This window comes from Eucalyptus grandis, chromosome 11, assembly GCF_016545825.1.
Source record: "Eucalyptus grandis isolate ANBG69807.140 chromosome 11, ASM1654582v1, whole genome shotgun sequence".
In the NCBI taxonomy this organism is placed as follows: domain Eukaryota; kingdom Viridiplantae; phylum Streptophyta; class Magnoliopsida; order Myrtales; family Myrtaceae; genus Eucalyptus; species Eucalyptus grandis.
This window is the reverse complement of record NC_052622.1, coordinates 3,273,742-3,393,962: the sequence shown is the minus strand read 5'-3', so window position 1 is coordinate 3,393,962 and position 120,221 is coordinate 3,273,742. Positions and strand designations below refer to the sequence as shown.

At 41.0% G+C, this 120,221-nt stretch overlaps 16 protein-coding genes, 1 long non-coding RNA gene and 1 pseudogene across 21 annotated transcripts; 8 read left to right on the top strand and 10 right to left on the bottom strand.

Moving 5' to 3' along the window:
• Window positions 1-11,109: 11,109 nt before the first annotated feature.
• LOC104431754 (pectinesterase inhibitor 10-like) lies at window positions 11,110-22,925 on the bottom strand (the record flags this gene model as incomplete). Its single annotated transcript, XM_039304680.1, has 2 exons — window positions 11,110-11,461; window positions 22,537-22,925. Coding segments are annotated over 2 exons (495 nt in total), but the record flags the coding sequence as incomplete, so codon positions are not given.
• A 4,592-nt stretch (window positions 22,926-27,517) lies between these two features.
• Window positions 27,518-28,829, bottom strand: LOC120289579 (serine/arginine repetitive matrix protein 1-like). Its single transcript, XM_039304679.1, has 2 exons — window positions 28,552-28,829; window positions 27,518-27,995 (listed from the first exon to the last, which is right to left on the bottom strand). The coding sequence occupies exons 1-2, from the start codon at window positions 28,827-28,829 to the stop codon at window positions 27,518-27,520; spliced, it is 756 nt and encodes a 251-aa protein (XP_039160613.1).
• An 819-nt stretch (window positions 28,830-29,648) lies between these two features.
• On the top strand, window positions 29,649-34,176 carry LOC120289577. The gene is made up of 6 exons (XM_039304678.1): window positions 29,649-29,690; window positions 30,576-31,318; window positions 31,914-32,138; window positions 32,255-32,872; window positions 32,989-33,180; window positions 33,627-34,176. Exons 1-6 carry the CDS (start codon window positions 29,649-29,651, stop codon window positions 34,174-34,176), a joined length of 2,370 nt encoding a protein of 789 aa, XP_039160612.1.
• Window positions 34,177-35,104: 928 nt separating this feature from the next.
• LOC120289576 lies at window positions 35,105-35,830 on the bottom strand. The gene has a single exon (XM_039304677.1). The coding sequence runs from the start codon at window positions 35,828-35,830 to the stop codon at window positions 35,105-35,107; it is 726 nt and encodes a 241-aa protein (XP_039160611.1).
• A 1,234-nt stretch (window positions 35,831-37,064) lies between these two features.
• On the top strand, window positions 37,065-40,023 carry LOC120289575. Its single transcript, XM_039304676.1, has 5 exons — window positions 37,065-37,199; window positions 38,002-38,112; window positions 38,488-38,589; window positions 39,368-39,593; window positions 39,986-40,023. Exons 1-5 carry the CDS (start codon window positions 37,191-37,193, stop codon window positions 40,021-40,023), a joined length of 486 nt encoding a protein of 161 aa, XP_039160610.1. The 5' UTR covers window positions 37,065-37,190.
• LOC120286230 (protein PLASTID TRANSCRIPTIONALLY ACTIVE 10-like) lies at window positions 39,549-43,465 on the top strand. Its single transcript, XM_039304404.1, has 8 exons — window positions 39,549-39,591; window positions 39,986-40,150; window positions 40,274-40,434; window positions 40,553-40,645; window positions 41,686-41,859; window positions 41,936-41,986; window positions 42,165-42,311; window positions 43,186-43,465. Exons 3-8 carry the CDS (start codon window positions 40,378-40,380, stop codon window positions 43,282-43,284), a joined length of 621 nt encoding a protein of 206 aa, XP_039160338.1. The 5' UTR covers window positions 39,549-39,591; window positions 39,986-40,150; window positions 40,274-40,377; the 3' UTR covers window positions 43,285-43,465.
• A 629-nt stretch (window positions 43,466-44,094) lies between these two features.
• Window positions 44,095-49,973, bottom strand: LOC120289453. 2 transcript variants are annotated; one of them, XR_005547466.1, is made up of 12 exons: window positions 49,646-49,973; window positions 48,855-48,987; window positions 48,650-48,763; window positions 47,683-47,756; window positions 47,417-47,575; window positions 45,992-46,065; window positions 45,829-45,890; window positions 45,650-45,730; window positions 45,453-45,568; window positions 45,302-45,368; window positions 45,084-45,200; window positions 44,095-45,010 (listed from the first exon to the last, which is right to left on the bottom strand). It is a non-coding gene; the product is annotated as an uncharacterized LOC120289453 (long non-coding RNA). The 2 variants fall into 2 exon arrangements; XR_005547467.1 differs by having other exon boundaries at window positions 47,683-47,741.
• Window positions 49,974-55,808: 5,835 nt separating this feature from the next.
• LOC120289392 (protein CURVATURE THYLAKOID 1A, chloroplastic-like) lies at window positions 55,809-58,849 on the top strand. Its single transcript, XM_039304215.1, has 5 exons — window positions 55,809-56,010; window positions 57,148-57,245; window positions 57,693-57,800; window positions 57,995-58,066; window positions 58,556-58,849. The coding sequence occupies exons 1-5, from the start codon at window positions 55,857-55,859 to the stop codon at window positions 58,619-58,621; spliced, it is 498 nt and encodes a 165-aa protein (XP_039160149.1). The 5' UTR covers window positions 55,809-55,856; the 3' UTR covers window positions 58,622-58,849.
• An 883-nt stretch (window positions 58,850-59,732) lies between these two features.
• LOC120289390 (hevamine-A-like) lies at window positions 59,733-60,942 on the bottom strand. The gene has a single exon (XM_039304214.1). The coding sequence runs from the start codon at window positions 60,828-60,830 to the stop codon at window positions 59,925-59,927; it is 906 nt and encodes a 301-aa protein (XP_039160148.1). The 5' UTR covers window positions 60,831-60,942; the 3' UTR covers window positions 59,733-59,924.
• A 4,413-nt stretch (window positions 60,943-65,355) lies between these two features.
• Window positions 65,356-69,835, bottom strand: LOC104426987 (annotated as a pseudogene).
• A 12-nt stretch (window positions 69,836-69,847) lies between these two features.
• LOC120289574 (protein CURVATURE THYLAKOID 1A, chloroplastic-like) lies at window positions 69,848-71,748 on the top strand. Its single transcript, XM_039304673.1, has 5 exons — window positions 69,848-69,854; window positions 70,251-70,363; window positions 70,819-70,926; window positions 71,120-71,191; window positions 71,683-71,748. Exons 1-5 carry the CDS (start codon window positions 69,848-69,850, stop codon window positions 71,746-71,748), a joined length of 366 nt encoding a protein of 121 aa, XP_039160607.1.
• Window positions 71,749-72,767: 1,019 nt separating this feature from the next.
• Window positions 72,768-73,863, bottom strand: LOC104424458 (hevamine-A). Its single transcript, XM_010036890.3, has one exon. The coding sequence runs from the start codon at window positions 73,834-73,836 to the stop codon at window positions 72,931-72,933; it is 906 nt and encodes a 301-aa protein (XP_010035192.2). The 5' UTR covers window positions 73,837-73,863; the 3' UTR covers window positions 72,768-72,930.
• An 11,069-nt stretch (window positions 73,864-84,932) lies between these two features.
• Window positions 84,933-86,741, top strand: LOC104426984 (protein CURVATURE THYLAKOID 1A, chloroplastic-like). Its single transcript, XM_039304672.1, has 5 exons — window positions 84,933-85,042; window positions 85,234-85,354; window positions 85,817-85,924; window positions 86,118-86,189; window positions 86,676-86,741. The coding sequence occupies exons 1-5, from the start codon at window positions 84,933-84,935 to the stop codon at window positions 86,739-86,741; spliced, it is 477 nt and encodes a 158-aa protein (XP_039160606.1).
• Window positions 86,742-87,755: 1,014 nt separating this feature from the next.
• Window positions 87,756-88,816, bottom strand: LOC104431916 (hevamine-A-like). The gene has a single exon (XM_010044439.3). The coding sequence runs from the start codon at window positions 88,780-88,782 to the stop codon at window positions 87,883-87,885; it is 900 nt and encodes a 299-aa protein (XP_010042741.1). The 5' UTR covers window positions 88,783-88,816; the 3' UTR covers window positions 87,756-87,882.
• Window positions 88,817-96,671: 7,855 nt separating this feature from the next.
• LOC120289573 (protein CURVATURE THYLAKOID 1A, chloroplastic-like) lies at window positions 96,672-98,474 on the top strand. Its single transcript, XM_039304671.1, has 5 exons — window positions 96,672-96,781; window positions 96,960-97,080; window positions 97,549-97,656; window positions 97,850-97,921; window positions 98,409-98,474. Exons 1-5 carry the CDS (start codon window positions 96,672-96,674, stop codon window positions 98,472-98,474), a joined length of 477 nt encoding a protein of 158 aa, XP_039160605.1.
• Window positions 98,475-99,449: 975 nt separating this feature from the next.
• LOC104424457 (hevamine-A) lies at window positions 99,450-100,660 on the bottom strand. Its single transcript, XM_010036888.3, has one exon. The coding sequence runs from the start codon at window positions 100,528-100,530 to the stop codon at window positions 99,625-99,627; it is 906 nt and encodes a 301-aa protein (XP_010035190.1). The 5' UTR covers window positions 100,531-100,660; the 3' UTR covers window positions 99,450-99,624.
• Window positions 100,661-101,703: 1,043 nt separating this feature from the next.
• LOC104426983 (WD repeat-containing protein 91 homolog) lies at window positions 101,704-108,168 on the bottom strand. Of its 3 annotated transcripts, none has more exons than XM_039305258.1 (16): window positions 107,464-108,163; window positions 107,227-107,349; window positions 106,674-106,815; window positions 106,268-106,560; window positions 105,924-105,982; window positions 105,717-105,811; window positions 105,342-105,444; window positions 105,152-105,246; window positions 105,022-105,081; window positions 104,184-104,259; window positions 103,979-104,087; window positions 103,526-103,638; window positions 103,322-103,380; window positions 102,927-103,017; window positions 102,559-102,715; window positions 101,704-102,033 (listed from the first exon to the last, which is right to left on the bottom strand). In XM_039305258.1, exons 1-15 carry the CDS (start codon window positions 107,855-107,857, stop codon window positions 102,581-102,583), a joined length of 1,947 nt encoding a protein of 648 aa, XP_039161192.1. In that variant the 5' UTR covers window positions 107,858-108,163; the 3' UTR covers window positions 101,704-102,033; window positions 102,559-102,580. The 3 variants fall into 3 exon arrangements, with proteins under 3 accessions (XP_039161192.1, XP_039161193.1, XP_039161194.1); XM_039305259.1 differs by having other exon boundaries at window positions 101,704-102,019; XM_039305260.1 differs by lacking the exons at window positions 101,704-102,033; window positions 102,559-102,715; window positions 102,927-103,017; window positions 103,322-103,380 and having other exon boundaries at window positions 103,523-103,638; window positions 103,979-104,083; window positions 107,464-108,168.
• Window positions 108,169-114,123: 5,955 nt separating this feature from the next.
• LOC104424455 (probable membrane-associated kinase regulator 6) lies at window positions 114,124-115,475 on the top strand. 2 transcript variants are annotated; one of them, XM_010036886.3, is made up of 3 exons: window positions 114,124-114,212; window positions 114,304-115,006; window positions 115,119-115,475. In XM_010036886.3, the coding sequence occupies exons 2-3, from the start codon at window positions 114,334-114,336 to the stop codon at window positions 115,130-115,132; spliced, it is 687 nt and encodes a 228-aa protein (XP_010035188.2). In that variant the 5' UTR covers window positions 114,124-114,212; window positions 114,304-114,333; the 3' UTR covers window positions 115,133-115,475. The 2 variants fall into 2 exon arrangements, with proteins under 2 accessions (XP_010035188.2, XP_010035187.2); XM_010036885.3 differs by lacking the exon at window positions 114,124-114,212 and having other exon boundaries at window positions 114,223-115,006.
• Window positions 115,476-120,221: the final 4,746 nt, after the last annotated feature.

Here is a 120,221-nt window from a genome sequence, read left to right as displayed (position 1 = left end):
TCTACAAGTAAAATAAAATATTTACATTCAAACAGGTTTTGCTGGGATAGTCGTTATTAATTTTATTTTGTGCATTGATCATTATTTAACTATTGAGATATTGTCAAAGTGAACATGCATAAAGTAATACCCATGAGACTCATGACAATTGTTTAGAGAGCAACTATTACAAACCACAAATATTATAAAGAACCTTGACCTCCACAAATATCATTGCCAAACATCACAAAGGATAATGCTTGTGCTTTTCAAACTAAAAACAACCTTCATTTCATTCATCCCACAAATAGAGTGCACATACGTGTGCAAATCATATTTACGAATACAAAATATGATCCAAATAACACACTATATGACAAACTAATGGAGTGTGTTGTTACTATAAACATCAATAACACAATCAGCATTATTTTCAATCTGAAATTTTCTTTTTTCAACTTTGTCGAATCTTGTTTCATATGCTTCAATTATGCTTTGAGAGATTTCACTGAGCCTCTATCAAACAACTATCATTCTCATTATGGGTTAACATTGGTTCTTGTCCTATATTGCTCCGTGAAACTTTTGGACACACTTGCCAATTGACTAATTTCCCCCATCAACCAAAATAATAATAAATAAATAAATACACTGCAAATTTCCTCTATTGTTGTGGTTGTATCTGGGTAACCATGGTATCTCTTCCCCTATTGTCCTCCGTCCTTGCTATTCATAGAGATCTAGCCACAAGACCAAAATTGATGTATCTTGTCAGTTGAAGGGACTGATGTCATTGATTGTGCCATTTGCAAGAGAAAATGTGAGGATAGTATAAAGGACACTTTCAATAGTCAAGACAATATCCAACATGATGAATATATAAATAGATATATGCAAATTTAGTTAATAGCAGGTGAAAATTCAATTCAATTTTGCAACAAACAATTCTGCAAAACTTGCCACTATTGAAAGTCAAGATGAAGATGCTATCCAATAAATGATGATTCCTCTATTCTTGCATTGGTTCTACCACTTAATGAACCAGAATGCTCTCCACACTTCTTGAGATCGTATCCCCAGCAACACAAGTAAATGCTAAAAAAAGCAGTTTAATACTTGGGCATGTGAACAAAACTTGAACTACCAACCGCTACAAACCCAATAACCAGATTTGGGAAAATTTAAAGCTATGAGAAGAAAATGTAACATAGATAAGTTTGACTAGCCTCTAATAATCCGAAACTAGGTTGACTTGAATTTACATCAACTTGGATGGCAATACAAAAAATAGAAGCAAAAGGCAATGACAATCTATAAACAAAAACAAGTCCGTAAAAACAACTTGATTGATCGTTTATATACTTGGTGCTCCACAAGTTATGACATATTGTTTTGATAAGTTCTATTTTAATTGATGTTCCAATAACTCTTGGATGGTTAACATCGAATGATATGATTGTAAAACTCCACTCTTTCATAGACATACATGTAACGTCACTTAGGCATTGTATCGAACAAGTTGAATATACACGGATAATGATTCTATATTAATTCTAAGTATAACAATTTTAAATAAAAGAAGCTCAATATATCAAAGCAGCCTCATTTATGATTGATTTTCGCAGAAAAGAAAACTACTAATTTCAAGCTCTACTTGCGTATACAAGAGCTGAAACAAAACTACATTGCAAAGCGGCAGAGTCCAAAAAATCTTACCTTAATGTCATGTTTGGTGCAAAATCTCAAGGCCAAATCGAGTCACGATTGGGTATGGGTGAATCGGGTCTTCGTGTCGAATCAGGTCTCGATGAACCGCGTATCGGCATGTCCTCCTCCCTGCTATGCCAAGTCGTCGTCGTCGTAGTTCCTTGCGAGCTGCTCGCAGAAATCCCCGGTTCCTCCTGAACGTCTTGAGCATCGATGACCATTGTCGAGCGTCACACGAGATCCCCTCCTCGCAAGTGTGGTGGAGGTCCCTGGCAAGCTGCTCACTAGAAACTCCACAAATCAGCCCCACAAACTTCTGGCAAGATTGATTAATCTTGAGCGTGATCGATCGATTCGTGGTTACCATTTCTAAGTTTTGAAATCAGGCTTTCATTCCTTTGATTTGGGGCAAGAAGGGTAGAGACGCCCGCACGAAGAGCAGAGGGGTAGGGACGCACGGGGCTCTCTGCTGAAATGCAAGTAATGAAGATGTTTTTTTTTTTTTAAAGTCGTGATTTCCGCCGCCAATCGCCCACGCAGTATCGCCTAATGATAATCGCAGATATCCATGTAAGATTTTTGAGATAAATTAATCGGTTAACTCAATTGACAAATTATCAAAATGTTTAGAATTGAATTGGCAAAATTGAAAGATTCATTATTGAATTGGCAAAATTGAAAGATTCATTATTGAATTAATAAAAATATAATAAGTTTTAGATTTTTGACAATTTTCTCTGAAACGATACTACGAAATCCCACCTCTAGATCCCATAAGCCCTTTTTTGTCTTTTCTTCTTTTGTTTTCATTGACCATTGGCATTATAAGTTCTTTCGTTTCACGGGCACCATCCCGCCCTCTTTTTTAACAATTTCATATGGCACCGAAATAAATAGGAAGACAGATGTATGCCCGACAATACGTCACCCTTCATCTCATACTTAATTCATGACGTGATCTGAGAAATATCTTGTGTTAAACTAAAGCGATCTCAATTTCTATTCTTTTGGTAGAATATTCCCAAGCCACTCATATATGGATTATGTAAAATATAATGCAGAGAGAACATCAATAAATCAGAGTGGCGCAGCGGGAAGCGTGGTGGGCCCATAACCCACAGGTCCCAGGATCGAAACCTGGGTTTGATATTCAGAGTAGCTTCCTAACCATCGCAATTTTTCCTTTTTTAATTTTGCATTCTACTGTTGCTGTCCAAAAATTTCTGTGGATATCCTTTGCACAGCGTTACGCGGAAGCTGTACGATTGGCTTGGCTTGGCTGTTCAATTCATTACCAATATGCGATCATCGAAACGAACCTGGAAGTTATGCTATCAATAATGTAATGCCAATAGTTCTACTATCTGATGGTCTTATACTTGCCGATGCTTGCAAATGACTGAAGAACTAAGCGATGACCGATTGTTTGATGATCTCTAGATGCGTTTATGGGATTGTTATCAAGTGAGAAGTGGATAATGTCGCCTTTTCTGCCTTCACCACCGTTACTGGAGAATTTGCCCATCATTTCTGCTCTTCTGTATACGACAGCTCAGCATATACGGGACCTACGAAAATAATAATCCAGCGGAAATGAGTGAAACAAAAGCTCATCTCGAGATCTACCCAGTGTCCTACTGTTTTCTACATTTCAAACTACTTTCATGGTTTCTTTAAGTGCTGCACAGAGAGGTCTCTCTATTCTGATCTTGCATTTCAGTGGAGGAAGTATATTCACCGTTGTCTCGTAAAAATGAAAAATAGCAAATGTTACCAACCAGAACAACACACAACAAAATTAGTTAGATATCGTCCGCACACAAATTGCTGGTATGGTACGAAATGCCTCCACGGTCCAAATATGAAGAGGGGACTAGTCAGGAATGCGCAGAATAGGTTGTCGAGCAATGAACAGATCCCTACAAGAAGTCTGGATGGATCAGTCAGTAACCAGCACGACAGAAGTGAGTATGCATCGAACAGGCTGTCAACCAGACATGAGTATCACGAACTCCCTTTAATTAAGAGAATAAGCCGCCAATCATAGTATAATCTCTCAGTAGCACATCCACACCATTAAATGGGGCTGAATTGGTCTGTCACTATAAATGAAAGAATAATGACCCATTTGCTAGACGCTTAACTCAAAGAATGTCGTTCTGCATCCAGCACGGGAACTATTTTGGCCTCCAGGTATTCATTTGAAGCCTTCTTCAGCAACGAGCTAATATGCTGAAGTCAAAAAGGAGGGCTGCCAAATCTCCAGTTCCACACATCACCTCCAATTGTTAACCTAAAAGAGTTGCAGATTTCTATATGCAAAGAACTCTTGAAAGAATCGACGGGCCTTGTGTGCAGGATAACCCCGGTGTCGTAAGTGATGCATCACACCTGCACAGATTGCTCCTGCAACAGGGAAAAATAGTCAATTTGTGCAGTGATAAACAGCCTCTTGTGCCCCACCCCCACAACATGAATGAGAGAGAGAGAGAGAGACCTGCTGACCAAGATGAGCAGCAAAACTTGCTTCATCTATATGCATGACATCAAGCCCAATAAACCAGGACCCAACGCTCACATCATCATGTGCATATGCACGAAGAATGGATCTGCATAATAGATTACTATGAATCCATCCACGCAATTGCATAGAGTGGGGTAATTGAGTAAAAGCAAAAGAGAAGGTACCTACCTATTTATCGATACAAATTTTGCTAAAGTCATATGACAAACAACTCCCAAAATGGCGAAAAGTATCTGCACAGTCAAGAGACGAAACTTCACACACATACGGAATATGAAATACTAAGTATAAAATACAAAGGCAAACATGAGGGAATCCCCAAATAAGAAAACCTTTAAGTTTTAACCATTTAATGCTCAATTTTTCTAGTGAAATCCCACTAAGTCCAGGGCAGACCCTAATTATGTGTCACGTTATTTGCCGAATTCTTATTTGACGAATTTCTTAATGCTACTGCAGGCTGAGCAAAGACTTACCCTCAAAGTCTCCACCTCCTCTGACTTTATATTCTAAAAAATTTAATATTCAGATGTGTTTTTACTTACAGTGCATGTATGCAGACATGGTTCAATCAGTCACAAAGAAATGACAACTAATCAAACTAAGATGATTGCATGTCAAGGGCAGCAAGCAGACTGCAGGCAATCACCAGAATTTCCCTCACAAATTCATTGTTGGTTCAGTCATGGACATTTAAGTAATTTGTTGGACCATGATAATTGTACTAAATCCTGAGCAGAGGAGCGGCAAACATCTTGTAGCAAAGTCACCGTGGGAGTAATATGCCGCCTGACCTAGTATGAGCATGACCAAGAGGGACCAAAGTACAATTATCAAGTTTTATGTCTGGGATGGGATGTTTATATTTCTGATGGATCAATGACCATTGGTTTTGAATACTCCTTAGCAAATGCAACGCCAGTGAATATCCTCCGATCTAAAGTTGTGAAAGAAAAGGAAATCAGCTATATAGGACTTACGATTTTTTATCACCAAATTTCCACCAGTCTGGTTCATACCATTGATGACTCTGCAAATACTCAGCCAAAGTGAGTTGACAAATTCAAAAGGTTTAACAATACATGTATTCAGGATGCGATGCCTACTGCTCAGAGAATACTTCGCCTGACTTCATGCACCCCATATAAACACGAGGCTTGTCCAAGTGAGCCGTAAGTGCAGTCAACAAGGCATCTGTTAAGAGAAGCACAATAAGCAGATATAATCTTAACATGCACTGTCGTAGCAGACAGCAAATATCTAATCATGAATTACAGTCCAGAGATGACAAATCAGCAAATTTAACATTATTTTTTACCAGAAACCTAGGGGATAAGGGCTAGATCCAAGTCTATGCCATGTACTTCAATATAAACTTTATCTACATGAAAATTGAACTGACCAATATTTACATAGACATCATCTCACTTAGCATAGAACCCAGCGTCCCATGTTTCAGCAGCATGAGCAAAGAACAATTTTGCCTTCTTTGGAGTCTCTCAGGTGCCTCAACATGATCATCCTGTTACACACAAAATCAACAATCTTGCATTACATCATCAATCACAATTCATCCAAGAGGCCTCCACAGCAAAATCAAGGAACAGTAATGGGAAACTCACAGAATGCATTCATGGCAATCACGAAAACGATTGTGTCCACAACCAGTAAAATAATGACAAACAGGAGTTTGATTTGAATGCAAAAGTGATGCAAGCTATGTAGAGGATGGCATCACATAAGATTAGAGAAGAAAACGATTTTCTGCATAACTATGATGAAACCAACTTGCACAAAGCTATGCTCGACTTAAACTTTCCCAGTTTCATATACTGAAAACATTCTTCTAATCAGGTTTTGGCTCTTTTCTCATTGAATACTAATTTTCTGTGATTAATAAGATGCATTTCTTCAGCTCCTATCCTACTCATAAGCACATGAGATGGTAAACACATTTTCTGCCTCACAGATTTTCTTGCAGATTTCAATAAATCGCAGAAGAATTCCTCAATCAAATCGTGATAGATATGGCTGCATTATTTAGCTGTGCAAAAGAAAATCTAACAACAGTCATAGCTCAATTCAGCAATATCATCAATATGCAACTATAAATTATTGTCAAGGCATTCTTAACAAGAATGATGAAGTCATTAGTCTGCCTGTTTTCACTGTCGATTGCCCCATCCAAGTTGTCTCCCTTATTTGCACTGCAAAGTAAATCATACAAAGACTTCAATCAACCATCCAAGAGGAAGAACGAAATAGCTGGTAAACATGAAAACCTCATACCTTCTTCCAATAACAAAACGTAACAATGACGCCCTTTCTCATCCTCCAATGTTTTTAGGCAGTACCTGTGAAGAGAAAGGTTTCCATTTACAGTTTGAAATAGAAGGTTAAAGCTTTACAAATTAAGGAACAAGAAATTAAAAGCATAGCATGCCAATGATAAATCAGATTGATCAATGCATCAATAAGCAAACTTAGGCCTTTACAGTATGTCCTTGGTACTTTTAGACCCTACGCAAGGGGCCTAGAGGTTGTGAATAAGGTGGGACTTGGAGAGTAAGTTAGAAAAAATTCCCTGCCAAGAGCAAAAGAGGTCACTGGTGCTACCTTGCACACCAGCTTCCCTAGAAAATATTGTCTACATTCTGAACTCCTTTTCCACTACAGGGAATTTTCATCCAACTTTTGATTTCATTCAAACAAGCCTTCCCTAAACTATTTTAAATTGGTTGTATTATTGCTCATAGGGAATTTGACAAGTATGGCAGAAAACAATTTCTTCTCCTTAGAGCCCAACCCCTACTTCCATTCTCAAGACAATTCTGCACCTGATCAGCTAATCCACTGTCTTACAGTATGTGGCTCATGAATCCACTTTATCATAGCATAGAATACAGACATTCAATATGCCAGAAAGGGATAGGCAAGGATGCTGTCAGTGAGATGTCACGCAAATGCTGAATAAAGCATAGACAGACTAATTATCTCAAATGGTAGGTTAAACCTGTACATGAGGATTAAAGAGGAGAAACTAATTAATGCATTGGATTACTTTAGTAAGTATACATATCAGTGATTCTGCCGACAAAAGCAGAGATTGCTACCATACCACTTCCCATCCATGCCTTCCGAATTGCATCTCTGTTGTTCTTGCGCAAATCTTGTAAAAATTCCTACCACAAGCAAGGGTCTTTTCTTAGAATCATCCACCGAAGTTCTTAGAGATGAAACCCTTTTTTTAGCTGCAGCCAACTCCATATCTAGGGCTGCTAGTTTCTTGTGTTGCTCCCTAGAAAGCAAAACATGTTTCACAACACTCACTGAGAAGAAATTCTCATATTATCCAAGAAACAACTAGAGGTACCACAAGACGAGCACTGAACAGAAAAATGATTAAATGATCTCGATAGAGTCTGATGCCAGTAGGCAGATACTTTACCTGCAGTTGATAATCTTCAATGTGTCATCTACTGATATAGCAGATTGCCCCTATCATCAAGAAGACACTGCTCATCTTAGTCATTTTGGTCAGCTCAGGCTCAGCATGAAATGGACAACATTTTACAATGGAGCACACATCCATATACAAGTCATGACAATGTCTGCTGTTTTTTACTCGAATTCATGATACCTTTAAAAGAAACAAAAAGGAGAAAGAACAAGAACTGAATCTAAGCAGCACCAAATTGTCAACAAGTATTGTAAACCAAAAATGTGTGGCAGTCTTAAATTGTAATCCCAAACTGTTATCCCATATACTGGAGAAAAGTCTAAATTGGTGCCAAGAGGAACGTGACAAAGAAGAGGAACAGAATGAACAAACAGACCTGACTCAAAATGCTCATAGGCTGGAGTCCTGACCAGTTATCCTATCAAGCCTTGATCAAGTCAACCCTGCTCTGCGAGTCCTGCCATAGCCTGAAACCAAATACAGACGGAAGCATTTTTCAGAAGCACGCATCGGTACACATCACTTCAATTCCGAAAAGAGCTGAGAAAGAGTAAAATCAGATGCACGTCCTGCAGGCACTCGAATTCACACAGCACATTCACATGGAAACAATTCCAGAGCATCACGAACCGGCCGGCGACGTATAAGGAAGCGAACGTGGCGAACATCGACAGCATCAGGCCCGAAATCCGCGACCGAGACACCATCCCCGACAGCCGATGGCTGATCCCTTGCTATGCATCATCGTCTCCTGCCTATCCCGCTATCGCAGCGCCGGTCGGTCCTTCGAATTGGACCGCAGGAGTTGAAAAGAAGAAAAAGACGATCGACGCCGGCGGAGATCTCCGGCGACGCCGAGAACCGGGGCGCGGCGGCTCCGGTGAACGGAGATCGGGCCGACCGGATCGGGCGCGGGGCTCCGATTCGGATCGAGCGTCGGAGGTTTCGCCGGAATCGGACGGGAGGAGCGGAGACGGTGGATGGCTAGGGTTTGGAAACGGCCTGAGCCTGCAGCGGTAACTGCAATCTGGATCGTTAATGCGAACTCGTGAGTCGACGCGCGAGCAGAAGCGATCGGTTTCTCAGTGTCGAAGTTGAAGGACGAAGAAGGAGGAGGAGATTGGAAATTGGACTACTGCTGAAGCCGTTGGCCGGTCGTCATCGAAGGTTGGAGCCGCTAACCGGTTCTGGCTTTTGCTTGATTTGGTGCGGCCCAAAATTTTTGTGGGCTCTCTTCAGTGTGAGGCCCAAGTCGATTGGGCCAAAAATTTCTTAAGGACATGAAAGTTCTAAACTTGTAGTTACTAAAACTTTGAAAAGTATAATCCATTTATAAAACTTATCAAATTTATTCAATCAAATCACGTCATTAATTATACTCCTTTAAAATTTTTAAGACTCAATTATACTTTTATAACAAATTTTAGAATTTAATTGTCTTTATTAAAACTTTTTAGAAGTATAATCAATTCATAAAACTTGTCAAATTTGTTCAATAAAATCCCGTCATTAATTGCACTCTTGAAGTTTTAAGACCTGATCGTACTTTTTGTAACAAATTTTATAATTTAATTACATTTTTTACATAATTTTTAAGACTTTCAATGTATTTATATTTTAGATTTTAACTCGAAACTTATAAAATGTTGATGGACTCCAGCCCATTTTTTATTATCAAACTAAATTTTGCGGATTGCTTGAACGTATCATGTAAGAAATAAACAATAACATAGTTTGATAGAATTGTTTGCGTAACCATAGTTATTCGATCGTCATTTACGCTAAGCAATTCTAACAAGGACCTCCCAATAAGGGGTACAAAAGAGTTGGGAATCGCCCAAAACCAAATCGGATCAGATTAAAACCGACGGTTCCTAAGGAAATCGATCTCTCTTGGGTTCCAATTTATTGGAATAGGTGATTACTAGTTCGGTTCCCGATTCTACTTGTGAAACCGCCCACTTGCATGTCCATATTAGATAGGTAATGTATGAATATATATTTAATTTTAAGAAATATTCCTAACTAAAAATATTTAAGAAAAATGAAAATCATAGAATCCCTAATCTAAAGCTCAACACCAATTAACTAGGTACTTGTCTTGTCTCACTCTTTACCTCATATAAGTCTCTCTATTTCTCACTCATGATCTTGACTCTCAAGCTCAACACCCACCGACTTAGAACGCCGACTCTTAACTTTTAATATGAGTTCAATCTTTTACTAATCTTGCAATTAAGAATAAAGAAGTTCTTTATTTTGCTTTATTTTGGCTTGTAAAAAATGTTGCATTGAGTGCATGAAACTTGATGGGACCGATTCCATTGACACCCAGAACAAGCTGTTTCGACTAGTAATCCGGTTTCGAGTGGATCCATGAAACTAATTGGTATTTCCGGTTACAATTTTTGGAACTAATCATTTGTGGTAGCTCCCCAATTTTAGGGGAGAAAGTCGTCCACCTGACCATGCTCACCCCCTCGCTTCCCAATGTAATCTATGAAGTTGAATGTGCCGACAAAGATTGTCTTCCTTTTTCGATTGGCATACAACCATCTTCTCACTATCCAAATTGATATGTTGGTTTCATTTGTTTGGCAAAATAATATTTTTCAAAAAGTCATTTTTTAAGGAAAATGATAATATTTTTGGGTATTTAGCTGGAACCTATAAATGACTTGAAAAATATTTCTATCACTTGGTGTAAAAAGTCCGATTTGATTTTATTAAATAGACATAAACTATTTGAGCGCTAATAAATTGTGCATGATTAATTGGGAAATCGGGTACGAGCAATTGAGTCATGACTACCTCGATAAAGCCTAACTCAAGCGTTTGATATCAAGGAACAATACCATGGTCTAAGGCCTAGCCTCGGGCGTGGACCCAAATGTGGGCATCGGAGATTTGAGCCCTCTACCTCTATAGATCCAGCACAACCTTTGTGGACCTAAGCATAACATTTATAGACCAAGGCTTGAGAGTTAGGATCCACACTTGGGTGCTAGGATCCCGTGCTTAGCCTTTGTGGACCTAGGCCAAGGTGCTCAGGCATCGGGCATAAGCATCGGAATTTTAGGGTCGGCCTTGATAGACTCGAGTGCGGGTGCAAGTATTAGGGTCTCGAGCTCTACCTCAATGGACTCAAGCATAGGCACTAGGGTCCTAGCCCATCCTCAATGGACTCGAGAACCAACATTTGAGTGTCCGTACTCAAATATAGAATTTTGAGTCTAAACATCTGTTATTTAAAATGATTTTCGATTTTTTAAACAAGAAATCATTATCCTTAATTTAAGGAAAGATTTTCCATTGATTTATTTTCCTAGACGAATCAAACGCCAGAAACGCCAGAAAAATAAGGTAAATATTTTCCACGAAACAAGCCAAGTGAATTAAGTGATTTTCATCATATGGTTGTAAGGAAAAAGTTCATAAATGATGCAACCGCATTATGTTGGTTCATATTGCAACTTCACCTCGCAAAAGAACCAATATTCAACAATTGAAAGTGAGAAGGGCATTTGAAAAAAACATGGACCGCCAATACAGGGTGCATGAACAATCTCCATGCAAAAGCCGGAAGATGCTGAGGTTTCAATACTTCAAGGCCATTGTGCTCCTTCTCCTCCTCAGGACACTCTGTCCAAACCAACGGGACCGCGACAAAGTACGGCACTTGCTCTTAAGGTCCACCAAGAATAGCATTCTCAATATCTTCTCTACTCAACGCATAGCTGAATCTTCTCTCCACATCTTTCTCGAGGTTTCCAGGTCCACTTTTCAGGTATCTGCACAAAGAATTTTGAATTCTAACTATATAAGGAGTGTAGGTTTCAGTGATGCACGAGGCTTTCGATCTAGTTCATTTCAATAAAACCAAAAGAAGGGAACTGTATTCCAAGGAAAATGCGTTGCCGAAATATATCATGCAACACTTATACACAAGCCATGCTGTTGTGGTATATACTATGTCTGCAATACCACATGATCTATTGGATTATTCACCATCAGCATGCCACGTGATACGCTTGTTACATAGCACACCTTTTCCCAATATGCATTTCCCAGAGCAAAGAACGGCTCTTTTTCTCTCTAATCTAGATAAAGAAGGGAAAGGATAGTCTAGGAGTGACTGAAAGTTAAGATTTGTTTTTCGTGTAGAAGAAAACCTCCCTTTCTTTTGTGTAACTAATGTCACTCCTCTAGAGCATGACCAGAAACACCCAAGAGGAGGGGAGTATTCAGTAGCCATGTTTGTTAGATGCATATGCATGTGTGATACAGACATATTTTATTAGCGAGGACACGGGGAAAATCATCGAGGAACCGAGATAGCGAAGATGAGTACCAGAGGGGTGAATAGGTATACACAAAATTTCTCGATGTTTGCACGATACTTAAACAATTAGAGACTTTGCAAAGTTGAAAATTCAATCGCAAGACTGAGTAAGGGAAAGAGAGAATTGAACACTCGTTTATAGTGGTTCGAGCTGATTCAAGCCTACGTCCACTCTTCGCACCGACAGCCGATTGGCCGGGATTCCACTATGATCAAAGAGTTGTTCGGTGTTGATCTTCCTTGATTTCTAGGTGTAGATGATCTACCACACTTGCTCAAGGCGTCACCAAGTATAAACACTCCGTATACAATTTCGCTCGTCTCAACTAACAATCAAAGGATCTTGGGAGGCGTAGACTGAATTTTCATCGATCACACACTTAAAACAACTAGAACGTCTTCCTTTTATACTCCTTCATGCCATCATAGTCAAGCGTTGGCACTTACCAAAGGAATTCCTCCAATCTACCCGTTGGACGGAATCAATCAAGAAGATCATCCAGCTATATAAGGGAATCGATGATGCTCTATCAATCAATCCCGCCCATACATCGTGATTCTGTTCAAGAATAGAATAATCCAAGATTATTTCGTCACCATCGGATCTTCAATCGTTCTTAGATAAGATATAAAGAATCCGAAATGATTATCCAACCAAAGAATCTATCCCAGAGGATAGGATCAAATCCTCAATCATAAACCTCGACTTTGATTTCTTCAACACTTTGGATTAGAAAGATCGTCGGTGAGAATAACTTTGAGTCTTGAGTCTCAGCCTTGAGTCTTGAGTGCCTGAGATAACGAGTCTTCGAGACTATAAAATCTTGAGACTTTAACTATCGATATCCAGACAGATCGATAGAAAATGTTTTGTCGACTTTCAAAATATTCTGGAAAGATTTCTCCAACAATCTCCCCCTTTTGATGGTGACAAAACTTTCTTGAAGATTTGAACAACTTTGACCCGCAAAACATTTACCGGCAATATGGCTAACTCATAAAGATTAATAAACAACCCATTTCGCATCCACAAAGAAATTGGTTAGTCTTTCATGAGTAATACCATGTAACAATACTTGATATAAATGCAACCAAGTCAAGCATCAAAATCCACAACCAATTCAGTCTAACACTCAAGTTCAAGTTCTCAAGTCATACTCAAAAATAAACATAACCACAAAAAGTCAAATAAATAATGTTTGTTCAAATTGGTTCTCCCCTTTTGTCATCATTAAAAAGAGGGTGAGAAAGGAGTCATGTCTGCGTTGGGAATGCGCACGATCTGAAATCCCCAATGGACGGGACTACTCCTTCGAGCTTCTTCGATCTTTCGCAGATGAGCTACCTCTTCTCTCTTGGCATTGGCTTGAAGTTGTAGAGCGAGGTCTTTGTATTTTTCTTCCAGAGAGACCGAAGATGCTTGTCCAAGATGCTTCAAGACTTGGATTTCACAATCAGAATATATATCTGGTTACGCATTTCCGTAAGAATATTCATGATACTACGAAGATCTGAATCGTAATCATCCGTGTGTACCGGCATTGGCTTTCTCGGATGGTGTGTGTGCGACGATGGCGCTTCGAACGGTCTTGCGAGATTTGGAATCGTCGTATCATCTTCTTCAGGCAATTGAGAGACCCGAGCTTCTTCGGGTCTTCCGGAGATTTTCTTTGATCTTCAAGGCGGCATGAGGTGGAGACCTCTCTTGCTCGCTAACTCCCCCGTCTCTAGGACATCGAAAGGGGAAGAGTGATGATCAATCTCTTGATTTCCTTCTCTCCGCATTTATCGCCAGACCGATCTTTTACTTCTTCTTTTTCTTCCTCAACTTCTTTCTCCTTCTCTCTCTTGCTTCTTCTTCTTCTCTCGCTCGCTGAAGTTGGTCGAATAAGACACGTAACGTCTTGTTCTTGTCGAGTCTTTGGAATAGTGGGATCTTCATCATCTTCATCTTCATCCTCATCCTCCGGGATAAGAGTTCTTTTCCTCTTTTTCGAAGAAGCACTAAATGCCTTCTTTCCTTTTCCTTTTGAAGCAGACCGGATGGAGATTTCACTTTGAATTTCTCCATTGCCTTAGAAAGTTCTTGCACGCATCTTCATTAACATTTTCAACCCTACCACCATCTTATCACACGGTCGAACACAAAAAGTATGTGGCGTTCAATATTCATGTCGAAGATCTTGGTCACCAGACCAGATAAGGCAATTGTCCTTTGTCTTTTGACACGCTTGTACATATGGAAAAGAATAGTGTGCGGAGAGAGAACTTCCGTCCCGAGTTGATCGCATACATCAACTTTGCTTCCGAGAAAGAGACACGAAGTCTTTGAAGTAGACTTAGGTCTTAGACAATTGATCACAATCTTGTGAAGCACAATGTTGATAGCGTTCATTACGGAATAGATAATTTTCTTATCTACATCCCTATCTTTGACAAGATCCGGAAGTAGTTCGAGCAGGTGAGACTTTTTAATTGGGAGATAGCGTCCAGTTCAACTCCAACTATGTACGCCAACATATTCACATCTACCACATAGACTTTGTCTCGAACACTTGAATGAAATTCTATTCGCATCCAAAAGCTAAGATTTGAATAGAAATAAGCAGTCGATGATCATACCCGTCTCAGAGTCGGAGCGAGAAAGTCTCAAGTTGAAGCAAATTCAACTTCTCTCTTAGGTTCAAGTTGATGGAATCCCGGAAGTCAAAATCGACACTTCTAGGGTTGATTACCCTCTTTTCAACAGATCTGTAATACACTTTTTCTTGATCCTTGGATTTAAACAAATCCATCCGATTTCCTTTCGCCTTTGCCGCCACACCCATTCTAGGTTCAAATTCAAGGAACATTTTGTCATCATCATTCGCGTCAATCGATTTTTTGTCCGGCATACGAGGATCTCTTGGAATGTTCGCAAGAGCTTCGCTTTTCCTTTGGCAATTCCCCATTCCTCCATTTTCTTAAAAAGATACTCATTCCCATAATTTTTGTCCTTAAGGAAGTCATCTATGTAGTTCAATGGAGTACTTTTTGTGCTTTTCAATGCACAATAAAGTTTATACAAAAAGGAAGGCTTTTGAACTCTTACTTGGGGTCGGCATCCTCGATTATCTCTTCTTCCAGCATTATGACTTTCACTTTGTGGGGCAGAGATCTTTGAATGACGTGGAGGAGAGCGAATCGGACTTTGTCGCCGACCGATAAGTCTTCTTCCTCGGTGAGATCGAAATGAGTCGGTCCCTTCTTCATTCTTTGTGGTCCCCGTTCGCGATTCTTGATGATTTCCTTGAAGACCGACATCTTTCTTTGTCTATTGGAGGATTCCTTCACTTGCTTTCCCAAGAAAAATGACCACTTTCGACGATGAACAAAGAGTAGAAACAAGTATAGAGAGAAGAGTGCTTTTAGGGTTTTGAAGATTTGGGGAAAACCGTATATATAACTTAGTTTTGAAAAGGGAAGTTCAATCGGTGCAATGGAAAGTGAACGATTACTTCTTTTCAAAATCTATAATCGCCAAAATTATTAAACAAAAGATCGTACCTTTTCGACTAAATGACAATTAGTACCTTTTAGAAGAAATACAACTTACGGTCTTTATCCACGAATGTCTCGAGTCTCGGGACTTAGAGTCTAAGAGATCGAGTCTTTAGAGTTGGTGAGTCTCTAGACTTTAACTTCTTCAAGCTTCAAAATGTTGAGTCTTGAGCGGATAAAGTCAAACCGATTCTTCTCCAAAGGCTTTGTGAATATGTCTGGCTAGTTGACTTTTTGAATCAACAAATTGGATCGAGATTTCTCCATTTTGAATATGATCTCTAATAAAGTGATGTCGAATCTCAATATGCTTTGCTCTTTTGAATGAAGGATTGGATTTTTGGTGAGATTTATAGCACTGGTGTTGTCACATCGATTTCGTGCATGAGTCTTCAATGCCAAAGTCTTGTAGCCGTTGTTTTATCCATAGAATTTGCGAACGGCGACCTTCCAAGAGCTACATATCGCTTCATTTGTTGAAAGAGCTACGTGCTTTGTTTCCTCGAGAACCAAGACACCGTTCGTTTCCAAGTAGTTGACAAGTTCCAGAAGTGCTCTTTCTATCGATTCGCAACCGGCGATCCGCATCTCGAGTATCCTAGAAGATTAAAGTCTCCCTTCTTTGGATACCAAAGACCGATGCTTGAAGATGAAGCAACGTATTTGATAATTCGTTTCACGGCACCGAGATGTGATTCTCCAGGATCCGATTGAAACCTAGCACAGATACAAACACCGAACAAAATATCGTCTAGAAACTGAGAAGATAAAAAGTGAACCGATCATGCTTCGTACACTTTTGATCTATTTTCTTCCCTTCTTCATCCTTGTCTATCTTCTCGAGAACATGACATTGGTATGTCGATCTTTTTGCATTTTTCCAATCCAAACCTTTTGACAAGATCATTCGCATATTTTTCTTGATGGATGAAAGTTCCTTCCTTCATTTGTTTCACTTGGAGTCCAAGAAAGAATGTTAATTCTCCATCATACTCATTTCAAATTCATCCCGCATAGACTTAGAAAATTTCTTGCAAAGACTTTCATTAGAAGATCCAAAAATAATGTCATCAACATATATTTGAACAAGTAAAAAGTTTTTGTTTTCCTTTTTGATAAACAAAGTAGTATCTACTTTACCTTTGACAAAACCATTTTGTAATAAAAACTTACTTAATCGTACCAAGCTCGAGGTGCTTGCTTTAGACCATACAGAGCCTTTTCGCCCAAGACCGAGTCCGGCTTCTTTGGGTCTTCAAATCCAGCGGTTGTTCCACATAAACTTCCTCATGGATAAATCCATTTAGGAAAGCACTTTTGACGTCCATTTGGAATAACCCGAAATTTTTGTAACAAGCAAACGCAAGTAATAGACGAATAGCTTCTAACCTTGCAACGGGTGCGTAAGTCTCGTCATAGTCTATTCCTTCTTCTTGCGTATACCCTTTGGCCACGAGCCTTGCTTTGTTTCGTACGACTTTTCCTTTTTCGTTCATTTTGTTCCCCGAATACCCATTTGGTTCCATAACAGTTTACCTTTTGGTTTAGATGTCAATTCCCGGACATCATTGATGTTGAACCTGTCTAAGCTCTTCTTGCATAGCTTCGATCCAGCTTTCATCGATAAAGCTTCTTCTATGCTTTTTGGTTCAATTTGAAGAGATGAGAGCCACTGAAGACTAGATTCTTTCATGCCTTTTTGATGCAAAAGTGCCGGATTCCTTCATTAAGTTCGCCAATAATAAGATCTTTGGGATGGCTTTGGATTTGTGTTTCCAAGATTACTGTGTTGATGATCTCTTTCTTTATTTGATTCTCCATGATCGTCTTGATGATGGACTTCCTGAATCCGAGATGCTTCTTGAGATGTAGACATTTGAAGATCTAGAGCGGATTGGGTCTCATCGCATGAGTCGGCCGGATTCATCTGCACCGAGTCTTGGAATTTGACATTCATTGATTCTTCCACGATCGGCTTTTTTTTGTTGTAGACTCGTAGGCTTTGCTTGATGTAGAATATCCAAGGAAGATGCCTTCATCCGATCTTTCTTCAAACTTACCAACTCGATCATTTGCATTTTTCAAAATAAAGCATTTGCAACCGAACACATGAAAGTATGAAACAATAGGCTTCTTACCTTTGAACAATTCATAGGGGTTTTATCAAGAATAGGTCTTAAAAAGACTCTATTTATAATATAGCAAGCAAAAAACAGTCTTCACCAAAATCGTGAAGAAATTTTACTTTCAATTAAAAGTGTTCTAGCCATTTCTTGAAGAGATCTATTCTTTCTTTCCACAACTCCATTTTGCTCACAGAGTATACGGAGAGGAGAACATGTGATTAACACCGCATTTATCACGTAATCTCGTAAAATCTTGATTTTCAAATTCACTTCCATGATCTCGTTCTTATACTAGAAATAGCACATCCTTTTTCATTTTGAACCTTTTTAGCAAACTTTTCAAAGTACGAAAAGGTTTCGATTTGTTTGCTAGAAAATATACCTGTGTAAAACGAGTAATCATCTACAATTACTAGACAATATTTCTTACCTCCAATGCTCGGGTTCTTGTTGGTCCGAAGAGATCCATATGAAGCAACCGTATTACATGATTAGTAGATACATGATTTATTTGTTTAAATGAATTTCTTACCACGCTTTCCCTAATGCATGGAGTACATAAGTCGACTTTTGGTATGGCGGTTTAGGTAGACCTCTAACAAGCCTTTGAAGAGATTTTGGCTAATTGCTTGTTGATATGGCCAAGCTTTCTATGCCATAGAATTGCTTCATCTTGAATTGAAATTAAGCATTGTTCTTCATTTGGCTTTACATCAAGGAGGTAGATGTTTCCATGCCTTCGACCCATGAAAGGGCGAGTCGAATCTTTGCTAATTCCGTAACAAATGCCTTCTTGAAAGAAGATCTTGTAACCGTATCACACAATTGGCTAACGTCGAGTAGATTGTAGTTGAGTCCTTCCACTAGAGAGACATTGCTTATTGTGAGATTTCCAATTTCGCAATTCCGAATCCCACAATACTTCCTTTGCTATTTCCTCCGAATGAAACTTTTCCACCATTCACTTTAATAAGCTTTATGAAACACTCGAGTCTCCCCGTCATGTGTCTTGAACATCCGCCGTCAAGATACCACTTTACCTTCTTTTTGACAGAGACTCCGCATTCAAAAAAAGAGTCTCAAGCTTTCTTTGGTACCCAAATTTTCTTGGGTCCTTCGTGTTAGTAGGATAAGCATTATTAGGCCATACTCTCTTCAAAGCTTCCAAACCATAGGACACTCTTTTTCAAAATGATCCCGACTGTTACACTTAGAACACCTTAAAGCATTTCGACCTACAGGCTTTACAAAGACTTTTGAAATGATTTTTATAAGCCTCTCTCGATGGTCTTTTCTTAATTCTTTCTTTTACTTTTGGAAAATCAATCAAAGGGATTGTTTCTTCTGGTCATACCTAGACCCGACTTATTAAAGTAAGGTCTTTGGATTGAAAGAACTTTTCAAGTTTTTCGGACCCTATTGAAAATTTCTTTGAAATATTTGATAAATCAGTTTTTTAAGAAAGCATTTTCTTTTGAAAGATTGTCTTCACTCTCTTTAAGAGTAGAAACATTCAAGTCTAAATTTTTACCTTTTCTTCTAAAATGATTTCCTTTTGTTTTAAAAATGAGTTTTCCTTTTTAAGTTCGGAAATCCTTTTAAGAGAAGTCTTAAGACTAAAACATAACTCATTAATATATTTAGAGACTTTGACGGGGATTTTATAATTACTTACCTCAAATTCACCGGCTCGAGCCTCCGATCCAGTACGAGTACATTGCGCCATTAGACACGGGTTGGCATATTCCTCATCACTCTCTTCACACTCGCATCGCTCCGTGTTTCGGCTTTAAGAGCTTTTTCGAAATTTTTCCTTTTTCTTTTGAAGCAGGACAGTTGGTCTCGATGTGTCCTTCTTTTTACATTCGAAGCAAACTACTTCTTTGTTTGGTTCCTCATCATCACCGACTTGGTCTTGTCTCCGAGAACTTTGTTTCTTTGGGATAAACCTTCGTCTTTTCTATTCAAGTTTTCTGAATCTTCTTATCATGAGGGCGAGCTCCTCATCATTCATATCATCTTCGAATCCGCATCGCCGAATCATCATTTGATTTCGAAGGCAATAGATTTCTTACCTCTTGGATCTTCGTCTTCATTAATTCGTTCCACTTCGTAAGATCGAAGAGTTCCAATCGCCCGTCTACGAATAATGGCATGATTCTTTGCGTCTCTATTGAAGTCTTTATATGATTCCAATCCTTGGAGAGTCCACGTAGAAGCTTGTTCACCTTCATGGGATCGTAAATTTTTGTCCTTGGTTCTCAAGACCATTGACAATATCTCAAAACGACTAAACATGTCGATTATAGATTCTCCGGTTTCATTTTGAAGGATTCATATTGACCAAGAAGAATGTTAATTCTCGGGCTCCTTCACTGACGTTCCTTCATAAGTGATATGTAACTGGTCCCCACTTCTTTTTGACGTGACAAGAAGATATTCTCTTTATATTAGTTGGTGACAAAGCACAATATAAAGAATAAATTGCTTTAGCATCAAGTGCTTGTCTCTTGTTTATTTCTTCTTGAGACATTCCGTTTCAACGGTTTCTTTTTCCTCTTTCGGTGTTTGATGCAAAGAAGCAATAGTGATTCCTTTTCCACTACGTCCCATTCCGAGGATCCTTTGATCGTAGGAAAGCTTTCATCTTGTTCTTCCAGATGCTGTAATCCTTTCCATCGAAGTAGGGAGGTCAGGGTATTGCTTTTGCCCCTCCATCGGCCCAGGTGCTAGCATACTAGCCATGGATCTTTTACTCAAGTAAAACACTTCAAACAAAGTAAGAACACGTGCTCACGATACCAATTGAGATAGCTAGTACGAGTACCTAGAGGGGGGTGAATATAGGTATACACAAAAAATTTCTCGATGTTTGCACGATACTTAAACAATTAGAGACTTTGCAAACAGTTGAAAATTCAATCGCAAGACCGAGTAAGGGAAAGAGAGAATTGAACACTCGTTATAGTGGTTCTGGCTTGATTCAAGCCTACGTCCTCTTTCGCACTGACCCGATTGGCCGGATTCCACTATGATCAAAGAGTTGTTACGGTGTTGATCTTCCTTGATTTCTAGGTGTAGATGATCTACCACACTTGCTCAAGGCGTCACCAAGTATAAACACTCTCGCATACAATTTCGCTCGGTCTCAACTAACAATCAAAGGATCTTGAGACTACGGAATTTTTCTATCGATCACACACTTAAAACAACTGAACGTCTTCCTTTTATACTCCTTCATGCCATCATAGCCGTTGGCACACTTTACCAAAGGAATTCCTCCAATCTACCCGTTGGACTAATCAATCAAGAAGATCATCCGAGCTATAAGGAATCGATGATAGCCCATCAATCCTCGTTCGCCCATACAATCGGGATCTCGGTTTCAAGAATAGAATAATCCAAGATTATTTTGCCGACCATGATCTTCAATCGTTCTTAGATAAGATATAAAGAATCCGAAATGATTATCCAACCAAAGAATCTATCCCGAGGATAGGATCAAATCCTCAATCATAAACCTCGACTTTGGATTTCCTTCAACACCGGATTAGAAAGACTGGTCGTGAGGAATAACTTTGAGTCTTGAGTCTTGAGTCTTGAGTCTTGAGTCTTGAGATAACGAGTCTTGAGACTATAAAATCTTGAGACTTTAACTATCGATATCCGGCTTAGACCGATAGAAATGTTTTGTCAGCTTCAAAATATTCTGGAAAGATTTCTCCAACAGGAACTAGACTCAATCGGCTCATGCAGACTCATCAAGAATTATGAATTCGAAGAGCACACTAAGGAAGAATCTGACTAGAAAACAAATGATCAACCAATTTACAAACTCTAAATATTTTTCCATGGAAATTATACCAAGCAATCATGTGTAAGTTATAGAGAGCCAAACGCCATTTCATTTTTGGTTCTTATCGATCTTTGCTATAGCTCTTGACAAATTGTCCAGAAAGAAAAGAGAGAACCGCCTGCGAGCAAAACAATGCCAATTCAAACAAGCAAACACCTCGGGCAAAGAAAAACAATGCCAATTCAAACAAGCAAACACCTCGGGCAAAGAAAGATTTTCCTAGTATCAAGCCACATATCATCATCTCGAATAGAATGCCAGTCTCGTGATGCCGTTTAAGAAATAGAGAGCAACTAGCCATTTCCAAGGGTACTCAGTTCGTAAAGTGGCTAATGAGATACGACAACATCTTTTTCAGTTCTCTCATTTACTTTCTGTTTGTTTCTTGGGAGCCAATCCTCCTTGTTCTCTGTTCAGGATCCATCTTCTTACCGATTGGGCAGCCGGGGATGCATAAACTTTCTTGAGAACTCTAGGTCAAAGGCAGTCTCTCATCCAAGTAATTAATTTCTCTATGACCTGAATTGAATTACAATGGGCTGTTAAAGTATTCTTCTAGGAACTTGAAAAGGATACGAGCTAAGTTTGATGAATTAACTCGAAACTTTGGGCTGTTCAATCGTCTTTGTATCCCCCATTCAGTGAACATTATATAACTAAGTGGCCTCAAGATTAAAGAAAAAGGACAATCTTTATTGTGTGTAGAAACCTGCCCATAAGGCAGCACTCAGCAATCATATGCACTAGTATCTTCGAAAATGGATAAGATGTTTCACAATGCCAAAACCTTATCTGCTGATATGTTTTTGGAACTCTTCAGCCACTCTCAATCGTTAGTCCGAGAACTAGTATCTACATGGCTACCGCGTACGCAAGGCATAACAACAAGCACGTGGCTCGCAGAAAACTGCACCGAAAGAAATCTCAATCGCATGAACTCGGAAAAAAGCACGAGAACTCCTTCGAGCAAAGAGGACAGAGGAATCGAAGCTCCGATGTTACCTTATGTAAAGATCGGTGACATCGAGAGAGAGCTGCGCGTGCCACTCGGGGAGCTCAATCAACCAGACGGCGCGGTCCTCTCTGCTCTGGAAGAACCCCAGGTTCCTCAGCCAGGCCTCGATGCAGGGCAAGCTGTGGGAGTAGAGCGGCTTGGTCTTGTCCGGGAGGCGCTTCAGCCACTCGTCCTCCTCCGGGGCGGAGGAGAGCTCCGCCTCCTCCGGCGACGACTTCGAGAAGGTCCCCGTCAGGGCGCGGGGCCTCCCGGAGCGGACGTGCAGGCGCGGCGGCGGGGCGGGTTTGCGCGAATTGGGGAAGAAGGAAGCCGGCGGAGGGGAGGAGGAGGAGCTCGTGGAGGGATTGGCGGGAGCCGGAGCGAGCTTCGAAGGCGAGCGCGATCATCGTCTTTGGAGGTTTGGCTGGGCTTGTGCGGATCCGCCGTTAGCTCGGCCGTGGAGCTGCGGCGATTGGGGTGGCCGGGGACGACGGCGAGTGAGAGTGAGTCGGGTTGGGAACTGAGTCGGGAGAAAGCACGGACTCGTTATCTTCTTCGTTTATGCTACGGGGAGAGTGTGCTCGCTTCTGTTTCGGTGTGGGCTCACGTGCGCGGAGAGTGGGAAGCGAGGACTTTTCGAAATGAAATGGGTGGGCTCGGGCCGGGAAAACTGGGCCTGGTCCCGGGCCCGGGCCCAACTTGCGGTCCGCGCCCTCTTTCTCCTCTTCGACAAAAGGCGTTTGGTTCGGATTTGAAAATGTCTTCGCAAATATCTTTAGGATAAAGAGGTTTTCGAGAATCTTCAAATTTAAGTAGGAGGTGCATGATAACCAAAATTTATGTTCCGAAATAATTTTTCTATTACGCACGTTTTTCTGGAATATAAACCATTTGATAAATCTACTCAGGTTTTTTTTTTAATAGATTTCTATTCCAATATTGATTTGGAAGAGAAATTATTTCTCCCACTAAACCCTAATTTCTGATGAGTCCTCCTTCATCTTCTCTACGTCTCTGCCTCCTCCTCCTCCTCCTTCGCCTCTCCTCATTTTATTAAAAATAAAAATAAATAAAAATAAAAATATTCATTTTATTCATTTAAAAATAAAAATAAATTTATTAAAAATAAATAAATTATTTTTATATATCATTTTATTTTTAGTTTATTAAAAATAAATTTATTTATGATAAATAAAAATAAATTTAATAAATTTATTTTTATTTGCCTTGAGTGTTTTTTTCCAAATAAATTTACTTTTATTTTTAATTTTTATTCATTTTAAAATAAATATATTCGTAAAATAAAATAAAATTATTTTTATGATATTTTAATTTTAAAAATAAAATGATATTTTTATTTTATTTTATTTTATTCTTTATTTTTTGTTACAAAATCATTTTTATTTTTATTTTTTATATTAAAGGTCGTCGATTGTCTTGTACGTCATCCAAAATGAAGAAATTTTGTGTCGTTATCAAATGATTATTTTTGCTTAGAAACTTTTCTAAAAATAGAAATAGAAAAATTGCTTTAAAAACTATTTCTGAACAGAATGGTTGTTATATGCGCCCTTATGCATTGAAAGTTGCTTGTGCAAAAATACCGTTTAGCAAAACTTATTCCAAATGGGCTTTTGCTTTTTATTTATTTATTTATTTTTAAAATCTGAAAATCAAATCCGGCAGCCGGCGGTGTCGGACGGCCAAATTTGGTGGCCCGCCGCCCGAGGTCGCAACCTCGAGGCGACGCCGTCGCGCGACCTTAGGCGCCCGGAGGCGAGAGGCCAACGCCGTCCCGGCGCGGATTCGGCTCCGAACCGCCGATCCTAGCCGCCCGAGGTCAGAGGCCAATCTTCGGCGGCTTGAGGTTGCGCGGACCTCAAGCGGTGTCACTTGGTTCGCACGGAAGGCCCACGCCGCCCGGGTCGCGCGTCGCGACACCTCCAAACGGTGGTCATCGGCAACGTGCGACCCTTAGGCGGCAGTGGCGGTGGCTGCCAGAGAAGCCCGGTGACTGGGAAGAAGAAGAAGAAGACAATGGGGAAGAAAAATGATGAACAGTAGGCGTGGCATTTCCCAAATGCCGAATGCTCAATGCTTTGCCTCTTCCCTAGCTTTTCATTGAGCATTCGGAATGCTCATATTTGAGCAAAGGAGCTTTCAAAAAATTTACCAAACACTAAAATTTTTCCCCAAAGGAGCTTTGGGCCCAAAGCCTGGGAATGCCCAACCAAACAGCTCCAAAGACCCCAATCACTGAGAACCGAGAGGAAGGTGGCACGTGCGCACGTGACTTTTTGTGGGGTGCGGAGTGCAACTTTTCTTCGATTTAGTACATAATGTCCGTTAAAGGAAAAAAAAATGGTATGTTACACATAAATTTTCCGAGATTTTTCTTTTATATCTTTTCCTCGATTAGCACATTATATTGGAATGGACTAGGGATGCGCATCAATCCCACTCCAAGTTAGGAATTGGACCGGACTGCTAATTATGGGTGGTTTCTATGGGAATCTCGGTCCAATTGGGATTTCAAAATTTTGAAACCGGCCCAAGCTGCTTTGATCTAAGTAAGGATATGAAAGCGTTGGCGTGCGGCTTTACAAATTAATCCTAATGAAACCGACGAGCGTTTTAAGGTATATTATTTTTCTTTATTTTTTTATTAAGGACAAAAGGTGCATATCATTTGTGCGAGTAGCTCTTCTTTATTAGTGACTTTTCTATGATTAATAATTTCATCCCACGCTTAAATAACTTTTGACATATTTAAAAACATTCAATGAAAAAATAAACCTATCCAATCTCAAAGACTACATTTAGTCGCATGCATTTCTTAATCAAGATAGACTGGATATGATAGAATATGAAATCTTTGGATTTTTTTTTATATTTTATCAACTATTTTGTAATCGTAATATTAAAGTTGGATATATTCACATCATATCATATTTTATATAATGGATGATTTGAAAAATATTTTATAAAAACAAAAAAAAAAAATTGTTCACATCGATTATAAAAATTAATGAATGAAAACTAGTTGAATTTAGTGATAATGATGACATTTATTATTATTAATAATGACTTCAAAAGAAATAAGTGATTATTTTAAAAGGAAATATTATCTATACGCTTGTTGGGAAAGGAATCCAGCCCTTATCTCTTCTTCTTTTTTCGACTCTATTGAAGACTTCAAGATGGAGGCTTGATGATGCTAATGCGGTGAGAGGGAGGGAGAGAGAATTGGGTAGGAATTGAATGGAGGATTGGGAGGGTGTATGGGGGTGATTATATGTGATTTTGGGAGAGAGAGGGAGGTACGGGAGGTGGGTGTGAGGTCGATGTCGGGGGAAGGAATGAGCTGGCGGCTACTTGGGGAGCTAGCCAGGAGAAAATGGCCACTAAATACTTAGGTGAGTTGCAAGAATGAGCTAGAGAGAGAAAGAGAGAGAGAGAGAAAAGAGAGCAGAGAGAGAGAGAGGCTTGAGTGATTTTTAGTGAAAGAAATTGGAGATTGGAGGGGTGGTGGTGTTACTTTTTCCAATGTCACCCCCCTTTTCTAGGACATTATTAAGGCCTTTGTGGCTCTCTCTCCCCTCTTCTTTTCTACCTTGTTATCTCTATTTGTGCCGTAGCTTGGAAGTTTATTAGCATAGTCTCCCTTTATCATCTAGTGAGAATGAGAGAGAGAGAGAGAGAGAGAGAGGGAGAGAGAGAGAGGCTTGAGGAATTGGACCGGATTGAGCTGGCTTAAGGTATATTATTTTCTTTATTTTTTTTTATTAAGGACAAAAGGTGCATATCATTTGTGCGAGTAGCTCTTCTTTTATTAGTGACTTTTCTATGATTAATAATTTCATCCCACACTTAAATAACTTTCAACATATTTAAAAACATTCAATGAAAAAAAAAAAAAAACTTATCCAATCCCAAAGACTACATTTGGTCGTTCGGATTCTTAATCAAAATAGAAATTTGGATATGATAGAATATGAGATATTTAGATTTTTTTTTATATTTTATCAATTATTTGGTGAATTGCAATATTAAAGTTGGATATATTCACATCATATCATATTTTATATAATGGATGATTTGAAAAATATTTTATAAAAAAAAATTGTTCACATCGATTATAAAAATTAATGAATGAAAACTAGTTGAATTTACTGATAATGATGACATTTTTTTATTATTAATAATGACTTCAAAAGAAATAAGTGATTATTTTAAAAGGAAATATTATCTATATGCTTGTTGGGAAAGGAATCCAGCCCTTATCTTTCTTTTTTATTTTTTCATTTTAAGGAAATGATGTCATTCTTTTTTTAACTTTACAACAGATTATCGGATCAATTTTTCGGATCGATTTTAACTCCACGAGACAAATGATATACAATAGGGATTCTAACAAATAGTTAAACTCGCGGCATGGAAGTCTTCAATAGAGTCGAAATTGAAGAATGCCAAATCACAAAACATCTCTAGTTGCTTTTCATCCTCATGGACTTTGGAACACCAAGCAAATAGCCAAAAGGATTCCGGTGGAATGACCTCTTCCCGAGCAGTGAGCACTACAGGCTTTGAGCTCAAAGATCGAGCTTTGGCAGGTGAGGGTAGAGAGGAGCATTAAGAAGCTGATGACTTATAGAGAAGGTGGTGAGTGGGACCCATGATTTTTAGCGTCCTCCTCCGTGATTTCAGCGGGTGGAGAGAGAGCGAGAAAGCTATATAAACCCCCTCCCCGCTATCCCCCTAACCCAATCCATCTTCCCCAAACGCCACAACCCCCCTCTCTCTCTCTCTCTCTCTAGCTCTCATGGATCCCGCGTCTCGCGCGATGCCCTTCTGCATGAAATCCCATCCTTGCTTTAGGTCGATGCTCTTCCTGTCGTTCATCCTTGTAGAGCCACAGCTCGACTCTCAAGTTCCTCTGCAGGAAGAAGAACAAATCCACAGGCCCGTTCCAAGCCCCGCCCCTCCTCTCTAGACTGATTTCCCCGCGATTGCGAGCGCGGCTCCGTCCGTTCCGTCGATTTCGCCGTCGCGCCGGCGGGATCCTGCAGCGCCGATCGCCCCCTCCTCCTCCTCCTCCTCCTCTCGCCGCCTCCTCCGTACGCGCGGCGCGGCGTCGCCGGCGTCCTCGTCCGTCTGTAGTTGCATCTTCTTCCGCGCTTCTTTTGCCTCCTTTTGGATTCGGCCGCGCCGGCGGAGCCCCAGCCGCCCCTTCTTAGGGTTGCCGCCGTTCTCGCTGCTGCGCGAGTTCTGTTTCGGTCGCGGCCGTGATCTGTTCGGCGATTGCCGCCGCTGCGTCTGGGAGTCGTTTGCTTGGTTTGTGCAGTGGTGGCGGTGGGCCGGCGGGGGAGGCTTCCCGCTTCGCGTCTCTTGTGCGGGCGTTGGGAAGGAAGCGCTTGGGGGGATGTGGTGGGACGAGGTGGCTTCTCCTTGGGATTTGTTCCTCTTCCTGCAGAGGAAATTGAGAGTTGAGTTGTGGCTCTACAAGGATGAACGGCAGGAAGACCATCGACGAAGAGCGAGGATGGGATTTCACGCAGAAGGGCATCGCGAAGCTGAAGAACCTCCTCGAGGGGCTCGAGGAGACCCAATTCAGCTCGGACGACTACATGATGCTCTACACGTATTTAGCCCCTCTTATCTTCTCCTTTTCCACGCATGCCTGCTTGTCGAGCTGCATTATCGTATCTTTTGTCGACAGTTGTTGACTTTGTTGATGTTATCTGCAGAACGGTTTACACTATGTGTACTTAATAGCCTCCTCATGACTACTCCCAGCAACTGTACGACAAATACGTAGCTCGGCCCTCCGCCCGTAATTTTTTAATTTATTTTAATATACAATGCAGTCCCTTAATTATTTATCTAAATTTCTTTGATACATATTTAATTTAATGTTTAAATTATATAAATTTTTTTAATATTATTATTTTATTAATTTAATTTTATGAATAATATTAAAATTTTATATAATTTAGAGACTAAATTGAAAGCTGTGGAAGAACCCCATGTTCCTCAGCCAGGCCTCGATGCAGGACAAGCTGTGGGAGTAGAGCGGCTTGGTCTTGTCCGGGAGGCGCTTCAGCCACTCGTCCTCCTCCAGCGACGACTTCGAGAAGGTCCCCGTCAGGGTCCGGGGCCCCCTGGAGCGGACATGCAGGCGCGGCGGCGGGGCGGGTTTGCGCGAATTGGGGAAGAAGGAAGCCGACGGAGGGGAGGAGGAGGAGCTCGTGGAGGGATTGGCGGGAGCCGGAGCGAGCTTCGAAGGCGAGAGCGCGATCATCGTCCTTGGAGGGTCGGGGCTGGGCTTGTGCGGGATCCGCCGTGAGCTCAGCCGTGGAGGCGCGGAGGTTGGGGAGTGGCGGGGGCGACCGCGAGCGACTCGGGTTGGGAACTCGTTATCTTCTTCGTCTATTATGTTTCGAGAGAGTGTTCTCGCTTCTGTTTCGGTGTGGGCTCACGTGCGCCGAGAGTGGGGAGCGAGAACTTTTCGAAATGAAATGGGTGGGCTCGGGCCGGAAAAAATGGGCTCCGGCCCAACTTGTGATCCACCACCCTCTTTCTACTCCTTCACAGAGACCCCAGTCGCTTTAAAAGGAAGGACTGGCACGTCCGCACGTGACTTTCGAGGGTGGGTACAAAGTGCAACATGTTAAATAAAAAAAAAAAATGGTACGTTGCACATAATTTTTCCACGATTTTTTAATCTTTTCCTTAGGTAGTGATATTGATATGGACTAGACTCCCTAGAGATGTGCAACGGTCTTGGTCCAACTGGACCAAAGAATCGAACTGGACTAACTAGTTATGGGTAATTCTCATAGGAATCGGTCTAGTTTTGAGTTCCAAAATTAGGGAACTAGAAAACCAAATCGAGTCGGCTCAACGTATATTTTTTTTCTTTATTTTTTTTATCAAGGGCAACAGCTACATTTATGGGAGTAACTCTTCTTTTACTAATAAGTTTCCTATGATTAATGATTTCATCCTACGATTAAATAGATTTCAATATATGTAAAAACATTTGGAAAAAAATGAAACATTTAAAAAAAATCAAATTTATTCGATCCAAAAAGTGGATAAGTTTGTTTCCAATTCACGAATGAGGAATCAACGACCCTATGGTCCAATTTCCGATTCTAAGGTAAGACGCGATTTGCCCCACAACTAATCATCCATAATATGAAAAACTTAATTATCTTTAGAAAACCCACAAGGACGCCTCATTTTGGACTTAATAACCACTTGCATATTTTTTTTTTTCTTTTGCATATATCATTCGTACACCTCTAAGCAAATCTCCGTATAAAAAAGATATATTTACTTGTCATTCTAAACTCATTTTAGCATCTTGCCTAGAGTTTTGGTGATTTGATTTTCAATTGGTTTGAGAATATTTGAGTGGGCACCCCGATTTATTAGCTAGGTTGGGCATTGTCACATTTTCATAAGAAAGGGACGCCAAGATTATTAATTTGAAGGTGTAGACGATCTCTATCATTTGGGCTAGAGATTGGCCAAATTTTTGAGAAAACAAGACAAGTAGTCAGTAATTTTTGATTTAATGTACAATGTGTTCAATGAACTTTTAATTTGTTCTAAACTTTATTTCAATATACAATGTAGTTCCATAATTTTTTAATTTGTTCAATTTGATCTCTAAATTATTCTTCTATTAATTTAAATTTATGGACAATATTGAAATTTTATATAGTTTAGAGACTAAATTGAACTTGTGAGAAAAGTCTAGATATCATATTGAAAAAAATCGAAATATCAATGGAAAATATTATTAGGAATAAAATTTAGAAATTACGCTAAACAAATTCAAAGTATAAAACCATATGTAATTTTCCTAGAAATCACCAACTTTGACTTTTAGTGGGACCGAGCTCCGCAGACAAAGAAAATTTGCCCGCCGCTCCTCTTATTTCCCGCCACTCCACACCGCCTTCAAATAAAAAATAAAAATAAAAAATAAAAACCTCTCCCTCCCTCCCTCGCACTCTGCTTCAAGTTCAATCCACAGAAAAACACCCCCGCGCTCCCTCCTTTCTATGGCGACCGATCCGATCACCGACTTCTCCCGAACCCGGCGCGTCGTCCTCCTCGTCGACCTCGACCCGCTCCTCCGCAGCCGTGCCTCGCCGCCGCCTCCCTACCTCTCCTCCGTCCCTCCTCCGCCCGGGCCCTCCTCTCGCTCCCCCTCTCCACTTCCTCCGCCCTCTCCTCCTTCAAGTTCTTCTTCTCCTCCCTCTCCCCGATCCTGTCCTCCTCCAGGATCCCCAATTCCCCCTCCACCTCTCCTTCGACGCCCCCGCCGCCACCTCCGCTCCCTCGCCGACTCCCTCGCCTCCCTCTCCAGCGGCCTCGCGGGTCCGGCGCCGACCTCCGATGCGCCGCCGCCGCCGCCGCGAAGGGAGGGAATGTCGCGGCCTCGATGCGCCAGCTCCTGCACGACTACGCCTGGGACCTCGTGGCCGACGAGGAAGGTTCGGGTACGGCTTCGCGTGGTGATTTCGGTGTTAGGTCTAATTTGGTCGTTATGTTGTCGCCCGCGTGTAGAGATAGGAAATCGGGTTGTGAATTCTTGGGAGTGGAGGTGGGAGGTGAGGGGATGAGCAGTGCGGATTGGTTGTGCGATAAGTTTCACGGGTTTTTTAAGAACGTGAACGATGCATTCGTTAGTAAAGATATTCATTTCAGCTGGGTTGATGTGAACTGCGAATCGGAATGTGAAGTGGAAGAGGTTGGGGACGAAGATTCAGAATGGTTTGTGGCTTTCAAGGATGCGATTAGGAGAATAGGGTGGGGGTTTTGCTCGACTAAATCGATTGTGTTGGGTTCTGCTCTTGTGCCCTTTGAATTGATTTATCCTAGAATTGCCGTCTTGTCGAGATACGTTGACATTCAGAATCGTGTTAATAGGAATCGTGCCACTTTGGGCCTTGAGATTTTAGATGTGAACGGAAAGCCATTGGAATGCAAATGCTGCGAGCTAGAATTGTTAAGTTGAAAACGGTGCATAGATATGAAGGTAAAGAAGTATTGTTGAGTCCAGCATCTAAAAGTTTGCGATCTGGGCTTCATGAAGGAAAGAGCAAATATATGGAACAGTTCATTGATGGCGTCACGATGATAAATGTCAAGACAGTACAAAAGCAGGATAAGTTTGCTAAGTTGGACGGGCAATTTTCTGAACCGATTCTTGTTTGTGAACACTCGAGGAAACATAGGATGGATCAGACTTCTGGTAGCAGCAGTGACTTTTTGGGAGATAAGGTGCTTAAAATACTAGCGAAAGAGTCAGGCGAGCAAGTGAATAGAACCCTCCTACATGGGAAATTTTCTTGAGTTTTATGTGCAGGGAGGGTTTTTGGGCTTCAGTTTTGCTTAAGAATGGGAGAGGAGATTCACGCATTGGGATTCTTAAACCATTCACCATATCTTCTGCTCTGTTGTTCCTTCCAAAGATTGCTTCTTCCCCAAACATGGAAGCAGTGAATCCATTGCCGTTTGCTGGGAAGCACGATAGCAACGTGCTTAGGTCCAGTCCAGATATGCTAGACACAATTGGGTCTAATGACTTTCAGTGTGAATCTTTGTCCACAAAGAAGCAGATCGAACTTGGTGATAGTAAAAGGAAAAAGAACAGAGAGAACTTGCATTTACTTCAGAACCTTACTTGGCCTGCCTTCTGTAAAAAAGTGCTTTTGAAGGTTTAGAAATGAAATTGGAGGACTTATATTTTTCCAGGGAAACTGGTAAGTCCAAGAAGTTAAAGTTTTTGAAATGCTGGATGAAACAGGCTCAAAGAGCTATCCAACCTGGCCTTAAGTCAGATGGATCCGAGCCCCAAGTTCACATGCCAATAGAAATGGAGAACAGACAAGCAGACACGCCAGAAGTGAATGAACAGCCAATCTCTGCATGTGCCTCCTGCGGAGAGGATTCTTTGACTGCAGTTTCTAGAGTACAAGATGAAGTTGCATGTGGAAATGATATAGTAAGTCCAGAAGATTTCCTCAGTAGCATACCCAGCAAGACCCGTCAAGGAATTGAATCTGAAGGGGTAGACTTGGGGGCTTTGGCAGAACGGCTTGTGAAATCCTGCACATTATATATATACCAGAATTTTGAATCTGAACTGGCTGCAGTAAATCAGTCCCCTTCAGCAAATGCAGATGACGCTAGTTGCAGCAGGGTTGCTGCTGAGTTGATGAAACTTGTGCTTTTGGATCCAAAGGACTTAAGTGAAAGGAACAAAACCAGGGATCAATCCTGTCCAAAGTCAGACTCGACTGCTTCAGCGCGTGTCATTAGAGAGTATCCTTTACTAATATACTTCTTTTCCATCTGGGCTCATCATATTGCAGCTTTACATCAGCCCTAGATGGTTTTTGTTGATGTCTTTTCTTTTCCTTTTCCTTAATAAGCAACAGATACGAATTGCAGATATTTTTCCGAATGGAAATATTGCGCTTGCAAATAGCAACTATATTTAAGGAGTCGGTGAAGCTAAAGTTTGTGAAGCAAATATGCCTGTTTTTGGAGTGCATCCAATGCCAAATGGAGGGTGGCTTTTTTGGCGATTGGAGCCTTCATAATTATGTGGGAAAGATCATCAAGAGCAGGTATATCATATTGGTAACACTTAACGGTAGGAAATTTCTGCTCTTGATATGCAGTACCATGGCATGGCAACATGTTCGTGACTTGCGACCTGCTTCTTTTTTCCCCCAAAACTGCATGGACATTGGCATAATATCTTTCTATCCACACGCTAAGAAAGGATTTGTGTGGTGTGAAATATAAATTGTGTGCGACCAAAATATATATATTTATAGAAGTACTTCTGAAGGGGTGCTTGTGCAGCCAGGTCTATTTCTGGGGCAGTTAACTCTGTTTAATAGAAGTATTGGATAATCATAAGTCAGGTTCAAGCCAAACTACACATGTAGTTTTTCTCTTATATTCATAAGCAAAATTGTACCAGCTTAACCATCAACAGCTTCTACTTCACATATTGGGCTAAGGAAATATCCAGCACTCTTACTTTTTCTCCTTCTGTGAGCTTCAGATATTTTACTGATCTAGAGGAGGTGGTCCAGCGCATCTATTCAAAAATGGATTTGCTGTTATTCCATGACGAGGAAGATGAGTTGCCCAATTTGCAACTCAATAGTCAAGACAGCAGTAAATGCACAGATGAAGATAAAATGGACAAAAACATCCAGTCTGATAGATCGGTTTCAGCAGAAAATGAATTAGATGAACGATGGCAAGGCGACAATGCCAGAGCAAATCGAGAGGAGCATCTCCGCAGATTAAATGAAGCTCAGGAAAGAAGAGAGAGGGCTCGGAGATTCGCATCATTCACAAGCTGGGTACCCGATCTGCAAAGAGTCTGGGCTCCAAAGCAGCCTGGGGGAACGAAGAACCAGTCCGATCCTAGGAGAAAGCTACTGAAGAAGAAAGATCGAACCAGGACAACCTGTGACATGGTTTTTGAGACTCCGATGACTGACAACAAACGCTCCTGCCTGCGAGCCAACAGTGGCAAGAATAAGCAAGATCCTTCATCAAAGCATGGTTCTGTTTCAAGGCTCTATTTTCTGACTGACAACTAACACAAGCCATTGCAAAATCTCCTTGCCTGGCCTGACTAGTAACAGCATCCTTATTCTTCATTCACATCACAGTCAACATAGAGCACATTGCAGCTGTGATCCTGAAAAACTTGTACATCACGACCGATCTTCTTAGCTTCTGTACAATGACTTGTTTCACAAGCTGATTCAACTAATTATATTGCTGAGCTTTGATACAAACGATCTTGTAGTTCTACTGGAATATGACTGCTGAACTTGTACATTGTGATTGATTTTCTTTATTTATGGAACATTAACTGCTCGCAGAAGATATATTCGTTGATTCTATACGTTGCATTGCCGGACCCTTCTAAAAATTCGGATCACAGATTTGATATATACAGTCTTCAAGCTAAGGAGAAGGAGAGGAGCCGAGGTGGTTCGAGATCAAGAGCCTTGACAATGAGATGGTTTTTCTCGGGGATAGTCACCTGACGTTATTTTGGATTTGCCTGGTTTTGTGCCGTATGGTTTATGCTTCTCAGACGATGATTATCATGTGGGCACTATAGAGACATGGTCCGATTGATCAAGCCTTCAAGCCTATTCCTTCGGATACTTCCCAATAATGGCTCGCGAGAAAGTTTGGGCTGTTCATCTCGACTTTGGTTAAGCCACTAATCAGTGATGCTCTGCGGCAATGTAACTCAAGCATATGCCTGAGCACTAAAGGGAACAGATTGAAAGTAATATTATTCTAAAAAGTTGTACAAGCTTAACACAAATCGGTACATATGAGAAGTGAGAACAAGCCTTTCAGTACTTGGACGCTTGTCGTCCTTATTTATGGACACGAATCCACGGATATCCCAGAGCAAAATAATCCCCGCGTATCCCGGAAAGACGCTAGAATGAAGTCTCGATTACCTCGTTCACTCCGGGGGCCTCGACGGACGATAGGGAACGACTAATTATCGTCGTCGTCGTCGTCGTCGTCGTCTTCGCTGTCGTCTTCGCAGGCGAGATCAATCATGACGGTGTCTCCGTCTTCGTCTTTGTCTACAGAGGAGGTTTCGGAGGCTTCTTCGGAGGTACTGGAGGCCTCGTCGGAGAAGAGATTGGAGGGATCTTCAATGGCTTCAGGGTCTTCATCGGACGAGGGAAAAACAAACGCCGGGAACACCCCTACAATTCCCTCTTCCTGCCCAGAGCTCGGTGGTGGTGGTGGTGGTGGTGGTGGTGGGACGGCATGGACAGTTGGAGTCACACAGTAGCGCATCTCCCTCACCGCAAGCTCGATGTCAACCGTCCCCTGGGGCCTGCTAGAGGGCTCCCAGAGCTGGAGGGTCCACCGGTAGGCGCGCTCTCCGCCGACGTCGTCCTCGAGGACATCGCGGAGCCGGAGCTGGGCCAAGCCAATCAGCAGCCCGGTGCCGTCCTCAGAGCCAGCGTGCAGGACGCGGACTTGCAACACGGCGTCCTCAATCGGCATACCCGAAGGCAGGGGAAGGAGGACGGTGTGGTTCCAGGAGGGGGAGGACCCACCGAAAGGGTCGGCTGGTGTGAAGCCTATGCAGCTGTAGTGAAGCCAGACGGCGGCGTAAGGCAGGAGACGTCCGCCGCCCTGGTTCACATTTTCGAGGCGATTGGCGCCGATGAGTTTAATCTCGACAGCGTGGACGGAGGAGGCCATTTCGAGGCAGCGAATTGCAAGAGGCTTGAAGGTGGGGAAGGATCAATGCTCTGAGTGACGGACGTGTTCGCCGGTAGGGAATGGTTTTAATCACGGTGGTAGCCGTAGAGCACGCGAGACTGGCGGGCGGACGTGAACATGTTTGTCCTCCTGATGCGAGAGCATCCAACATAGGAGAAAATATTGGGTGGTTTAACCCAACACGTAGGCGGTGGGTTAAACCATTCAGCGACTGACGCGTGGCGCCACGTAGACGAGGGTGTCAGGCTTTCAAAATTTGCGCGCGCTCCTCCTTGCCCACCACTCTGACGCTCTCTCTCCTCTGCTCTCCTCTGCGACATGTCCACTCGTCCTCTCTCTCTTCTCTCCCTTTCCCCGTTCTCCCCGTTCTCCGTTCCGTTTTGCGAGAGAACAAAATCGCAGGGCTTCTCTCTCCGAATGCTGTTCCCCTCCTTTGCGCTCTCTCCTCCGCTGGTTGCCCGCGACGCCTCCTCCGCTGGTTGCCTGCGACGCCGACGCCCTTTCCACCTCTGCCGACGCCGACGCCCTTTCCACCTCCGCTGACGCCTCTGCTCTCCTATGCTGGTTGCCCGCGACACCGACGCCGACGCCCTTTCCACCTCCGCCGACGCCTCTGCTCTCTCCTTGCTGGTTGCCCGCGACGCCGACGCCCCTCCGCCGGTTGCCTCCGTCGCCCCCAACTCCGATGCCGACGCCGACGCAGCCTCCGCCTCCGCCCCTGAACCCGACTCCGACGCCGACGCCCCTCAAGCGAGTTGCCTCCGTCGCCCCGACTCTGACGCCAACGCCGACGCCGACGCCTCCGCCCCTCCACCTCCACCTCCGCCCCCGACGCCGTCGCCGACGCCCTTTCGCCTCCCTCTCGCGACCTCTGCTCCGCTCTCTCCCTCTTTCCTCTACGGAGCGCCCTCGCTGGCCAACCCCGACGCCGACAAACCCCTACTTGCGTTTTGGCTTCCCTCTCCGCGAACGAAGGTCGCTCTCTCTCTTTCCTTGGCGAAGCGCCCCCTGCACCTGAACGCGGACGCCGCCGATGCCGACACCGTCGCCTCCCGCCGTCACCTGCCCAAGCCCCACCGATAGGCACCCCATTGGCGACTCCCGTACGTCCGGAGGTTCGTTTTTCTTTTTTTTTTTGGATTCCACTCAGTAGAATTCATGTTAAGGTTTATAGTCGGATAAGGATGGAGCACACTTGCATTAGGAATCCACTCAGTAGAATTCAGAGGAAGATTCAGAAGGAAGCAGTAGACCTTGTTTTTATTCAATAAGCAAATCTGTTGGTTTTCTGGACAAAGAACTTGCTGCTAGTGGGTTTACTAGAAAAGAGCAAGATGATATGGACAAGGTATAGTGATTCACGATGATTTGCAAATCGTTAACATTGTGTTGTCCAACTGCTTAATTCGGTGTTAGACCTAGTGGCTGACCATAATTGATTATTCTGGTTCATGCTTGGACCACTTAGGAGTGTGCCTATTTAGTCTTATTCCTTCCATGGATTTTACTCTTTGTCATTCTTGGCTTCTGTCAGCTCCTTTTCTCACGATCATCTTCATTCTCTTGCATCTGAAAGCCAAAATAATATCTCGCCAATTGCCTGCATTGTGGCTCCTGGCTCTTGCATGTTTGCTCCTTGATTGGAAGTGGAAGTGGAAGTACTTTGGTAGTATTTTAATTTTTGTTTTCTGTTTTCTTGGAAACGTGTGAATGAAAATGAAAATTCTCTAACGGGATGAAAAATGGGAGTATATGCTTGTATTCCATCAAAGCTGTAAAATAGAATTTTTCTTTTTCCTTCCAAAGATCTGTGCTTTTGTTAGAATGAATAAATACTGGATACACCAAAATGTCATTTTCAGCTTTGAACTCTTTTTTTCATTCATAACATGCTTTCCATTGTCGAAGTTGTAAAATAATTTCCAGTGTCTTTCCAAACGTGTTTTTGAAGCTGCCGCATTCTGAAATGTAAATGAAAACAGCATATACAAATTTTCTGGAACCAATTACATGTTGCCCTGGAGAATTTTTGTGCAACTAGTTGACATTAATCGAAAGTTCATCCCTAGCGTGTCATTGATTGAGTATTGTAAGTGTGCATTGTCCATGATGCGATATTAACCTTCTCTTATTGGATTCCTTTGATATAGTTCGTCGAAGAAGAAAAGGACCAGGATATATGTTATGATGATGAAGAAGATAGCGCTGGAAGGGATGAAACAATCATGAGTGATGTTGACTCTTTGCATCTGCTGGATCAGGTACTAGTATCAGAGCATTCGCTGTAATAGGCCTGAAAATCAACATTGCTGAAACTTTGTGAAACCTATAACATCAGGGCATGAGATTTCCTCTTTTTTACTGGAAGCTATGTTGTTCGCTGTGCTTTATTTTCAAAACTGGGCAGATCTTTTAAGACTATTGGAGCACTTGAGTGACTTTTCACCGGATAAGATGAAGTCATGTTTTATATATTCGTTTATGAGAATTTCCTGGTTTGTTTCCTGGATGGTTAACTGGAGGATGCAATATTAATTTTCTGGCAGTCAGCTGAGATCCACCTTAAAATATATTTTAAAGTCTAATGTGCTGACTTACTCAATATTATATCCTATTCCTGCTATTTGTATGACCAGCCAGGGCACATTGTAGAAGGAAATGAGGAGGAAATCAAAGAAAATAGACAAAGATGTGAAGGACAACTCAGCAAACCTTGGTGTGAGGGATACTTCAACGAGGTAAGTTTATATGGTGAAATTTTTTTAGGCATTAGGTCTGGCTTTCGCCCACTAGCTATGTAGTCTTGGATAGTGCGTGACAGCACTTTTGATTATCAACATAAGCATGAAGGTTGAGTAATATGAATCACATTGAAGACATTCTGGCTTGCAGATATCTTGAAGTTCGATCTACCTTTGTTGTGTTCTATGATGCTCAGGCCCATTTTGATAGTTTTGGGCTTGGGTTCCTTGTTTGAGAACCTCTGACTATACTCGAGTGTTTAGTCTCTGTACTTGTGACAAATTTCATAGACAACGATGATGAATAAGCTTTGAAAGATGCCACCTATCTGTGAAATGAACTTATCTCTCTATGTTCTCCTTTAAAATCCCATTTAATGGCGCCTGATGGAATGGCTAATTCAAGTAAGTTTCTGACTTGAGGTCTTTTGAATTTAGCAGCTCATAATTTGGACTTGTTTGAACTTACAAAAATGAGCTATTCGTAAATTTGCTTCTCGAAATTTTTGCTGATAAATACATGTGATTTTAGCTTGAGTAATTGTGTTGCTGTCAACTGTTTTTTTCGAGGGGATAATAGACTAGTATAGTGTTTACTAATTGTTGTGTTTGGTGCTTTTTCACATGTGTTTATCAGTGAGTCATCTGTAGTTTATTGAAAATGAAAAGTGACTTAAGTTTTTTAAAGAAGTTTTTCCATAGTCATCACTTATCGTTGTTTATTGCTCTTTCTTGTTAGCTTCAGTAATGAGAGTTTCTTTTCCACCTGGTGCAGGATGAAAGTGAAGAGAATGCGAATGATGCTGAGTTGGTAAAGCGCCTGAACAAGCAGAGACAGCGAGCAATTGCTGCTGTTCATAGAGGAGGGAAGACCATTGCTTCTAGAAATTCTTACAAGGACAAAGGTGGAAGGTCATCTCACAATTCCAAAATTCAAAAACAATTAAGCTCCGGTATTGCACTTGGAAGAATTCAGCAGCATATAGGGGCTGGAGGAAGGTGTGAGTTTAAGACTTCGTATTATAGCATATTTCACTAGGGAAGATAAAGGAGATTTTTGTGTATTGGAAGTATAGATAGGTGGCTATTTTGCTGCAGAATATGTGTAATAGTCAGTTACTGTAATGATGTTTATGTAATAGTCAGTTACAGTATCAAAAGAAAAGCCACACATGCAATTTTGTACAGAAAGAGGAACCCCTTCTAATATGTTGGTCATTACTTGTCATATGGTGATTGTGTGCTATTAATTTGTTATTTGCTGCTACTCGTTGATGTAGTCATCTTCCAAAGGTTTCAATCTTTTTGAAGAGTTGTGCTGACTGTTAAGGATATGTAAGCTTTGTGGAGAAAACTTTGGCATGTACTGATATCCTGTATTTTTCTATTGCAGTCTGTGGAATGAATGAGGAAAGAGATGGAAAGATTTGATCATGAAAGAAGGAAGGAAGAAGAAAGGTTGATGTGTGAACAGCAGATAGAGGAGGAGAGATTGCTACGTGAGCAAAGGCGTTAATCAGAGTGACGGGAGAAGTATTTACAGAAAGAATCTATTAAGGTAAGTATTTGAGCTTGATATTATATTTTAACTAGTTAGTTTCTTTTGCTTTATTTGATTGGTTAAGCAGCATCTCTTCTTTTCTCTTTTCTTCACCAACTTCTCTGGTTTTTTGTTTGGAAGGCGGAGAAAAAGAGACAAAAAGAAGAGCTTCGTCGAAAAAAGAAGCGGAGAGACGAAAAGCTGCAGTGGAGAAGGCCACTGCTCGCAGAATTGCCAAGGAATCCATGGAGCTTATGGAGGATGAACAGCTGGAGCTGATGGAATTGGCCGCTGCAAGCAAGGCATGTACTTAAATGTGATCATAAATCATTTTTATTGTTTGTGGACCTTTTGCCAGAAAGGATTCAGTCTATAGAGTTCTAATGACCTCCATCTTTTTCTTTGCTCCTGTATATGCAGCGTGATTGTGGAAGACCTCCTATACCTAGAAAAGACCCAGGAGCAAAACCTGAAGAGGAGCCTCTATTATCAAATCACCCTTATGTTGATAAGGTATATGTGTAGATAAGATCCATTCATCTTTCTTTTGCAGTAATGCATCTGTTGAAATTCCAGCCACAGTATATGAAGTGTCTTCTTTACAAGTGACCATCGCATAATTGCTAAATCATCTTTGTATTGTAGGCCATCGTCGGGTATTAGCAAAGCACATTTAGTATATCTTGATCTATTCTCTAAGGGCACATGTTAACTAACTTCCTATATAAAACGCATGGCATGCGTTCCCCAGAATGGCAACTTTTTCCAAAAAAATTGCTAATGGATTCCATATTGATGGTTCTTTGTTCAAGTTTTTGGTTTTAGGTTGCATACATATTGACGCACAAATTAATCACAAATATATGGCAAACAAGAGGTCCCAAGTGTACTTAAAAGACTAGAGAGGGGGTACATCCTAAGGCAACAAATTTTGGACTGCTACTTAAGTGTCTACCTTCATGACTCCTACCTTTTTGGAGGTGAGAATCAATTAGGTGCACTTTGGACTATGCGTTTGTCATTCATGTTAGGTAATTGGGTTTAAGCGCCTATCCATGTTAGGAAGGGAAATAAGAAAACCTAGTGGCTCACACGTTTGTTTGTGGGGAAAACTTAAAGACCTTCTCTAGGTCTTCTAAGGGCTTAACCCTTCTGGACAAACTTTCTTAACTTGATCCTTGGGTTTTGTTACCAAAACTCAAGCAATGAACACAATGATGTCCTTCATGTGTGCAAGATGGTTGAAATTTCCTTTGCGAGTAACCAAAGTCATTGGCATTTGTTTCAACACTAAATAATGTTTCTAAAATTCTGATTGAATATATTCATTTCACTCAACTATTCTGTTATGCAATGAGGTTTTCTTTTCATACCTTTCACCCTTGTTATGCACTGCAACCATAGCTTCATGGTCTATAATGAGTGTAGAAAAGTACTGATAGCTTAGTTAACTTTATACTAAACTTCAAAAGTCTGCGGTCTTTCAAATGCCACTCCTGCTCATGAGTGAATTGTCATTATTACAATATTTGGGGTGGTGTGGCTTTATGCAGTTGTGGCAGATACATGTCGCTGAGCAAATGATTTTGGATGATTTGGAGGCCAATCCTGAGAAGTACCAAAACCAAAAATTATCTGAGTTGGTTGATGATGATTATGATGAAGAGAAGAGTGTTGAATATACTAAGGCTTACTATAAGAAGTCCTTAATACCAAAAGTTATTCTGGTAGGTTATTTGATGTTTAAGATACATCAATCTTATAATTGGTGATTTCTCTGATGTTGCCTCGTATTTTGGGCAGAAAACTAGTGTGAGAGAACTTGACTTGGAAGCAGCTTTAGCTGAGCGTGAGGTTAGTTATTGCTTTGTTGTTGCACAGATTGTATCTTCCCTACTCAAGTACTGTTCATATGAAATTTTAGTCACTGTATGCATATGTCCCATTTTGTCCAGATTTAGATGATACTCTGGTTTTGTTTGCCAAGTCACTTTATGAGATATCTGTTAATTGGCTTTCTGTCTACATGTAGTTCCATAAGAAAATGAGAAAAGAAGCAGAAAGGGGAGAGGCATATAAAATTTCCAAATTCAGGCGAAATATTGAGATGGATGAGTATGACTTGATGCATTGGCGTCGGTCATTTGAAGAAAGAAGCCTTGATCAGGGATATCAGCTGGTAATCCCATGTCATTATAACATATTTGACTCTTTTGATATTGAATCCAATTTATGTTTCCAATTGCGGGTGTTTGACGTTTGTCGTCTTTACTAACTGGGCATTTTGGGAAACAAAACTAACCATAAAAGGATGCAATCACCCAATCTAATTTTTTTTTTTTTTTCGTTTATATCACACGTAATATGTAAAAGATTCCACGTGCCATGTATGTTGCCATTGACAGATTTCCAGGAATGACAGAATTTAGCACATGTTTGGTACTCTTATTCCTACAATGTGCCACTTCGCTTTGGGCTTTACTATTTGTCATAAAAGGGTAAGGAAAAAAAATCAGTTGCACTGACAAAATGGTTCAATATTGCAGTTTGCAATTAGAAAACCTTGTACGAAATAAATAAAAACGGTCCATGAAAGGGACTAATGTTTGCTTTTGTGAAAGGAAAACTTAGTTCATTCAAATTTTGTCAAATGAAGCAAAATGATTTTGGTCACTATCTACCTATTGATAGCCTTTACTTTCATACGTGTGACTTATAATTTTCTTGTGGGCATCTTACTGCATCTTACTGTATACAATGCATGCTAATATCCTTCACTGAGAATAGGATTGTCTATCTGGTTGAAATTCTTGTAAACATTACAAGGAATGGCTATGATGATATCCTTTATATAGTATGTTTAGAAAGCAAGTTTTTCTGAAAGCTGTTAGTTCCTGTCCTTTTGGAGTGCTGAGAATGTTTTGTTACCAAATCAGCGGAGAATCTTTTCTTTCATTCTCTCTATAAATGCCAGAGAACTTTGTTCCTGGAATTAAGATACTCAAAATATGCTGTCTGATAATGTTAGCTGAACAAGGCTCGTTATTTTACAGCCGACAAGCCCTGGGCCTGCCACTGGAAGAGCCAGGGAGATATGTAGACAGCGGTTACTTTGGCAAGGATCAATACGATCCTTCAAACCCTTTATATAGATATGACTATTGGGGCGAACCGGAGAACTCAGAGAAAAGCAAGCAACAGAGGATGACGGACGCCCACAACAAATCCATGGTTGGCAAGGGTGTCGTGTGGTATGAAATGTCTTATGAAGATGCCATCAAGCAAAAGATGCAGAGAGAAGCCGCATCAAAGGAGTGATGCAAAAAGATTTCGAGGATCAAGATAGCGATAAAGACGATGAGGGCGGCGATGACGGATTTTGATTACAGCATCCTTGGCAACCCGAGCATTAGTTTGAGAACCAGCCTCTTGTTAATGGGACTGAATCTTCTAGAATATCAGATGAGGGTATGTTTGAGGACTAATGTAGCCATTGTTGGATAGTGGAAAGTCTGTACAGCGGAACGCATGTTATCTTTCCTATTTTTGACCAACGCTCGAGTTAAAAGCCGTTGTGTACGGAGCATTCTAGCCTTTGCTAAGCAAGGACAAGAAGCATGAAGAAAAGTTTGAGAGTTCCATAAAGAAACACCCCTATCTTTGTAAAGTACGTTGGAAGGATTTGATCAATTATATCATTTACCATAAATGGGAAGGATGAAAAAGCCAAACTTAGGAAAGTTACGATCTCAAAATTTACGAAAATCCAAAGAAGTCGTGAAAACTTACTACCATTTGAAGGACTTCACGAATCGTAAGGTTGTAATTTATTGAAAACACTGATGACACTCGCGAATTTTCATTGGAAAAGTCATTCAAAAAGGTATTGCCTCATCTAAAAGGCAGTTTGAATAAAAAAATCAGATGAAAAGAATCAGTGCATCATGCTTGGACATATATAATTCATCTGAAAAAGCAGATTGAATGAAGGAATGATCGGAACATACACAAACAAAGGAAAAGAATGAGTTTTTGCTTTTTCCTTTCTTTCTCTTTTTTTTTTCTGTGTGGCAGAGCAAGAAAACAATTTGATCTTTCCACTTACGCCGTGCAAACAGAACCGGAGCCTTTATACAAGGAAAGACTGCCTCTTCTCTCTAACTTATCCTCCCGTCTTTCTTTTGCCCTTCTTTATAACAGTCTATCCTCGGCGTCCATCAGAAAAGCCTACTGCTTTCGCTTATGCTCCATTTCAATGAATCGGAATCAATATCTCCAAATATCTATATGTACACGCTCCTTCCAAATCCACATTTTGCGTCGCTGACCATCCACAGATAAGATAACACCAACCTCAGTAGCCAAATGTTCAAAGCAAAAGAAGGAAGTTCCCAACCCTCTTTGAGAAAGGCTGGAGCAGTGTGTTCCCCCCAATCCATTGGGCACTTCCAATTTAGGCGGTGTCACCTAAGAAGGAAGGAGATTTCCCCCACTTGTCTCATTCCTCCTAAAGGAACTCCTTTCCAGTCCCTCTTAAAAGGATTTAAGTTCCTAGTGTCAGAATATGGGAAAAAAAAGATTCTCTCATCAATCAATTTCCCCGTCCTCTACGTCATTTGGTGGTGGCAGAATCGGATGACTTTTGGGCGGCTCACTCTCCTCATCCTCATCTTCGTCATCAACCTTCATGTACAAGCCAAGCTGTTCTAAAGGATTGCTACAATTCTGGAGTTTGAAACTACCCAGATGGTCTTCTGAACAGTCTGGGCTCTTTGCCTCCTCCAAGAAGTTTGGTAATTCCTCACCATGAGGAACCCAAAGCATCTCCAAGTCCTCCATAAACTGACTGTTCTCATTGATATCAACTGTCTTTTCCATCTGCAGAAACCAAGACTTGTCAGATAAGTACCTTTTAAAACCTTGTCCAGGAAACTGCAAGGTGTGCACTCACCTTTTGCAATGCTTGACGAGCAAGTTCCCTCTCCAGCTCCCTCTGCCTCTTGGCTTCAGCTGCAGCTTTTTCTAGCCTCTTCTGCTGCCTTTGCCTCAGCTTGAATTTTAGCCTTTTCTGATTAGTAGAAAAAGAAAAAAAATTTAGGAGACCCATTGTAAAGAGCTTTTTTCTTTTTTTTGGGTTGAATGACGATGATGGTATATAATAAAAGAGACCTTCTTTTGCCCGCCTCTCAAGTTCCTCTCTCTCTATTCGTAACTTCTCAGGATCCCGCTTCTCAACCTAAGATGGGAAAAACCACAAATATAAATATCAAGTATCTAGACAAGTAGACACAGAAAAGATGCATCAAGCACTGTGTTCAACCTTCTCAAGAGCCTTTTCTCAAGCTTTAAATATAGTCTCAGCAAATCGGTTCCTCAAAAGTGCTGCACGATAACGCTTCTCAGGGGAGACTTGCCTCTCAGGTGGAGTACTCTCCTCTATAATGTTACAGCACCATGCGTGAGATCATGCCCCCGTAAGGTACAGCATACAATTATCTTTATGATGATCATGCTTACCCTCTCCCTGAACATCAGCTTCTAAGGGAAGTGAATTGGGCTGAGAATTTTGCACAACTTGATCCATCCCATCAACAGATGCTAGAAGTAACACAAGGTCAGTTATTAATTCATCAGTCCAGATGGATGCACAAAGTGAATCACCTTTTAACCAAAATGCAATCTGAACTTAAATTTACCAGTATCTAAGTCATGAAAAGTACTCTTTTTGGTCATCACTTACTCCATTAGCCATGCCTTCCTGAAGTAAGAGAAATAATTTGCATAAAGTTAGCTGACAACATACGAACCAGAACCTCAGTCATGCAACATGACAACAGCACCTAAGCTTGGCATATCTACCTTCGCCACCTTGACAGGTCCAGAAACCTTAGCAGGATCTAATTCACTAGCGGATGAACTAGCTGAGTCTGCATCTGACGAGTAGGAAACAGGCACAAGTGCAAAGATATGAGAGCTCAATCAAGAAAAGTCATAATGTTCTGCAATTCAAGAACATTGTATTAAACATCAAAAGCTTACAGGCTTATAACAAAGGCTAGTTCCAAATCCATGTATGCCCATCTACCTAGAAATGGCTAATGATGACGAAACAATGCCCAGGCTAATAGCTGTACCAACTACACAGTCTTAAGCACTGCTGCTACATTGACAGACAAAGCATTGCCACTACACATTGAGAGACGATTTGACAAAGTTATACTTGAGTCAAAGCATGACTCTGACCCACTACTAATGATGAAAAACATGCAAAGAGATCCACTCCCCATTTCTTCAAAAAATTAGATGGTTAAGCATACACCAGCACATATACCATTCTACACGCATGTCTACTTGCAAACCTTGTACGAAACTACTTTAAAAAAACATCATGTGCAAATTTGAGGGGACTTGCTGGGTATAGTTAATCTTAAGAACTGATAAACCAAATTTAAAATCCATTTTAAAACTAATAATAAATTTGGCAGGTTTAAATTACTACATAGAACATCATCACCCAGACCCTTCAGCAAACATGAGATGAACTTAAAAAAGGTGTACACCATGAGATATGATGTGCACATCTTCTGAATAAGTGGTGCAAAAAACCAGTTCTCATATTTCTCTTTTTCATACAATTTTTTACAGAAAAATGTTTATTGTCCTAGAAATAGGTACTACAGAAAAAAAATCAGAAATATAATGCAGATCTTGCTCAGATCCCCCAATTTTGACCACTCTACAGGCAAATTTGCGTGCATATAACCAAAATGAAGAGTCCTTCCGCCATTATATTGAAAACTAAAACTCCCCATAGCAGCACTTGTGGCTCCTTCTTCGAAGGACATCAAATGAACCCTGAGAGAGATCATGACAGGCAACAGGCGAAGCTGACACAAAGAACCTGGGAATTTTCTTATTCTATTCTACTATTCTGAACAATTGATAACAAAGGCAATCAAACAAAGCAGATGACTTAAGAACTTTAAACACTTCATATGCAAATACTAAGAAGAGTGATCAGCACTTAAGGACTTGGTGCATTCAACGACCAAGTTCAAAATAAATTGCCCTCAGAAGTATGAACTTCACAAAAAAAAAAAAAATTGAAAATATACAAAATCAGATTATGATGCGGACTAGAAAAGCAGAAGATGTCCCTAGCATTTGTGTATTGGTAATTATAGAAAGAGATGTGCTCCATACAGTTAGACAATACAACTTCCAAAAGAGAAAGTATAACTTTATGAAAAAAGAAAGTAGAAAAAGATCTGCAGAGGCGCGAACCACTTGATGAGGACCCCGATTCAGTACTGGAGCTACTGGAACTACTGCATTTACTGTTTCTATGCACCGCATCTTTCTCTATCTCTACTGGAGGGAAGCATGAAACTGGAGCGTCATTCCCGCCAACTATATCTACATCCTCATCAATCACGTCATTTCCTAGTAATATACAAGAAGAGAATAATGCAGTGTCAGATAGACAGCCCTTGTGCAGGCCACGCGCTGGTGCATGCATAACTATGACTTGAATATTTGACAAGGATTACCTTTGCAAGGCGGCAGTGATGAGGTGCTGCAGACGCACGTACAAGAGATAAAGCAATACCTGCTGCAGATGTATCTATAAACTTAAACATCAGAAGTGTCATTTCTAACCCTAACAGCAACAGATGCCATTCCCTGACTCACCTAAAACTACCACCAAGAAATTCATCGAAGCATGACGAGAACGCTCCGAGAGAATACTAAAATAGCCCCCCATCACAGTTCTCACCAAACTATTCTCAAGACAGCAGTACAAAAAAAGTTGCCAAGCAAACTTTTGAACCATCTAGATATCTTAAATATATATTCAAAACAAAGCACTATTCTCCTGTACAAATACCTTGGTAACTAACCTCCATATTTGTAGCAAATATAATGATATGCATATATATATATATATATATATCTACCCATTACCTTGGGACCTCATTTTGAAACGAACACTCGGGGAAAAAGGATAGAAGAACTGGGCAATCCATTCATTCGGTTTCCATAGCAACTGAATCAACAGAAAGTCACTGCCCAGATTGAACTGACCATACTGAAAACAAGAATCATCTACAGCTATGCCAGATCATTTATCAGGATTGGAGAAAACAACAACAACAACAACATAATGAAGAAGATAACATCATGTCAAATTGTCAACCCATGATTCCGAGGCAAATATTAAATGAGATCGATATCATGCACGAATCCAGATGAAGTTAGGAGACCCAACCAACCTTGGATGAAACACCAGAAACTCCGCAAGAAAAGAAGTACATGAGACATAATCGATATTCTACCACATACAGAAATGACCCAAGGAAAATTCTGATGACGCCCGAATCGGAAAAAAATATGTAACATTCTATTATCAGGTCTAAGGGATGGGAAGTTAAAAAACAGAGCCGCTGATATTTATAAAACACTTCATGCATTTAAATCTTTAATTTTCCTTTTTTGTGGGGGTGAAGAACGACTAACCTTGGGAAGAACATAAAGGAAGCATCTTCTTTCTTTGCTTGAGAAGTTAGTACTTTACTCGGTGTTCATCGTGGCATTCTCTCTCCTTTTCTTTGCAGCTGCTTCGTCCTCGTTCTTGCATGATGGAGCAAATGATTAGCGAGGATTTATGCTGATGTCTGTAGTAATTGAGGAACCATTTTCTCCAGGAAATCCAGGCTCCTACCTTAACTCGATAATCAATGGTAAACAGCTTTCGTTGGTTGTCAAACTTGGACTCGCAAATGAACAATCAGCCACCAAGCGACATGCCTCTACAACTTTATAAACTCCCAGCACTGAGTTGCATTTTCTGTTTACTGACCAATATCATAAGAATGCACGTAAAGCCTCCAAATCGCACTTTCACAATGCATAATTGACCAAAAATTCTATACTGTTCTGATCAAAATTATTGGTCAATGTAGCTTTACTGGTCCTGTTGAACCAATGATTTCATTTTGTGATAAGCACTTACCAAATAGGGAAAAACAACAGTCAATTGTATTTATCACTTTGTTTCACTGGATCGACAAAATTGAATGCAAAGTGACAGCATGAGTTCACAGCAAGCGCTCGTTCAGAAACAGAAAAGACAAAACATCCGCACCATTTGAACATATAGCGATTAACTAATCTAACATTCTCAGAAAAACCAAAAAACTCTCCCATTCAAATATTTAGAAGTGCCTATAACCGCAGTCTTCTGACTTGAATGTCTTCACAAAATGGAAAGGAACTCATCAGCACGAAGATCCATATATAAACATCAAACGCGAGACGTTACTGTAGCGCATCAAACGAACAATGATTAAATAATAAGTAAAATACAACTATCAAAAGCAGCATGAGACCAATAATGCACTCCAAGTGTAAACAGATCAGTCTATAGACACAAACTATCACATCTCATGGTAACAATACACGTCGAAGAGATAAAATGCAGATCTCGGATTCGCAATCCACTATGAGGCTAACCTTCGTGCCGAAAGGACCGACAGGATAGTTGGCCGCGTTCTTCGGTAGGTCGTCGATGTCCCTCGCCGAAGCGGAAGCGGAGGGCCTCGGCGTTGACGTCGGCGTCAGGGGCGAAGGCGGGGGCGGAGGCGGAGGCGGCGGCGGAGGCGGCGTCGTCGGCGTCCAAGGCAACCGCCTTGAGGGGCGTCGGAGTCGGGGACGACGGAGGCAACCGGCGGACCCGCAACACGACCTTGAGGGGCGGAGGCGGAGGCGGAGGCGGCGTCGTCGGAGTCGTGAGAGGGCGTCGGGGGCGGAGGCGGAAGCGGAGGCGGCGTCGGAGTCGGGGGCGTCGGAGTCGAGAATGGAGAGAGAGAGCTCGTCGGCGAGAATGGAGAGAGAGAGCAGAGGAGGGGGAAGAGAAGCAGCTGTGTGACCTCTTTATTCTCCTCCGCAACGGAACGGAACGGAGAAGGAGAGAGAGAGAGAGAGGACGATGCGACAGGGGGCTCAGCGTCGCACAGAGGAGAGCAGAGCAGGGAGCGTCAGAGTGGTGGGCCAAGGAGCGGCGCGCGCAAATTTTGAACGCCTGACACCCTCGTCTACGTGGCGCCACGCGTCAGTCGCTCAATGGTTTAACCCACCGCCTACGTGTTGGGTTAAACCCACCCAATATTTTCTCCAACATAGCCAGTAACACCAACTCATCGATTCTTTTCCAAGTCAGTTACGTGGTCCGATGGATCACTTTCACCCCATCACGCATCACCTCCTGAGTCCACGGCATCTTTTGCTTTTTGAACTCAGAAAGGGAGAAATGAAATGAAATAGTCCGCCCTGTGGGCCCCACCAATCACTCTCATCCTCTATCCTCAGGAGTCACCCCACCAATCTTTCCCCCATCTTGTTCTTTACTCGACATTTAGGACGACCGCGAGGAGCAGAGACGAACTCAGGCGACGATATTTCTTTCCGAAGGCAGATTAGATGAGTTTAGTCTCGACTTCCAAAAGATATTGGATCAAAGTTCATAAACCATCCATGTCATTTTCCCTTTTATTGAAGGCTATGGGTTTCAACTTTTCAATTTGTTTGATAAAACTCACCATTTAGATCTAAAAGGTTTAAATCAATTGAAAATTCAATTTAATTGATAAGTAAGGAAATGTTACTCTTTTTTTCTTGGGTAAAAAAAATCAATTTAATTGATAAGTTAATTTCTTATTTTTGTTTTGGTTTATGTACATTTACTGTATTTTCGTTGGAGTGAGCTTTGACTTATTGGAAGTTTACTCTTTTCTTAGGCCCCGTTTGACTCAGTCGACGGAGACTAGACCACGTAGGAAGTCATTACCTCCCAAAGCACCTTCCTCTCAGACAAGAAAAGGACGCTTATTCTCGTCCTTGGCAGCATCCTGGAAAAGAAACAACTCGTTACAGATGCAAACCAGGCTTTTTTTTTTTTTTTTTTTTTTTTTTTTGGAGTCAGAACAAAAGCAAACGAGTTTAAGGTGCGGAAAGGATAGATCTGTTTTCCAGGCCACCTGATTGAAATGAAAAAGAAAAACGCCGCGTGGGTATTTGGCAGTTTTTTGTACCGGTGGTCCTGTCTGTTTTAGCATTTAAGAAGGAATTTGTTCTCGGAGCTCCGAGAAATTCGCATCAGAATACAATTAATTTTTTTTTTTTTTAAATTCATCGAAGAACAGGCCAATTGACTTCACTCCATCTCGAGATTAAATTGCCGGGTTTTGGGTTTGTCCATGGGGAATTTATGGATAAACGTCCTCTTGATTCCGACTGTTTCAATTTTCCAAATCCCAAGAGGCGCAACACGACCACTATCGACTCGCCGGTTCCGCAGTAAGAACCGCAAGGCCTACATGGTTCCTTCGATTCTCCGGTCTCCCAAGCTCGACACTGATTCCCCCGGCCCTATATGCTGACGTGACACTTTCCGATGGCGGTGACCAGCAATAATTTAAATTTCAAAACAACGTGTTCGGAATCCATATAAGATTGCAAATTTCAATGCAGCGCCGACATGATTCCCCCGCGTAGTTACGAACTTACAGCGCGAGGCGATAGGCACGATGTTGGGGGCCAAAAGTCAATTTATCAACCAACAATAATAGTTTCTACATTACCCTATGATGATAATGATTGGGTGCTTGAGTTTAATCCACCGTATCATATAAAATCAAGGGAAATTTACCTAATGTGCTCTAGTGCCACTTTCTAGAAAAACCTCGTCATATCATTTGAAGAATTTGTGACTCGTCTAGGAACAATAGAAGGGAAAATTGTAAGAGTGCAATCCCGCACATAAACTTTGGAACTTATAGTATACTTTTTATCTTTTATCTTTCCTTAAAAACATTTGAAATGAATTTCATAATTTTGGGCTTTCTTCGATGTCACTGGTTGGTCTTTTCATGCTCCATGGAGTCAGAGTTTTCACTTTCGAAATTTTGGTGAGGTCGAAGATTACAGGACAGAGCAAATAGATATTGCAATTAAAGTACTATAATTTTGCACAATATGGAAAAAACAAAAATTTGAGTGTGAATTGACCCTAAAAATCTGGTATTTAGAGTCCAGGTTGTAGAAGCCAACTTCAATTTGGACTCCTGGAACGGTGGGAATATAATCTCATGGACATCTTTTCTTGTTTGAGTGGGCAAAGGTTCAGAGGATTTTTATATTTCCTTGACTCATGCTCTCTGACCGGTTGTTGATGACTACAATATATGTATTGGGATAGTGCGGTTCTTTCAAGTGCTTGGATGGGTTTTCTTCGTTGGTTTTGTTCGGAAAATTATACCACCAATTCCAGTGTTGAAATCGATTAAATCTTATGATAAAATTTATTAATTCTTTTGTGGTTGAGAGATTATTTCGCGAAAAATTATAGGATTGAATACGGCATGAGTTATTGATTGTAATTAAGAGCTAAGAAACACTCAGGGTGTTTAAGTGACTCAAGTGTGGTTGTAATCCATGTTACATTACTTGATCTATAGTACAATTTCTTTGTTACTCTTCTCATTGACGTAAGTCATTATTCTCTTGTTTCGTTTATTCTATTATTCAATCATTTGCTTTCACAACACGCGAAAATAAAATTAGTTTTTAATGATTTTTATTGTTGAGAATTAACTATTGTGGAAATTCTAAAACTTTCTCCAACTTTTCTTACTAAATATTTCCTTGAAAAAGATTTTCATTACTTTCTCACAATTTTACAATTATACTTTATTACATATAGAATTTCTCTACAATTACATAACATAGGCCATATAACTTATTAATTTTTTGTTCTCATGTACTATTTCAATAAATACGGATTATGAAAAATATCAAAAAAGTCCTAAACCTTTTATTTTGATTACTTTAGTTCTAAATCTTTTGATAATTTGTCAATGTAATTCTTCTGGCCAATTTTGGCCAGAAATTACTTACGTAGACACTAGCAATGCTATGTAGGATGGATGTTGCTAATATGGAAAATTTTTCTAATTTTCATTATTTTTTCATTTTTTTCTCTTCTTTTTTCCCCATACCAAGAAGGAAAAAGGAAAAGAAAAGAAGAAAATAAAAAATTAGAAAAATTGTCCATGTGGTATCGACCATACCACATAGGATAGCTAAGGTTTATAGCAACGATTTGTAGCTAAGATTGGCTAGAAGAACTACATTAGCAAGTCATCAGAAGGTTTAAAATTAAATTGGTCAGATTAAAAAGCTTATGACTGAATTAGTACGGTGAAATTAGTTTAGAATTTTTTTGGTAATTTTGTCTATAAGAATTCCATGTATTTCATATATGGGTTTTCCAATTTTCACTTTTTATCTGAATTATGAATATTATACATTTTAAACAAATCCTAAGTTTTGTATTCGTGGAAGCTAATTTGAGAAATGCATTCATGTAATCTAGGAGCTATAGTTCTTAGGAGAATTACCAAAAAGTCCTAAACCTATTACAATTGTGCCAATTAAGTCATAAACCTTTTTTTTTTTTTTGGTCAATTTAGTCTTAAACCTTTTACTTTTGTTCCAGTTCAGTCCATCTGGCCAAAATTAGCCGGCCGACGTGGCAGCTGGCGGTGCCCGTGCGAGCTTTTTTTAATAATATTTTATTATTTTTATTATTATTATTATTTTTTCCCTCCTCCCTCCTCCTTCCTTGGGCTCGGCGGGGTGAGGAGGCCTCGCTAGACGCGACGGCGAGGGGGCTCGCCATCGCGTCGGCGAGGGCTTGCCTCACCAGCCGTCGTTGGGCGCGAGCTTGCCTCGCAGGTCGCCGCGCGAGGCGAGCCCTCGCCGGATCCGGCGAGGGGGCTCGCCGTCGCGTCGGCGAGGGCTCGCCTCGCCGGTGACCGCGAGGCGAGCTCGCGCCCGCCGATGGCGAGGGCTCGACTCGCGGTCGCCGGGCGAGGCGAGCCCTGCCGATCCGGCGAGGGGGCTTGGCTGTCGCGTCGGCGGGCTCACCTCGCCGGCGACCGCGAGGCGAGCTCGCGCCCGGCGACGGCGAAGCCCCCTCACCGGATCGCGCGAGGGCTCGACTCGTGGTCGCGGGCGAGGCGAGCCTCGCCCGGATTCGGCGGGGGCTCGCCGTCGCGCCCGGCGAGGCCTCCGCCGGTCGGTGGGGTCCCCTCGGTTCGGCGGCCCGGCTAGCTTGGCCGGTCGCGGAGCCAAGGAAGGAGGAAGAAAGAGGAGGCAAAAAAAAAGGAAAAAGGAAAAAATTAATAAAAATGTTGAAATAAAATATTATTAAAAAAATCATGCTAGCGCCGGCCGGCTCACGTCGGCACCGGCCGACCAATTTTGGCCGGATGGACTAAGCGGAACAAAAGTAAAGGTTTAGGACTAAATTAGCCCAAAAAAAAGTTTAAGACTGAATTGCCCCAATTGAAAAAAAGGTGAGGACTTTTTGGTAATTCTCCCTAGTTCTCCCTCTTAGATGATTCGCTATATTAAATGTTTAAATTTTGATTGTCTTCTTTTTTCTCTTTTTACTTATGAAGTTCCAAATCTTTGATTTTTTTCTTTTAAAATCATTTCTTGCATGGGCGTTTTCCTCTTTCCATAATTGAAGTTTTGAATACGGAAACACATGCTCCTTAATAAAAAGATGCGTCTAAATAATAATCTAATTATGTTTTCCACCCTCTATACGATCTCTCTCTCTCTCTCTGAGTGTGAAACTCATCTTTTCCTACATCCATGAAGTGTTCTTATTTTAAGGGTCTAATTTCCAAAAAATCCCCCAACTTTAGGTTAAATTTCAATTCTCTGTGAACTTTTTTTTGTCTAAAGAAATCTTAACTCCATCATAGTCCTAAATCTGTCAATACATCCAAAAATTGCTAGTAATTTCTTCAAAATTATCAACATTGGGATCGATTAGAAGTTCATTATTACAACTTGCATCTTCATGAACACTTTCACCTTCAGTCTTAAACTTATTTTTTGACCAATTGAGTTCTAAACCTTTTACAATTATTCCCGATTAGTCCATTTGACCAAAATTGATAGGTTGGCGCTGACGTGGAGCCGGCTGGTACCGGCGATTTTTTAATAATATTTATTTTATTTTATTTCTTTATTTCCTTATTATTTTTTTCCTTCTCCCTCTTCCTTCTTTCTTCCTCCTCCTCCTTGCTTCTTCCTTTGGCTCTGGTGACCGGCTAGCCAAGTTGGTCACCGGATTGAGGCAATTCGGTAGGCTTGCCTCGCTAGTCGGCGCGCGCCCCCAATGATGATGGGGATCCGGGCTTGGCCCCCAGTCGTTAGCGAGGCGAGCCCTCGCTAGATCCGGGTGGGACTTGCCCTAGTGTTGTTGGGTGCGAGCTCGGACGGGAGGCCCCTTTACCGAATCTAGCGAGGGCTCGCCCCGCCGGTGGTTGGGCGAGCTCGCACTCGCCCAATGACGGCCATGCGAGCTAGCCCGACCACCTCGGTCGGCAATTGGCCAACCCTCCCCCCTTTTTTTTTATTTTGGTCGGAAAAAAAATTTAAGGGTTAGACAAAATAATTAATATTGTCTCCGAACTTAAATTAATAACTTGAGCATGGCTTAAAAATTTAAGGGTTAGACAAAATAACACATGAATTATATTAAATAAATTAAAAAATTCAGGGAGTTGGTCGTACGTCAAGCCTGTATCTTATGCTCGGGTTGACTTCTGAGTCAGCAAATTTTCTCGACGGAGAGGGAGTTGTTGCAATGGAAGCAGCTTATGCAGCTGCAGGAGGTTCGGGTTCGCCGTTGCCGACCGCGTCAACGCGACGCTTCTCCTTGACGACGCCTTCGCGCCGCCGCTGCGTCTTGCCCCGCCCGTCACCCCGTCGGTCATGCTCGTCGCTTAGACTTGTCTCAGGTGGTTCTCTCTCTCTCTCTCTCTCTCTCTCTGGGCACACTGAAACCCACCAGATTTTGTTAAGATTCCTGTAATGATCTCTGTGGTTGCTGAGAAAGTGTGGAATCCTGAAGAACCCAATTGTCACCATCGGAGTTCCTCGTACCTTTTTCTCTGTTCATTTTCGGTTCTTGTTCGAGTTTGGTTGGGATCGTGTTAGAGTTTTTCGTCGGTTTTGAAGCCGAGTGTTGTGGTAGGCGACAAAATTTCGGTATCGATCAGCTCTGTTTGATTACGTTTGGTTCATATTTAATTGTAGTAAAAGACAAATTCAACGATGCAAGGAAAGCGAATCTTGGTTCGTTTGCTTTGGAATGGAGAAACGGAATTTAGCTGGATTTGTTGCTAGTTGGGGCAGTTATCTTGCTACTTAATTTTAGTTCGGGTTTAAGACATTCTTTTCACTTCGAGTACACCTGGTTATTTACATTTTAAGTGACTGGTCAATCTTTGAGGCTTAAGTTGAATCCGTGGAAATAGCGGATGAATAATGTCATTCTGCCTTCTTAGTGTTTTTGCCTGGGAATGTTCTGCTATCTGGGTTCCACGGTTCAGTTTAATTCATACACAGGGACAAAGAAGCACTAGCTGGGGCTTTGTGAATGGAGTTATTGCTTTTGACATTAGCAATATTGAGGGGACCTGAGCAATGCATTAATCCTTGCATCAGCTGACTTCCATGTCCATGTAACGAGCAAAAATCACTATCTTCATTCCATCAGTGCACTCAATTTGATATGCATTGACTGCATCAGAGGTGAAAGAAGAGCCCATGATTGCGCTGAAGACAAAATACTTGTTCTTCCTCGGCTACTTTGGTGTGTCGGGAGTTTTGGAATTTCACTGACTAATAAGTAGTTTTTGCTGCCTTGACCATCCTCCGCCATCGGTAGGCATTTTTTTTTAAGCAGAAATATGAGGACCTACATATGTTAATCTGGTTAAATTGGCAGAATCATAGATGACCTTATGTCATCACAATTTTTTTCCTTCCAAATTGTTCGGACACTTGTGTTTTGCCCCATGATGATGAGTTTATCAAAGTTCCAAAAGTGTTACCTTTCTGGCGCATTGAATTAACAGTCTCTCTCATTGAAGATTCCAACAGGATCAAGTCTGTCCAGATCAAAGCTTCTTCTGAAGAGACATCTAGTCCTGTTGAAGTTGGAGAGATGTTTGCTGACTTGAAGGAGAAGGTTAGGGTGCTATTACTCTGCAGTGTTAGATTATGAAAACCCACACAGCACAATAGAAACATCAAAAAGTCATCTCAAGTGAATTTATTTTCTTCCCCTGATTTTAGCCCATTGAAGTGATTTTTTGTCTGATATTGTTTAATTGGTATATATTGATGGTTCCTGACAAAGGAAAAATGACTTGTAATTATCCAAAGGGATAAGCATTATTTCTTGCTAACATTTCATGAGATAAGCTAACTGCAACACTCCGTGATCATGATGTCTAGTTATTGAAGTTAAGTTGGGTCAACTTGACCTAGTCGACTCTTAAATATTGAGCAAATGACAGCATCCACATATTTTCAATTAAAAGAGTGATTTTGGGCCTTAAAATATTGCACTTGTCGTCCAGACACTTCCCTCTGTTTGATAAAAAAATGTTGACATTAGATGATAACTTGACAGTGGGATGCTATTGAAGACAAATCCACAGTCTTCCTATATGGTGGTGGAGCAATAGTTGCTGTTTGGCTGTCATCCATTGTAGTTGAGGCTATCAACTCGGTCCCTTTGGTAGGTTTGGTTTTCTTCTGTTCTTGCAATTGAGAACTTATTTAAGGTGCCTATGTAACATCCTGAGCAAAAGAAAAGGTCCTTAAGTAGTAAAATTTTGGGATGATCCTTTTAGCTTTGGTCGCCCATAGAAATTGCCACAAATTTGATTGTCTCCTAGTGGCGAGAGCTCTTATGACATAGTTTGCTTACAGCTGCCAAACGTCATGGAGGTGGTAGGTCTTGGATACACAGGATGGTTTGTCTACAGATATTTGCTCTTTAAGGTAAAGTTGGCTATTTATGCTCTATTTCTCTGCTGGTAGCATTTTCTCTTACTCTTGGCAAGACAGTATTGGCAAAAGACTCGATTTTGCAGTGTATTTGTAGTGTTCTTGATGATATAGTTTATGTGGAAAGATTGTCTTGTTGGTGGAGCAGATAAAGGATAATGGAGGTTTTCTATAGGTACCGGTGCATGAAAGCTACATGCTAAGGCCATGTTTACAATATTCCGGCCTTAATTTATAAGATAACTATTTGGTATAGTATGTATTGCATGAAATGGAAATGCTCTGGGAATGACATGTTTAAAATTAGACCCGGATGGAAGCATCATTAGGTTCTTTTGAAGTCTGATGGTTTATTCTCTACTGTGTCTGTGGTGGAGAGATTTGGGACAAATGCATGTGAGTGCATAGCACGTTGCATCATCTTGTCCTGAGGTTCCCTCTTGAGTGAGCCACATGATGCCAATTTCTGCTACTCGTTTGCAGTCAAGCAGAAAGGAATTGGCCAGTGATATTAAAGCGTTGAAGAAAAAGATTGCTGTAAATATATAAAGCTGCAGAAGGATGGGAAGTTGTATTTCTTAATTCTGGTAATTAACTAATGTTTAGTTCTATTTAATGATTGTTTTTGTTTAGTCAGTGTCATGGTCCTATCTAATTCTGTCATTTTCTGCTTAAATTCACATGGAACCAACCTCTGTTTGTACGTTGTAGTGCAGAATACTCTATGCGAGTGTAATACCCAAAACTTTGGGGCGAAATGAAAATAACCCTTGATTACCATTGGTATTGTTATACAAACGAGTTAATTGGATATCAAAAGTTTCACTTTTGCACGTTTTTCTCTGTTCACTGGACTCTCTAAAGAGTCTTGAAACATGACGGTGAATTTATCCATGTAAATACTTCACATTGGTGTATAACGAGCTAGAAGCAAAAAAAAAAAATAGGCAAGCGGTGGACATTAGAGGTACAAGAACACAAGCAAACTATGCCCGTCTTTAATTCTTCTTGCCTTTTTGATAAAAATATGGGGGTAAAGAACAGGCCGTAAGCATGTTGAGAGATATAGAAGAAAAAGAGGACAAGATGACAGTTTTGCAAGTAAAGAAAGGAAATCTTTGGCCAGAGCCGTCTTTGGGATTTTGTGAATCCGTGTAAATGACCTCTTACATAATTTGTGCTTACGTCCATTTTTAAAAGGGAGGGTAGTACGGTCAATGACACATCAGGTATTTGTTATGAGGGCAGTGGTAAATCTGTGGTGTGAGTAGTTTTGTTATTGGTATTGAGATTACAGTATAGCTGTATTGTGTTACTTGATCTGGTTAACAACGGCAAATATGAGGTTATGACAAGGAATGTGGATAATTTCGACCACGTTTAGAGATAGACTTATTGAGAGATTTTGTTGAACATTGGTGATGGGAGCAGATTGCTGCCTCCATCAGCCTCTAGGATTGCCCAGGTTAGCTAATGAGGTACTGGTTTTTACTGAGTTAGTTGAGGCCTCCAGGATTGCCCGGGTTAGCTAATGAGGTACTGGTTTTTACTGAGTTAGTTGAGGCCTCCAGGATTGCCCAGGTTAGCTAATGAGGTACTGGTTTTTACTGACCTAGTTGAGGCCACTTTTAAACGTAACATGCAGGAAACATAGAACAAATTGAGGAAGAGATAAGTTTTTCGATACAGACTATCCTGGAAGATAAAGTTCATAAACAGTGAACTTTTCCCAGAAATTTATATTCCCACATTACTTAATGGCCTGAGCCTTATTGTACTGGACATACCGCTTGCCAACAGCTTTATTTAATTCTAGAGATGAGACTATTCCTCTCATGCATGGAGATCCAGCTCACACACTACTCTTAATGGAGTCACTGTAACCATTCTTATCATCATAGTACTTTGACCACAGCATTACGCCTCCGTATTTTGCTGACTGCTTTATGACGGGAAGTATCTGAGAAGTCAACACGTTTGGTGGAACATACCCACTTCCTGCTGCTTCCGTGGACGCTGGCAGGCCTAAGAACATCTTCTCGGCGTTTATGGAAGCAACCCAGTTGCTCCAAGAACTTGTGAGCTTGCTAATATCCCCCGAGCTATATTGACATGGAGGGTTATTGTAAAACTGTACCCAGACGTAGTCGAAAAGACCAGTGTTAAGGGCAGCCCCCAAATGACTATCGGGATATGGGCACTGAGGAGCTGCCGTTAAGTACACCTTTTTTCCTTGCTTGCTATAGTCTGATAAATAACGGGCAAGATCATCCCAATAGTTGGTAGACCCAAGTTCAATATCGAAATCGATGCCGTCCAAGACTGCATCTCCTAGTGGACGAGAACTTGATGTGCCGCCCAAGAAATTGTTCCACAGATAGTCTGCTACGTTCCTTGCATCGGCCTGAGATGCCAATGAGTAGCTCCCAGCACCACCGCCTAGCGAGAGCATCACCTTGATGCCCTGATTCTGGCAGCTCCGAATGTCGTTGCTTATGCTGGAGCAGCCACCTGAGGTGGGCTCACAGTGGCCTGCAAGGTTGATTTGCGGGGTCTGGCCACCGCCGAACTTGTAGAGGAATGCGAGGTTTACGTAGGCGTATTTGCCGGTGGCACATGTACTGGTGAGGGTACCTTCGTTACCGTTTTGGCCCCAGTAAATGGCAATCCCGCCGCCATGAGAGGCTCCGATGAGAGATGAGCTGAAGAGAAGTAAGAGGAGGGAGAGGGATGGTGTGGATGGAGGTGGGCTTGGCATTCCTGGCTGGTTTTATCAGTCTGAATACGTGGGTTTGAACTTGGACTGCTGGCGTGTGGGGAGGTTACTTTTTATAGGAGAAGCATCCTGTGACTTCAGATCTCTGACCAGAACAGTGTTTTTTTGTTTTCTTTCCTTAGGAGATAGGTGGGCCGTGGAAATTTCTCTTCATGATGCATTATTGAGGGGAAGAAAAGACAATTTTATCGTACTGGTCCGACAGGGTCGTGATCATGATACCGTGGAGTCTGGTAAGGTTAGCAGGGTTCATGTATTGGTCCAAACTTTCCACACGTCATTTTCAATTGGAACAATGCTCGGCATATACCTCTTGGATGTAACACTAATCACATGTGCGTAATTGGATGCCCTAAGCCCAGTTCAAGCTAACGAACACAACATTTCAAAAAATATCAGGAACTTTATTTGATTACGTGTTGTTAGAGTCATCCATCAATTGCACATTGTCGTACGATGTTGGTTGATGCTGAGATGAAGCCAGCAAAAGAGGATTGGAGACTCAATGATGTGATCAAAAGCGACATTTTTAGGCCTCGTGCTGAATTTTCATCACGTTGATGCCTGTTCTGAAAAGATAAGGAGAAATCACAAGTAGAATGGTCAAGGCGTCATTACACTAGAGAAGTGCAAGCTGGCAACGCTAACAGGATGAAAGGGCAAAGCTTGTCTTAAACAATGCCACCAATAAGGAGAAAAGTCAAAAAAAGTCCTAAACCTTTTTGTCATTGTCAGGATTTGGTCTAAACCTTTTTTGGTCTTAGATTTAGTCCTAAACCTTTTTAAGTTATGCCAATTCAGTCATTTCCGGCCAATTTGCGGATTTCCGTCGCCCGGCCACAGTGGACAACTTTTTATTAATATTTTAATATTTTTGAATTTTTATTTTTATTTTTATTTTTTTAATTTTTTTTTTTATTACGCTCTTCTTCCTCAGTAGGTCGCCGGACCTCGGCGGCCATTGGCGGCCGGCGAGTCGACCTCGCCGGCCACCTCGCCGATGGCGCGGGCGACCTCGCGGGGGCGAGCTCACCCTCGGATCGGCGAGGTCGAGCCTCGCCCATGGCCGGCGAGGCTCGACCTCGCCCAGTCCAGAGCGGGGCGAGCCTCGCCCGCCCCGCGCGAGCCGCCCTCGAGGCTGGGCGGCGGCGCGAGACCCGTGGCTCTGCGGATACTGGCGAGTGAGAGGGTTCGAGCGGGGGTGGCCGCCCCACCGCACTTTGGCCGCGGCCGTCGGCCTACGGCGCGCTGGTTTCCAAGCGCCGAGCGCGGTAGGCCTCGGTCTTTTTGTGCCTTGCGTTGGTCGGACCGGGGCGAGCTCGCGGTCTTCAAGGGATTCGGTTCGAGATCCGAGGGGGCGTTCGATCCGGGGCGGGACGAGAGAGAGAGAGAGAGATCGAGAAAGAAAGGAGTCCTCTCGGCCAAGCCGAGGAAACCCGGCCACGTGAGACCACCGCCGCAATGCCGCCGCCCGATGCCGTCCACCGTGCTCGCCGACCCGCCGCCATATCCGCGAGTGGGCGCGGCCGCCCTCGCCGCCCAGCCTCGAGGGCGGCCTCGCGCGGGCGGGCGAGGCTCGCTCTCGCCGCCCCGCGCGAGGTCGCCCGCGACCCGCGGCGAGGTGGCCGGCGAGGTCGACCTCGACCTCGCCGTCGCCTCGGCGAGTCGCCGAGGTCCGGCGACCGGCCGGGAGGAAGAAGAGCGAGAATAAAAAAAAAATTAAAAAAAATAAAAAATAAAAATAAAAAATTCAAAAATACAAAAATATTAAAATATTAATAAAAAGTTGTCCACGTCGGCCACGCCGGTGACCGGTCAACTCGGCCAAATTGGCCGAAAAAGACTGAATTGGCACAACTTAAAAAGGTTTAGGACTAAACCAAAGACCAAAAAAAGGTTTAGGACCAAATCTAAGACAATGACAAAAGGTTTAGACTTTTTGGCACTTTTCCCCACCAATAAGTGAATGTGTTCTCAACGATTGGCTATATCGTCCGAGGTGCACTGAGAGTACAAATATTACCGTCCATTTAAAGCAACCATTAATTATCGTATGCTACATGTAATGATTCGTTTGGACAATGGTTGTCATACTCTGGGAGTGTTCTCAATGGATGGCATGTAGCCAGCACCGAGGAAATCACAGGGGAGGCAAATGACATGATACTAACTTGATCAATAAACTTCGCGAAAGTAAGTAAAGATTCTCACAAAACTCGGCAACAGAAATCGGAAAAACTTGAGAAAGCTGTAAGAATCGAAAGCACATGAAGAGGGCGCCGATGACCGCTAGATTACAAGTCACTGAAGCAATTTTTAGACTCAACCTATTACTCTTCCTTGATTTGTCCGATTGTCCTTTTTCCTTAAAGAATCTCCATTCCCGCTGTTGTTGCAACTTGAGCCAATCATCCTCATGACCACAACCTAGTCACCTGAGCTCCTTCCGAGTCGAAGTGATCTTGGTACAGTTTTGTGCACTAGCGTGAAGGGCATCATCTGCCTTATCGGGTTTAATTTATTAATTAAACAAGCGATCCAGGCCAGTTTCAATAGAACTGGCTGAAATTTGGAGGAGAAACTCATAGCTTAAACAATTTTCATGATATTAACTCCGAAGCCATAAGTTGATTGATTACCGAATTTATTCGATAAAAAACGGGAAACACATTGGACAGATTTCCATTCCACTTTTGTAAATGGATGTGAAGAGGGAAAAAGTAAAAAAAACAAATGACAGATGCAGACAAAAAATCGTGATAACAATCTGAATCTATCATATCAAAGGTCATCTTACAAACTTATTATAGGTTTGAAGATAAATTTCAATATGATACATTTGAGCCTATGACAACCTCTATAGCTGACAAGAATGAGTTGGGGACTACTAATTGCTAAACCAATCAAGGAGCAAAATTAATCTGACGATCATCCATCCAACCAAAAGCATACAACAATCAATCACAAGAACAAACGCCTTGAAAATGGAAGAGCAAAGCACCTAATACCTTTCAAATAAGAGGGTCTTCACAATATGGATGTCACGCGCACGGAATTATCAGCTGATCCAGTCGAGAAAATGGGCAAGGTTGAGTGCCAATCCACCGTCGTCACAGAAGCACTGTGAGGGAGAGTTCTCGAACCACCTGCCCGACTTCGTATCTAAGCCAAATAAACGCAATGAGATATGAGCTAACATCATTTCCAAGTGATATACATTGAAACCATTGATCAGAGCACTATTAACGAGAAGTAAAAGTAAAGAAACTACGCAGCTTAAAAGCCGCCATTCATCGCTTCCTACATCGTTTCTTTGTGTGCGTGCGTGTGTGCATATGCGAGAGAGAGAGAGAGAGAGAGAGAGAGAGAGAGAGAGAGAGAGAGATTACCTAGTATATGGGTGCTCTTGCTGAACCGGAAGTAACTAACAATCTCCTTCCATTTGCATCTAGAGCCATTTCATGTCTTAAGTGAATGGAGCTACAAGCACAACACGATCCACATAATTACTACCGAAACTTTACAGCTCACACTTACGTAAGATTAATTACATGGCATGAGTTAGCAGGATGATCACATGTTAAGGATTGTCCCCCTCAGTGAGGACAATTCCTCACTCTTATTGGAAATTGATTCAAGAAGCCATCAATCCCATCCGTAAATTAAATTGAGAGACCAATTTGACATTCCAGGTGACATCCATGAAATCTCACAAATCAAAGTATATTATGGCTGTGAAGGTAAATATGTGTTCTGCAATCGATACCTCTTTGACTTGATTGACCATAGTGTGAAAATTCAAGAGAGATAGATTTCAGGAAAATATTGCATTGAGGATAGTTTTATTATATTAGCTATATGAATCTTTGTACAAAAGGAACCAATATATAATACAAAGAATGATTAATAAAAAGAGTGTATTTTCCTAATCTAGGTGTATCAATTCCAATCCTAGATTGATTCAATTAATCACTATGAAGATTCAAGAGATATTCTTTTGGGTGATCTTCCTTGGAGAGGAAGTTGCAGTGATTATGAGATATCTATCAGGTGATCTCTCTTGGGGAGGAAGTAGCAGTGATTCTTGGGTGATTTTGGATTATTCCTCTTAACCGGCAGTGTTTCCTTTGAGACAACCCTTGCCACTGATTACACAGTAAGCTTGGCTTGTAGGAGGCGAAATCAAGAGGTGGAGAGCCCTTCGATGAAAATGTTGGCGGGTCGATCAAGAGTGGATGTATATCGAACATGTAACTTGCACATATATGATTGGTGTCGTGGGCCACCATAATTTGGATTAATTGTTTGCGCCACCTGTCTGCCACCAAACTGAGATTTAGAGCCACGTGGGTTTCAGTCAACTGGAGGAGTGCGAAACCGTTATTGCTTAAGGGCAGGTGAGAGAGTGCTATTGTTGGCTTGAGCAGCAAAGGCTGTTGTTGGTGCAGTGGCCAACTCCATCAGCTCCAACTATACTTCATAGGAGAGTAATAACCTATGCAAAGATTCACGAGTCATCACTTGATACTGACTCTGAACTGAAATTTGCAACTACAAGACTCTGAAATTCAGCTCCTAAACCTCGAAAAAGATGAGTTTGATACTCATGAGGAGAGATGGTTTCACCGATGGATGCAAGCTGTTCAACAATTGCAGTAGCATGCTGGAGAAATTCCATAACAGTCTGACTTCCTTTGTGCATTGTTTGCAACTACATGCGCAAATGTGTGGCCCTTGCGCCGTTCCGCGCGGTAGAGGAGGCAGCTAGAAATCTCCATGCATCTGCTGAGGTTACAAGATTGCTAAGTTAACCAACGATGGCATCTGAAGTAGTGTTGAGGATCCATACCAAAGCAATTTGATCCCTTGTGTATCAAGTATCATATTCAGGATTGGGCACAATTGTAATTGCTCCATCGATCCCTTCTTGAGTGATCTAACTGGGTGGAGAGGGTTTAGTTCCCTCAACAACTGAAAGCAGTTTATTTGCTCAAAGAAATAGGAGCAAACGGGCCTTCCACACAACATAGTAATCACCTATAAATTGAACATCAATTGCAGGACAAGTAACGGTGTTAGTTGAATTCCCTGTAATATGGAGGACAGTGGGTGTTTCAGGTGTTGATGAACTGAGTGTTGAATTGCCAGAAGAAGCAATAGCAGGACAAGATTCATTTTCCATTGGATCGGAAAGACAAAAAAAACTATGCTTGCACAATCAAGGCTTTGATTACCATGTGAAAAATTCAATGGAGATAGGTTTCAGCTGAATATTGCCTTGAGGAAAGTTTTATTATATTGAGAGCTATATGAATCTTTGCATAAAGAAACCAATGTATAATACAAAGAATGATTAACAAAAAGAAAGAGTATATTTTCCTAATCTAGGTGTATCAATTCTAATCCTAGATTGATTCAATTATTCACTATGAAAATTCAAGAGAGATCTCTCTTGGGTGATCTTCCTTGTAGTGGAAGTTGTGGTGATTCCCGGGTGATTCTAGATTATTCCTCTTAACTGGCAGTGTTTCCTTTGACACACAGAACATGACCCTATTTCTACAGGCTCCACTCGGACACCTAAAATGGCAAGACCATCATGTTTTTTAATATTTCATACCATGATTAAACATAAGAATATATGGGATAGAATGAGCTTAATGGATGCTCAAGTTCCAAGCATCCAAGATATGCATCCATAAATCGTAACAAGAGAATGTACTTGCCTTTCCATCTTTACCCAAACTAAAGAAGCTTGTCTTATCGGCTCCAAAAAGAAGGGAGCTTACACCACAATCATACGCAGGCCACCCGGTAATTTGTAGACCGGCAGACATGTCTGTGGCTAGTTAAGGCATTCCCTTCTAACATTTACTAGTCTACAGGCCACATATTGGAGAAACAGGAGACGATGATAATTCAAAACCACACAGAAATGAATTCATGGTAATTCTAAAGCAATATGTCTTATTCAATGTATCCAAGCTACAACACATAACAAGGTCCACATAAGCTTGTGAAGATTCAGAACTTCCCTTTTCTCCTCCTCGAAGGCGATGGATCTGTGGAGGAGGAGGGGAAGATGAGGCTATCTGGCAAAGACAGATCAATGTGTCTTTGCTTCGAATTCCATTGCCATCACCGTTGTAGACTCTAAAAGGATACCGAGCATGTGAATCATTCCATCTGTGGCAGAGGCAGCAAGAATCTTCCCATTGTGGTTAAAGCACAAAAAGTAATTGCAGGGGATCTTCACCATGAGGAAAGACTGTCTTGAGGAAAACCAGGCAGTTGTTCCAGTCACAAAAGACAATGAATAAATTGGTAACTTCAATCATAGGTTGTTCCAGGAACAAGAAAAACACATACCGCTGCTTTCCATGTCTTCATGTTCCATACAGTTAGTGAAGCAAAAGCCGAGTCATCAATATGACCAGAAACAATCCTACAAAGATTAAACATACCTATTATCAAGTGCATCTATAAAGAAAATAATCTCCATTGCAAAAGCATCAACCTGAAATGGAATAGATTTCTGAAAAGTTCCCAGAAAAAGTTTCATCTGCTAAAGACAGGGATGCTATCCCCAGACGAACATGCAGGCACTGTCAAACACTAGCTTAGGTTTTGTCATATCTTTAAGTTCTGCTAAGAGAAATACCACATTTGCATTAGGCAGCAAGGAGCATGGCTGACTTTTAGCATGCCAAACATAAAGGACCTCATAAGTGTCTGCGCTCCACAAGATTACTTTTGATAACATATCCTTGTATTTAAACCAGTGACACTTCATCCAAGAGATGGTAAAGTCACCTATAGCCTCAAAGTTCACTCACAGAATAGCAACATCAATCGCGGTCAAATTAATGTACCGCATAACCTCCTTTTTTGTGGAAGAGTTTTATCTCAGAGCCACCAAAAGTTGCTAACCAACATACAATTTGCAACAGAGAAGATCCACGATATCTAGTATGTGTAGAACCGTGTCTACTATTTTAAGATCAAAATGGAAGCATTTTAAACCAAATAGACTTAAAAAAAAGTTTCCAGAGAAAAACTGCACAGACTATTCCTCATATGCAGTGCAAAACTTATATTAAATACATGGCCAACAAAGGAATCAATTGTAAAGATGCAACAAAAAGGCATTCCCTTGTCCTAAGGGAAAATTATTACTTGGATGCCGCAGCAGAAAAAAAATTGATTGTACTGGGCTGCATTTCAAATCCAAGACACTGCAGAACAACACAAATGTCAAGAAGCAAGAACTGAAGAAGTACAAAATCACAATTCATGTTTTAAACCTTGGAAAAGCCTCTGTTGTATTGAGATTACAGACAACTCTTTTTGCGTCAGCATTCCATGCCTTAATTTCTCCATCAGCAGTTCCTATGAGAAGCTTTAGTAAAAAAGAAATAAGGTCTTAATGAAAGGTTTCTCTTGAAGAAACATTAGCTGGTTAGCCAATATATTGGACTAAAATGCAAATCAGATTTACACTCCCAGTCCAGCGACATTATCTCTGCCCCACAGTAAATAGTTGCATTTCTTGGAGTTGAAGTTGATGAGTCATAGGTCCGTATTCTGAATAAAAATGCATGAAAGAGGTAAAAGAAGAACATCGGACAACCAAATAGTAGAAGAAATAGATGATACTCTTGAATAAGAAGCTTGCTCGTATGCCAATGAACCTTTGTTTGCACTACCTATTCTATCTGGGCATAGATGGCCGGAGAGAAAACCTTATCCATTTTAACGAAGAAGATCAACCCAAACTAGAAAATAAGTTTGAAACTGGCAATGGCTTAAAGAAAAAAGCTTATATCGGCCAAATTGACATTTTGAACCTGACGGTGCCATCCATGGATGCCCTGGCAATATTGTTCCCAGAGGCAGAGAAGTGGCGTCGAGTGATTGGACTTGTATGGCCCAAAAATGTTTCCTATAGTTCATGGCGTTGCAGGGTGGAGTCACTACCAGATAACACTTTAACCAATAAAAGGTGTAATGTGTTAGTCCTAAAGATGTCATTCAATCAGCTTGACAGAATTACCTGAAAGTCTACTTTCACCTCAGGGAATTCTTCTTCTCCTTCTACTTCTCTTCCAGTTTCTGATCAATGCATTAAGCAACTACTTACCAAGTATAACTTTGTAATGCAATTATTCCAATCATTGCAGATATTCTGGTGAAAAATGGAATGAAGATAGTTTCGTGAATCTGGGGTCTCATCTGTTGCACGAAATGCAACACATCCTAATAGTCCAGAGGATCTTCCAGCCATACATTATCCCAATATCTTTGTTTTACCATTGATGATTAAGCACTTGTGCAAACTTGTCCAACAGCACTAGTCCAGAATCATTCCAGGCTTTCGATCTAGTCCAGTCGTCTAAGGTCCCTTTCATTGAATCGTCATTTCCTTTTGTTTGAGAGTGAGACTAAGGTGTGAGTGCGGGTCTCTTCTTTTGTTTTGAGGTCTATCGTCTGAGTAAGCGGCTTTTCCTTTAGCCTTTTTATTTAATTGAAACCCCGGATCAAGAAATTAGCTTTCCCTCATCGAGTTCAGTTCCTGGCCTTGTTGGGTCACTTCAACATCTACCAGCTTGGACCGAAGACAATTTAGAGTGCAATTCTTCTAGCAACTAACCAAACTTCACATAAGTGAACATGTTTTGAATTTTGCTTGAATTTAGGCTTAGAAATTTACCAATGGTACCATCTTTGAGCATTAGATTGGAACCACCATTTCTATTATCACTACATACACTTAGAGAGGTTGTAACATGAGCAGAAGGTGTCGCAAGAGATTCTAAGTTGACTTTGGCTTTTGCAGCATCAACCAAATCATGGGCCAGCACTCTATTACCCGGATTGGGAGCAGCATGATCATGGGTGTCTTGATTATCTCGTGATGATGCAATATTTTCATCAAGCACACCACTTGACAGAGTTGAAGAATTACTCCGAGCTATGCTAGCATCCATCGCTGATGCAGCATGACTGGTTGCAAGCACAATCACAACAATAAAAATATTATCAGAAAATGGTGCAGACAATAGACCCATAAGTTTTGAGGTAAAAAGTTGACAGAGTTTACCCCAAAAAGACAGACAGACTTACTTCCTTGATCAGCATAATTGTGTTTCTTTTTCCTCCAACAGAGCTTGAAGTTGCGCTAACTTACTGTTTAGCTGCTTACTTTCCTCCAACAGGCATATTTTTAAAGCAGAAATATGAAGAACTACATATGTTAATTTGGTTAAATTGGCAGAATCATAGATGGACTTATGTCGTCACAACTTTTTTTCTTCTAATTTGTTCAGATACTTGTGTTTTTTCGCATGATGATGAGTTTATCAAAGTTTCAAAAGTTTTACCTTTCTGGCACATCGAATTAAGTCTTTCTCATTGAATATTCCAACAGGTTCAAGTCTGTCCAGATCAGAGCTTCTTCTGAAGAGACAACTAGGCCTGTTGAAGTTGGAGCGATGTTTGCTGACTTGAAGGAGAAGGTTAGGGTGCTATTACTTCGCAATGTTGGATTATGAAAACCCACACAGCAAAATAGAAACATTAAAAATTCGTCTCAAGTGAATTTATTTTCTTCCCCTGATTTTGGCCCATTGAGGTAATTTTTCTGTCTGATATTGTTTAATTGGTATATATTGACGATTCCTGACAAAGGGAAAAAATGGCTTGTAATTTCTCCAAAGGGATAAGAATTATTTCTTGCTAACATTTCATGAGGTAAGCTAACTGCAGCACTCCATGATCATGATGTCTAGTGATTGAAGTTAAGTAGGGTCAACTTGACCAAGTCAACTCTTTAATATTGAGCAAATGACAGCATCCACATATTTTCAATTAAAATGGTGATTTTGGGCCTTAAAATATTGCATTTGTCGACCAGGCACTTACCTCTGTTTGATTGAAAAAAAAAAGTTGACATTAGATGATAACTTGGCAGTGGGATGCTATTGAAGACAAATCCACAGTCTTCATATATGGTAGTGGGGCAACAGTTGCTGTTTGGCTGTCATCTTTTGTAGCTGAGGCTATCAACTCAGTCCCTTTGGTAGGTTTGGCTTTCTTCTGTTCTTGCAATCGAGAACTTATTTAAGGTGCCTATGTAACATCCGGAGCAAAAGAAAAGGTCAGTAAGTAGTAAAATTTTGGCATGATTATTTAGCATTAGCTGCCTGTAGAAATTGCCACAAATTTGATTGTCTCCTAGTGGCGAGAGCTCTTCTGATATAGTTTGCTTACAGCTGCCAAAGGTCATGGAGTTGCTAGGTCTTGGATACACAGGATGGTTTGTCTACAGATATTTGCTCTTTAAGGTAAAGTTGGTTATTTATGCTCTATTTCTCTGCTGGTAGCATTTTTTCACTTACTCCTGGTGAGATAGTATTGGCAAACGACTCGATTTTGCAGTGTATCCGTAGTGTTCTTGACAATATAGTTTATGTGGAGACATTGTCTTGTTGGTGGAGCAGATAAAGGATAATGGAGGTTCTCTATAGGTACCGGTGCATGAAATCTACATGATAAGGCAATGTTTATCATATTCCAGCCTTAATTTATAACATAACTATTTGGTATAGTATGTGTTGCATGAAATGGAAATGCTCAGGGAATGACATGTTTAAAATTAGACCCGGATGGAAGCATCATTAGGTTCTTTTGAAGTCTGATGCTTTATTCTCTACCATGTCTGTGGTGTAGAGATTTGGGACAAATCCATGTGAGTGCATAGTGCGTTGCATCATCTTGTCCTGAGGTTCCCTCTCGAGTGAGCCACATGATGCCAATTTCTGCTACTCGTTTGCAGTCTAGCAGAAAGGAATTGGCCAGTGATATTGAAGCGTTGAAGAAAAAGATTGCTGGAAGTGAATAGAGCTGCAGAAGGATGGGAAGTTGTATTTCTTAATTCTGGTAATTAACTAATGTTTAGTTCTATTTAATGATTGTTTTTGTTTAGTCAGTGTCATGGTCCCATCTAATTTTGTCATTTTCTGCTTAAATTCACATGGACCCAACTTCTGTTCGTACTTGGCAGGGCAGTATACTCTATGCTAATGTAATACCTGAAACTTTGGGGGGAAATGAAAATAACCCTTGATTACCATTGGTATTGTTATATAAACGAGTTAATTGAGTAACAAAAGTTTTGCTTTTGCACGATTTCCTCCGTACACTGGACTCTCTGAAGAGTCTTGAAACATGACGGTGAATTTATCCATGTAAATACTTCACGGTGGTGGAAAACAAGCTAGAAGCAAAAAAATAGGCAAGCGGTGGACATTAGAGGTCGAAGAAAGGAGGCAAACTATGCCCGTGTTTAATTCTTCTTGCCTCTTTGATAAAAATATGGAGGTAGAGAACAGGTCGTAAGCATGTTGAGAGATATAGAAGAAAAAGAGGACAAGATGACAGTTTTTGTGAGTAAAGAAAGGAAATCTTTGACCGGAGCCGTCTTGGGATCTTGTGAATCCATGTAAATGACCTTTTACATGATTTGTGCTTACTTTCCGTTCTTAAAAGGGAAGGAAGGACGGTCAATGACTCAGGTTTTTGTGATGAGGGCAGTGGTAAATCTGCGGTGTGAGTATTTTTGTTATTGGTATTGGGATTACAGTATAGCTGTATTGTGTTACTTGATCTGGTTAACAATGGCAAATAGGAGGTTATGACAAGGAAAGTGGATAATTTCGACCACTTGTAGAGATAAATTAATTGAGAGATGTTGTCGAACATTGGTGACGGGAGCGGATTGCTGCCTCCATCAGCCTCCAGGATTGCCCAGGCTAGCTAATGAGGTACTGGTTTGTACTGAGCTAGTTGAGGCCACTTTTAAATGTAATATGCAGGAAACATAGAACAAATTGAGGAAGAGATTAGTGGCTCAATAGAGACTTTCCTGGAAGATAAAGTTCATAAACAGTAAACTTTTCTCAGAATATTATAATCCCACATTACTTGATGGCCTAAGCCTTAATGTATTGGACATACCGCTTGCCAACAGCTTTATTTAATTCTAGAAATGAGACTGTACTCCTGTCGTGCATGAAGATCCAGCTCACACACTACTCTTAACGGAGTCGCTGTAACCATTCTTATCATCGTAGTACTTCGACCACAGCATTATGCCTCCGTATTTTGCTGACTTCTTTATGACAGGAAGTATCTGAGAAGTCAACACCTTTGGTGGAACATACCCACTTCCGGCCGCTGCTGTGGACGCCGGCAGGCCCACGAACATCTTCCTGGCGTTTATGGAAGCAACCCATTTGCTCCAAGAACTTGTGAGCTTGCTAATATCGCCGGAGCTGTATTGACATGGAGGGTTATTGTAAAACTGTATCCAGACGTAGTCGAAAAGACCGGTGTTAAGCGCAGCCCCCATATGACTATCGGGATATGGGCACTGAGGAGCTGCCGTTAGGTACACCTTTTTCCCTTGCTTGCTATAGTCTGATAAATAACGGGCAAGATCATCCCAATATTTGGTAGACCCAAGTTCAATATCGAAATCAATGCCATCCAAGACTGCATCTCCTAGTGGACGAGAACTAGATGTGCCACCCAGGAAATTGTTCCACAGATAGTTCGCTACGTTCCTTGCATCGGCCCGAGATGTCAACGTGTAGCTCCCATCGCCGCCGCCTAGGGAGAGCATCACCTTGATGCCCCTATTCTGGCAGCTCCGAATGCCGTTGCTTATCCTAATGCAGCCACCCGAGGTAGGGTCACAGTGGCCTGCGAGGTTGATTTGCGGGGTCTGGCCACCGCCAAACTTATTGAGGAATGCGAGGTTTACGTAGGCGTATTTGCCGGTGGCACATGTACTGGTGAGGGTACCTTCGTGGCCGTTTTGGCCCCAGTAAATGGCGATCCCGCCGCCATGAGAGACTCCGATGAGAGATGAGGTGAAGAGAAGTAAGAGGAGGGAGAGGCATGGTGTGGATGGAGGTGGGCTTGGCATTTCTGGCTGGTTTTATCGGTCTGAATACGTGGGTTTGAACTTGGACTGCTGGTGTGGGGGGAGGCTACTCTTTATAGGAGAAGCATCCCGTGACCGTGACTTCGGATCCCTGACCAGGACTGTGTTCCTTGTTGTCTTTCCATTGGAGACAGGTGGGCTGTGGAAATTTCTCTTCCATGATAACATTATTGGGAGGAAGAACAGACAATTTTATCGTAGTGGTCGAAACGTGGTTGTTATATCTTGACCAAGTCAAGAGTGATGGAGCCCAAAAGGAAAATAAAATTCAAATGTTGAAAAGTCAGAGAATAGGAAAAGGGAGAAAAAGGACTCGGCTCCTTTCTTTTAAGCCGAGAGCTTGCGCAGTGAGAACTGGGGAGAGAAAAGAGAGTTGAAAAGTCAAAGAAAGAAAACAAAAATAAACAAAAAAATAAATCAAAGGAGGTTTTTTTCGGTCGGTAAATCAAAGGAGGTTGACAATGACAAGTCAAGAAGGGGGAATAAAAATAAATAGGGGATGTTCAGCAGAAAAGGAGGAGGGAAAGGGGGGTTGCTCTGCACATCATGTGCAGCACATGCTCGCCGTGGACGCATTGCCAAGTAAGAGGTACTCCCATCCGCAATGGCTAATAGGTATTCACACCTCTTGTTCATCCAATTGAAGTATTTTTCGAGTTTAGGACTTAAATTCGAAATTTTGAGAAAATCAAGCCGTGAAGTCCAATTTTTGATTTTTTCCACTTCATTACCTGATTTTCTTTTGGAGCCTTGTGCCACTTAATTTGGAAGAAAATGAACATCATCATCTTTCGTGGTGAAGCGTTGGAGGTCTGCTTTGAAGGAGCACCTTATCAAAATCGTTAAGGATAAAGTTTTTACCTTAAGCAAGGTTCTGGACAACTATAGAAACAAGCGGCTTCAGCGTGGGTGGGGTTTTGACCCTTCTGTTTTTTACGAAACCAACACTCATTTTACCTAGTTAGGTGGTTTGCTGTGTTGTTTCTCTGCCTTGTGGCGTTTTGCCTAGGATTGTTTTGCTGTTTATTTAGCTGTGTTTTATGTGCCTGTGTTCTCTTTCTTTGGTTTCGACTCCCTTCCACTCATCTTGCATGTTCGCATTATGAGTGAAAGTTCCTGGCGTCGATTGCTATGTATTTTGAATTTCCCTATTTATATAATTAAATTTACCAAAAAAAAAAAAAAGTCCAATTTTTGAGTTATGAGACTTTGGCATTTCATGGAAATGGTCTGCACATCATGTGCAGCACATGCACGCCGTGGACGCATTGCCAAGTCGAGGTACTTTGATCCGCAATGGCTAATAGGTATTCACATCTCTTGTTCATCCAATCGAAGTATTTTTCGAGTTTAGGACTTAAATTCGAAATTTTGAGAAAATCAAGCCGTGGAGTCCAATTTTTGAGTTATAGGACTTCGGCATTTCATGGAAATGGTCTGCGCATCATGTGCAGCACATTCTCGCTGTGGACGCATTGCCAAGTCAGAGGTACTTCGATCCGCAATGGCTAATAGGTATTCACACCTCTTGTTCATCCAATTGAAGTATTTTTCGAGTTTAGGACTTAAATTTGAAATTTTGATAAAATCAAGCCATGGAGTCCAATTTTTGAGTTATTGGACTTCAGCATTTCATGGAAATGGTCTCCACATCATGTGCAACACATGCTCGCTGTGGACGCATTGCCAAGTTAGAGGTACTCCGATCCGCAATGGCTAATAGGTATGCACACCTCTTGTTCATCCAATAGAAGTATTTTTTGAGTTTAGGACTTAAATTCGAAATTTTGAGAAAATCAAGCCGTGTAGTCCAATTTTTCAGTTATGGGACTTCGGCATTTCATGGAAATGGTCTGCACATCATGTGCAGCACATGGACGCATTGCCAAGTCAAAGGTACTCCAATCCGCAATGGCTAATAGGTATTTTTTGAGTTTAGGACTTAAATTCGAAATTTTGAGAAAATCAAGCCGTGGAGTCCAATTTTTGAGTTATGGGACTTCAGCATTTCATGGAAATGGGGGTTTATGATGTTGCAGAGCTATGGATTATGATAGAAGTTGTTTTGGCACAATGATTTTGTCAGAGTGAAACTATAGGGTTTCACGGGCAAGTTCCGCATTAAGTTAAGTTTGAGTCGCTTTTGATGGGAGATTTGTTAGCATGTAGAAGTTGATTTGTTAGTGCTTAAGCGTAGTTTAACTGTTTCATAATTGAGGTAGAGTTTATTTGATTTAACATCGATTCTTGTTTAATTGAAAGGATTGTGAAATTATCAGCCCATTTAGCTATGCGTTGTTTGGTTCGAGCATTTCCAGGTGAATAGTGTTATCTCATTTTTAAATTTGCAAACTTTGAAAAGTATGAAGTACATTATGTGCAAATCGTAAAAATAATGGACTAGGCATTTACTACTTTTATTCATTTCAGAATGGTTTGAGAAATGTCTTATTGAAGTTCTCATGAAAGATTATATGTGTATTTTGATGAGATTGATTTATGGAATGGGTTCTTTTATGATTTGGAAAATACTTAATGAGAAAGACGTTTCGAAATGTTACTAGTTTATGAAATGAATTATGTAATGGTGTGAGAAATGACTATTATAAAGAGAACACGCACGCGCGTGGTGCACACACACACACATAATGAACGGAGTTAGGAAATAGTATATATTTTGTGATTGGGAAACCTTTTTCCGAATGAATTAGGTTGACTTTGAGTATGGCCTATGAAAGATGATTTGATTCGATATGTGAAACCAACTTATATACGGATTCTGAATTGGTATTGTGGAAACAATCGATTTGTGAAAGGTTATGTTATGATTTGTGAAACCAATTGTGATATGGATCAGTAAAGGGTTAAGTGTTACATGATAACGTAATTTCGCGTGAGCTACATCTAGGGCCTTGTACTATTAGTATTTGTAATGAAGGGCTAAGTGCTACACGATAACGTAATTTCGTGTGAACTACCTCTAGGGCCTTGTACTATTGGTATATGTGAATTGATGGCTAAATGCTACCCGATAACGTAATTTCGCAAGAGCCACTTCTAGGATCTTGTACTATTCAAGAGCTAAGTGCTACACAATGACATGGTCCCATGGAAATCACCTCCAGGGTCTTAAGATGTGATGTGATAGGAGATTGATCAGTGGAATAGACAATTAATGTGTGATACAAGTTTGATTTGAGATTAATCGATGGATTGGACTATTGGCATGTATTTGATCAAGATTAATCAAGGGATTCAACCATTGATGCTTGAATTGTGATAATGGATTTAAATTAGTATCTCTAACTTGTACAAAGCTGTGTTGATATAAGATAACTCATACGTGAGTCGATATGTAATTTATACCATATGTTTGGGTTGTGAAGTCCTAGTATGGCTTTGTATATATGTATGTATAGTGAGTACTTGATCCTTTTAGAAGATATACATTACTCATTGAGCTTGTGATTGCTCATTTCTCTCTTTCCCGATCTTTTTAGGTCCTTTAGTTAGCGATTATTAAAGCAAGAGCAGTGTCGACAGAGACTTATGGGAGTAGGAATTAGATGGTTAGAGGTTGCGTCTTTTGGAAAGAAGGACAGCCGTGTCACCCCCATTTCTTTAGCTTGTGGGGTGTGACAATTGTGATCATGATAAACTCGAATCTAATAAGGTTAGTTGGGTTCATGTATTAGTCCAAACTTTCCACATGTGATTTCCAATTGGAACAATGCTCGGCATATACCTCTCAGATATAACACTCCTCACACTTATGTCATACTCGTGCGTCACACTAGTGATAGAATTGGAAAATTGATTATGATTGGATGCACTAAACCCAGTTCAAGTTGACGAACACAACATCCCAAAAAAATATCAACAAGGACTTTATTTGATAACGTGCTGTCAATTGTGCAATATTGCACGTGTCAGTTTATGCTAAGATGAAGCCAGCCAAAAAGGATTGGAGACACGATGATGTGGTTGAAAGTAACACTTTTAGGCCCTGTGCTGAATTTTCATCACGTTAATGCCGTTTTGAGAAGGTAAGGGGAAATCACATGTAGAATAGTCAAGGCATGATTACAACACAAAAGTACGAGCCGGAAACACTATAGGATGAAAGGGCAGAGCTTCTCTTAAACAATGCCACCAATAAGTGAATGTTTTCTTATGATTAGCTATATCACCTGAGGCGTATCGAGAGTACAAATATTACCGTCCATTCAAATCAATCATTACTTATCATATTTTATGTGTAATGATTAGTTTGGACAATGGTCGTCATACTCCGGGAGTGGGTAAAATCCTCTCAAATTATGCATAAATTTCTTTACACAGTGAAAAGGATTTGTTAAAGGTGCAAAAATCAGGTATCGCCGGTCTTGGCATGTCTTGGCATGGTGATCAGCACATCAAGACCAGCAGGGCATCTACTATGGACGGCATGTAGCCACCACCTGAGGAAATCATAAGGAAGACAAATGACATGATACTAACCTCATCAATAAACTTCGCAAAAGCAAGTGAGCAAGTTAAGATTCTAACAAAACTCAGCAACAGAAATCGGAAAACCTAAGCAAGCCGCAAGAACCGAAAGCACATGAAGAGGGCGCCGATGACTGCTAGATTACGAGTCACTGAAGCAATTTTTAGACTCAACACATTACTCTTCTTGATTTGTCCGATTGTCCTTTTTCCCTAAAGAATCTCCATTCCCAGTGTTGTTGCAACTTGAGCCAATCATCCTCATGACCACAATCTTGTCACCTGAGCTCCTTTCTAGTTGAAGTGATCTTGTTATAGTTTTGTGCACTAGCCTGAAAGGCATCATCTGCCTTATTGAGTTTAATTTATTAGTTGAACAAGTGATCCAGGCTAGTTCCAATAGAACTGGATGAAATTCGGAGGAGAAACTCAACTCAAATAATTTCTATGATGTAAACCCTCAAGCCATAACCTTTTTTTTTTGTCAAAACAAATTCCTTTCATTGCTTCAAGTGATTCCAGAATTACCTCCTACATGGGCCTCTGAACATAAAAGGTCCCATAAAACTTGAGGGGGATTAGTAGTCCAATTACAAGGTAAATTCTTTCGTGTATGGGCCTTAGCAACCCCATCAGCCATTTGGTTCTCTTCTCTACCGTAATGGGCCCCTCAAATGTGCTTATATTAGCCCATTAAAGTAAGGCATTCGGTGATAAGAGAGGCTACTTCCCAAGAGGACATAACATGATCTGTAAGTGTGCAGATCACCTTAAAGAAATCTGATTCTATCATGAGGGGTAGCTCAGATCTGTCTCTAAAGAAATGGGGGCGCTTCAAGGCACGCGTGGGTTTCGGTCTACTGTGCCAAAGTCGCTCGAATCTCCTTGGCAAAACTAGCTCCCGGCATACTCCGGCAACACTTCCTGTTGTATCACCATCCACGAATGACCCATCAATGTTGATTTTTTTTTTTTTTTGTCGAAAGGTGGGATTTTTATTTATATCATAGGCGGAAACCGCGGAGGCCCGCTTCCGGGGCATCTATACATAGTAAAGCCCAAAGGGCAGAGGGAGGCGAGGCCCGCCAGTTCATAGGGAGGGACTTCTTATGGTGATGGGTAGCGGCCCAGTCGGCCACCGCATTTGTAGAACGTGGACAGTGGGCCATCTTCACGTGCTACATCTTCTGAAGCAGCAGTTTACTTTCCTTCAAACCTCCACGTGCAGTTGACTCCGTTTGTTGTTCAGAGAGTAAGTAATCGACCACGAGCTGAGCGTCTGTTTCCACCACAGCTTCGACGCTTTCTTTTCCCTGTAGAAATTTTAGGGCTTCAAGGACTCCTAGGGTTTCAACCTGAAGAACCGATTCTCGCCTGCACCGTCTTGGTAAATCCGTCTAGGAGGACGCCGGAGGAGTCTCGGACAACGCAAGCCACTGCTCCCTCCGGCGAGTCTTTCCCAGCGACCCATCAACGTTCAGCTTAAGGTAGCCGGTCTTCGGAGCTCGCCAGGTAGGTGTATTCGTCTGTTTCGGTTCTGATTCGGCCGTTTCTTCCCCAAATCCCCATCTTCGGTAGCTAATTTGCTGAGATCTTGCTAGATCTACAACTCTGCAGACCTCTGGGGTTGTTCCTCGGAAAATAAAGTTGTTGCGCTCCTTCCAAACCTGCCACAGGAGATAGCCGATGGTTTCCAAGGAGGGTAGGCGTGACTTCTTGCTTGTAAATTTGAGCAACCATTCATCCAGTCTTGTAACTTCGTGTTCATCAATTCGTAGGTCAGTGTCCTAACAACTCCACACTCCATCAACCCAAGGACAGAGGAGGAGGGTGTGCTCAGCCGTTTCTACCTTGGTTTGACATAGATTACACATCAGATCAGGTAGGATCTTTCGTTTCCACAGATTTTCCTTGGTTGGTAGGGCATTTTGACAAGCCTGCCATACAAATAACTTTACTTTGGGGTTGGTTTTCATGCGCCAAATTGCATTCCATAAAGCTGTAGGGGTTTGATGTGAGGATGAAGGGAGCTCTTTTTCTCTTTTTTCTGTAGTTGTGTCTCGTAGCAAGTTGTATCCATTCTTGACTGTGAATGAACCCTGTTTTGTGCCCGTCCATAATAACTCATCTCTGAAAAATGGACCATTGATTGGTATTGCAAGGATCTCTTGTGTTAGCTGCTCATCAAAAAGATTTCTTAGCAATGTTTCATTCCAGCTCTGAGTGCTCGGTATTATTAGCTCTGAAACTTTCTGGGGATCATCCTTGTTTGCTGGTCCTCCTATGTAGCCACGTTTCAGCCATCTATCTATTTTTATTTGAACCGATTCTCCAGATCCGATTGACCATCTGCTTGATTCCGCAATGGCTTCTCTTCCAATAAGTAAGCTTTTTCAACCCCATGAAAGATTACAACCAATTTCAGCGTGCAATAGGTCCGTTCGATTGAAATACAATCCTTTCAACAGTTTACTCCATAGAGCATTTGGGTTTTTGATCATCCGCCAGGCTTGCTTCCCTAATAAGGCTTTATTCACAGTGATCAAATCTTTAAAGCCCATTCCCCCTCTATCTTTTCTCATCTTCATAATTTCCCAGTGTTTCCAATGCAAACCAGCCCTTGAGTCACTGTTTTCCACCAGAAATTTGCTATTTTTTCTTTATAGCTTTGCATATTGAAACTGGAATTTTAAAAACGGACATAGCATATTGTGGTATCGCCTGCACTACTGATTTCAGGAGAGTTTCTTTGCCAGCTTTTGATATGAGTTGCTCCTTCCATCCCTCTAACTTTATATTGATCCGGTTCAAAATCCACCCAAAAACTTGCCTCTTAGATGCCCCCCAATCAGATGGAAGACCCAAATACCTTCCTGATCTTTCTAGCTCTGGTACCCTAAGTTCACTCTTCATATTGTCTTTCAATAAAGCTGGACAGTCTTTGCTGAAAAAGATCCCCGATTTGTTCAAGTTCATAGCTTGTCCTGAGGCATAGCAGTATTGGTTTATGACAGCTGCAACGTGCTGGCATTCCTGAATAGAACCATCTAAGAAAAAGACTGAGTCATCTGCAAAGAACAAATGAGTTAAAGTAGGACAGTATCTATTCAGTTTGATTCCCTTTATGTTTCCTTCTTGTAGCGCATTCTTCATCAACATGGATAAACTGTTTGCTACCAGGATAAATAGGTAGGGTGAGAGAGGATCTCCTTGTCGTATACCTCTTGTTGGAGCAAAAGCCTGAAGTGTTTCCCCATTTAGCTTTATATTAAATGTGACTGTGGTAACACATTGCATGATCCAATGAACCCATTGAGCACAGAACCCCAACTTCAGCAAGCAACCTTCTAGATAATCCCATTCAATCCTATCATAAGCTTTTTTCATGTCAAGTTTAAGTATCGCCTGAAAATGCTTCTTTCTTTTACGCTTCCTCAATTGATGCAATACTTCTTGTACAACGTAGATGTTGTCTTGAATCGTCTTCCGCTAATGAAAGCGCTTTGCTCTTCGAAATCGGTGAAGGGAGCCATCGTTTGATCTGTTTGCCAATATTTTTGCAATGATCTTGTAGGCAAAGTTACACAAACTGATTGGGCGGAATTGGTCGAGGGTCTCTGGATGGGGAACTTTTGGAACTAACATGATATGCGTTCTGTTCAGGGTTGGATCTAGGACCCCATGTTGAAAAAAATCTCGGACTTCCTTTAAGATATCAGGGTTGATTGTCTCCCAATTATGGTGATAGAAAAGTCCATTTAAACCGTCTGGGCCCGGGGCTTTCTGAGCTCCTAGTTGGAAAACAGCATCAAGAATTTCTTTCATAGACACTTCCGCCACTAAACATTCATTCATATCATTTCCAACTAGTGTAGGCTGTTGATCTAGTACTGGAATGTAGTTGCGTGGGCCTTCCGAGGTGTATAGCTCCTTGAAAAAAGACAAAATGAGGTGCTGGATTTGCTGTTTTCCCCTGATCCACTGATTTTCTGCATTTTTCAGCATATGGATTCTGTTCTTTTGTCTCCTTTGGATCGTGGTTGCATGGAAGTATTTCGTATTTTTGTCTCCCCAACGAAGCCAATTAATCCGGGATTTCAAACCCCAAAACATTTCTTCTCTTCGCCATAAAGTTTCCATCTCTTCTTTGATACGCTTGATTCTGCTTTTGTCTTGACAACTTCGATGGCTGTTTGTAATGGATTGGAGCTCATTCTTTAAGGCAATAATGCGAACATTATTATTGGGGAATTTCTGTTTGCTCCATGTGAGTAGGGCTTTGCTGGTGATGCGTAATTTATCTCCCAAACCTCCCTGGATACAAGATTGAGACTGCCATACGTGTTTTACTATCTTCTTACATTCACTGTCTTCAGCCCAAAATGCTTCGAAATTGAATTCTTTTTGTTTCTTTACAGGTCTGGCACTGCTAACCACAAGGAGTGGGCTATGATCAGAGCCCACAGCTGGAAGGGCAAAAGCTTCAGCCTCCGGTAGCATTACTCTCCAATCCATTGAGCAGAATACTCTATCTAATTTCTCCTGAACCAGATCAGCCCTTTCTTTGTTATTGGACCAGGTGAATGCACATCCTTTACAGTCAATTTCCATTAAAGAATAGTCATGGATGCAATTTTGAAATGCCTGCATTCTAGAATTGTCTGCCATTCTTCTGCCTATTTTCTCCCAGTAATAGAGAATTTCATTAAAATCTCCCATACACACCCATGGGAGTGTATTAGATGATGCAAGCTGTTTCAACTTCTCCCATAGTTGTTGTCTCTCCCCATATATGTTTGGGGCATGTATACAGCTAAGCCGCATCTTTATGTCAATGTTGATTTTACAACTCCCCTTTGCTCGGTGGTTTCCAAGTCATAACTTGACTGATTACCGAATTTACTTGATAAAAAAGGGAAATGCATTGACTCAAAACAAAGAGTGGACAAATTTTCATTCCACTTATGTAAATGGATGTGAAGTGGGAAAAAGAAAAAAAGAAATGATAGATGCAGACAAGCAATTATAAATATAGCTACCTGAATCTATCATATCAAAGGTTATTTTACAAACTTATTATAGGCCTGAAGATAAATTTCAATATGATACATGTGAGCCTATGACAACTTCTATAACTGACAAGAATGAGTTGGGGACTACTAATTGCCAAACCGATCAAGGAGCAAAATTAATCTGACGATCATCTATCCAACCAAAAGCATACAACAATCAATCACAAGAAGAAACGCCTTGAAAATGGAAGAGTAAAGCACCTGCTAGCTTTCAAATAATAAGGCCTTCACAATATGGATGTCTGCGCGTGGAATTATCAGCTGATCCAGTCAAGAAAATGAGCAAGGTTGGGTGCCAATACACCGTCGTCAAAGAAGCACTGGAGAGTTCTTAAACCACTTGGCCGACTTGGTATCTAAAACAAATAAACGCAATGAGATATGAGCTAACATCATTTCCAAGTAAAATACACTGAAACCATTGATCGGAGCACTATTAACGAGAAGTAAAAGTAAAGAAACTACGCAGCTTAAAAGCCCCTATTCATCGCTTCCTACATCGTTTCTCTATGCGTGCGTGTGTGCATGTGAGAGAGAGAGAGAGAGAGAGAGATTACCTGGTATATGGGTGCTCTTACTGAACAAAAAGTAACAAACAATCTCCTTCCATTTGCATCTAGAGCCATTTTTCATGTCTTAAGCGACTGGAGCTGCAAGCATAACACGATCCACATAATTACTACCGAAATTTTACAGTTCACACTTATGCAAGATTAATTTATGCAACAACTATTCATGGCATGAGTTAGAATGATGATCACAGGTTAAGGATCGTCCCCCTCAGTGAGGACAATTCCTCACCCTGATTAGAAATAGGTTCAAGAAGCCATCAACCCAATGCATAAATAAAATTGAGAAACCAATTTGACATTCCGGGTGACATCAATAACCATGAAATCTCACATATCAAAGTATATTATGATTGTGAAAGTAAATATGCGGTCTGCAATCGATACCTCTTTGAATTGATTGACCACAGAACATGACCCTGTTTCTGCAAGCTCCACTCAAGCTCCTAAAATGGCAAGAAAAAAAAAACTTTTTGATATTTCATACCATTATTGAAAATAAATAGTTATGGGATGGAATGAGGTTAATTAATACTCAAGTTCAAAGCATCCAAGATATGCATCTACAAATCATAACAAGAGAATGTACTTGCCTTTCCATCTGTACCCAAACTAAAGATACTTGTCCCATCAGCTCCATGAAGAATGGAGCTTATACCACGATCATGCGCAGGCCACCCAGTAATTTGTAGACCGGCAGACATGTCTATGGCCGGTTAAGGCATTCCCTTCTAACATTTACTAGTCTACAGGCCACATATTTGAGAAACGGAAGACAATGATACTCCGAAACCACGCAGAAACGAATTCATGGTAATTCCAAAGCAATATGTATTCTTCAATTAATCCAAGCTACAACACATAACAAGGTCCACATAAGCTTGTGAAGATTCAGAACTTCCCTTTTCTCCTCCTCGAAGATGATGGATCTGGGTAGGGGGAGGGGAAGATGAGGCTATCTGGCAAGACAGATCAACGTATCTTGGCTTTGAATTTCATTGCTTCGAAGATGATGGATCTGATAAGTAGTTTTCGCTGCTTTGACCATCCTCCACCATCGTTAGGCATTTTTTGAAAGCAGAAATATGAAGAACTACATGTGTTAATCTGGTTAAATTGGCAAAATCATAGACGGCCTTATGTCATCACAATTTTTTTTCTTCCAAATTGTTCACATAGTGTTTTTCGCATGAGGATGAGTTTATCAAAGTTCCGAAAGTTTGACCTTTTTTGGCACTTTGAATTAACAGTCTCTCTCTAATTGAAGATTCCAACAGGTTCAAGTCTGTCCAGATCAGAGCTTCTTCTGAAGAGAAACCTAGTCCTGTTGAAGTTGGAGAGATGTTTGCTGACTTGAAGGAGAAGCTTAGGGTGCTATTACTTTGCAGTGTTGTGATTATGAAAACCACACACCCAGCACAATAGAAACATTAAAAATTAAAAATTCGTCTCAAGTAAATTTATTTTCTTCCCCTGATTTTAGGCCATTTAGGTAATTTTTTTGTCTGATATCATTTAATTGGTATATACTGATGATTCCTGACAAAGGGAAAAAATGGCTTGTACTTTATCCAAAGGGATAAGCATTATATCTTGCTAACATTTCATGAGGTAAGCTAACTGCAGCACTCCATATTCATGATCTCTAGTGATTGAAGTTAAGTTGAGTCAACATGACCTAGTTGACTCTTTAACATTGAGCAAATGACAGCATCGACATATTTTCAATTAAAATGGTGATTTTGGGCCTTAAAATATTGCATTTGTCGACCAGACACTTACCTCTGTTTGATTAAAAAAAAAAAAAGTTGACATTAGATGATGACTTGGCAGTGGGATGCTATTGAAGACAAATCCAGAGTCTTCCTATATGGTGGTGGAGCAATAGTTGCCGTTTGGCTGTCATCCATGGTAGTTGAGGCTCTCAACTCGGTCCCTTTGGTAGGTTTGGTTTTCTTCTGTTCTTGCAATTGAGAACTTATTTAAGGTGCCTACGTAACATCCTGAGCAAAAGAAAAGGTCCTTAAGTTGTAAAATTTTGGGATGATCCTTTAGCTTTAGTTGCCTGCAGAAATTACCACAAATTTGATGGTCTCCTAGTGGCAAAAGCTCTTCCGACATAGTTTGCTTACAGCTGCCAAAGGTCATGGAGTTGGTAGGTCTTGGATACACAGGATGGTTTGTCTACAGATACTTGCGCTTTAAGGTATAGTTGGCTATTTATGCTCTATTTCTCTGCTGGTAGCATTTTCACTTACTCCTGGCAAGATAGTATTGGCGAAAGACTCGATTTTGCAGTGTATCAGGAGTGCTCTTGACTATATAGTTTATATGGAAACATTGTCTTGTTGGTGGAGAAAATAAAGGATAGTGGAGGTTTTTTATCGGTACCGGTACATGAAAGCTACATGTTAAGGCAATATTTACTAGGATATTCCGGCCTTAACTATAACTATTGGGTATAGTATGTATTGCATGAAATGGAAATGCTCTGGGAATGCCATGTTTAAAATTAGACCCGGATGGAAGCATCATTAGGTTCTTTTGAAGTCTGATGGTTTATTCTCTACCATGTCTGTGGTGGAGAGATTTGGGACAAATGCATGCGAGTGCAGAGTGCGTTGCATCATCTTGTCCTGAGGCTCTCTCTCAAGCGAGCCACATGATGCCAATTTCTTCTACTCGTTTGCAGTCAAGCAGAAAGGAATTGGCCAGTGATATTGAAACGTTGAAGAAACAGATTGCTGGAAGTGAATAAAGCTGCAGAAGGAGGGGAAGTTGTATTTCTTAATTCTGGTAATTAACTAATGTTTAGTTCTATTGCAATGATTGTTTTTGTTTAGTCAGTGTCATGGTCCCATCTAATTTTGTCATTTTCTGCTTAAATTCGCATGGATCCAACTTCTGTTTGTAGGTTGTAGTGCAATATATTCTATGCTAATGTAATACCCGAAACTTTGAGGGGAAATGAAAATACCCTCGATTACCATTGGTATTGTTATACAAACGAGTTAATTGGGTAACAAAAGTTTCGCTTTTGCACGCTTTCCTCCGTTCACTAGACTCTCTGAAGAGTCTTGAAACATGACGGTGAATTTATGCATGTAAATATTTCACAGTGGTGGAAAACAAGCCAGAAGCCAAAAAAGAAGAAGAAGAAGAAGGTAAGCTGTGGACATTAGAGCTATGCCCGTCTTTAAATCTTGCCTTTTTGATAAAAATATGGAGAAAGCATGTTGAGAGATATAGAAGAAAAAGAGGACAAGATGACAGTTGTTGCAAGCAAAGAAAGGAAATCTTTGACCAGAGCCATCTTTGGGATCTTGTGAATCACATGATTTGCGCTTACTTCCGTTCCTAAAAGGGTGGGAAGTACGGTCAATGACGTACTCGTTATGAGGGCAGCGGTAAATCTGTGGCGTGAGTAGTTTTGTTATTGGTATTGAGATTACAGTATAGCTGTATCGTGTTACTTGATGTGGTTAACAATGGCCAATATGAGGTTATGACAAGGAATGAACGTGGATAATTTCGACCACTTCTAGAGATGGATTTATTGAGAGATTTTGTCGAACATCGGTGACAGGAGAGGGCTGCTGGCCCCATCAGCCTCCAGGATTGCCCAAGCTAGCAAATGAGGTACTGGTTTTTACTGAGCTAGTTGAGGCCACTTTTAAACGTAACACGCAGGAAACATAAAACAAATTGAGGAAGAGATAAGTTTTTCGATACAGACTATCCTGGAAGATAAAAAGTTCATAAACGGTAAAAATTTCCCAGAAATTGATATTCCCACATTACTTAATGGCCTGAGCCTTACTGTACTGGACATACCGCTTGCCAACAGCTTTATATAATTCTAGAGATGAGACTATTCCTCTCATGCATGGAGGTCCAGCTCATACACTACTCTTAATGGAGTCACTGTAACCATTCTTATCATCATAGTACTTTGACCACAGCATTACGCCTCCGTATTTTGCTGACATCTTTATGACCGGAAGTATCTGAGAAGTCAACACGTTTGGTGGAACATACCCACTTCCTGCTGCTTCCGTGGACGCCGGCAGGCCCAAGAACATATTCTCGGCGTTTATGGAAGCAACCCAGTTGCTCCAAGAACTTGTGAGCTTGCTAATATCCCCCGAGTTGTATTGACATGGAAGGTTATTGTAAAACTGTACCCAGACGTAGTCGAAAAGACCGGTGTTAAGTGCAGCCCCCAAATAGCTATCGGGATATGGACACTGAGGAGCTGCCGTTAGGTACACCTTTTTCCCTTGCTTGCTATAGTCTGATAAATAACGGGCAAGATCATCCCAATAGTTGGGAGACCCAAGTTCGATATCGAAATCGATGCCGTCCAAGACTGCATCACCTAGTGGACGAGAACTTGATGTGCCACCCAGGAAATTGTTCCACAGATAGTCCGCTACGTTCCTCGCATCGGCCTGAGATACCAACGAGTAGTTCCCAGCACCGCCGCCTAGCGAGAGCATCACCTTGATGCCCTGATTCTGGCAGCTCCGAATATCGTTGCTTATGCTGGTGCAGCCACCTGAGGTACAGTGGCCTGCAAGGTCGATTTGCGGGGTCTGGCCACCGCCGAACTTATAGAGGAATGCGAGGTTTACGTAGGCGTATTTGCCGGTGGCACATGTACTGGTGAGGGTACCTTCGTTACCGTTTTGGCCCCAGTAAATGGCGATCCCACCGCCATGAGAGACTCCGATGAGAGATGAGGTGAAGAGAAGTAAGAGGAGGGAGAGGGATGGCGTGGATGGAGGTGGGCTTGGCATTTCTGGCTGGTTTTATCGGTCTGAATCCGTGGGTTTGAACTTGGACTGCTGGTGTAGGGGGAGACTACTCTTTATAGAAGAAGCATCCCATGACCGTGACTTCGGATCCCTGACCAGGACAGTGTTTCCTTGCTGTCTTTCCTTTGGAGACAGGTGGGCTGTGGAAATTTCTCTTCCATGATAACATTATTGGGAGGAAGAACAGAATTTTATCGTACTGGTCGAGAACGTGGTGGTTATATCTTGACCAAGTCAAGAGTGATGGAGCCCAAAAGGAAAATAAAAATTCAAATGTTGAAAAGTCAGAGAATAGGAAAAGGGAGAAAAAGGACTCGGCTCCTTTCTTTTAAGCCGAGAGCTTGCGCAGTGAGAACTGGGGAGAGAAAAGAGAGTTGAAAAGTCAAAGAAAGAAAAAAATAAACAAAAAAATAAATCGAAGGAGGTTGACAAGTCAAGAAGGGGGGAATAAAAATAAATAGGATGTTCAGCAGAAAAGAAGGGGGTGGAGGGTCTGCACATGCTCGCCGTGGACACATTGCCAAGTCAGAGTTACTCCCATCCGCAATGGCTAATAGGTATTCACACTCTTGTTCATCCAATCGAAGCATTTTCAAGTTTATGACTTACATTCGAAATTTTGAGAAAATTGAGTTGTGGAGTCCAATTTTTGTGTTATGGGACTTCGGCATTTCATGGAAATGGGGGTTTATGGAGTTGTAGAGCCATGGATTATGATGGATGTTTTTTGGCACAATGATTTGGTTGGAGTGAAACTATAGGGTTTCACGGGCGAGTTCCGCATTAAGTTAAGTTTGAGTGATTGCTTTCGGATGGGCAATTTGTTAGCGCATAAAAGTCGATTTGTTAGTGTTTAAGCATAATTTTGTCGTTTCGTAGTTGAGGTTGAGTTTTATTTGATTTAATATTGATTTTCGTTTAATTGATAGGATTGTGAAGTTGTTGGCCCATTTAGCTACGTGTTGTTTTGTTTGAGTGTTTCCAAGTGAGTAGTGCTATTTCCTTTTAAATTTGCAAACTATGAAAAGTATGAAGTACATTATGTGCAAATCGTAAAAATAATGGAATGGGCATTTACTATTTTTATTCATTTGAGAATGGTTTGAGAAATGTCTTATTGAAGTTGTCATGAAATATTAAATGTGTATATTGATGAGACTGATTTATATAATGGGTTCTTAAATGATTTAGGAAATGTTAATGAGAAAGACCTTTCGAATGTTACGGTTTATGAAATGAATTAATGTTATCGGTTTATGAAATGAATTACGTGATGATGTGAGAAATGACTATTATGAAAGGAACATATATATATGATGAACAGAGTTGGGAAGTAGTATATATTTTGGGAAGTAGTAAAAATAAATAGGATGTTCAGCAGAAAAGAAGGGGGGTGGAGGGTCTGCACATGCTCGCCGTGGACACATTGCCAAGTCAGAGTTACTCCCATCCGCAATGGCTAATAGGTATTCACACTCTTGTTCATCCAATCGAAGCATTTTTCAAGTTTATGACTTACATTCGAAATTTTGAGAAAATTGAGTTGTGGAGTCCAATTTTTGTGTTATGGGACTTCGGCATTTCATGGAAATGGGGGTTTATGGAGTTGTAGAGCCATGGATTATGATGGATGTTCTTTTGGCACAATGATTTGGTTGGAGTGAAACTATAGGGTTTCACGGGCGAGTTCCGCATTAAGTTAAGTTTGAGTGATTGCTTTCGGATGGGCAATTTGTTAGCGCATAAAAGTCGATTTGTTAGTGTTTAAGCATAATTTTGTCGTTTCGTAGTTGAGGTTGAGTTTTATTTGATTTAATATTGATTTTCGTTTAATTGATAGGATTGTGAAGTTGTTGGCCCATTTAGCTACGTGTTGTTTTGTTTGAGTGTTTCCAAGTGAGTAGTGCTATTTCCTTTTTAAATTTGCAAACTATGAAAAGTATGAAGTACATTATGTGCAAATCGTAAAAATAATGGAATGGGCATTTACTATTTTTATTCATTTGAGAATGGTTTGAGAAATGTCTTATTGAAGTTGTCATGAAATATTAAATGTGTATATTGATGAGACTGATTTATATAATGGGTTCTTAAATGATTTAGGAAATGTTAATGAGAAAGACCTTTCGAATGTTACGGTTTATGAAATGAATTAATGTTATTGGTTTATGAAATGAATTACGTGATGATGTGAGAAATGACTATTATGAAAGGAACATATATATATGATGAACAGAGTTGGGAAGTAGTATATATTTTGGGATTGGGTAACCTTTTTCCGAATGAATTAGGTTGACTTTGAGTATGGTCTATGAAAGGTGATTTGATTCAGTATGTGAAACCGACTTATATATAGATTCTGAATTGGTATTGTGAAAAGAATCGATTCGTGAAAGGCTATGTTATGATTTGTGAAACCAATTGTGATACAAATCGGTAAAGGACTAAGTGATACATGATAACGTAATTTCCTGTGAGCCACTTTTAGGGCCTTGTACTATTGGTAAATGTAGTCAAGGGTTAATGCTACACAATAAGGTAATTTTGTGTGAGCCACCTCTAGGGCATTGTACTATTAGTGTATGTTGATCAAGGGTTAAATGCTACCCGATAACGTAATTTTACGAGAGCCATTTTTAGGGCATTGTACTACTTAAGGGCTAAGTGCTACATAATGATGTGGTTTGATGGGAGTCACCTCTAGAGTCTTGAGATGTGATGTGATATGGGATTGATTGGTGAAATAGACAATTGATGTGTGATACAAGTTTGATTTGAGATTAATCGATGTATTGGACTATTGGCATGTATTTGATAGAGATTATTCAAGAGACTCGACTACTGATGTTTGAATTGTGATAATGGATTTAAATGAGTATCTCTAACTTGTACAAAGCTATGTTGAAATAAGATAACTCATATGTAATTCAATATGTAATTTATACCATGAGTTTGGGTTGTGAAGCCCTAGTATGGCTTTGTATATATGTACATATAGTGGGTACTTGATTCTTTTAGAAGATATGCATTACTCACTGAGATTGTGATTGCTCATTTCTCTCTTTTCCAATTTTTTCAGGTCCTTCAGTTAGCGATTATTAAAGCGAGAGTAGTGTCGACAGGGACTTATGGGAGTAGGAATTGAATGGTTAGAGGTTGTGTCTTTTGGAAGGAAGGACGACTGTGTCAACCCCATTCCCTTAGCTTGCGGGGTGTGACAATCGTGATCCTAATACACTTGAATCTGATAAGGTTACTTGGGTTCATGTATTGGTCCAAACTTTCTACACGTGATTTCCAATTGGAACAATGCTTGGCATATACCTCTTGGATATAACACTCCTTACACTTACGTCATACTCGTGTGTCACACTAGTGACGGGACCAGAAAATTGATTCTGATTGGATGCACTAAACCTAGTTCAAGTCAACAAACACAACATCCCAAAAAAATATCAACAAGGACTTTATTCAATAATGTGCCGTCAATTGCACATTATTGTACGATGTTAGTTTAAGCTGAGATGAAGCCAACCAAAGAGGATTGAAGACACGATGATGTGATTGAAAGTAACATTTTTAGGCCCCATGCTGAATTTTTATCACGTTAATGCTATTTTGAGAAGGTAAGGGAAAATCACATGTAGAATAGTCAAGGCAGATTACACCACAAAAGCACGAGCCAGAGACGCTATAAGATGAAAGGGCAGAACTTTTCTTAAACAATGCCACTAGGCACCAATAAATGAATGTTTTCTTACGATTAGTTATATCACCGGAGACACATTGAGAGTACAACTATTACCGGCCATTCAAATCAATCACTAATTATCGTATTTTATGTGTAATGATTAGTTTGGACAATGGTTGTCATACTCTGGGAGTGGGTAAAATCCTCTCAGATAATGCATAAATTTCTTTACGCAGTTAAAAGGACCTGTTAAAGGTGCAAAAATCAGCTATCGCCGGTCTTGGCATGTCTTGGCATGATGATCAGCACATCAAGACCAATAGGGCATCTACTATGGATGGCATGTAGCCACCACCTGAGGAAATCATAAGGGAGACAAATGACATGATACTAACCTGATCAATAAACTTCGCGAAAGCAAGTGAGCAAATTAAGATTCTAACAAAACTCAGCAATAGAAATCGGAAAAACTGGAGCAAGCCGCAAGAATCGAAAGCAAATGAAGAGAGCGCCGATGGCTGCTAGATTACCAGTCACTGAAGCAATTTTTAGACTCAACCCGTTACTCTTCCCCGATTTGTCCGATTGTCCTTTTTCCTTAAAGAATCTCCATTCTCGCCGTTGTCGCAACTTGAGCCAATCATCCTCATGATCACAATCTTGTCACCTGAGCTCCTTTTGAGTTGAAGTGATCTTGTTATAGTTTTGTACACTAGCCTAAAAGGTATTATCTGCCTTATTGGGTTTAATTTATTAGTTGAACAAGCAATCCAGGCCAGCACCAGTAGAACTGGCTGAAATTCGGAGGAGAAACTCATAGCTCAAATAATTTCCATGATGTATAAACTCAAGCCATAACTTTTTTTTTTGTCAAAACAAATTTCTTTCATTGCTTCAAGTGATTCCAAAATTACACTCTACACGGGCTTCTGAACATAAAAGGTCCCATAAAACTTGAGAGGGATCAGTAGTCTAATTACAAGGTAAATTCTTTTGTATATGGGCCTTAGCAACCCAATCAGCCACTTGGTTCTCTTCTCTTCTGCAATGGCCACTCGAATGTGCCTATATTAGCCCATCAAAGTAAGGCACTCGATGATAAGAGGGGCTACTTCCCATGAGCACTTCTCATGATCTGTAAGTGTGCAGATCACTTATAAAGCAATCTGATTTTATCGTGAAGGGTAGTTCAAATCTATCTCTAAAGAAACGGAGCGCTTCAAGGCACACGTGGGTTTCGGTCTACTGTGCCAAAGTCGCTCGAATCTCCCTAGCAAAACCAGCAATCAATCTCCTGCTTCGTCCTAGCATACTCCGGCAACGCTTCCTGTGGTATCGCCATCCATGAATGACCCATCGATGTTGATTTACAACTCCCCTTTTCTAGGTGGTTTCCAAGCCATAACTTGACTGATAACTGAATTCAGTCATAAAAAAGGGAAATGCATTGACTCAAAATAAAGAGTGGACCAATTTCCATTCCACTTTTGTAAATGGATGTGAAGAGGGCAAAATTAAAAAAGAAATGATGGATGCAGACAAGCAATCATAGTAGCAATCTGAATCTATCATATCAAAGGTTATCTTACGAACTTATTATAGGCTTAAAGATAAATTTCAATACGATACATGTGAACCTATGACAATCTCTATAACTGACAAATGAGTTGGGAACTACTAATTGCTAATCCAATCAAGGAGCAAAATTAATCTGACGATCATCCATCCAATCAAAATCATACAACAATCAATCACAAGAAGAAACACCTTGAAAATGGAAGAGTAAAGCACCTACTAGCTTTCATATAGTAAGGCCTTCACAATATGGATGTCGCGCACGGAATTATCAGCTGATCCGTTCAAGAAAATGGGCAAGGTTGGGTGCCCATCCACCGTCGTCACAGAAGCGCTGCGAGGGAGAGTTCTCAGACCACTTGGCCGACTTGGTATCTAAACCAAATAAACGCAATGAGATATGAGCTAACATCATTTCCACGTAATATACATTGAAACTATTGATCAGAGCACTATTAATGAGAAGTAAAAGTAAAGAAACTACGGGCGCGTTTGGTTGTGTTTCTGTTTAAAAATTGTTCCAGGGAAGTAAATAGAAAAAGTATTTGTTCCGGGGAACAATTTTTGAACAAAAATACGCGTTTGGTAAACTTGTTCGGGAATAAAAAATAAACGAAACATGTTTGGTAAATTTTGATAATTTTTTTATTTCTTTTATTTTTTCTATTTTTCTTATTTTTCCTTTTTTCTTTTTTTCTTTTCATTTTTTTTTTTTTCTTCTTTTGGCGGTCGCCGGCCAAGGCCTTGGCCGGCGACCGGCCGGCGAGGGCCGAGCTCGCCCACGGCGGGCAGGCGCGGCCTCGCCGGGCCACCGCTAGGCGAGGCCGAGGCTCGCCGGGCCACCCCGGGCGAGGCCGAGGCTCGCCGGCCGTTGGGCGAGCTCGGCCTCGCCGGCCGTTGGGCGAGCTCGGCCTCGCCGGCCCGGGCGAGCTCGAGGCCGGATCGGGCGAGATCGAGCTCGCCTGGGCCGGGGCGCGAGGTCGGCCTCGCCTTGATCCGGCGAGGCCGAGCTCGCCCGGCCGGCGGGCGAGGCCCGCCTCGCCTGTGCCGACGCCCGCCCGGGCGGTGGGCTCGGCGAGGCCGAGGCTCGCCGGCCGGCCGGGCGAGGTCGGCCTCGCCGGATCCGGGCGAGCTCGAGCTCGCCCAGCCATGGCGAGGCCGACCCTCGCCCGGCCTACGGCGAGCCTCGGCCTCGCCGGGACGGCGAGCGTCGGCCTCGCCGGGGCCGGCGAGCCTCGCCGTGGCCGGGCGAGGCCGCCGGCCCTCGTCGGCCGGTCGCCGGCCATGGCCGAGGCCGGCGACCGGCCAAAAGAAAGAAGAACAAGAAAATAAGAGAAAAAAAAAAGAAAAAAAGTGTTTTCATTTGTGTTAAAACGAGAAACACAAAATTGGTGTTTCTCGTTTGCATTTCTTTTTGTTCCTGGAACAAAAGAAAAAAAAGGAACAGAAACGCACACAAACGCGTTTCTGTTCCTTTTTTGTTCCCAGGAACAAAAAAACAGAAATTTCTGTTCCTGGGAACAGAAATAGGGTGCAACCATGCAGGCCCTACGCAGCTCAAAAGCCCCTGTTCATCGCTTCCAACATCGTTTCTCTATGCGTGCGTGTGTGCATGTGAGAGCGAGAGAGAGAGAGAGAGAGAGATTACCTGGTATATGGGTGCTCTTATTGATCCAAAAGTACCAAACAATCTCCTTCCATTTGCATCTAGAGCCATTTCATGTCTTAAGTGACTGGAGCTGCAAGCATAACACGATCCACATAATTACTAACGAAATTTTACAGCTCACACTTATGCAAGATTAATTTATGCAACAACTATACATGGCATGAGTTAGCATGATGATCACATGTTAAGGATCGTCCCCCTCAGTGAGGACAATTCCTCACTCTTATTGGAGATAGGTTCAAGAAGCCATCAACCCAATGCATAAATAAAATTGAGAAACCAATTTGACATTCTGGGTGGCATCAATAACCATGAAATCTCACATATCAAAGTATATTATGGTTGTGAAGGTAAATATGCAGTCTGCCATCGATACCTCTTTGAATTGATTGACCACAGAACATGACCCTGTTTCTGCAAGCTCCACTCAAGCACCTAAAATGGCAAGACCATCAACTTTTTGATATTTCATACCGTTATTGAAAATAAATAGTTATGGGATGGAATGAACTTAATGGATACTCAAGTTCAAAGCATCCAAGATATGCATCCACAAATCATAACAAGAGAATATACTTGCCTTTCCATCTGTACCCAAACTAAAGATGCTTGTCCCATCAGCTCCATGAAGAATGGAGCTTATACCACGATCATGCGCAGGCCACCCAGTAATTTGTAGACCGGCAGACATGTCTATGGCCGGTTAAGGCATTCCCTTCTAACATTTACTAGTCTACAGGCCACATATTTGAGAAACGGAAGACAATGATACTCCGAAACCACGCAGAAACGAATTCATGGTAATTCCAAAGCAATATGTATTCTTCAATGTATCCAAGCTACAACACATAACAAGGTCCACATAAGCTTGTGAAGATTCAGAACTTCCCTTTTCTCCTCCTCGAAGATGATGGATCTGGGTAGGGGGAGGGGAAGATGAGGCTATCTGGCAAGACAGATCAACGTATCTTTGCTTTGAATTCCATTGCTTCGAAGATGATGGATCTGATAAGTAGTTTTCGCTGCTTTGACCATCCTCCACCATCGTTAGGCATTTTTTGAAAGCAGAAATATGAAGAACTACATGTGTTAATCCGGTTAAATTGGCAAAATCATAGACGGCCTTATGTCACCATCCAAATTGTTCACATAGTGTTTTTCGCATGACGATGAGTTTATCAAAATTCCAAAAGTTTTACCTTTTTTGGCACTTTGAATTAACAGTCTCTCTCTAATTGAAGATTCCAACAGGTTCAAGTCTGTCCAGATCAGAGCTTCTTCTGAAGAGAAACCTACTCCTGTTGAAGTTGGAGAGATGTTTGCTGACTTGAAGGAGAAGCTTAGGGTGCTATTACTTTGCAGTGTTGTGATTATGAAAACCACACACCCAGCACAATAGAAACATTAAAAATTAAAAATTCGTCTCAAGTAAATTTATTTTCTTCCCCTGATTTTAGGCCATTTAGGTAATTTTTTTGTCTGATATCATTTAATTGGTATATACTGATGATTCCTGACAAAGGGAAAAAATGGCTTGTAATTTATCCAAAGGGATAAGCATTATATCTTGCTAACATTTCATGAGGTAAGCTAACTGCAGCACTTCATATTCATGATCTCTAGTGATTGAAGTTAAGTTGAGTCAACATGACCTAGTTGACTCTTTAACATTGAGCAAATGACAGCATCGACATACTTTCAATTAAAATGGTGATTTTGGGCCTTAAAATAGTGCATTTGTCATCCAGACATTTACCTCTGTTTGATAAAATAAAATAAAATAAAAATTTGACATTAGATGATAACTTGGCAGTGGGATGCTATTGAAGACAAATCCACAGTCTTCCTATATGGTGGTGGAGCAATAGTTGCCGTTTGGCTGTCATCCATGGTAGTTGAGGCTATCAACTCGGTCCCTTTGGTAGGTTTGGTTTTCTTCTGTTCTTGCAATTAAGAACTTATTTAAGGTGCCTACGTAACATTTTGAGCAAAAGAAAAGGTCCTTAAGTAGTAAAATTTTGGGATGATCCTTTAGCTTTAGTTGCCTGCAGAAATTGCCACAAATTTGATTGTCTCCTTGTGGCAAGAGCTCTTCTGACATAGTTTGCTTACAGCTGCCAAAGGTCATGGAGTTGGTAGGTCTTGGATACACAGGATGGTTTGTCTACAGATACTTGCGCGTTAAGGTATAGTTGGCTATTTATGCTCTATTTCTCTGCTGGTAGCATTTTCACTTATTCCTGGCAAGATAGTATTGGCAAAAGACTCGATTTTGCAGTGTATCGGGAGTGCTCTTGACTATATAGTTTATATGGAAACATTGTCTTGTTGGTGGAGAAAATAAAGGATAGTGGAGGTTTTCTACAGGTACCAGTACATGAAAGCTACATGTTGTTAAGGCAATATTTACTAGGATATTCCGACCTTAACTATAACTGTTCGGTATAGTATGTATTGCACGAAATGGAAATGCTCTGGGAATGCCATGTTTAAAATTAGACCCGGATGGAAGCATCATTAGGTTCTTTTGAAGTCTGGTGGTTTATTCTCTACCATATCTGTGGTGGAGAGATTTGGGACAAATGCATGAGTGCAAAGTGCGTTGCATCATCTTGTCCTGAGGCTCCCTCTCAAGCGAGCCACATGATGCCAATTTCTTCTACTCGTTTGCAGTCAAGCAGAAAGGAATTGGCCAGTGACATTGAAACGCTGAAGAAAAAGATTGCTGGAAGTGAATAAAGCTGCAGGAGGATGGGAAGTTGTATTTCTTAATTCTGGTAATTAACTAATGTTTAGTTTTATTGCAATGATTGTTTTTGTTTAGTCAGTGTCATGGTCCCATCTAATTTTGTCATTTTCTGCTTAAATTCGTATGGATCCAACTTCTGTTTGTACTTTGTAGTGCAATATACTCTATGCTAGTGTAATACCCGAAACTTTGGGGGGAAATGAAAATACCCTCGATTACCATTGGTATCGTTATACAAACGAGTTAATTGGGTAACAAAAGTTTCGCTTTTGCACGCTTTCCTCCGTTCACTAGACTCTCTGAAGAGTCTTGAAACATGACGGTGAATTTATCCATGTAAATATTTCACAGTGGTGGAAAACAAGCCAGAAGCCAAAAAAGAAAAAGAGAGAGAGAAGGCAAGCTGTGGACATTAGAGCTATGCCCGTCTTTAATTCTTCTTGCCTTTTTGATAAAAAATATGGAGAAAGCATGTTGAGAGATATAGAAGAAAAAGAGGACAAGATGACAGTTGTTGCAAGCAAAGAAAGGAAATCTTTGACCGGAGCCATCTTTGGGATCTATAGTGAATCACACGATTTGTGCTTACTTCCGTTCCTAAAAGGGAGGGAAGTACGGTCAATGACTCAGGTATTCGTTATGAGGGCAGTGGTAAATTTGAGGTGTGAGTAGTTTTGTTATTGGTATTGAGATTACAGTATAGCTGTATTATACTTGATCTGGTTAATAATGGCCAATATGAGGTTATGACAAGGAATGAATGTGGATAATTTCGACCACTTCTAGAGATAGATTTATTGAGAGATTTTGTCGAACAATGGTGACAAGAGCAGATTGCTGCCTCCATCAGCCTCCAGGATTGCCCAGGCCAGCTAGTGAGGTACTGATTTTTACTGAGCTAGTTTATGCCAATTTTAAACGTAGTATGCAGGAAAAATAGAACAAATTGAGGAAGAGATAAGTGGTTCAATAGAGACTGTTCTGGAAGATAAAGTTCATAAACAGCAAACTTTTCTCAGAATATTATAGTCCCACATTACTTAATGGCCTAAGCCTTAATGTATTGGACATACCGCTTGCCAACAGCTTTATTTAATTCTAGAGATGAGACTGTACTCCTGTCATGCATGGAGATCCAGCTCATACACTACTCTTAACGGAGTCGCTGTAACCATTCTTATCATCATAGTACTTTGACCACAGCATTATGCCTCCGTATTTCGCTGACTTCTTTATGACAGGAAGTATCTGAGAAGTCAAGACGTTTGGTGGAACATACCCACTTCCTGCTGCTTCCGTGGACGCCGGCAGGCCCACAAACATCTTCCCGGCGTTTATGGAAGCAACCCATTTGCTCCAAGAACTTGTGAGCTTGCTAATATCGCCGGAGCTGTATTGACATGGAGGGTTATTGTAAAACTGTACCCAGACGTAGTCGAAAAGACCGGTGTTAAGCGCAGCCCCCATATGACTATCGGGATATGGGCACTGAGGAGCTGCCGTTAGGTACACCTTTTTCCCTTGCTTGCTATAGTCTGATAAATAACGGGCAAGATCATCCCAATACTTGGTAGACCCAAGTTCGATATCGAAGTCGATACCGTCCAAGACTGCATCTCCTAGCGGACGAGAACTTGATGTGCCGCCCAAGAAATTGTTCCACAGATAATTCGCTACGTTCCTCGCATCGGCCTGAGATGCCAACGAGTAGCTCCCAACACCGCCGCCTAGGGAGAGCATCACCTTGATGCCCTGATTCTGGCAGCTCCGAATACCATTGCTTGTACTAGTGCAGCCACCCGAGGTGGGGTCACAGTGGCCTGCGAGGTTGATTTGCGGGGTCTGGCCACCGCCAAACTTATAGAGGAATGCGAGGTTTACGTAGGCGTATTTGCCGGTGGCACATGTACTGGCGAGGGTACCTTCGTTGCCGTTTTGGCCCCAGTAAATGGCAATCCCGCCGCCATGAGAGGCTCGGATGAGTGACGAGCTGAAGAGAAGTAAGAGGAGGGAGAGGGACGGTTTGGATGGAGGTGGGCTTGGCATTTCTCGCTGTTTTAATCAGCCCTGAATACGTGGGTGTTCGAACTTGGACTGCTGGTGTGTGGGGAGGTTACTTTTTATAGAAGAAGCATCCCGTGACTATAGATCTCTGACCAGATAACAGTGTTTTCTTGTTTTCTTTCCTTTGGGTAGGTGGGCTGTGCCGCTGTGGAGACTCTCGCATGATGACATTAGTGGGCAGAAAAGAAAATTTTGTCGTACTGGTCATGATACACTCGAATCCGATAAGGTTAGCCGGGTTTATATATTGGTCCAAACTTTCCACACGTGATTTCCAATTGGAGCGATGCTTGGCATTTACCTCTTGGATATAACACTCCTCATTTTGGGTCATCCTCATGGTGGGGTCGGAAATTGATTCTGATTCGATGCACTAAACCTAGTTCAAAAGATAACAAACACAAGTCCCCAAAAATATCAACTAAACCTAGTTCAAAAGATAACAAACACAAGTCCCCAAAAATATCAACTAAACCTAGTTCAAAAGATAACAAACACAACGTCCCCAAAAATATCAATGAGTTTATTTTGATAACGTGCTGTTAAGAGTCATCCATCAACCGGGCATTATTGTATGGTGTTGGTTTATGCTTAGATGAACCCAGCCGACGAGAACTGGAGAAACTAGGATGTAATTGAAAGTGACATTTTTAAGCCCTGTGCTGAATTTTCATCGAGTTAATGCGTGTGGACTTTGTTTAACTGCTTTTGCTATTGCCCGTTCTGAGAAGATAAGGGGAAATCACAAGTAGAATGGCCAATGCGTTACAACGCGGAAGCACAAGCCAGAAATGCTATAAGACAAAGGGGCAGAGTTTATCTTAAACAATGCCATCAGTAAGTGAATGTTTTCTTAACGATTAGTTATATAACCCGAAGCGCACCAAGAGTACAATATTCCCATCCATTCAAATGGATCATTAGTTGTCAAATTCTAAGTGTAATGATTAATTTGGATAATGGTTGTCGTACTCCGGGAGTGGGCAAAACCCTCTCAAATTATGCATAAATTTTTTTACTCGGCGAAAGGACCTGTTAAAGGTGCAAAAATCAGCTATCGCCGGTCTTGGCATGATAGTCAGGACATCTAGCATGAATGGCATGTAGCCACCACCTGGGAAAATCTAAAGGCAGACAAATGACATGATCCAAACCTGATCAATAAACTTCGCAAAACTAAGTGAGCAAGTTAAGATTCTAACAAAACTCAGAAACAGAAATTGGGAAAACCTGAGCAAGCTGCAAGAACCGAAAGCACATATGATTGAGCTAATGCTAGATTACAAGTCACAAAAGCAATTTTTAGGCTCAACCCATTACTCTTCCCTGATTTGTCTGATTTTTCTTTTTCCTTACAGAATCTCCATTCCCGATATTGTCGCAACTTGAGCCAATCATCCTCATGGCCACAATCTTGTTCCCTGAGCTCCTTCCGAGTCGAAGTGATCTTGGTACAGTTTTGTACACTAGCCTGAAAGGCATCATCTGCCTCGATCGGGTTTAATTTATTAATTGAACAAGTGATCCAGGCCAGTTCCAATAGAACTGGCTGAAATTTGGAGTAGAGACTCAAAGCTCAAAACATTTCCATGATGTAAAGTCCAAGCCCTAACTTGACTGATTGCCAAATTTACTCGATAAAAAGGGGAAATGCATTGACTCAAAACAAAGATTGGACAATTTTCCATTCCACTTTCGTACATGGATGTGAACAGGGAAAAAGAAAAAAAGAGATAATAGAAGCAGACAAGAAATCATAATAGTATTTTGAATCTATCATATCAAAGGTTATCTTACAAACTTATTGTAGGCCTGAAAAAGGAAAAAATCAATATGATACACGTGAGCCTATGACAACCTCTATAACTGAATCACAAGAATGAGTTGGAACTACTAATTGCTAAACCTATCAAGGAGCAAAATTAATCTGACGATCATTCATCCAACCAAAGCATACAACAATCAATCACAAGAACAAACGCCTTGAAAATGGAAGAGTAAAGCACCTACTAGCTTTCAAATGATAGGGCCTTCATGATATGGATGTCACGCGCACGGAGTTATCAGCTGACCCAGTCAAGAAAATGGGCAAGGTTGGGTGCCAATCCACCGTTGTCACAGAAGCACTGTGAGGGAGAGTTCTCAAACCACTTGCCCGACTATGTATCTAAACCAAATAAACCCAATGAAAACATTGATCAGAGCACTATTAATGAAAGTAAAAGTAAAGAAAAAAAAACAGCTTAAAAGCCCCTACTCATCGCTCTACATCATTTCTGTGTGCGTGTGCGTGTGCGTGCTTGTGTGAGAGAGAGTGAGAGAGAGAGAGAGAGAGTGAGAGAGAGAGAGAGAGAGAGAGAGAGAGAGAGAGAGGTTACCTGGTATATGGGTGCTCTTACTGAACCAGAAGTTACTAACAATCTCCTTCCATTCGCATCTAGAGCCATTTCATGCCTTAAGTGACAGGAGCTGCAAGCATAACATAAACTACATAATTACTACCGAAATTTTATAACTCACACTAACATGAGATTAATTTATGCAACAACTATACGTGGCATGAGTTACCATGACGATCACATGTTAAGGATCATCCCACTCAGTGAGGACAATGCCTCACTCTTATTGGAAATCGATTCATAAATCCATCAAATTAATGCATAAATGAAATTGAGAAACCAATTTGACATTCAAGTGACATCAAGAACCATAAAATCTCACATATGAAGTATATTATGGTTGTCAAGGTAAATATGTGGTCGGCAATCAATACCTCTTTGAATTGATTGACCACAGAACATGACCCTGTTTCTGCAAGCTCCACTCAAGCACCTAAAAGGGCAAGACCATCAACTTTTTGACATTTCATACCATGATTAAACATAATTAGATATGGGATGGAATGGACTTAATGGATACTCGAGTTCGATGCATCCAAGATATGAATCCACAAATCATGACAAGAGAATGCACTTGCCTTTCCATCTGTACCCAAACTAAATATGCTCGTCTCATCAGCTCCAAAAAGAATGGAGCTTATACCACAATCATGTGCAGGCCACCCAGTAATTTGTAGACCGGCAGACATGTCTATGGCTAGTTAAGGCATTCCCTTTTAACATTTACTAGTCATAGGCCACATATTGGAGAAACGGAAGATTATGAAACTTTAAAATCAAACAGAAATGAATTCATGGTAATTCCAAAGTAATGTGTCTTCTTCAATGTATCAAAGCTACAACACATAATAAGGTCCACATAAGCTCATGAAAATTCAGAACTTCCCTTTTCTCCTCCTCAAAGATGATGGATCTGGGGAGGGGGGGGGGGGGGAGGGGGAGGGGAAGATAAGGCTATCTGGCAAAGACAGATCAACATGTCCTTGCTTCAAATTCCATTGCCATCACCATTGTAGAAACTAAAAGGATACCAAACATGTGAATCATTCCATCCGTGGCAGAGGCAGCAAGAATCTTCCCATTGTGGTTAAAGCACAAAGAAGTAATTGCAGGGGGATCTTCACCAAGAGGAAGGACTGTCTTCAGGAAAACCAGGCACTTGTCCAGTCATAAAGGATGGTGGATAAATTGGCAACTTCAATCATAGGTTGTTTGAGGAACAAGAAAAACACATACCATTGCTTTCCATGTCTTCATGTTCCATACAGTTAATGAAGCAAAAGACGTGTCATCAATATGACCAGAAACATGCCTACAAAGGAAAAGATCCCATTATCGAGTGCATCTACAAAGAAATAATCTCCATTGCAAATGCATCAACCTGAAATGGAATAAATTTCTGAAAAGTTTTAAGAAAAAGTTTCATCTGCTAAAGACAGATATGCTATATTCAGATGAACATGCAGGCACCGTCATATACCAGCTTAGGTTTTGTCATATCTTTAATTCTGCTAAGAGAAATACATGGATATTTGCATTAGGCAGCAAGGAGTATGGCTGACTTTTAGCATGCCAAAGATAAAGGACCTCATAAGCGTTGGCTCTCCACAAGATTACTTTTGATAACATATCTTCTATTTAAACCAATGACACTTCATCCAGAGGATAGTAAAGTCACATATAGCCTCAAAGTTCACTCACAGAGTAGCAACATCGATTGTAGTCAACTTAATCTACTGGATAACTTCCTCATTTTTTGTGGAAGAGTTTTATCTCAGAGCCACCAAAGGTTGCTAATCTACATACAGTTCGCAACAGAAAAGATCCACGAGATCTAGTATGTGTAGAACCATGCCAGATATTTTAAGATCAAAATGAAAGCATTTTAAACCAAACCAAATAGACTAAAAAAATTATCCAGAGAAAATGAAAACAACTAAATGATGGAAAAATTGCACAAACTAATCCTCATATGGAGTTCAAAACTTATATTAAATTCATGGCCCACAAAGGAATCAATTTTAAAAATGCAACAAAAGTCACTCCCCTAGTCTCATAAGGTAAAAATTAATACCTCGATGCTGCAGCAGAAACAAAAATTGGTTCTACCGGGCTGCATTTTAAATCCAAGACACTGCAGAACAACACAAATGTCAAGAACCAAGAATTGAAGAAGTACAAAATCACAACTCATGTTTTAAAACCTTGGAAAAGCCTCTGTTGTATTGAGATCACAAACAACCCTTTTTGCATCAACATTCCATGCCTTAATTCCTCCATCAGCAGTTCCTATGAGAAGCTTTAGTAAAAAAGAAATAAGGTCTTAATGAAAGGCATCTCTTGAAGAAACATTCGTAGGTTAGCCAAGAAATTGGACTAAGATGCAAATCATACCAAGCGATCAGATTTACACTCCCAGTCAAGCGACATGATCTCTGCCCCACAGTAAATAGTTGCATTTCTTGATGCTGAAGTTGATGAGTCATAGGTCCATATTCTGAATAGAAATGCACGAAAGAGGTAAAAGAAGAACATCAGATATGACCAAATAGTTGAAGAAATAGAAGATAGTCTTGGACAAGAAGCTTGCTACTAGGATGTATGCCAATAAACTATTGTTGGCAGTACCTATTCTATCAGGGCATAGATGCCCCAAGAGAAAAGCTTATTCATTTCAACAAAGAAGATCAATCCAAACTAGAAAATAAGTTTGAAACTGGCAATGGCCCAAAGAGAAAAGCTTATATAAGCCACAATGACATTTTGAACCTGACTGTGCCATCCATGGATGCACTGGCAATATTGTTCCCAGAGGCAGAAAAGCGGCATCGAGTGATTGGACTTGTATGGCCCAAAAACGTTTCCTATAGTCCATGGAGTTGCAGAGTGGGAGTCAATACCAGAGAACACTTTAACCAATGCAAGGTGTAATGTGTTAGTCCAAAAGATGTCATTCAATCAGGTTGACAGAATTACCTGAAAGTCTACATTCACCTCCGGGAATTCTTCTTCTCCCTCCACTTCTCTTCCAGTTTCTGATCAATGCATTAAGCAACTACTTACCATGTGTAACTTTGTAAAACAAATATTCCAGTCATTGCAGATATTCTGGTGAAAAATGGAATGAAGATATTTTCGTGAATTTAGGGGTCATCTATTGCACGAAATGCAACACATCCTAATAGTCCAGAAGATCTTCCAGCCATACATTATCCCCATATCTTTGTTTCACCATGGAGGATTGTGCACTTGTGCAAACTTGTCCAACACCACTAACTGCACTCAGACAAACAGAGAAAATATACAGAATAAAAATTTACCAAAGGTACCATCTTGGAGCATTAGACTGGAACCACCGGCTCCATTATCACCACATACACTTAGAGAGGTTGTAACATGAGCAGATGGTCTTGCAAGAGATTCTAAGTTGACTTTGGCTTTTGAAGCATCAACCAAGTCCTGGGCCAGCACTCTATCACCCGGATTGCGAGTAGCATCATCATGGGTGTCTTGATTATCTTGTGATGATACAATATTTTCATCAAGCACACCACTTGACAGAGTTGAAGAACTACTCCGAGCTATGCCAGCATCCATCGCTGATGCAGCATGACTGTTCACAAGCATAATCACAATGATAAAAATATCATCAGAAAATGGTGCAGACAATAGACCCATAAGTTTTGAGGTAAAAAAAAAAAAAAAAAAAAAGACAGACAGACTTACCTCCTCGATCGGCATAATTGTGCTTCTTTTTCCTCCAACAGAGCTTGAAGCTGTGCTAACTTACTGTTTAGCTGCTTAATTTCCTTTTTGAGACGGCTGATAGTGTTCTTCTCCAAACTAATGGTCAATAAGGCAGGAATGCGTGGTCTAGTTAAGAAAAATCTTGCTAAATTCGCAGTGAGCACTCATGCATTTTCCATTCACAAGACGAGAATCAGAAAAATGAAAAAAAAAGAAAGATTGTCACCGCCTACCAACGGGCCAACCATCTTTTCAACAATAACAATGGCAAGACTTGAATCGGAGACGATCGGTTTAGTACAGAGAAAAGTCGGCATCCCAGGACATCAAGTGGATGGCCGCAATGCGGCTGGTGACCGTCCAAATTGCAGCAAGAGAAAGCTCCATATCTTGTACTTTTTACATAATAGAAGTGCTCCAAAATCATTAGGACCAACCATCCACCTATACTCTAAAAGTTAGAGCCTAAGAGGCACTATTGAAAGCAAAAAAATAGCAACTATATGCGTATGCACGCAATTCCAAAGGATATGAGTGCCATTGAAGATCTCATCGAAGAAATTCCTCACGGCAACGCGCAATGCCTCGTACCACTCCTTCGAAAAGTAGACCCGAAACTGAGGATCCGTGCTAGGATTCTTCACGTACGGCATAGCTGAAAAAGAAGCTCGAAAAATGCACAATCCATGACCAAAAACGAAACGGAATTCCAACACAACAAATTGAACCTCAGGAAAAAAAAAAGAAAGAATTCAACCGTTCGACCTACCGAACCACGGAGTCCAATCCTGATCCTTGCGCATCAGATCATTCCCGCTCGCCCCGAAGAACTCCAAGACCTTATCCCTCCGCCCGGACCGCACGGCGTGCACGATGTAATACCGCATGACGGCGACCTCCAGCCTGGACAGGGAAGCCAGGAGCGCCGCCTCGGTGGAAGCCGAGGAGAGGCACTGCCGGAGGAAGCCGAAGAGGGCGAGGAGCTTATCGGCCTGGAACCTGGGGACGTAGGCGGCGAAGATGAGGTCGAGGAGCTTGTCGACCTGGAAGCCCCGGCCGACGTCGGTGGCGAGCTCGCTCTCGAAGGACTGGAGGGTGGCGGTGAAGCCCCGGAAGACCAGGAACTCCCGCACCAGCTCCTCCGCGTACTGCATGTTCTCCATCGGAAGGGGCCTGCGGGGAAGACGCGATTCCGAATGCCGGGGGAGGGCGCGGTGTTGACCGCGAGCGGGATTGGTTCCCTGCTTGGGAAGGGACGGAGGCGTTGGAGCGTATTTTGCGGAGGCCGGAGCGGTCTTGCTGTCGCAGTACGATTGGAGGGAGGAGGAGGAAGACGACGAAGATGCGTGTCCCGTCGATGATCGCTCGTTCGCTGTCGATCGGGCCGGGGGCGATGAGGGGGCGGATCGGAGCGGATCGGACCGGTGTTCTTTTCCCCCACCGGAGCCGTCTTCGGTTGGTTGGGAACGACGCCGTCTCCTGTTACACCGAATGGTCTTTCACTTACTACGCCGCCGTGGCAGCAGGAGATGTAAGACTCTGGTTGGTAAAAAATTAATGATTTAAAAATTATTTTCTTAAATGATTGTCCGTATAATTTGAGATAATTAATTGAAAATATTTGTATTATTAATAATGATCGTTTTCAGGAAAATACCTTTCGAATTGTATATTGTCCATGAAATAAACGCAACATGAATAATTTTGATAACAACAAAATTTAATATCCACAAAAAGAAATAAAATTTAATAAGTTTAGTAGTTTTTTTTTTTTTTTTTTGATGACTTGGGAACCGCCGTACAGCCGGCAGCTAACGTCGTAAACCTGGGGCAATGCTAACGTGAGCACTCACCTCTCACGGCGCTGCATTTAAGTCATGCAAATGCGACAACAGTAACTCGAACTCCCCTCGACCGGAAGAGGGGGAACGCCCGAACCAACGCGTCCACAACGAGGTGGGTTAATAAGTGTAGTTGTTCATGTATGGATTTTTTCATAAGTGATGCAAAAATTAGGTTTACATTCTACAATCACACGAATTGGATATTGCTAAGTCTAGAAACCATATAAAGAATTTTATAGTACTAGGTGTGGGTTCTACAATTAGTCAAATTGTGTCGATGTGGAGTTTTGAAAAATGAAAAAAAGGATCTTCTTGATTGAATGATTGAGGGAAAATTTATCTTTTTAGTAAGTGTCACATCTTTTCACTCTTCATTTGATTTAGACACTCTCTTTTTTGGTGTGTCGACCATATTATTCCTTATAGGACGTACAACTTATGATATACATCTATAAAAGAGATTTTTCTATTATTTGATCTACATTTTTATTTTCTTTCTTATTTTTTTCCTTGCAGATCTCACTTTCCACACCTTTAACGTCTCCTACTTTGCTTTTGCAAATTGTCTTTCTATTATCTCTCTTGTAAGACATTCTCTTCTTTCAAGCCCTCCCACTCCTTCTACTCTCTTGCAAGACATTCCCTTCTTTTTAGCCCTCCCACTCCTCCTCCTCCTTCTTCTTCTTCTTCTTCTTCTTCTTCTTCTTTCTCCTCCACAAATCCCAGTCCTCTGATTTCTATCTATGATGCCATTTCCATCGTCCTCCACACTTTCGCTGGCACTAGCATTGGGCTTATCAGTGACCTCCCTAGTGAGCCCTTTTTCTTCGCCACACGCAGGCTCTTCTTACACTATGGAAGGTAATAGTGAGAAGCGTTGCTTCTCTCTCTTCCCTTTTCTATATTTATATCTCATCCTTGCACATATGAGTGTGGAGAAAAAGAAAAAGTGTCTCCACCATGTATAGGCATAAAAGTCGAGGGCAATAGGCAAGTTGTGTTTTTAGGTAATATGAAACGGGATTCGAATTAGTGATTTAATTTGAATGTATTTTTTAGGACCATGTCCTAGTGTTGAAATAAAAGTTGTGCTTTCATAGATTAATTTCTTGGAACACCGCTGCAATGTTGCATTTGTTCTTTCATTTGTGTTGCAACTATTGCTTTTAGCCCTAGACTATAATTGTATGTAGAGTTGGACTTGGTTTCTAAACAACCATTTCTTAATCATGCATTTATTGAGATCCATCATTTATACTTTAACCCATCGTTTCACTCAATCGTGCTTCATTGGTTATTAAATATTGTGTTGTTATGAGTAGGTGGAGATAGTTTGCTATTATTATACTAGGAAAGTGTGGGAGGCATACAAATAAAAGAATGACCTACAAGAGAAAAAATAGAAAAATGATTTGTAAAAGCGAAGAATTGAGACGTCAAAGGCAAGAAAAGAAAGAAAATGGTGTGTCTAAACTAAACGAGAAGAAGAAAAAGCATCACTCTTTAGTAATCGGGTGGATCTAGTTATATAGAGGGATAATGCCGCTCTTGGACAAATTATCGTTTTTTAATTGAAAAAAGTTAATAACCTTTTTTTTTCGGTGTATTTGATGACCACATTAAGTGCATTTGATCAACTACTAATTACACACAATGTAATCGATTAGCTTAATTTTCCACTAATGCCCACTATTTTATATTTGGTAAGAAAACATTAAAATTTATTTCTTGATTTTCGTTTATTATCAAACAAATTTTTATTTTCATTCTTAAAATTTAAAGACTTCAGCACTTGATATTCAGTCTTTCAATTTTCAGTACGTATTTTTCAGTTTTATCAGACGATTTCTTAGTATTCCAATGGAAATTATCGCAGCATACATAGAATGATTTTCAAGAATACTAAATTTGTTTCGTAAAAAATAATTGGGCCTGGGGAGATCCAGTAGGCCTCTGGCAGGCTTGAGTCCAAGAAGAAAATTATCTGGTGTTGAGCATCGGGTCTCCTTGGCCCGAGCGGCCTGGGCGGGCCTCCCTGGGCCGATGGGCCCATTATCAGGTAATAGCAAGAGTGTACCAACTCCCATTTAGCAACGTCCTCGTCAATGGTCCGGACGCCCGTTGCTCAGATCTTGGTGCTCAAGTACTAATAACCATGCCGATCAATCGACTGTGTAACAAACAAACAAGATCATAGATGCGACACGAAAAGGCAACCAGAATGCAATGACGAAGTGGTTTTACCGGCACTGTTTTAAGAACGAAACCGGGTTACTTGTAGCTTAAACAATCTGGTGCTAAGAGCCATGTTCTGTGGGCTGTGCTCTTCAGCATGAAACAGCCATTGAAATCTGCACAGATACATCTAGCTGAGTTTTCGCTTCAGTTCGATGGGACAGGAAAACAGGGGTGGCACATTTGCAAATTGAAGTGCGATTATATGTCGGTATTTGTTGGAAAAAATATCTGTGAAGAACGCCCAGAAAATTTTTCCCACTACTATTTCTGTGAAAATTAAATAGGATAAAATACTAACTGAAAAGATGAATAATAAATAACACCATAATTTTAACATGGAAAACCCTCCAAAGTGAAGGGAGAAACCATTGGACTGTAGTCCACTTCAAACTTCCTCTATGATAAAAAATGAACATAAATAATAAAATACAACTTCAAATGAGAGCTTTTGTATGTTCTTCTCCATTGAGGAGGACTCCTATTCATAGGAGCAAATGCAATCCCAATTGGAATTGTACGATACACAATCACATTAATCTCTCGTGATTTTGTATATATATGAGAATATCACTTTGATTTCTTTCCTAATCTCCCTTGATTTTCTGGATATAGAAGATCACATTAATTTATCTCCCGATCTTTTTGATATTTTCTTTTTTTTTTTTTTTCTTTTCTTCTTTTTTTTTTTTTTTTTTTACTTTTACACACCCCACTACCATACTACTACAAATATACATAATTGCATTATATCTGATGATTTCTTTTTGCAGGCCCTGGACCGGAGGATGCTCAAGAGTTGAAATCATGTGTTGGCTGTGGTCCTCGACCTGATGTTGGCTCATCCTGCAGATGCTGCTGTTCAGATGGATTATCTATGGACGCCCTGCCTGGAGATAATGATGCTGAACCTTAAGGCAAATGACATTCCGTCGCTTCCGTTCGCTTTTCATTTACAGAAACAAAAAGAAAAAAACTCGCTCTCTTGGTCAGCGATACTGGTGTCGTGATTCTTTCGTTTCCTCTTTCTCAAGCTGACCAGAGCATCGAGATGAACCAGTCAAGAGGATAATTTCATGTATCAGTGTGCCATGGTCTTGTCACCCTCCGCTTCCCCTAACTTCAAGTTCTACCATATTAGCGACTGCCCGTATTATGTCGAATTTGATCTCTCTCTACGAAATATGTCGCTAATATCAGTTCCCTTATGTGTTTGTGCAGATTAGCTTCATCGATTCACCGCCACCAAATTAAGATGACGTCTAGTATCAAGCATACATACCAGAGAATCATTCCACTTGAGACTTTGCTCTCATGAGTGTTCGAAATTTCTGGCAGTGGCCTATCGTCCTCTCCAGGGGACAAGTGCAGGGACCATTTGACTTCACATCCTTATCGACGCCCAGCTTTTTGTCCCAGAAAACCTTAGTTTATGTCAACTCGTCTTGCCAACAACGGTGGGCTACCCCTTGTCTGCCCTCTCCCTCTCTCTCTCTCTCTCTCTCACTCTCTCTCTCTCTTTCCATCGTCTACCGCTTACGTAGCGTACGCATATTGGACATGCATAGAACAGTACATGTGTGAGTTTTGCCTGTTTCTGCAGATTTGCTCCCGAGTTATATAAGTTAAAATTGCGCGAAAACGACACAACCATCTCGCATTTAAAGCCTGACCGAGATGCGAGCTCACCACCAGTCAGGTCGTTCGTGGACGTCAAGGCTCGAAATTTCCTTGCCATGAGAAGTCTGATTTATCTTTTCTCCCCCACTTTTCTTTTCTTTTTTTTTGATCATATTGAGATATGCCCTGGATTGCTGCTTCATGGATAAAACCAAGCTGCTTTAATAATGAACACCTTTTGCTTTGACTACATTCAATTTCAAAAAAATAAAGCTAATGAGAATATATAGAGTGCTCAGCTCCCTATTTTAAATAGACTAATCGGCGATTTAGGCTATCCTTTTTGTTACGCCAAGTAGGAGATACTTTTATTCTCTTGTCATCTTTCTGTTCTTTTAACCAGTGAAAGTTTTTAATTTTAAGTTTGATTTCTAGGGTGATGTTGCTGAGTTAGGCTATGCCATATCGTTAGTTCTTGAGCCGAGCCTTTTCTGTTATGCCCAAGAAGTGACCACCGGCCCCATGATTATACGTTTTATCAACACTACGACCTAAAAAGGCCAAAATGTTTGCATGTCCATAGAACAGGAACATCCAGTGCCATTCATCTGCTAACTGCACTTTTAAATCCGTGATGAAACTGTAGCATTTTGTCATGTCATTTTCGAGACACTTTGCTTGCGCTTAAGTTAAATCTGTAAAGAAAAAGAAGGAAACACACAGCCTCTTCTTTTCTCCTTTTCATCTTCACCCACCCCCCCGGCCCCCTTTTTTTTTTGTCAAGAAACTGTCTCTGCATTACAGAAAGTTGTGATAAAGGATTGTAATTCTGAGATATTTAGTCCAGGGTTGAAAACTTGAAATTGCTTTGCTACGTTGATCCTCATACATGCCAGGTATTCCTGTCAAAGTCAAATGGGCACTCCATATATCTGGAGAAACCATTGGAAAATTTAATAGATGTTTATCGTGAGAAATCATTGACCTTGTGCTTAAATATATGCAGATAGAAAACATGATCCAATGGCCTTGTGTATGCAAGGCTACAAGGCTCCCTTCTTCACATGCTCATATACTTTATCAATTATAAAGCCAGTCAGATGTCCAAACTGGAGAATTAACTTTTGGGTTTTAATGATAAAACTAGAGCACAAGTCCCTTTTTGCATCTAGTACTTTCGATTTCGTCAGTAGCAGTCGTTGTTTGGTAGCATTAATCACACCACCAGCAATAAAAAAGTCAGGATTAGGTTGAGCCCCCCTAATGTAGCAGTTAGATTGTAAGCATCAGAAGGGTGAATTTATCTTACCCACCAGGAAAAAAACAAATTAATTCTCGAGATGATATCATATGAAAGCAAGCAAGGCTAAAGAACACTTCCATCATTCCAAATTTCGATTATGGGGAGGCAGATTGGATTGGCATTGGACCGTGCATTAACTTGCTTTGCTCATCCTTCCTAGGATTAGCGAAGCACATGTACTTTGGGGGCCTTTCCTTGTATAGCATAGCAAAATAGCATCTAATTAAATGAGCAATAATACGCAAAAGCAAAAAAGGGCATCTTCTTTGTGAAGCTTTAAAGATCAATGATTATGGAAAAAAAAATTTACAAAAATACTGGTGATGCTAGGACATTATGGGTGACCATAGGGCTCACATTCTCTGTTTCCTCTCTCTCTCTCTCTCTCTCTCTCTCCCCCTTATCAATTATTAAAATTCTTTGTCTCTTGCCAGACAAGTAGACAACCACACACTCCCTTGTTGTGGAGAAGGAAAAAAGAAGAGAGATATATCTGTCAAGGTATATATATGGACTGTTAAGTATTGAAGATCTTGAGCCATCTCTTATTTTCCCTTTCTCATTGGAATACACACAGCTCATTCTCTCTTCCATCCAATTCCTACAGATCTTCCTGAACATTAAACCTTGTCCGGTGATGGAATCCTCTGAGCCTCTCTCGGTGGAGAGCTTCTCGTACCGTTGGCTGGTGAATTTGAAGCCAGCCCGTGAGAGCTTCGATGGGTCGTCAGTCAGGACTTCACTCGACGTGTCGGATGAAGCCTCTTTCATTGAGATGGATCCGAGGATGCCACCCTCCCGGAGATTCTCACAGAATAGAGGCAATTCTGCTTCTCAGGATTTCAAATTTGACTTCCCGGGAGTGTCGCCATCTTCTCCAGCTCTCGTTCATGCGGATGAGCTCTTCTCTGATGGCTACATGTTGCCCCTATTTCTCGAGCATTCAAAGATGAAGGCATATGAACCATCCAATTCGACTCCAACTCAGCCTGGCTCGCTGAAACTCATCATGAGTAGTACATCGTGTTCGCCTCCCTCCTCGAAGACTAGGTGCAGGAAATTATCAAAGAGGATGTTTCGCAAGTACATGGACTTTCTAAGGCCGTTGTACCGGATTTTCCGAGCTGGAAGGTCGAGTTTCCGGGCGGAATTTGGAGATAAAAAAGGTCCTGGAATAAGGAACTGGGTTTATCCTGAAGAGGCTTCTTCTCCTAGGATAAGCGAAGCATGTTCAGCCAATGATTTGCGCAGGTCATTTGATTCGGAGAGCTCGATTTACGAGGCAGTTCTCCATTGCAAAAAATCTTTCGGTGTGTAAATGTCTTTCCCGTTTCCTCATGTTTTCGCGAGTTTACCCACTTAGTACTAGTGTCCTAGATAATCCTTTAGCCCCTGATACATTTTCCGACATGCCGGTTTCAGGAAAATTCGATTGAAGGCTACAATGAAGTGTTCCGCGGAGATGAAGACGGGACGGCAATTCGGGAGGACATAAAAAGTGCGAAAGAACAGAAGACGAGTCACGAGAACAAGGGCAAGTCCAGATACAAAAAACGTATAGACAAACATAGGAAAGGCAGGTGTCAAAGAAGATCAAATCGTGGAGCAAACTTTCCTTCTTGTCACATTTGTCTCTGCTTTTCCATATGTGATGATCATGTACAGAAACCGTCTGGTCGGCCATAAATATATCTCTCCCACACAGTGAGGAAAGAAATGGAATATGTGTATATATTTTCACTTTGTCATTCTGAGATTGGAAGAGAATTTTTTTTGCCACTGGTTAATCTCCCTTTTTTCTTGATCTTGTCAATTGGACCTTTTGACAGAAAGCAAAAGCAGTCCCATTTATTCACTCTGAATTTGATTTTAGTCACTGAACAGAAGAATCTCATTGGCCTGTGCACGCTTTTAGAGTGCAAACATGTCCTACACGCATGTGGCTTGATTTGCAGGGCGAAAAAGAGAGATAAAGAAAAAAGTTTCAGATAAGAACTTGATTCTAGCAAAAGCCAGGTTTCTATTAATGGATTAAGTTCAGATATCCCTTATCCAGTCTGAGGAGATGAATGTAAATGCCGATAACAATAAAAAAGATTCAGATGTGATCGAAAAATGACATCATCAAGGCAAAAGATTCGAAAGTACATCACATCGTATCGCCGTGTAAGGAAGATCTACGTCTTTGTTAAGACATAGAGACAGACGAGACAGCATAAAAAGATCACTTCCATGTTTACCCGTGCAAGGTAAATTATCTTAAAGAAAGCAAACATGTAGGCATGTACAAATTACTGTAATTAAGCATCGTCTGCTTTAAATAAAGGATAATGCGAGAAAAGAGGAAAAATAAGTTCATTATAGATTGTAATCCTGGTGATTTTATGGCGCGGCCTGCATGTAGCAGATGGCGCATGAGATGGGCTTGAATTGAAGAAGAAGAAGAAGAAGAAGAATGATGTAACGTCTCAAGGCGATGGAACAGTTCGTCAACCTCGGTTGAACTAATACCATGATTAGTGTCGGTATTCACCTACAGTGAATCGAGACTTTTGACGTGGCTGCTGGCTCCGAGACCGAGTAAACTCTTAATCAAATCAAGGGCCATCTGAATAAATTATAAGCTCTCGAAACTAATTGAGATCGATCTTATGCCATGGCATTTTTTCGATATAATTAGTAGTTCGGTGATTTTTTCCTCTAATGTGCATTGGTTTCGCCGAAAACTTCGTGATAAAGGAAAGTATTTTTTATGAAGATCATTTTTAAAGGAAAATTATTATGGCTCATTTATTTGCTGATTTAAGGATATTGATTTTATTCTCACCAGAAAGGGAAGTAATTTTTTTCAATCTAAGCTCGTTGTTTTCAGGCTATGAGAAATGTTTTCCACACATTAAATATTTTTCCGTCATCCAAACATTTGAAAGCCGGAAATGAATTTCTCGAAAACAATTTTCCTTCAAACACACGGACCTAATTGCGAGGGGAAAATTATTTAGAAAAGTCTTTGGTCAATTCAATTATAAGCATTGTAGTTTTTGCCAATTAAGTCATAAATATTTCTCACATTTTTTCAATTGAGTCTATCTGGCCAATTTTAGTTAGAAAGTATTGATGTATACATAAATCATCTTACGTTACACGATTGTTATTGACGTTGACATTTTATAATTTTTTGTATCTTTTTGGCAAGGGTCATTGGCCACCCCTTGCTTATCACATGTGACGGGTAGGACCCTCGCACGTGATCGGTGAGGACTTTGCGGCTCTCGCCGGACTTATTGGAAAGAAAAAGGAAAAGAAAGAAAGAATAAATAATAAAGAATAAAAATTTCAAGTTTTGAAATTTTTTAAAATTATCAATGTCAATGCCAACCGTGTTATGTGGACTACCGAGATCCACGTCAGAGCTTTTCAGTTAACATTGGCCAAACTAAATTGATAAAATTAAAAAGTTTATGATTAATTTGACTAAAATCTAATAGAATTAGAACTTTTTAGACAATTTTCCTAAATGTGATAATAAACCGTTTCATCATAAGTAGACCGTAACAAGATTATGACCAATACCCGTTAATCAAACGTAGCAAAAGTTCTATAAAGAATGATGTACCTTTCATTCTATAAAGAATAAGACAGTGCCTACCCTATCCGAACTAAACACTAAATTTCCATGTCCATTGATTTGTGGCCGAAGATGATGTGGTTTCTTTAGTCAAGAGTCTCCTCTAAAGTTCCCCTTAGAACATGGCCCTAGTTCAGCTCAACCTCAGACCAAAACCTCAAGCTAACGAAAGGGTAAGGTAAAGGGAATCGATGAGAGAACGAAACCGAGTAGTGTTTCAGGTCACATGTCAACAGGTAGGGGACATGGACACAAGATGTGCTAGGACAAAGCGCCAAACTATTGATGGCTCCCCTGTCTCTCCCTCTTGTCTCGCCCGTTGGACCTTTCCTGCGCTTCTCCGCAAAAGAAGCAGAACCAAGTTCACTCTTTTGTCCTCTTCCTGTTGGTTTTATCAACCCATTTGCGATTGTATTCCCCACCTCGTGGGGCCCGGAAGCTTTTCTTACATGCTGCTTGTCGCTGCCATCGATTCTTTGTTTCGCTGTTGGATTACGACATTATCCTCGGCCGAGGTCATGGACGAACATTTGCTTTCTCACTCTCTAACCGTTACCCCAGCGTTCCTTTCTTTCTTCCTTTCTTGCTTTTGCCTGTCCCTCGACTCGCAGAAACTGTTGTGTTAGAGTTTTGGGACGTGATAATGTCCTCACAACATTCCAGGACAAGCGGATTTAATGCGGGGAGCTACGGACAAAGGGTTAGGGTCCCGGAGAGAGAAGGACTGAAACCAGCAGAGATCGCGAGGTAATCGTTCGATCTTCGATTTTGTTCAATCACGGTGACAACGTGAATCTTAGTGGGCCGGGAGGCTCCTTGAAAATGTTACGGCCTCGTGGGTACTACCCGTAGATGGTCCTGCGGACGGGGCCGTTGACATTTGCCTGGTTGATTTCGCGTTGCGCGCGTCCCTTGCTCCCTGTAGCCGTGTGTTCACACAAGGGCCACCGATGCAAGATGGGGTCTTTCCTTAGTAAGCGATAATGTAATCTCGGCCTTATCTGGCTATTGTCGATCCAACAGTCACTAGGTAGTCACTAACTTACTGGTGTTTGCGTATCTTTAGGGCGGCCAGTGGCACTTGGCCCTTAGAAATTGCTTGGACCATATTGAACTTGGTCTCGGCCGATCAAATAGCTCCAGAAACCACGACGCCTATGGAGATCAGGTGCAAAAGTAATTTCGCTTCTATTTCGTACCGAATTTTTATGCGCTAGCAGGTGTGATTTTAGCTTATTCAGTGATTTCGATCCAATGCAGGCATCGAAAGGAATGTTTATGCAAAGTAGATGTTCATCAAACAACCTGTGGACAATGCGTGCAGGAACAGGAAAAACGAACCATCAAGCGATGCCAAGTTATCTGCATCTAAACTTGTTAGGACACAACCAATTGCCAAGATACATATGTTTCCTTGGTTTAATTATTGAGTTCTTCAAAACATATGGACAAAAAGAAAAAGGGACGAACGATAGGGGAATTGCCACGACATGAGGTGCCGTGTGTCGGATGAGTCCAGGCGGATGTCATCTTAAGATTATTTAGGATGCCGAACAGTGCCTTTGAAAACCAATTTTGCTTTTTCCAGAGGAATAGACACTGTACGGTGATTCATTGCGCAAGAAAGATGGTCCATATAAATGAGTTGTTATTAGGCTTGGAAAATGTTGAAGGACATAGATCTGAAAAGACATATGAAGAAAAGACATTGCGGGTGCGTGAAAGCTGATCGGAACGGACGGAAATTATTTGGAAGATGAGACTTTTGTGGACTGACAACAGAAAGTTTCTTGATCGGAGCCAATGACAATTCTTCACTCCACCTTCATTATTGTCACACTTTTGGGTTCACAATTTGCAGTGTCATTGCTATTACACCAAAGCATTTAACCTCTTTTGGATCATGATGAAGGCCAAAAAGTCATAGGAGAGACGGTGAATTCAAAACTGAAGACATTACAAATACCGTGTCAGAATGGCAAAGAGAATAATTGCGTGCACATGCTAAAGAAAAGAACAAAACCGATCAATTATCTGTCCAACAGTGAAGAACAATCAGAAGCTTGCAGAGGAGTACAATTTTAAGTAGGATGGGATGCCAGATTCGCAGCATTATTCTTTCGAATTATCATTTATGCAATGTTTGACCTTATGAATACAAACAAACTGTCAATAATGTCGTAGCTTCTATGATGCCACATTTGAACTAATTCACTTTAACCATGTGTTGTCTTGCTTGCCTCCGCAGACAACTTTCATGTCTCACCAGCTGCAGCTAAATGCTGTCAAACGCTGTATCTATGCTAAGTTGCTAACCATATAACATGGTAAGATAGATAATTGAGCCAGTTACAGGTATTTTTTCTGAATCTGATTTTATCAGAGAGTAATAGTCACATCTTTATAAGGCCTCGAATGCTGTCATTCATCTCTTCGCACTGATTGTAATGCACAACATTTAGCAAGCAAATTCTAGTGCACAGTCTTAGCATCTCTGGGGTTTCTGTGCCTGGCATGGCATGTCATATTCCATAGATCCAACGATTAACTGAATATTTGGCCAAAACTTCTGAAAGAATTTCTTTATTTTGCTCTGATATGGATTTTATTTTATTTTTTATTTTTTTTGGCCTATGTGATGATTGTTATCAGAGAAGTCTGTTCTTATAATAATGTGTTTGAGAAAAAGTGGGGGAAATGCACTGGCTTGGCGAGCAGTGTACCAGACCTGATCACCAAGTGAGCAAGGCCATGGTTCGCCTCAAACGTAGGGATGAAATGTTGACAAAATCGTAAAATGGCCCAGGACAGTTCTTTTACGCAAGCTGCTTTATGAACTGCATACTCAGATTTAAGAAAGAAAACTCTTCTTTCAATTCTTGGAGACCCTTTTGGCT

What these genes read in the sequence shown, in the direction of transcription:
- LOC120289579 (XM_039304679.1), bottom strand. Translation starts at nt 28,829, where the DNA reads ATGATCGCGCTCTCGCCTTCGAAGCTCGCTCCGGCTCCCGCCAATCCC. An exon ending in GCCTGGCTGAGGAACATGGG is followed by an intron (nt 27,996 to 28,551) that starts GTTCTTCCACAG and finishes TTTCCTCTGCAG; the next exon opens with GAAGAGGAACAAATCCCAAG.
- LOC104431916 (XM_010044439.3), bottom strand. Translation starts at nt 88,782, where the DNA reads ATGCCAAGCCCACCTCCATCCACGCCATCCCTCTCCCTCCTCTTACTT.
- LOC104426983 (XM_039305258.1), bottom strand. Translation starts at nt 107,857, where the DNA reads ATGGAGAACATGCAGTACGCGGAGGAGCTGGTGCGGGAGTTCCTGGTC. An exon ending in AGGTGAATGTAGACTTTCAG is followed by an intron (nt 105,812 to 105,923) that starts GTAATTCTGTCA and finishes CATGGACTATAG; the next exon opens with GAAACGTTTTTGGGCCATAC. An exon ending in TCCATGGATGGCACAGTCAG is followed by an intron (nt 105,445 to 105,716) that starts GTTCAAAATGTC and finishes ATTTCTATTCAG; the next exon opens with AATATGGACCTATGACTCAT.
- LOC104424457 (XM_010036888.3), bottom strand. Translation starts at nt 100,530, where the DNA reads ATGCCAAGCCCACCTCCATCCAAACCGTCCCTCTCCCTCCTCTTACTT.
- LOC120286230 (XM_039304404.1), top strand. Translation starts at nt 40,378, where the DNA reads ATGGAGCTTATGGAGGATGAACAGCTGGAGCTGATGGAATTGGCCGCT. An exon ending in CAGCTTTAGCTGAGCGTGAG is followed by an intron (nt 41,987 to 42,164) that starts GTTAGTTATTGC and finishes GTCTACATGTAG; the next exon opens with TTCCATAAGAAAATGAGAAA. An exon ending in TTGATCAGGGATATCAGCTG is followed by an intron (nt 42,312 to 43,185) that starts GTAATCCCATGT and finishes GTTATTTTACAG; the next exon opens with CCGACAAGCCCTGGGCCTGC.
- LOC120289392 (XM_039304215.1), top strand. Translation starts at nt 55,857, where the DNA reads ATGGAAGCAGCTTATGCAGCTGCAGGAGGTTCGGGTTCGCCGTTGCCG. An exon ending in GTCGCTTAGACTTGTCTCAG is followed by an intron (nt 56,011 to 57,147) that starts GTGGTTCTCTCT and finishes CTCTCATTGAAG; the next exon opens with ATTCCAACAGGATCAAGTCT. An exon ending in CTATCAACTCGGTCCCTTTG is followed by an intron (nt 57,801 to 57,994) that starts GTAGGTTTGGTT and finishes GTTTGCTTACAG; the next exon opens with CTGCCAAACGTCATGGAGGT.
- LOC120289576 (XM_039304677.1), bottom strand. Translation starts at nt 35,830, where the DNA reads ATGGCCTCCTCCGTCCACGCTGTCGAGATTAAACTCATCGGCGCCAAT.
- LOC104426984 (XM_039304672.1), top strand. Translation starts at nt 84,933, where the DNA reads ATGAGGCTATCTGGCAAGACAGATCAACGTATCTTGGCTTTGAATTTC. An exon ending in ACTTGAAGGAGAAGCTTAGG is followed by an intron (nt 85,355 to 85,816) that starts GTGCTATTACTT and finishes ATGACTTGGCAG; the next exon opens with TGGGATGCTATTGAAGACAA. An exon ending in CTCTCAACTCGGTCCCTTTG is followed by an intron (nt 85,925 to 86,117) that starts GTAGGTTTGGTT and finishes GTTTGCTTACAG; the next exon opens with CTGCCAAAGGTCATGGAGTT.
- LOC104424455 (XM_010036886.3), top strand. Translation starts at nt 114,334, where the DNA reads ATGGAATCCTCTGAGCCTCTCTCGGTGGAGAGCTTCTCGTACCGTTGG.
- LOC120289574 (XM_039304673.1), top strand. An exon ending in TTGCTGACTTGAAGGAGAAG is followed by an intron (nt 70,364 to 70,818) that starts GTTAGGGTGCTA and finishes ATAACTTGGCAG; the next exon opens with TGGGATGCTATTGAAGACAA. An exon ending in CTATCAACTCAGTCCCTTTG is followed by an intron (nt 70,927 to 71,119) that starts GTAGGTTTGGCT and finishes GTTTGCTTACAG; the next exon opens with CTGCCAAAGGTCATGGAGTT.
- LOC120289573 (XM_039304671.1), top strand. Translation starts at nt 96,672, where the DNA reads ATGAGGCTATCTGGCAAGACAGATCAACGTATCTTTGCTTTGAATTCC. An exon ending in CTATCAACTCGGTCCCTTTG is followed by an intron (nt 97,657 to 97,849) that starts GTAGGTTTGGTT and finishes GTTTGCTTACAG; the next exon opens with CTGCCAAAGGTCATGGAGTT. An exon ending in ACAGATACTTGCGCGTTAAG is followed by an intron (nt 97,922 to 98,408) that starts GTATAGTTGGCT and finishes ACTCGTTTGCAG; the next exon opens with TCAAGCAGAAAGGAATTGGC.
- LOC120289575 (XM_039304676.1), top strand. An exon ending in CTTTGCATCTGCTGGATCAG is followed by an intron (nt 38,113 to 38,487) that starts GTACTAGTATCA and finishes TTGTATGACCAG; the next exon opens with CCAGGGCACATTGTAGAAGG. An exon ending in GTGAGGGATACTTCAACGAG is followed by an intron (nt 38,590 to 39,367) that starts GTAAGTTTATAT and finishes CACCTGGTGCAG; the next exon opens with GATGAAAGTGAAGAGAATGC.
- LOC120289390 (XM_039304214.1), bottom strand. Translation starts at nt 60,830, where the DNA reads ATGCCAAGCCCACCTCCATCCACACCATCCCTCTCCCTCCTCTTACTT.
- LOC104424458 (XM_010036890.3), bottom strand. Translation starts at nt 73,836, where the DNA reads ATGCCAAGCCCACCTCCATCCACACCATGCCTCTCCCTCCTCTTACTT.
- LOC120289577 (XM_039304678.1), top strand. Translation starts at nt 29,649, where the DNA reads ATGAGGAATCAACGACCCTATGGTCCAATTTCCGATTCTAAG. An exon ending in GTCCAATTTCCGATTCTAAG is followed by an intron (nt 29,691 to 30,575) that starts GTAAGACGCGAT and finishes TTCAATCCACAG; the next exon opens with AAAAACACCCCCGCGCTCCC. An exon ending in GGGGACGAAGATTCAGAATG is followed by an intron (nt 31,319 to 31,913) that starts GTTTGTGGCTTT and finishes TTTTATGTGCAG; the next exon opens with GGAGGGTTTTTGGGCTTCAG.